The sequence below is a fragment of the Aptenodytes patagonicus genome, chromosome 21 (assembly GCF_965638725.1).
Source record: "Aptenodytes patagonicus chromosome 21, bAptPat1.pri.cur, whole genome shotgun sequence".
In the NCBI taxonomy this organism is placed as follows: domain Eukaryota; kingdom Metazoa; phylum Chordata; class Aves; order Sphenisciformes; family Spheniscidae; genus Aptenodytes; species Aptenodytes patagonicus.
In genome coordinates, this window is record NC_134969.1 from 1256233 (window position 1) to 1378128 (window position 121896).

At 53.6% G+C, this 121896-nt stretch overlaps 8 protein-coding genes and 1 long non-coding RNA gene across 23 annotated transcripts; 6 read left to right on the top strand and 3 right to left on the bottom strand.

Annotated features, from left to right (window-relative positions):
- Positions 1-1869: 1869 nt before the first annotated feature.
- CSF3R (colony stimulating factor 3 receptor) lies at positions 1870-9240 on the top strand. The gene is made up of 16 exons (XM_076357215.1): positions 1870-1945; positions 2852-2947; positions 3278-3577; positions 3939-4062; positions 4201-4370; positions 5156-5310; positions 5537-5690; positions 5806-5888; positions 5977-6190; positions 6494-6682; positions 6951-7052; positions 7389-7535; positions 7730-7870; positions 8017-8107; positions 8340-8421; positions 8652-9240. The coding sequence occupies exons 2-16, from the start codon at positions 2878-2880 to the stop codon at positions 9159-9161; spliced, it is 2532 nt and encodes an 843-aa protein (XP_076213330.1). The 5' UTR covers positions 1870-1945; positions 2852-2877; the 3' UTR covers positions 9162-9240.
- A 303-nt stretch (positions 9241-9543) lies between these two features.
- On the top strand, positions 9544-17017 carry MRPS15 (mitochondrial ribosomal protein S15). The gene is made up of 8 exons (XM_076357115.1): positions 9544-9640; positions 10918-10980; positions 11810-11885; positions 12742-12790; positions 13606-13690; positions 14600-14658; positions 15891-16082; positions 16837-17017. Exons 1-8 carry the CDS (start codon positions 9544-9546, stop codon positions 16954-16956), a joined length of 741 nt encoding a protein of 246 aa, XP_076213230.1. The 3' UTR covers positions 16957-17017.
- A 925-nt stretch (positions 17018-17942) lies between these two features.
- OSCP1 (organic solute carrier partner 1) lies at positions 17943-29564 on the top strand. Of its 2 annotated transcripts, XM_076357117.1 has the most exons (11): positions 17961-18094; positions 20012-20041; positions 23801-23955; positions 24623-24790; positions 25423-25503; positions 26070-26173; positions 26539-26667; positions 27224-27293; positions 27981-28120; positions 28847-28910; positions 29422-29564. In XM_076357117.1, exons 1-11 carry the CDS (start codon positions 17983-17985, stop codon positions 29536-29538), a joined length of 1170 nt encoding a protein of 389 aa, XP_076213232.1. In that variant the 5' UTR covers positions 17961-17982; the 3' UTR covers positions 29539-29564. The 2 variants fall into 2 exon arrangements, with proteins under 2 accessions (XP_076213231.1, XP_076213232.1); XM_076357116.1 differs by lacking the exon at positions 20012-20041 and having other exon boundaries at positions 17943-18094.
- Positions 29565-29668: 104 nt separating this feature from the next.
- LSM10 (LSM10, U7 small nuclear RNA associated) lies at positions 29669-30890 on the top strand. Of its 4 annotated transcripts, none has more exons than XM_076357147.1 (2): positions 29669-29684; positions 30235-30890. In XM_076357147.1, exon 2 carries the CDS (start codon positions 30242-30244, stop codon positions 30611-30613), a length of 372 nt encoding a protein of 123 aa, XP_076213262.1. In that variant the 5' UTR covers positions 29669-29684; positions 30235-30241; the 3' UTR covers positions 30614-30890. The 4 variants fall into 4 exon arrangements, with proteins under 4 accessions (XP_076213262.1, XP_076213261.1, XP_076213263.1 ...); XM_076357146.1 differs by lacking the exon at positions 29669-29684 and adding an exon at positions 29797-29830; XM_076357148.1 differs by lacking the exon at positions 29669-29684 and adding an exon at positions 29896-29913.
- Positions 30891-31528: 638 nt separating this feature from the next.
- Positions 31529-57270, top strand: STK40 (serine/threonine kinase 40). Of its 3 annotated transcripts, none has more exons than XM_076357290.1 (12): positions 31529-31545; positions 40409-40521; positions 42576-42695; positions 43679-43764; positions 44263-44406; positions 45004-45231; positions 46069-46121; positions 49117-49232; positions 52505-52649; positions 53017-53136; positions 54135-54219; positions 55023-57270. In XM_076357290.1, the coding sequence occupies exons 3-12, from the start codon at positions 42584-42586 to the stop codon at positions 55239-55241; spliced, it is 1308 nt and encodes a 435-aa protein (XP_076213405.1). In that variant the 5' UTR covers positions 31529-31545; positions 40409-40521; positions 42576-42583; the 3' UTR covers positions 55242-57270. The 3 variants fall into 3 exon arrangements, with proteins under 3 accessions (XP_076213405.1, XP_076213402.1, XP_076213404.1); XM_076357287.1 differs by lacking the exon at positions 31529-31545 and adding an exon at positions 32411-32467; XM_076357289.1 differs by lacking the exon at positions 31529-31545 and adding an exon at positions 39473-39556.
- A 1101-nt stretch (positions 57271-58371) lies between these two features.
- On the top strand, positions 58372-61592 carry EVA1B (eva-1 homolog B). Of its 3 annotated transcripts, XM_076357222.1 has the most exons (4): positions 58372-58423; positions 59140-59150; positions 60489-60621; positions 60729-61592. In XM_076357222.1, exons 1-4 carry the CDS (start codon positions 58372-58374, stop codon positions 61136-61138), a joined length of 606 nt encoding a protein of 201 aa, XP_076213337.1. In that variant the 3' UTR covers positions 61139-61592. The 3 variants fall into 3 exon arrangements, with proteins under 3 accessions (XP_076213337.1, XP_076213335.1, XP_076213334.1); XM_076357220.1 differs by lacking the exon at positions 59140-59150 and having other exon boundaries at positions 58372-58452; positions 60513-60621; XM_076357219.1 differs by lacking the exon at positions 59140-59150 and having other exon boundaries at positions 58413-58476; positions 60505-60621.
- A 1764-nt stretch (positions 61593-63356) lies between these two features.
- LOC143169734 (uncharacterized) lies at positions 63357-63830 on the bottom strand. The gene is made up of 3 exons (XR_012996927.1): positions 63727-63830; positions 63499-63560; positions 63357-63408 (listed from the first exon to the last, which is right to left on the bottom strand). It is a non-coding gene; the product is annotated as an uncharacterized LOC143169734 (long non-coding RNA).
- A 5606-nt stretch (positions 63831-69436) lies between these two features.
- On the bottom strand, positions 69437-104279 carry THRAP3 (thyroid hormone receptor associated protein 3). Of its 4 annotated transcripts, none has more exons than XM_076357313.1 (13): positions 104209-104279; positions 98927-98992; positions 93093-93178; positions 85174-85335; positions 80593-81498; positions 78384-79124; positions 77272-77444; positions 76671-76782; positions 76344-76428; positions 73778-73962; positions 72975-73167; positions 72156-72302; positions 69437-70985 (listed from the first exon to the last, which is right to left on the bottom strand). In XM_076357313.1, the coding sequence occupies exons 4-13, from the start codon at positions 85308-85310 to the stop codon at positions 70764-70766; spliced, it is 2901 nt and encodes a 966-aa protein (XP_076213428.1). In that variant the 5' UTR covers positions 85311-85335; positions 93093-93178; positions 98927-98992; positions 104209-104279; the 3' UTR covers positions 69437-70763. The 4 variants fall into 4 exon arrangements, with proteins under 4 accessions (XP_076213428.1, XP_076213425.1, XP_076213426.1 ...); XM_076357310.1 differs by having other exon boundaries at positions 72156-72305; XM_076357311.1 differs by lacking the exons at positions 98927-98992; positions 104209-104279 and adding an exon at positions 93568-93588 and having other exon boundaries at positions 72156-72305.
- A 722-nt stretch (positions 104280-105001) lies between these two features.
- MAP7D1 (MAP7 domain containing 1) lies at positions 105002-121665 on the bottom strand. Of its 4 annotated transcripts, none has more exons than XM_076357295.1 (18): positions 121603-121665; positions 113407-114090; positions 113195-113263; positions 112317-112480; positions 111886-112000; positions 110056-110166; positions 108421-108543; positions 108135-108277; positions 107879-108012; positions 107531-107781; positions 107280-107454; positions 107055-107214; positions 106640-106744; positions 106461-106514; positions 106291-106348; positions 106028-106145; positions 105749-105954; positions 105002-105666 (listed from the first exon to the last, which is right to left on the bottom strand). In XM_076357295.1, exons 2-18 carry the CDS (start codon positions 114071-114073, stop codon positions 105656-105658), a joined length of 2664 nt encoding a protein of 887 aa, XP_076213410.1. In that variant the 5' UTR covers positions 114074-114090; positions 121603-121665; the 3' UTR covers positions 105002-105655. The 4 variants fall into 4 exon arrangements, with proteins under 4 accessions (XP_076213410.1, XP_076213409.1, XP_076213412.1 ...); XM_076357294.1 differs by lacking the exon at positions 121603-121665 and adding an exon at positions 121080-121205; XM_076357297.1 differs by lacking the exon at positions 121603-121665 and adding an exon at positions 118749-118851.
- Between the last annotated feature and the right edge of the window lie 231 nt (positions 121666-121896).

Consider the following 121896-nt stretch of genomic DNA (forward strand, 5'->3'; position numbering starts at 1 on the left):
CACATCTGCTCCATCCCTGATCTCGGGAAGGGGCCGCTGCCCCTGGCACAGTACAGGGAGCCATGCTGAGAGCTCTGCCCCGACAGATTGGCACGCTCGGAGCCTCCTCGGGGACAAAGCCTTTCCCTGCGGAGCATGGGCGAGGCGAGCCCGGGGGCAGGCGTGCGCTGGGTTGGGATGCACAGTCCCCTCCACACACCAGGACGCGGGGTCCCAGCGCGCGTACCCTGTGGCGGGGCCCCATCGGCGGCAGCGGGCGGGCATGGGGAGGGCAGCCCTTGTTTGTGTCCAGCTGGGTGTTTGCAGCTCTGCCTGCCCTCCGGTTCCCACGGAGATGCCCACGTCGCCATGGCTACCTGCGGCTATTCCTGCTCCTGCTGGTAAACAGCCTGCAAGCTGCGCGCTTCCGTCCCAAAATACTGGGGGTTGCTACACCCCAGGGAAATGTTGCAAGGGCAGCTCTCCCACCACAGGCCAGCGGCTGTGGGAATCGGCCCCGTGCCCCAGCCCAGGGAGCTGTGCTCCCGCACCGCCCCTGCGAGCAGCCGGACCCGCTCCGGGCAGAGGGCTGGGCCCTGGGCAGGGGAGATTTGGGGGGAAAAACCCTTGCTCGGACTGTTGGGGCTGCAAGGTGGCTGGCTGCAGCCCCGGGCCATCTCCCTCTGGCCAGCAGCCCGGCTCCACGGGAGGCGATGCCGGGAGCGCGTCTCCCCCAGGCTGCTCTCCCACAGCCCTGGGCCCCCCTGCCTCCTGGGGGACGTCAGGGTGGGGGGCTGCACTTGGCCCTGCAGTTGTTTGCAGCATGGGGTTGCGTGAGCGCTGACTAACACGCCACTGGAGATGAAACGCATGCTACAAATCCTGTAGTAAACAGCTGTTTGCACAACAGCCGCCTCCGTTGCAAAGGCTGCGAGTGTGTCACGTGTTGGGCAATCCCCTGTTTACCCCCATGCTCCAGTCCCGTCCCGCGGGACATGGGGTTCCCCAGCCAGGCCAGGGCTGCGATGCCAGCCTGGCACGGGTGGGCAGAGCTGCCCAACGTCCCAGCAGTGAGCCCCCCCCCAAGGCGGCTGGGCAGGGCCCTGGGCAAGGGGCTGCTGGAAAAACCCAGGTTAATGGCCGGCACGGGGAGTTACCAGTGGGAAGGTCGGGTCTCGGGTTGCCCTTGGGGCATCTCACGGGTCCCCTCGCTGTGGGGCAAGCTGGACTGCTTGGTGGGAACACAGACAATTTGGGTCAAACAAGGCTTCACAGGGCAGTTCTCCCCGGGGCCAGGCTTTAGGAGACAGCCCAGGACTGGCTGCAAATGGCAGTGGTGCTGTCCCCAGGGACCAGGGCAGGGAGGTGGGAGGCACGTCCCAGGAGAGGGCTGGAGGATGCGAGGATGACCCCAGTCCCCTGTGGTGAGTGCCCAGCGAGAACACAGGGCTGGGCTGGGGGATGCGATCTGTGCCCAGGTGGCACCGCACTGCGCTGGCAGCCACGGCTGGGTTTGCCTCCCGCCCTCCGAGTCCCACGTCCCCCAGCCCATGTCCCCCCTGCCCTGTCCCCCAGCCAATGTTCCCCTGCTGTGTCCCCCAGCCCAGTCCCGTGGCCCCAGGGCAGTCGCAGCAAGGAGCTGGCTGTGCCACATCTCAACTGTGCCACGTCCCGGCTGCTGGAGTAGACAGGGTGGGAGACCGGGTGCTGCTCCCCACCACTGGATGTGTGCGTGCCGCTGGGCTTTCCTTCCTGCGGCGAGCGAGCCAGTCGCAGCCTTCAGGGAAGTGTTTTGCAATCACCTTCTTCAGAGAGTCACAGCAATTAACGGCACTGGTTTTGAGGAACTAACGGTGAAAGCAGCATGTTAGCAAACGGGCTGAGCACGGCGAGCCGCTGGGAGCTGGAGGCCGGCGCTTGGAGCAGGCGGTGAGCAGCAGCCAGACGCACCAGGCACGGAGGCGAGGTAGGGATGGAGGTGAGGTAGGATGGGGCACAGGGTGCTTGGGTCCGGCTGAGCACCTTGCCCGTGGCTGCGCGAGCTGCTCTGCCCTGTCCCCTGCCTGGGACTGCCACACGTGCCAGGTGCTCAGGGGTGGCTGCCTCCCCATTTACCCCGCTCGAGTCCCTCATCTGCCTCTGGACATCGGCTCGGGTGGGAGAGCAGCTATGGGCACCCAGAGGCGGGTGCAGTGTGGGCAGCCCCTCTGGGGGCAAGTGCCCAGCACCGCCGAGGACACGGCTGGGACTGACCCAGGGCAGAGGGTGAGCCAGCGGCCGAGCAGGGCAGAGGCAGCCACCGCTCCAGGGGCCGTTCCCCACGGCAGGCATGGGGTGCAGCTGGAGGGGGCAGCACAGGGGAGGGGATGAAGGCAGGACTCCGAGGCCCTGCAGCTCTGGCCAGCCCTGCTGTGCTGCCGTCGTTTATTTGTTTCCCTCTTTCAGCTTATCAGCCCTCTGCCGCCCCAAGCCCCAGCGCTAACCCTCCCTGAAACCGCAAATCTCTGCCCGGCAGAGGCTGAAGATACCTGAGATAAAATCAGCCCGTGCCTGCAGCCAGGCACGGGGTGTTGCGCCCCAGGATCGGGGTGAGCGGGGCTGAGAGCCGGTGGCAGGCTGTGCCGGAGGGCCCCCGCCGGAGCGCCTCACCACTGCGCTTTTCCACGCTGGCGCCTGTGGCAGCATGGGCTGCCGAGCTCGGGGGCGGAGGTGTCAGCGCTGCAGAAGGGCTGCGGGGGAGAGGCTGCCTCTGACGGCAAAAGGACATTTTGCTCCAGGAAGCATCGGTGACGGTGGCAACACGGCTCCTCCAGCCCGCCTCGTCCCCAGCCTCTTCCCAACCCGCCAGGACGAGCTGCTCGCTCTGTTCCAGGTGATGCCAAAGCCACGGAGGAGACCATGGCCAGGCGCGGTGCTGGGACACCCTTCCTGCTGCGGCTCTCCCTGCTCCTGCTCCTCCAGCTGGGCGGTGAGTGGGGCCCATCCCGTCCCGCAGCCACATGCCCCGTGCCACCCCTGTGCCCCCAGCGCCCATCCCGCCCGCCCAGACCAGCCAGGGCTGCGGCACGCAGGGGCTGCTGCGGGCAGACGGGAGCGCCAGCAGCGCGGCAGGTGCTGGCAGGATGGGGCCCGGTGCATGCCGGCAGGCTTGCCCAACGCCCGGCTCTTCCTCTCCAGCAGCTGGGGGCCCCGTCTAAGGGAAGAGGCGCTTGTCCCTCTGTCCTGCCTGGGCACCGAGGAGCTGAGATGGCTTCGTCACAGCCGAGCCCTGGATGTGATACATTTTTCCTGCCTGCAGGGACGCTGGGCTGTGCCTCGGTGGCCGTGGGCTCACCTGTTGTGTCCCTGGGCTCGGCTGTCACGGCATCCTGCACCATCCGGAGCGAGCTCTGCCGTGGCTTGGAGCAGGGGAAGGTCCAGATCACCTGGATGCTGGACAACGAGCCCGTGGCCGGGAGCCAGCACCAGGGCCCGGGGGGCACGGAGGTGTCCAACCTCATCCTGCCCCAGTTCAACCGCACGCAGGCCAAGCTGTGGTGCTGGGTGGAGTGGAACGGGACCAAGCAGCGCGTCGGCATGGCTGAGATCAGGGCGGGCTGTAAGTCTGCTGCCGCCACGGATCACCCACATGTGCACTTGACAGAGGTGCAAGCTGGCACCAGGGTTCACACATCTCCTCCCCGAAACGCATGTCTGCCCCAGGCGAGCCAGGCAAAGCCACTGGGGCGGGAGCGGCAGCCGGGGCCGATGGCTGATGGCTGATGGAGGCTGTTTCGGGGCTGTGCCCGGCCACGTCCCAGCACACCGGTGCCTGGTGGGCAGGCTGCGGGGCAGGGCAGGTTTGGGGAGTGGTGGCGCGGCAGCGGGGCTCTGCGCAGCTGGGCACGGAGGGGGCTGCGGCTTCTCCACAGCCAGAACGGGTGCTTCGCTCAGGCTCTTCCCCGGCCACTCTCTCCCAGACCCACCTGTGAAGCCCTTCAACCTCAGCTGCATCCTGAACCTCAGCGACTACGGGCTGACGTGCCGGTGGGAGCAGGGAGCCGACAGCCACCTCCCCACCAGCGTTACGCTGAAGTGTGCCGGGTAAGCCTCGGGGGTGACACAGTCCCTGGTGTCTGCGCCCCGGCCACCTCTCCTGGCCCTCGCCCTCTGCCAAACGGCATGGCAAGCCTTGTCCTCCGCTGGAGGGTCCCTCTGAGCCCACCCCTCTCGCTGCCGCAGGAGCAGAGCCCCAGCGGTGACGGGCTGCACGCCGCAAGGCGGCCACAGCCACTGCACAGTGCCGCGACGGCTGCTCCAGCTCTATCGGCAAATGGAGATCTGGGTGTCCGCCGCCAACGCGCTGGGCACGGCCGAGTCGGAGCATCTCTGCATCGACCCCATGGATGTTGGTGAGTGACGGCTGGAGCCACCCGCCTTGTGCGGAGGTCAGGGGCCGGGGAAGCTCATCAGCGGTGAGAGAGGGGTATTAGAGTGCCATTAAAGCACGTCGGGCTTTTAGGTCATATTTTACAGGCAGGTTCCCATGATAAATGGCTTGCCAGGATGAATAGGTGCCAAAGCCGCATTACAGACTGAGCAGTGTGTGCCAGCAGGTTATGAGCTGCCGGTTGACCTGCTGCACTCTACAGCTCTCTCCAGCAATTGATTACCCATTTATTCAGGAGATCTATTAATAATATATCCAGCTCCTATAAACTATTTATAAAAGGAACCTTCCCAGACGGTGCGACTCATCCTCCCTGCTCTGCACCCAGGGAAGGGCTGCCCACGAACCAGCTGAGCCCTTCCACGGCCGTGCTGGGCTCTCACCCCCCAGCAGACCCAAACGTGTGGCTTACCTGGCCATGTACCAGACCCTGAGTCCCACAGGATCTGTTTTTCCTGCATAGGCGTTAACCCCGCCTGGAGCCCGGGCTGCAGAGCAGTGCCGGTGCTGTGCTCCCGAGCATCACCCTATGTCCCAGGCAGGGGCACGCACCGGCTCCTGTCCCCTGCCACGAGCCATTCTCCTAAATGTTTCAGAGCAGTTTCTCCCCATCCTTGCCTCGGGGTCCAGGAAGGCCAGCACCCCAGCTGCGGCTCGTGGCGTTAACAATGGCCCTGTGCGAGGCCATGGCCCCATGCACCGCCTGCCATGGCACCTCTCCAGCTCTCTCCTCGGCTCTTCCTCCAGCCAAGCTGGACCCCCCGGCCCTGCAGAGCATCCAGTCCATCCCCTTCCAGACCGACTGCGTTGCCCTGGCCTGGGAGGTGGCGCGGAGCAACGCGCACATGGAGCTGCAGTGCGAGCTGCGCTACCGGGCGCCCGAGGACCCCACCTGGGCTCTGGTGAGTGATGCTGGGGCAGCAGGACCGGGGAGGGCAAGCGAGCAGGAGCTGGGACCCTCCCCTCCGCTCCGAGCTCTGCCAGGTTTCCTGCAATGGGAGCGGCGGGGTGCCCACGTGGGAGATGGACGGCAAGGTGCCCCCTTGCACGCCCTGTGCAGCGCCCACGCCGGGGCCAGCCCCTGCTCGAGGCAGGAGCCAGCACAGCCCTCGCTTCGGTTGCCACCAGGTCACCGGCATCGTCGGCCAGGCCGGCACCACACAGCGCTGTGGCTTCCTCTTTGGCACGCAGTACCACTTCCAGATGCGGTGCCGGCGGAGCTCGGCACGGGGCTACTGGAGCGAGTGGAGCCTGGGCAGGAACTACACCACCCACGAGAAAGGTGGGTGCGGAGGCACCCGGGGGGGGGTCCCCTCTGCCCAGCCAGGCAGCACAGCCACAGTGGCATGGCCACGCTCGCCCCTCTCAGCTCCCTGCCCGCCCTTCTGCTGTTGCAGCCCCCACGGGGAAGCTGGACGCCTGGTGGAGCGCTCGGCCGGCCGGGGCGGGCGGGCGGCTGGAGGTGCAGCTGTGCTGGAAGGTGAGCATGGGCGGGCGGTGGGGACGCGGGGGCTGCCGGGGCACCGCCCTGGGGACCGAGCATCCCCGCACACCCTGCCTGCGTCCAGGCCCCACGGCGGCAGGAGGCGAACGGGCGAGTGCTGGGGTACCGTGTCACCCTGAGCCCCAGGAGGAGGGGCAGGGACCCCCGCACCATCTGCAACACCACCCACACCCAGTGCAACTTCTCCGCGCCGGCGGGGACCAGGAGGGTCTACCTCTCAGCCTACAACGCCGCCGGTGAGTCGGCAGCGACTGAGGTCATCCTCCTGGAGAGGAAAGGTGAGGGCAATGCAAACCTCCCACGGTCCAAAACCTCTGCACACCCCCCTGGGGCTCTGATACCCCCCCCCCCCCCCCGCCAGCTCCGTGAGCTCTCAAACTGGGTGCCGCTCCCTCACCCCGCCACAGGGGAGACACCTGCCCGGGTGTGTGACCGGGGGGCTCCCGAGCAGGCTGCCCACGGGGTGCACAGCCAGGGCAAGGGGCAGGGCAGGCGCCTGGGCAGGGGCTGGGGGGCACAGGGGGGCGATGCAGCAAGGATGCTCCCCTCTCCCGTCATCCCGGCTGGTTGTCCCCATGCAGGTCAGCCCCTGGCCGGGCTCCGGGCCACACCCGGGGGTGAGCGCAGCCTCTGGGTGTGCTGGGAGGCACCACCGGCCCCAGCGGCCGCCTACGTCCTGGAGTGGCAGCGGGTGTCCTCGGAGCCCGGCCGCTGCAGCGCCTGCTGGCAGATGGAGCGTGACGGAGCTGCCACCGCAGCCCTCATCCGGGGTAAGTCGGGGGCTGCTGGGGGGTCCCTGCCCTCCTGGTTGGCTGTGCGGGGGGGGGGTGTACCAGGGGGCTGGCACCCCTCCTGACTGCCCCAGGACCAAACGCTGCCCCGAGCCCACTCCGCACCCTCCCTCCTTCCTCTGGATCCACTCCCGGGGTACGGCACAGGGCAGGCAGGCTGGCGCTGTGGGGTAGGCGCAGGGCAGCCAGGGGCTTTCGGCAGCCAGAGCCCCAGAGCCCCAGCACCCCCCTCTGCTCTCGGTTGCAGATGGCATCGAGCCTTTCCAGCGGTACAACATCTCGGTGTACCCCCTCTACAAGGACGCCATAGGGGTGCCCAGCCACATCGCAGCCTACTCCAAGCAGAAGGGTACGTGTGCTCCCAGCAGCCGCCCTCGGGGCCCCATGGGGCTTGCCCCACACCACCAAGCCTTTGCCTTTCAAAAAGGAGAGCCAGCCTTCCCACCACGTACCCCTAATTCAGGGGCTGTGCGGAAGAGCTCAGCCCACTGGGCTGGATCTTGGCTCGTCTCTGAAGGTGCCCTCAGCTGGACCGAGCCCCACGGGGGCACAGCGTGGGGCAGGGCCTGACGCCCACACCTCGGGAGGGGGACTCACCACTCAGTGCATCCCCCCCCCCGCCGGTTCCCCACCCCGAGGCAGCGGTTCTCCACAGCGCCCGCTCGCTTGTCCTGCTCTGTTTCAGCACCGTCCTACGCCCCAAAGCTCCACCTGAAGAGCATCAGCAAGTCCAACGCCGAACTGTGCTGGGACCCGGTGCCGGTCGAGATGCAGAATGGCTTTATCACCAGCTACACTATCTTCTGGGCCAACAGCACCGCAGAAGTGTCCAGTGAGTCCTGCCTGAGTCACTGCCAGCCCTGCCCTCCATCCCGCCTCGATGTCTTGGGTGGGGACGTCAGCAGACTCCGTGCCCTCATCAGAGAGGGTCGGGGTGTGTGTGCGGGTCCCCTATGGGGGGGACTGCAGGTGAGGGGCACCCGCCGAGCAGCCCCTGCCGTGCCAACAGCCCCCGCGTTTCCCCAGGCGCCACCGTGAATCCCTCTCTCAGCTCCTTTGTCATCCGGGAGCTGAAGCCGTCGACCCTGTACAAAGTGCACATCATGGCATCCACGGCCGCCGGCGGCACCAACGGCACCAGCCTGACCCTGGTGACCATGGTGCTAGGTGAGGGGGTGCAGCCACCCGGGGGGGTGTAGGGACGGGAGGGGACCCGCCAGACCCGGGGTCCTGCCCCAGCCTCGCGGCACAGCGCGGCCGGAGGTGCCCCACCGCGGTTCCCCCTACGACCCTCTCCCCTGCCTGCTTTCCAGACGACATTGAGATCCAGTTCCTCTTCCTGACCCTGGGGCTGATCTTTGTCCTGCTCATACTTTTGCTCATCTGCTTCCAGAAGAACGGGCGGTGAGTACCGAGAGCCGCCACGGACTGGACCGGCCCTGCACCAGGCTGGGCTGCCCTGGGAGTCCCTGTCCCCGGTGGCTGCGACAGCCCTGGACGCAGCCTGGCTGCTGGAGGGACGGGGTGGGTGCAGGGAGCAGTGGCGTCCCGCTGTGAGCTCGGCGGGGGCAAGGCCAGCCCCGAGGCCGCCGGTTTCAGGCCCCCTCGCTGAGTCCCCTCGTCCTGTGGCCACCAGGGTGAAGCAGCAGTTCTGGCCCAGCATCCCCGACCCCGCCAACAGCAGCCTGGGCAATTGGGTGCCGGCAGAGCTGCAGCAGGTGAGACCCGGACGGCTGCTCCCCCCCGGCCCCCCGCTCCCCACCGGGCACGTGGCTCCGGCCATGCTCCGTGCTCTGCAGGGTGCGGAGGGCACGGCCCGCAGGGCGCGAGGCCACGCGGGGATTGGGGAACAGGGGTGCGGGGAGCTTCCCTCCTGTGGTGCCCGAAGAGGGGGCAGAGGAGGGGCCGCACCCTGCAAACAGGCCGTGACCACACACCGTTCCTCCAGGAGCCTCTGCAGGTCCCCAGCGTGAGGGAGCCCGGCCTGGCGACCATTTCTACCGTCACAGTGCTGGAAAGGGCGGCGGGGAAGCAGCCGGCCGCCTGGGGCAAGGAGCCGGCCGCCACGACCGCCGGCACCTTCCCCGCCCTGCCCCAGCCCTACGTGCGGCAGGAGGGACCCGGCATGCCGGGCCGGGGCAGGGCGGCAGCGGAGCCGTGCCAGGGCCCCGGCGGGAGCGGGGAGACCGTCCAGTACGCGCGGGTGGTGGGCGCCGGGTACAAGGGCCAGCAGCACGCCCCGCCTCGCCTCTACCTGCGCTCCAGCTCCACCCAGCCCCTGCTCCTCGACCCCAGCCCCAGCCCCAAGCCCTACGAGAACCTGTGGTTCCACGGGGCCGCCCCTCACGGCTGCCCGGGGGACGGGGGCTGCCCCGAGGAGCCGCCCGCCACCTTCCCCCTGCTGCAGGGCCTCCGCATCAGCGGGGCCGAGGAGCTCCACGACTGCCGGACGTTTTAGCGCCGGGGGCCGGGCAGCGCTAACGGACCCAGCCCGGGGCCTCCCCCGCGGCCTGCGGGCGGCCAGGGCCGGGCCTGGGCCTGGGCCCGCGCGTCGGGGGCCCGGCTCGCTACGCCGGTGCTGTGTGCGTCCCCTCCCGCCCCTCCTTTCCCCTCCCGCAATAAAGGGGGACGCGCTGAGAACGGCCCGGGACGCCTCTGCGGCGGGACGGGCCCGGGGCGGCCGGCGGGGCGCGGACTCCCCGCCGCGGCGGGGGCGCCCGGGCTCCGCCCCGCCCATCGACGCGCTCGGCGCTCGGCCCCTTCGCCCTCGCTCGGCCCTCGGCCGTCGCGCCTGGGCAAGATGGCGGCGCCCGTGGCGGCGGGGCCGTGACGGGCGGGCCATGCTGGCGCTGCGGACGGCGCTGGGCCGCTGCCTGGCGGGGCCGGCCCGCGGCGGGGCCGCCGTCCTGGGGAGCGCCCGCGGCGGCGACGGGGCCGGTGAGGGGCGCGGGGAGCTCGGGCCGCCGTAGAGAGGCCGCTGGGAGGGAGGGTGGAAGGGGAAGAGGAGGCCGGGCGGGGGCCGGGGCCGGGGTGGGAGCCGAGGACGGGGGGGAAGGGGCGGTCTCGGGGTCGGGGGTGGCGTGGGGCGGCGGGGAAGGAGCCTGAGGCAGCCCTGAGAGGGGGCAGGGGGCTGGGTGACCCTGGGGTGCTGCTGGGCAGGCGGGGCGCGGGCAGGGCCCCGGCGTGTCCCTCAAGGCTGAGCCCCCACGCCCGTGCTGGGGCAGCGGGCAGGGGCGAGGGCCGGCCGGCCCCGAGCGTGCCGCGGGCAGGGAGCCGGCCCGAGGGCTGGGCAGGCGCGCAGGGCTGGGGGCTGCCCGCCGACCCTGCCCTGCGGACGGCGGGACCTGCTGGAGCAGCTCAGGCGGCTCCGAGGCCAGAGGTCTCCCGGGCGAAGCTGCTGTGAGCTGGGCCCAGGCGCGGGCTAGAGCCCTGGCGTGGCTTCCACACGTGCTGTGGCCGCACGGTAAGCGTGGGGAGGGCGTGCAGAGCCCTGCGCTCACGGCGTGTGCCGGCGGCCCGCATGCAGCTCTGGTGCCTTACAGATCCAGAGCTGAGCTCGCGTGCTTCTCGGCCAGTTCCATTTGCAGGCAGGTTCGTGGACTGGCAAAGTCTGTATTGGAAAACGTGTTTGAGGCACAGGCGAATAATCTGAAGCAGGTATTGATTCCAGTAGCAGGGGCCTTGGAAGAGCAGTTGGAAGAGTTTGTTCTTGAAAGGTCAAAGAACGGCTCAATTCAGGCTGCTGATGAATATTCTCATCTGTACCAAGCTGTGCCGGTCAAAGGTTGCCTCTAGGTCTCGCTGCCTCTGCGCTCTGCCGCTGGGGTAGTCCAGAGCAGCCCGTCTAACTTGCACATGAAATTATTTGAATTAGTTCATCAGTTTAAACCCTCTAAATGAACACAGTTCCGCTGGGGAGCCCTCGCGCTCTCTGCTCAGTGTCTGTAATCTCTTTCTGCTGCTCCGTTCTTCTCATCGTTTGGGTTCAGATCACCCTGAAGCGGCACAGCTTCGCCCATTTGTTTTAACACCCGTGTGAGAACCACACTGAACTGTTCCACACTCCTTTGGGACAAAAGACCTGGCTGGCCACTGATCACCTTGGAGTCTAAGTACTCTGACCAGTTTTCTAGTACAGACTGAGCAGTATTTTATGTGTACGTAGCTAAAAAAGTGCACACAAGTCTGATAAATCTTTGTTTTCTTCCATCAAGCTTGCAGTCCCTTTATTCAGACAGCCAGATGTTACGCCAGACCTGTGAGAAGAAAGAGGAAAGGTATGTCAGGATTAATGGGACCACGTGGCAAAATGTCTTACTGTTGACATTATCAGAGTCGTACCCTAATGCCGCGGGAAGAAAGGGTATTTGGAGAAATTAGTGGTTTTCACTTTAAAGATGCAGAACTCGTAATGAGAAGAGAGAGGAAATATAATCCCTGTTGCAGGATTCTGCAGTCCTGCAGCTTCTTGATGGGTAATTACAAGGGTGAGGGAGCCAGACTCTTCTTGGTAGTGCCAAACGATACAATGAGGGGCAGTGGTCCCAAATAGCAGCTCGGAGATGTTCCAGCTGGACACAAAAGGAAAAACGATTCGCTGGGAAGGCAGTGCAGCGCGGGAGCACGCTTCACAGAGGGCCTGTGGAATATCCATCCTCAGAGGTTTTCAAGGCTTTGCTAGACAAAGAAATGATGACAGTCCCGCTTTAAAGGGGAGATTGGACTAGAAACTTCATAGGGTCCCTTTGTGAACCTTTTTGTGGTTCTGTGCTTCTAGAAATAATTCCTTGCAAGCTCAAAAGTTACTCGGAAAGTTCAGCAGCTCGTGAATGTGTGGGAAATTAGCAATTGTCATTAGCAAGAGATCACTGATCTCAGTGAACTGTACACCATGTTGTAAATCCAGAGTGCTGAAGGCAAGAGACTGGACCCGATTTTAGTCACTCAATTCCTGCCATCTCAGCTTGATCTCTCAAGTTCTTCCTTCTTGTTTGGAGCATACAGTCCATTTTCTTTGCAGCTTGTTTCCTCTGAGCTAGTTTGCAAGCGTGTTCAGAGCTCTGACTTTGTACTGCTCCTCCTCAAATGTTAATCTTCTCTTTGTAGACATCCCCAGCCATTTGGACGATCTTCCTCCCACAATGCTGAAGAAAGATTATGCCAATGTCCCAATAATAAATAGGTATGATACGGGGAAAAGGAATGACTATTCTCTTCAGAGTTTTGTATCTTACAGACACACAACCACAATACGTGGAAGCTGTCACCTGCTCAGTAATTAATTAATGCTCTGTGGTCACTGGCATGCAATTTAGCACAAAAATTGCAAAGTCTTTTTGAAAGTCAAATTTGCAAAAGCAGTCACTGATTAGGGTTGTGTTAAGGTTTTTGTTTACTTAATGTAAGATTAAGTGCTGGTTCCCCACGTCTTCTGTGGACTTTGCGGTCCATAGAGAAAAGAAATAATCTTGAAATACTAGAAGTAATCTTCTTAGAAATAATCTACGCCTGTCTTGAACTCAGGTGCTAGAGAGCGTGTAGTTAAACAACTCAAAATGAATGGCTGCTTCTGCAATTTGGACCCGGAGTTTAGTGTTTTTGTGCTTTGATTCCAGAACTGCTCATGTGTGGTGCATGGAGAGCCCCCAGTGGCGTAACTGAGACTTTCACAGATCTTTGAAGGAGCCGGTCTTAAAATTAATTATTTTGTCCTTGCACACTTCCTTGGGGGTTAATCTTCAGCACCCAGTTTGCACGAATGTTTTTGGAATTGATAAGACTTCATCATCATTTTAAATAACCGTGCTTCCCACAGCAGCAAAACTACTCGATGCTTCTGTAATCTCAGCCATGATTTTTCTTAGGAATGCAAGAAACGGTTTATGGCTGACAGGTTTGGGAGGGGAGGAGAGTTGCTGTAAATTTGTAGAGTAAATGAAAGTTGAGAAAAGTTAGTGTGTTCTGAAAACCTAACCTCATTTCTGTTGTTAAATATACTTTGTTTCTAGCTTATAAACTAATCTGCAATCTCCTTGCAGTGTTGACGATGTAGTGAAAAGGCTGTTGTCACTGGAAATGGCAAGCCAGGTTAGTTTCATTCTACTTGCATAAAAAAACCTAGAGGATTTAATGAGCACACTTGTGTAAGACTTGTCTATATCATTAAATGCCCTTCACTTAATTTTTAAGCGTTGCTCGGTGACTGCAAATCTGGGGCTATTAAATACGTTAGAGTGGTAAGTCTTGTATGCTCTTAAAATTTATCATGCAGTCTTCTTTATGATGGTAATTGCATACTAAAATGAGAGAAGAAAATATTAGGCAATCACAGGGGAGATGAGCTGTGTTATGTTACTGCTGACGGTTCGCCTGTGTTCTAGAAAATAGTACACTGGACAGCAGATGTTCTTCAAATCGCTTCTACTTTTTGTATGCCCAGAAAACAAAGTAAGCAAATCGTAAGGTAGCACAAAGATCTTACCATTTCTTGCTGCTTACCACTTAAGCTTAAAAAGATGCGAGAAATAAAGGCTACTGCCATGTGAGATCAGCTTCAGTTCTCTCTTCCATTTCTGAGAGCAGCGGGGCCTCTTCAACACCCTTCTTCTGTAATCTTGGGGTGAAGGGCGTGCCTGGACTCTTGATTTGAGCGATGGCGATTCTGTGTTCTGCTGAGATCTTTTTGTGCTGCTTCGCTGCTGCACTCTGAGCGCTGTCTCAGAAGCGGTAGGTCCTTTTTTGCAGCACTTTTTACACATTTTGTGATGGACATTGAGGAAAGCTATTAAAAGTAAAGTAAAGCTTTGAGTAAAGCTTTATCTGGGCATTTGGGAAGAGAGCTGGGGTGTCTCAGACCTTTAGTGTTCCTGAGAAAGTGACAAGCTTTTTTCTGTTATACATAGAAGGAGAAGATGAAAATAAAGACACAGCAGCTGGTGGAGAAGGTCAGGAGGTCTCCCAACGACAATGGCTCCTTTGAGGTGCAAGGTAGGTTAAAAAAGTAGAAGGATATTGTTGGCAGATGACACATCTCTGCTTTTATTCAGCTATTCCCACCCCAGCACTTCAAGTTTCCTGTATCAGTTGGGAGAGTCTCCTTCAGGAGAGCAGCTGAGAGGCAGGTGGCCTGCAGTACACCCTGGAGGACCTGTTCAGGGTTTGGGAACGTTGCAGAGGCAGTGCATGCACTTACTGGCAGATGTCTGCTAGGATGACTTCCACATTCCTACTCCGTATCCACCCTCCAAAGGCAGCATGTGCATTATTCTGCTTGAAGTGCTTATATGACATGAAGCATTGCACTGCATTCGTTACCAAAATAAACTACTAGATTTAGCCATGGAACCCAAATTTCCCCCTGCATCAGAGAGCCCTGGCTGAAGCACAGTGTAGGGACAGTGCAGGGATGAAGGACACGCTGCCATTGACCAAGATGCGCTGCTGTATCATTAATAAAGGCCTTCAGTTTCTCAGGATGCCACCAGCCCCTTTCTCCAAAGCCTGAAATCACAAAGAGCCGGCTGCTGCTCTTAGAAAGAAGCTCTTAATTTGTGTCTGTTCCTCCAAAGCTTAAACCCAGTGAAGTGAAATGAATGTAAAGTCATCAGCAATGCAAGAGGCATTTTACAGATAAGTTCCTATGATCTGTTGTTAAAATTTCAACCTCTAATTAAGCAGCTTCATAATAATAATAGTTCTGACTCGGGTTATGTAGGTTATATTTTGTGGTTCGTTTTGCATTTATTCAGAGGGCTGTGTGGTAATATTTGCTGTGGTGCGGTGGGTACCCATAAGAACAGCAGTCCTCAACTGGCAATTTGAAGGGAATGCAAATGATACTGTCTCACCCCGGAAAGCTGCTGCTCTCACACGGCTTCTTATGTCTGTTCTTTATAGTTGCGATGTTGACTGCCAAGATACGCACTTACGAGGAACATCTTCAGAGGCATCCCAAGGTAACTATCAGTAATCTGAGCCCACACGTCTGAGACAGCAGCTGTTCAGGTTGTTTTCTCAGTTTAGAGCAAAAGGATTTTAATTCTGGGGATTATGGTTTTCCTAAGAAGGTTTATAAAATAGTTATAACTGTTCCCTGGTGCCAGTCTGGGGAACTGCTGGCTCAGTCACAGCTACCTTCTCACCGACTGAAATGTGGAGCGTGTTCTTTTTTTGTTACTGGATTGGTGGAAATGGCTGAGCAGATACCTTTGAACAGAGTTCAGCTGAATTTATCCTTGCTGCGGATGTGGCTTCACCGCTTAGTTTTCCATGTAATTAATGTTACCACTTCAGCAGTTGTATTCTCTCTCTGTTCTGCCTGTGAAGATGTTTGGCGGACAGGACCGTGTTAATGTCATAACGACCACTTTCCTACCTAAAGCTACCTGGGTTCAGAGCCCAAATTCTAAACATCACAACTACGAGTTTATGAACAAGATATATTAAAGACTCTTTCTGTAGTGCAAAAGGTGGGAAATGGATTAATCAGCTGCATTTGAAAAAAGTGCATGATTATTTGTTAATCATAAAAGCTTGAAGGGTAAAACAGAATAAAACTCGGTTTTTATAAGAAGCCAGAAGTTGTACCAAATCTTTCAGCAGAAGAGACCTTTTGAAATTACTTGGATGAAGCCTGCTTTTTACACAAATCGCTTGTGTAAGGGCAATTTCTCCCATGGGGGATTGCACTGAATGGCATGGCTCAAGCTACGCATAGCCTCTTCCAAAGAACAACCCAAATGGTCAGATAGAGCCAAGTCACGTTTTATTTTCACATTTAATTTCTGGAAAAACAAAGGTAAATGCCTCTGTGTTGTTTCTGGAACAATACATTTCAGGGGAAGCAGAGTTTTTAGCCGGCAGACCTTCCCTACAGCCTTTGCCTCCAAGCCATTGCAGCTTTTGCCGCTGCCTGAAACTGCATACAGGTTGAAAAGTTTTCAGGGTTGGGGGAGGAAGGTGCAGACACGGAATGGAGAAAGCAATTTCAGTGAAAAGTAAATTAAGTCTTCTCGGATCTCCTTGTAGTGACCTAACGTGCTTGCAGTATCTGCCAAGAAAAGTTGTTCTAAGATACTGTCCTTAACCTGATTGTTTCCTTTCAGCCATAATCTGGTCTGTTCTAAGTAATTTATTGGAACGGAAGTATAATCTGTCTGCAGTCTAGTGAACGTTGAGTCCTTTGCAGGATAAAAATAACCGTCGTCGCATGCTGATGGATATAGATCGCCGGAAGAAGCTACTTGCGTATCTTCGCCGTGTCCGCTATGATACCTTTGAAAACACCTGCAAGCAGCTGAACATCCAGTACACCCTACCCCCTCCCTACTCCAGAAGGATCACCAAGCGCTGGGTTGTGAAGAAGGCTTTCTGTCTCAAGGTATGGAGCTATACGGAGAGAGAGCCGTGTAGCTGGAGTAGGAAAAAAATCTCTTTATAGAAGGGCACAGTTAAGACAGTTGGAAAAGGCTGATAGATAAGTCCTTTTAATCCATGCTTTGAATTTGTGGAGGCGATGATAATGTCTGTGGAGAAATATATAAGCTTGGCAAAGAGCTCCACAAAAGACGGTTCTGTAGTGGGCAGCGACGCATGTGCTGCTGATGTACTGCGCTTGAGAACTTCAGACTGTGCTACGAGTTTGCTCAGAAACGTATGATTCAAAACAGCTTTTTTTCAGAGCCTGGTATGGGGAACTAATATGTGAGGCAGTTAAATTTGATGGCAGCTTTGGAACAGAAATGCGCGTATGCCCGCTGTCTACTCCTTTGCTCTAAATACATTGGTGTAGCGGCTGTGTGCGACATACCTTAGGGTACCTGAGCAGAGTCGAAAAGCTGGACATGCCTTCAGTCTGTAAATACTAAATTTCAGTCCAATAAATTATCACCAAAAGACTGGGTAGCTGTAACGGAATACCTCCGAATGGCACCCTGAAAACAGGGCTGGCTGGAGTCCCGGAGGAAGCGCACGGGAAGGAGTTGATCTTGCTGCACGGCGCGCCTCCTGGCCTCTGCTGCAGGAACCGGCATCCGTGCTGTGCGCAGCAGCAAGCAGCGGTGGTGGAGCAGCTCTGCTCGGCGGCAGGCAGCTTTGTCTCTCCCTTCTCTCGCCTCCTTATGCTTCTCCCGCAGGTTTATCAGGAGGTGCGGAAGCTGAAAGCGCCAGAGAGGCTAAAGCAGAGAAGAGAGTGGCAGGCGAGAGCGAGAGCCGCAAAGGAGAAAGAGGCGCAGTGTGAGGGGACACCCGTGTAGCGGCACGTTGAGGCTGTGATGCAGCCAGTCTCTTTAACAATAAATAACTACCTAAAGACAAGTTGCCTCTTTGCTTATGTGCGTGATCTGCACCGTGGTGAGTACCCAGAAAAGTGCAGCGAGTCGTTCGAGTGTTCTGGAAGTTTAATTAAAGGCTGGTGCGCTGGGCTGTGTTGTGAGCGGTTCGATCTGTGTGAGAGGACTACCTGGGGGGACTTCACCAGCGCCTCGTGGCAGGGAGGGCAGAGATGTCTTTAAATGAGAACGCCTCCGAGCAGCGTCCGTCTCCTGTCGTTACCCAGCGAGCCCGCAGGATTGCGCTGTCAAATAGCATTGGCCCAGCTGCTCGGCAGCGTTCGGCGGGGATTCGGGCTGTGGGACGACAAGTGAGGGGAGAGAACGAGGCGAAATGCTGCTTATTTGGAAGTGGAGCGGCCCTGAGAGTGGCTCAGAGCGCCGTTCCTTCTCGCAGGAAAAGGCGGGTTGACTCGGGGCTCTGGGGCTGTGGAAATCGTGTCAATAGTCAAGTCTGTCGTTTCCCGGCGGACTTACACCTTTGTGTCCGTCCTCTGGCCATCGTCCCGCTGTCGTTCTCAGACCCGGTCGTTTTGCGTGTTACACCAAAAACGCTATTGATGGTGGCTGAGCCAGGGGAGGGTTGCTAACGCGGCGGCGCCTCTCGGCCAGCTTTCTACGGCTTTCAGCAGAGCGTCCCCAGGTCCCTCTTGGCGGCGGCAGGCGCGGCTCTCCGGGCAGGCTCTCCGGGCAGGCTCCGGGCAGCACCGAGCTCTCTCTTGCTGCACTGAAGTGACTCCACCGCGATCGTTTCCTCACAAACGCTTTAGCCCCGCCCGGCTATTTTCAAGCGCGGGGCTGCCGAGGACTTGTCCTGGGCGGGGCGCTGCGCACGCGCAGGGGCGGGGCTTGCACGCGCGCCCCGTGCCCCGGCCGCCCAAGGCGGCGCCTTCCCATTGGTCCCTCGGCTGCCCGGCAACGGCAACGGCGGCGGCGGGGTCGGCGGTCGCCATGTCGGCCCGGGCGCTGCCGCTGCTGTTCCTCAACCTGGGCGGGGAGATGCTCTACATCCTGGACCAGCGCCTCCGCGCCCAGAGCATCCCCGGGGAGAAGGCCCGCAAAGGTGAGCGGCGGGCGGCCGGGGCCCCTCCCGGAGCCGGTCCTGGGTCGCTCCGGTCGTCCGGGGCTCCCGCGGCCCGACCGTGCCGTGCCGTGCCGGGGCCTCTCCCTGCGGCCCGCTGCCGGGGCCGTGTCCGGGGCAGCGTCGGAGGAGACGCGGAGAGCCCTGTCCCGCGGCGTGGGGGGCCGCCCCGGCCCTCCGCTCCGAGCCGGTGCCGAGCAGAGCGCCGGGAAGTCGCTGGCGATGTCGGGGTGGCCCCGAGGGGCGGGAGGAGCGGCGCCGCCATAGCGGCGGGTGCCGGTGCCCGTCCCCCGGACAGGGCTCTCCTCCCGCCGTGCCCGGCAGAGGTCCCCCGGACAGGGCTCTCCTCCCGCCGTGCCCGGCAGAGGTCCCCCGGGCAGGGCTCTCCTCCCGCCGTGCCCGGCGGAGAGGTCGGCCGCTCCCCGACACCCCGCTCGCACCCGCTCGCTCTGTGGTGCTGGCTCTCTACGTGCAATTCAGGAATAAATAGGAATATACTTGCTGAACGGTTGCTGAAGGATGCTCGAAAAGGAACTGGGCATCGCAGCCTCTGTCCTCGAAAGGAGTCTTGGGCGAGTGGTTTCCTCAGCACGGCTTAACAGCGCTGTCGCGGCGATCGATCGCCTGTGGTTTTTCTTGTCTTGAATTTGAAGTAAAGCCCGTTGAGTCGATCAGCTCTCGTGAAGTCTCTGTGGTAATAACTGCCTGAAGGTATTATTGCAGCTGATTTGTGAAGTGTGTACAGATAAGGTAGAAATTGAAATACATTTCAGTGTTTCTGTACTTGCTTCAGAGGTTAGAGCTTCAGAAAGATACTTTTGGAATCAAAATAACTCAGGATTTGAGTGTCTCGATCCAGGTCCTGAGCTGTTTCAGGAAGACCAGATTGCTTTGCAATGGGAAGTAGTTTCTGGGAATAATTTTGTAAAGCCTATGCAGAGGAAGCATGTGCAATTAAGAAAAACTTCAAGTAACGTAAATATGGCTCCTGAAACCCTTGTCCAGCTTTTACAAAAATCTGTCAGTCTAGCATTTTCTCAAAATTATTTTAGTAGAGCCCTGTGCGTTCACATGCGTGCACCAAAAATCCAGCTTACAGCTGAGCACCTCTTTGTTTACCACTTTTAAATTAAAACAGCTTTGCTTTTAAAAATTCTTGCAGCTTCCTGTCATGTGATGGGGACTGTGGTTCGGGAAGCTTTAGTATTTTGTAATAAAAAATCAACTCAGTATTAACTCAGTATTGAAGAGGTTGTTACTTCTTTTTCCCTTCTGCCTACCCAATGGGAAGAAGTGCTAAGCAATATCAAAGGTTTCACTACAGCAGTGCGACTTAATTATTCATGTGTGTCTTCAGAGCATGATCTGACAGAGGTTTACTACTGTTCATATAGGTCTAAGTTCAGAGCTTAAACTAAACTAGCCACACTTGGTGGAATATCTCAGCAGGAGAATTAGATCTGTACTAGTTTATCCACACGTGTTTTCCAAAAAATTGAGCATTAATTTTGCTGAGATGTAGTTTCAGCCACACTGAGGTGTTTGTTAATGCTTAAAACTCTTCACTCAAATATTGTTCGCTTGTAAGTGCAAAAAACAGCTGAAAACTTTCCAAGCTAAATGCAAAACATGGTAAGATTCGATCAAGGGTGAAATTTTATCTCCATTGAAGCAACAAGATTTTTTCCAAGGGGAGGGCAAGGTTTCATCTTCTGGCGCTCATTGGAAGATGTCAAGTAACAGAAGAGTTTGTTCCTGTTAAGCGCTGAATGCTGATGGGAAAAACCAAAGTCTGTTAGTTAGATTTTTTTTTTTTTTTAAGTTTATTTATTTTATTCTCCTTGAAACTATTGTTCTTACTTCTTGAACTGATGTTTTTGTTTTATATGCTTCGTGTAGATGAATGGACAGATGTGGACAGGAAACGAGGTACTGTAATCTTCTAGCTGCATGCAGTAGACGAACACCCCTACGCGCACACATGAGGTTCATTGTACGCGAACACACCGTATGCTGTTCCTGCAGCCTTCTAGTCATAGCGTCAAAGATGAATAACAATACTCACCTGTTCATTAAAATGCACTTTAACTATAGATCTTAGAAAAAATAGACAGTATCTCAAAATCATATGGCTTCAAAAATAAGTTGCTAATTTAACCAAGACTATAAATAGATCAAAACTTTTTATCATAGCGGTCTTTCTAGCCAAAATGATACTTGTATTTTTCTAGCATCGTATTAATGCAAGCATATAATTGTGTGAGCATTGTGAAGGTTGTTTTTCTGCTTAAATGCAGGAATATTATGTATACTGCATTTTTCTAAGGTTTTTTCTAATCCATTGCTTAGGGTTTTGACAGGTGAACCCCAGGAAAGATTTGAGGCATTTCCATCCTAGCTGCTTAGCCATCTCTGCTCATGGTCACCACCCTTGCAGCAGAGTGATCACAGAGGAGCAGGTGCCCACACTTCAGCCAAGCTCATCTTGACTGAAATTATCCCTGAAGGTGGGTTTGAGCTGAGACATCAGGTTCTGCAGTGGAGCCGCTGAGGTGTGAGTGTGCGTTTCCTTCTGGACTCTGCCTTGCAATGCTGGCCTCCAGCAAAGGGGTGCGGTAAGGAGCTGGATGAGGAAATAAATCTCTTAAACTATCTCAGTTTTTTTGCTAGGTGAACATGAGTGGAACTTTCAGTGTCTTTCTGAGCAGCCCTTTTTTAAGAGAGATCAGGGTTATAATTCATGTTTTTCAAAATAAGCATCATATGGAGGTTTTGAATATTTACTGAAGGTAAATACTGACATCCTGGAGTTTGCCCCAGCTTTTTTTTTTTTTTTCCCCCCCTCCCATTCCGTGCTGTTTCCAAGAACACTTTTTTCCAGCATTTAATATCTCAGAAGTCTAAAAGATTCCATGTTCCTCTTTTATCACATCTGAAATGATGACGAGTTGTATAAAAGCCCGCTTTGTCATATTTAGATGGTAGTGGCAGATGCAGATCCCATGTTGACCAGTCAGCTTCTCTTGGGAGAAAAAAAAGTTTGCCTGTGAACACTGCTCTTGGGGCGATCTCTGAAGAGTTACACAGGGTAACCAGCCGAGTCTGTTGCTGATGAAGCCATGACGAGGCGGCTTCGCCTGCCTTTGACCTTGTTACAAACTATAAACCTATCGCAAGTAGAACGTGTGACTGTCTTGGACTCGTAGCATTCCCCCTGCTGCCTTGAATGTCCTCCGAGAAGCATGAGCGTAATCCAGGCGTAAAGACTCCAGTCTCATGTCATGCATCTGAGCCATGTTATGTGACAGCGCGCTAGACGTTGGAACGTGTCTGTCACCAGTGACATGGCACGTGTAGGCGAAAACCACCGTAAATCCTCAGCTTCTCTTCTGTCCATCGCATTGTCTATACTTGGTTTCCCTCTCCCCCTCCCAGCTGATGAAACCCCTCTCTGCTAAATTGCTTTTTTGCTATGTTGCTTGGCGTGCCATTTTTCCTGAGCTAACGCTCCTTTCTTTGTTATTTTCCGTTGTTAGAATGGTGTAAATATCTCCCTAGGGACTACCTGTGCTCTAAGATCTCTTTGCTCTGTCATTATCAAACATACCGTGTGAGATTTGCCCTTTACCGTGATTTTTTTTATGTCTTTCTCAGTTCTTTTTATAGCCAATACAAGAGGTTTTAATTTCAGAAGATAATTTACGTAAGGCTGGGTGTGTGGTTAACGCAGCTCTTCCGATTCCATTGTGAATATCTACCAGCTCCAGTCAGCGTACTGGGACATTGTGTGTCTCCTGACAGTTTTGGTTATTAGTGACTCTCCGAAGACGGAGGAGAAGCCCTTGTGCAGACAACACATGCAAGCAACTTAAAAATATTTTTCTTGATAGTAGTACAGGGCAGAAGTTCTTATTTTTGTCATAATTGATTACTTGCAAAATGAAATATATGCTAATACACTGTATTTGATTTTTCTCCACTGAAAACAAGTGAGGATTTTTGCCTCAGACTGCAAGTAGGGATTGTTTTATGGACAGTTTATTTGAAAAGAAGCGAGGAAGAGGGATTTTTTTTTCCCATTTGTAATTACAAAGTGTATTTGTAATCCATGCTGCTCAGAAACTGGGCTGAGACCTGTCTGTATCGTTTTGGTACTTAAAACAGGAACTGGTGAGCCCTGTTAGGTACAGTGCAATGGATGCTGAAATGTGTGTGTCACCAGTGATGTACACCAGCGTAGGAGGAAACCTGTAAACATCAGGTTTAAGCAGGGAGAGAGAATCTCAGGAGAAGGCACTTGCCCTCGGGAAAAGTGTCCAGGTTCCCAGCGCCTACGGCATACCTAGCAATGTTCCCCAGAGAGTTAATCATCTAAGAAACGATGAAGTGACTGGGACATCAGCTTTCTTTTGGCTGTTTGTGTAGCTTCAGTACCACAGTTGCGAAAAGCCAGGTGTCTAACCCACCAATGAATAATTATAGCAGTACTTCAAATAGCTGATCATTACCACTATGTGTATGTTCGCTTTTTTAAAATGACTTGTTTAATTTTTATTTATCATTATTATTATTATTATTGTTATTATTATTATTATTATTATTTTATTACTTCTGCTGAGATTCTTCTAATCCATAAGAATCAGCTGGCATTATAAGCTTCAGTAACAGTCATCTGCTTAGGAAAATTCATGCTTGTACAGTAATCTGTGAATTGAAATTTTTATTTACCATTTTTTTCATAGAGAAATAAATGCTTATTTATGATAACTCTGTAGAATGTATCAGGTATATGATAAAAGTATCAGATCCAGCACAAAAGCTAAGATACTGCATCTGCTTGAATCACTGCAAAATTTTTTCTATCTTCTTTGCATTAAAAGCTCGATAACCAGAGCATAGCCCTTATACTCAGCACTCCTGATCTCTGCATACTCTTGAGTAAGTCACATAACAATTCCACGTCTAAATTTACACATAAAAAAATGAAGCACGCATAAGGAAGTTTAGAGTTCTGCGCTTTTGAGCTGCTCTAGTATCCGCAGATGTTGCTGTGTGAGAGCCTGGATGGCCTGACATAGATCCCAGTGTTATAAATGCTTCCTTAAATACTTGTCAAGTGTTAATCCGTTTAACACAAATACTTCAAGGAGCCTTGAATCATTCAGGAGCTTCTGTTTAGAAGGAAAAATAGACTAATAGTGTCAAAGGCTAAAGAGAGAACAGGCAGAGTCAGCTAGCTATAGTTTGCAAAAATCTAGAGCAATGCAAAACAGTCTTCTTGGGAAGCAGAACTGTAGCTTTTATAGATAGTACATGCCAGAGTAGCCTATAAAAAATTGTTTAAAGAGAGGAAAGTGCTAACCATTGCTGTAAAAACAAGGCAACAAAACCAGTCTTATTCCCACTGGAAAACAGGGTTTGTTGTCTACAGCTTAAGTAGCGTTTCTGCCCCTGGGGACAGTCAGCAGGAATCGTGCTGCTCGCTTAGACCAATGTGGGATTGAGAAAAATGTTGACGTTAAGAGATGTTCCTCCTCCTTTTTTTCTTTTGTGGCTATGTACCTAGCTTTCACAGGTAAGCATTCATGTCAGTCCTCGCAGCTGTCAGTGTCCAAGTTCTTGGTGTGGAATGAATCAGATGAACGTGCTGTTTCTGAAGCGAAAACCAGAGACTCTTTGTCTTTGCAGTTATGAATGACATCATCACAACCATGTTCAATAAAAAATTTATGGAAGAGCTGTTTAAACCACAGGAACTCTATTCCAAGAAAGCTCTGCGAACAGTGTACGACCGGCTAGCTCATGCTTCAATCATGAGACTGAACCAGGCAAGCATGGACAAGGTAAAAAAGACCACCTGCCCAGCCCTGACTATGCTGTACTTCCATGCTACTGTTCACAAGTTTCTGATTGCGATAATTAGTACACGGCTTTACGTCACTGTAATTTTGAAGCATTTTGTAACAGCCGTCTTTGTAAAGATGGTTCTCAGCCAAGGAAGCTTTGGGGAAGTCCATGGTAGTATCAGATACTTCAGAACTAAGTATTTCTGCTTTAATGTGTAAATGTTTGATTTTAAGAGGTTCAGTAAGCATTCTTTATCGGATTTGTTTATATATATTAAAAATATATAAACATATGTGGGTGTGTATAAATACATATGTTTCTATATTGACGCTCACTGTTTTGCAGTTGCAGGTGTCAGAATTTTTGCCTGCAAACAGGATATCCAGCAGATGATTTTGAAAGAAATTGTAGGAACTGGATTACCTGTGAGGCCTCTACCCGGGTGTCAGTGTTGTTGAAATTGGCAGTAGTTTTAAAGGCAGTTGGAGATACCAGCAGGAGGGCTGACAATGTGATTGCAGAGGTCTTATTTTCTTAGGAAACAAAGCTAAAATGGTGCTAGCTTAAGTGTCTAAATCCCTTTCTACATCAGCGTGAAGTTACTGAAGCGGTGTCACTCTCTCTGTTGCGACGGAACCAAATTTTCCCCGTGTTACTTTGCAGCTGTACGATCTTATGACCATGGCTTTCAAATACCAAGTGCTGCTGTGCCCTCGGCCCAAAGACATTCTGCTGGTCACATTCAATCACCTGGACGCGATCAAGGATTTCATACATGATTCTCCTGGCATTCTGAACCAGGTGGACGAAACTTTCCGACAGCTGATTGAAGTAAGAACCCTTAGAAAAATGGTGGGACACACTGTTGTTTGAGATTTTTTTTTTTTCTCTCTCTTTCAAGCTAGTCTTAGAGCCTAAATACTACATCAGTACGTGCCATATCAAGTGTGGAGGTTGATGTGTTCTCAACCTCAGAGAACCATCCAAATAACCTTCCCCTCTTTTTAACCCGAGGGAAACAAACTGGCCTCCCGGTTAGCAACTTTTGCTAGTGTAGCTGCTGTAAATCTTTGGGCAAAGAATATGAGTGTCCCAGTGAAAGGGAACTTGTTTCATAAAATGTTAAAAGTCCTGGGAAGTCATGAAATGTTTCCAAAGGGCTTCTGGAGAGGGAGATGTCTACGAGTCAAGTGTTATTTTTCTGCTAGCCCAGTTTAAATCAATACATTGCTTATTCAGCCTCATCAAAGTCTCTGCTGACTTCAGCAGAAATTAAATCAGACTCTCAGTCACGGGTAATAATTACTGATAATGACCAGCAGCCCCCCTTATATCATTTCTGCTTCTCCTGCCACACACATACCGTTTTTGGCTAGCAGTATTCTCATACACTTGTTTCCACCTTTAGCTGCATTGGACATAGTACACTTGCAAAGCCTTACATGATGTTTTTTCTTTTCCAGACGTACAGCTGTCTCTCTGCTGGTGAATTTCAGCTCATCAGGCAAACACTCCTCATTTTTTTTCAGGACATGCACATAAGGGTAAGAGCCCAGTATAACTAGTCAGTAAGAACAGAAGGGAGTTTGTGGCTAGCATACGAAGGTATCTTGTCATATTTACACTGTAAGTTTGGATTTGTTACTTAAGCTTTTCAGTCATCTTGATGTGCTTGCAATTTCAATCTTCAAAATTTTACAAATTGAGCACATTTACTACAATAATACTCAATTCTAAAATGTTATGAAAAAAGGAGTATCTACTAGTATGGATTTGCTAGTTGCTAAATATGTTTTTCCTTTTAGTAGAAACTTGATATGAAACTGAGAACCTGAGCTTGAAGTCATGGGGCTTGATACTCTCTAAATAAATTGATCATACTCAAGTGCATAAACAGTACACTTTTTTTAATGTTACATCAGTGTGCCCATCCTCTGGACCACAATTCTACATCACTGGCTTTGGCCTGTATCATAGTCTCTATATATACATCAAAATCTTGAGGAAACCAATCCCAGTCTAGGCAGGAAGGCTGCAAGGTCAGACTTCAAAGAATTCGGATCAGAAGATATGTAATTGATTTTCTAGAAGGTGGAATATTCTTTTGCAGGTCTCTATCTTTCTGAAGGATAAAGTGCAAAACTCTAACGGTCGCTTTGTGCTGCCAATATCAGGCCCTGTTCCTTGGGGTACAGAAGTTCCGGGACTCATCAGGTGAATTCTGAACCGCTGCTTGTACCGTTTGCAGTGCCTTGCATGTGTGGCTGCTCACGGAGGAACAGTCAGTCCCAGCGGTCTAATAGGAATCGAGCTTAGGCTGTCATTCATGTTGCATGGATAGCTGAACCTCCAGTAAGTACTATTTAAAGGGCAGGATTTGGGACTAAGTCAGCCAGCAATGAAATACTAAGCTATTTCTAGCATTCTGTATTCCAGTAAATTAGCTATTAGTCATTTGTCCATTTATCAACGTGCAGAATAGGGTTTTATTCCCATCTCTCTTGTACAGCAAGCAGAGGAAGTACTGAAAATCAGTAATAAAACCACTAAATATGTTTCAATAACGGCTTGTTTTTAAGGACGTTTAATCGCAATGGAGATGAAGTTAAAAGAACTGAGTTCATCACTGACGGAAATTACGTTACTCCACAAAGGGAAGGATCTTTTGATCTTTATGGAGACAGAGTCCTCAAACTTGGAACAAATATGTAAGTCATTTTTGTCCTACATAGAAACATGAAGTAAACGTTGGTGGTTATGGATTTGTTCAGAAGCACGTCTTCAGCCTTGTGTGTTTATTTTTGCCTCTTTCGCTATTATCCGCTTGACTTTTTTTACAAAGTGATGGCCTGAAACAGAACACGTGTGCATAGATGTGTATAAAGAGCTGTGGAAAAGAGCAAAAGTTTGATTTATGTCTACAGTAGAGCTGAGTAAAGAGTGTTCTCATCTGGTACTGCATATTCTGTGAAATGTAATTTAATTTTAACTGCGTTCAAGAAATCCTTTCTTTTCTCCATGTTTGTCTTATGTAATTTTTCCATTCACAGAGTAAGACAAAGCAGTGTTCTTTCTTACAGCTTTGTCGCTCGTACATTTAATGCCTCAATGCTCCACAGAAGTGAACTGTAACTTCTCATTTCAGTTATTTACCGTCTTCTGAAAAACACCCTAAAATCATATTTAGATCCTGTGCTGCTCCCTCCAGTTCCTGTATCACATACGGGTAACGGGTTGCTCTTCCTCATGTGTTTTTCTCTCTAGGTACAGTGTTAGTCGGCCAGTAGAGACACACATGTCAGGATCATCCAAAAACTTGGCATCCCATGCAAAGGTCAGTGTTGTTCGGTCCCGTCACTGGTTAACTAGTCTGTGTCAGTGAGTCCTGCAGCCGGTCACACGTGGTGGGAGCGTTTCCTTTGAGCAGTTTCACCACGTCCACCAGACTTTACATTCTGCTTCCCTTGGCTCTTCATAGATGGGGACACTGAATGAAACACCCACATCCGTCATCTCCACGTCATTTACTATACAGTTGCACTATCTTCCCCTTTGTTCATCTCCTTTCTCAGGGAAACAATAGCCATCTTTTTAGTCTACGCTTACAGGATAAATTCAGGGGAACCTGTTTAGTTCTTCTCAGAGCCCCATCCAATCCTCCACGGTCCCTTTTGAGCTAGGGGAAGGGCACGTTTTCCTAAAAATCTTGCACACAGGCTTGTGCAGTGGTGTACTTGCTTCCTATTTTAATCTCTTCAGAAAACAGAAAGCTGGTTTTACAGATTTCTCAGCTGTTCAATTTAGCTGGAAAATTATCTTGTCCTGGGTCTATAAATTCAAGCAACCATTTTAACTAGTAATTATCAGCTATATATTTATCTGCACAGTCTGTACCATTAACAATGCAGAAATGTATTTATATCACTGCAGAACATTTATGTAATACCAGAAAACACAAAAATTGTTACAGTCCTCGTCTCCCTGGTAACCTGACCAATGAACCCATTGCTGTTCTCTGCAGGACAATGTAGCCCCTAACCCTCTTGCTAAAGAAGAACTGAACTTTTTGGCCAGGCTGCTGGGAGGTCTGGAGATCAAGAAACCTGGTGGCAGCGAAACAGGATTCCGACTGAATTTGTTCACAACTGACGAGGAGGAAGAGTATGCTCAAGTCCTTCTTGGTCTGGGGTTTGTGATGTGGTGCCATGTGGACAGCCCTGGAGACTGAAGCTGGCCCTTAACAGCTTTAGGGACAGAATAGCAGGTTTTTTAGCATTTTCTTATTCTGGTCCAGATGGTCCCTGCAGGAACAAAAGAGGAGCAGTTTCCCTGGCTTGACCTCTTTATTAAAGGCTGTCGGCAAGGAGAGCCATTTCCCTTCCTGGTGTCTCCTGTGATGCACAGCCTTGCGTTCCCCCCAGGCGACACTGGCGGTCAGCGGCAGGTGACGATCTGTGCTTAGTTCTGTCCCGCAGAACAGAGACATCCCTTCGGCCCTTTTCTCTCTCCTCTCCCCCAAATACACGTACATGTTTCAGAGATAAGAATATAACTGCTGGAGGCGATGAGCCTGACAGGCTTGAACACCGTAGCCCCTTCCTGGCAGGGAGCACAAGGGTAATGAGACCTTTTGTTACGCGATTTCTGCAGAATGTTTCTACCTACTTTTAATCTCAACTACAGAGATGTTCCCACTGTTCTACACTTAGCATAAAAAATCCAAGACGGGGAATATTCTCCAAACTGGGGTCAATGCTTTAATTTGCCTAGCAGGAATAGGGACGTTGTCCAAACTTCACGCCTACAGGAGCCTCATGAAACCTGATTTTTATCATTTGCTTGTATGTCTTCATGAGATTAAGCACTCTTTTCATGTTTTTAATCAAGACACGCTGCATTGACTAGACCAGAGGAGTTATCTTACAAGGTTATCAACATAGAAGCCACGCAGGTACGTACAGTGCATTTCAGATCTTTGATTCTCATCATTTCTGCCTTGCCAAGAACTGAGTTTCACCCAGAGTAGTGACTTAAAAAATACATTTTTTTCCCAGTTCAGTTAAGCTTGTAAGTAATGGCAGTATTTTCTGCCAAGCCTGTGGATTTGGTGACTATTTAATAAGAGAACTCGAAACCTGACAAATATTAGAGCAAGTTTTTAGCTGCATAGGATGGAGAACTGTTACTGGATCATTTGCCTGCTGGCGGTTACAGCCCAACGCCCGCAGCCCTTTTTAAAGGGGTTCACGGGCACCAGCGGGCAGTTGGGCGCGTCCCAGTACAGTCCCAGGCCCACGCCAGCAGGCGGTGGGGCACGTCCCGGTACCCCCCAGGAGAGGCCCACGCCAGCAGGCGGTGGGGCACGTCCCGGTACCCCCCAGGAGAGGCCCACGCCAGCAGGCAGCCGTCCCGCGGTGCGGGTGCGTGGCAGGCGGGCTGAGGCGCGGTGTCTCTCCCCGCAGGAGCCGGGGCGGCGGGCGGAGCTCTCCCGCATCCTGGGGGAGCTGGAGGTGGCGGAGCCGCGCCCGGCGAGCTCCGGGAAGGGCGAGGACCTGCTGGCGCTGATGGACGGGCTCTGAGCGACATTAAAGGCCTGCGCACAGCGCGACTGCGAGCGGCTGCGGCCGGGGGCGGGGCGGGGCGCCGGGGGCGGGGCGGGGCGCCGGGGGCGGGGCGCAGTGCGCAGGCGGGGCCGCCCCTTCCTGCCGCCGGGGCCGGCGGGCGGGTGAGTGTGCAAGGGGAGGGGCGGCACCGGCGCACGCCCGTGCGCGGGGAGGGGGGCGGCGGGCACGCGCGTCTGCGGGGGGGGGGCGGGGCGGGTGTGCAAGGGGCGGAGCGGCGCGGGCGAGTGCGAGGGAGGCGCGGCGGCGTGTGAGTGTGCAAGGGGAGGAGGCGGCGAGCGCAGCCGTGTGCAGGGGGCACGTGGAGAGCGCGGGGGGGGCGGCGGCGTGTGGGTGAGTGTGCAAGGGCGGGAGGACGGTTTGGATGTGCGTGCAAGGGGGGGGTGCACACGGAGAACGTGAGTGACTGGTGGGAGAGGGGCGGTGTGCAAGTGAGCGTGCAAGGGGAGCAGGCAGTGAGGACCCCGGTGTGCAAGGGGGTGGGCACATGGAGAACGTGAGTGACGTGGGAGAGGGGCAGCGCGCAGGTGAGTGTGCGAGGGGTGGTACGTGTGCACACGAGCGTGCAAGGTGAGGAGGGTGGGTTTCCCCAGCGGTGCGGAGGCGGGCGCCCGGCCGGGGCGCAGCACGGCGTCTCCCTCTTCCCCACCGCAGCCGCGCGATGGAGGTCAGCCACTCCGTCAAGGAGCGCACCATCGCCGAGAACAGCCTGGTCATCCTGCTGCAGGGCCTGCACGGCCACGTCACCACCGTGGACCTCCGCGACGAGAGCACGGCCACGGGGCGCGTCACCAACGTGGACGCTTTCATGAACATGCGGCTGGCCGAGGTGACCTTCACGGACAGGCAGGGCACGGTGTCCCGCCTGGACGAGCTCTTTGTGACCGGCAGGAACGTCCGCTACGTCCACATCCCCGACGAGGTGGACATCAGGGCCACCATCGAGCGGCAGCTGCAGGCCATCCACAGGGTCCGCTACTTCGGGGGCCGCGACAAGGGCAGGAAGGAGTTCCCTCGTGCCAAGCACAAGTGAGCCCCCGGCGCTGCCCGCAGCCCTGCCGGCAGCAGGGCCAGGATGGACCTGCCCCTTCAACCAGACTGCTAGCCGCCTCCGCACCTCGCCCCGGACATCCCGCCCAGGGACTCGAGGCTCTGCTGCTCCCCTGGCCGCTGCCTGCGGGGGAGCAGGGTTTTTTTTTTTAATGAATAACCCCACTTAAAAGGGTCCGTGATCTCTCAGCTCCTTTCCTGTTCCGTTGGCAGCTACTCGTGTCCTTCCTCTGATAGCCAAACAAAGCCCTTTTGGCAAAGCCACAGCCTGCGGTTGTTGCTCGGCCGCAGCCTCCCGCAGCCGTCCTGTTGCCCGCAGCTTTGCCTTCCCCTGCTCACAGAGCCCGGGACCCTGCTGCTGCTGCTGCTGCCAGAGCTGCTGGCCCTGGGGAGGGGGCTGGTCGTGGTCTGTCCTCTCGGCTTCCTGCTAGACAGCCGCCATTCTGAAGGTGTTTAACGGGAAGAGGGCGAGATGAACATCCGTCCAGAGCGGAGCGGGGCTGAGCTCGGAGGGGAAGGGGCAGCACCGTCTGCCTGGAAAAGCACGAAGGTGCTTCACCCAGGATATGGGGAATGCTGCTGCTGCTGCTGCTGGCTCCTCCGCTTCCCCGCTCCTCCGTCACCCTTCCCCAAAGCTCTGCAGCACTTCCCCAGCCCACTGCACGTCTGCCGAAAGCACTGCACAGTCAACAGCTGACTTCATCCTGTTTCTACAGGGATCCCTCTGTTACCCAGTGCCGTCCGGCCTCTGAGACGGAGCTCGGTGGCTCTCCCCCGGTGCGTGCGACTTGCACAGCTCTGGGCCCGGGCGCCTCGCTGGAGCCGTCGGCGCCTCCGGGGCCACCCTGAGAGCAGCCCCGCTGCTTCGCTGTCCCCCGAGCAAGGTGGCGTTTGGGGTGATCTAAGAGCTCACGTGTAAGGAACCGCGCGTGAATAGGGGCCACGCGTCCCTGCCACGGCCGGGGGCGGGCTGGGGACGCCTCCAGCCACGGGCGCGGCGCTGTTTGCGTGGGCGCCGGGGCGGCTGCTCGGGCAGGAGGGTTTCGCGGAGATGCCGTGGGCTTGCTTCCCGCTCGGGAGAGGGCCCCGGGGGCTGGAGCGCCGGCACGGGGACTTGTGAGGCCTGGCCCTGGCGGCCTCCTGCGGCAGGGGTGGCTGGGGAGCAGAGTGCCCAGCCCGGGGACGCCCGGCCCTGACGCGCTCCTGTCCCGCCGGGGCTGGCCCCGCTGTGGGGCGGGGCCCCGGTGCCCCGGCCAGGGCCTGGCTGCTGGGAGCGGGGCCGGGTGTCGCGGCGGCTCCGGGGGCCCCGCGGGTGGCTCGGGGGCACGGCGCCCTGCGGGGCCGGGCCTCTGCGGGCGGCCCGGGCGGGGCTCGCCGGGAAAACACCCGCCTCTCCTCCAATCACGGCGCGTTCGAATCTCCCGCGTGCCCACCGACCCCCTTGGCGTCCAGCGCCGGCCGGAGCGGGAGCCAATCGGCGGAGGGAGTCGTCCCGCCTCAGCCAATCGGCCCTCGCTTCTTGCCTCCCTCCTTCTCGTCTCCGCGCCTCAACCAATCGAAGTCTGCCGCAAATATCCCCTCCCAGCCCCCGGGCCCTCCCCCAATCACAGCCGGCGCTGGCTCAGCCGGCCAATCAGCGCCTCCCCTTCCCTGCGGCCCCGCCGCCATCTCCGCGGCGGCGCGGCGGCCGCCAGGAGGCGGGATGGCGGCGGCGGGGGGCGGTGGCGCGTGCGTCACTTCCGTTGTCAGGTGGCCGCCGCCGCGGAGCGGAGCGGAGGCCGCGGCCGGGCGTGGGCTGCGGGAGGCGCCGGCGGCCGCGCCGGCCCCGGGGCCATGGGTGAGCGGGGGCGGGCGCGGGCGAGCCGGGTCCCGGGGCCGGTCTCGGTCTCGGTCCCGCTGTGTGAGGGGGCGGGCAGCCCGGGCGCCGCGGCCGGGAGGCGCCGCCGACAGCCCCGTCCGTGTGGGGCTGAGGGGCCGGGCGCTGCGGGGGAACCGCTTCGTTCCTACTAATTCTGCTCCGGGCCCCGGCGGAGGTTTCGCCGCGTGGTCCCGGGCCGGCAGCCCGCGGGTGCCCGGCCGCCCCGCGGGGCCTCCGGGGCAGCGCCCTCCCGGCGGGCGCCTCTCCCGGCGGCGGGTGCCGTCGGGCCGGCTGGCGGGGCCGCGGCCGGGCCGGGTCGGCGGAGCCCGCCGGCAGCTCGGGAGGGGCCCGGCCGAGGCCTCGGGAGAGGCCGGGCTCCCTGCCCCGGCGTCCGGGCGCTCCCGGCCCCGCCGGTGGCGGCCGCCGCGCCGGTCCCCGCGCCTGTGTGACGGCCTCGGACCGCCGCGAGGGCCTCCGGGGCGTGTGGGCGCGGAGCTCCTGGCCGCCCTGGGGAGCCTTCCCCGGGGGGGCGGCCCGGCCCGGCCCGGCCGGTCTCCGTGCTGCCGGTGCACCGGCCGCAGGCCGCTCGCCAGCGGAGGGTGGGATTTTGCGTAGCGGGGCGCGTGTGCGCGGCTGGGTTTAGAAATGCCGCTTGGTAAAACTCCTTCCTAACTGTCTTCCCTGTGGCAGCGCTGGTGGGGAGGTGGGCTTCGCCGGCAGCGTAGCTGGTTCTGGGGCGCGCTGACGGGCTCGGGGCTCGCGGAGGGAGCAAACCGCTTGCGCTTGGTGCCGATTTCGCTTTCAGTCTGGGCAGGAATTTCTTGGTTTCAGACCTCTGTTCTGAGGAGGAGTCTCATGTGCCTCAGCAGTGAGTAGCTGAAGGTTGTACCTCTAAGTAAGAATGAGTAAGACCATAAAGCACTACAGCTGGAGCTAGCTACAGAAACCTGTCCCGTCCTCGCTGCGCGAGCTCGCCTGAAGAAGATAAGGAGGCACGCTTTGGGGTTTCCTGCGTTCCAAACCTGTTTCTGTTACCTGTTGGCTTTGGCTGTGGCCTTTGGGAGCTTCACTGCCGCAGTACGTGAGAGCGTTAAAGGTCTCACGCTGCTGTTGAAGGGAGCCCATGGCACGGCGTCTTTGCCCCGCTGCTCCTCTCCCTGACACGAGGGCTTTGGGGCTTGTCTTGTTCCTGGCCAGCTGCTCCCTTCTCCTGCCGTGGCTGTGGATGCGAATGTGCTGCACTGGTGGTGATGATTCGGTTCTTTGCTAGTTTAGGGTCTTAATGTGTAGGCCTAACATATACTGTTATGTATAGGTGTGCTGGGCGTCTCAGGCTCTAGTCTCGGGCTGTAATCCCGTGTCCGGAGGGAGGTGGAGAAGTCGGAGCAGAGGCCAGTGCCCGGTGTGGTGGGGCTGAGCTACCGCGCCTCTGCCGCCCGCCTGCTGCGGGACGGCAGGCTCCCTTTGGGGCAGAAGGGACGCGAGTTGGTGGAGGGTGGTCGGGTTCGCAGGGTGCCTGCAGCCCAGGTGGGGTGTAACTTGAGGGATGGGGCGGAGTAAGGCTTACCTGCTGGCAAACAGCCCCGGGCCGGTAGCAGTCGAGGTGCAGGACGTGTTTCCCTGATGCTGGCGTGCTTGTGCTAAATCCTTTTATTGTTTCTCTGTGGCATCCGCGCTGATGGTTTGGTCACATAATCGCATTACTTAAAAGCACCCTCGTGTTCAGCTGCTTTTTATCCTCAGGATATTACAGAATCATCTCCTTTTGAAACCACACAGAGGGAAGCCTTGTAGGCACTTAGCTGCTGCTTGATTAAGGACAACCCCATTGATTTTGCCTGGGCTGCCTGCTGTGCTTAGCCTAAACAAGGGATGTGTTATCTGTCTGCAGAGGCTCGGAGGTGCTCTGGACTTGTACAGTGTTGCGCCTCACTCGTGCCTGGGAGCTCTTGCTAGACCGGAGGAGGCTCCGTGCCCATTGTAATTGTCTATGTGAAACAGTCTTGTTTTGTTAGTCGGGTACACATTTGTGAACTTACGGTGTCTGTCAGTGTGCTTTCATGCTACAAACGATAGTAACGTTAGCACGGCAGTATATGTAGATAACTTAAATATATTTCTTTCTATCTAGGTAGGGCTAGATGAGTAGATTATCGTTAAAAACAGCAACCACACCTCACTGTAAAGAAAGTGTCAGCACGTGTGTGAGTCATGCAGTAATCTTTGTGCGCATGAGGAAAGCCCGGCTGCAGTGGATTTATGGAATATTAAGTGTACATAGTAACATAAGCTATAAATGAAAGATAAAATCTCGTAATATAATACATATCTCGCCTGACGGTGATTTTAAAGGTAATGACTGCCTGACTTCACGGGAGCAGCCCAAGGTTGGGAACTCGTGCGCTGGGCTCTGTGCTGGGAGAGCAGTGCAGTCTCGGGTGCTGTCAGAGTGCTGCAGTTGGGTTTCCAGGCTCTTCTCCTGCGCTGTGCCCTGCTGTAGGTGCCCCTGCCGTGAGGATGTTGGGCTGGAGCGGGGATTTTTCCTGGTGGATGTGGCCTGTGCTTCAGCGCGAAAGGGTTAAGCTGAAGTTGGTGTTTATGCAACCAAACAGGGAACTCCCAGAGATGAGTCCTTGGCTATCTCATGTGTTGATGCATCAGAAGGGTTTAAAGAAAGCCCAGCTTGTTGCTTGCTTGCACTGTAATTACGTTGCTGGAATCCTGTGCTTCAGAGTTTCCCTGGCTGCCTGGGGGGGCCAGGAAGGAATTTGCTTTCCCTGATGTATGACTTGGCCTGTGGAAGCCTTTTTTGTCCCTGAGAAGTTGAAGATTAGCCACAGCTAGATGTGGGATGTAGGCAAGGTGTACTGGGGTCCCTTTTAGCACTGCGGCCTCTCAAGTGCTGGCTGTGCCTTGCTCACGTACCCGGGATTAAACTACTTGGCAAGTTGGGCTGAGGAAGGAGGTTTTCTGGTGGGTTGGTTCAGCAGGGGCTGCTGGAGGTGTTTGTGTCTCCCAGCTTGCGAAGCACAGCTCGCTTGGCAAGTTCATACTTTACCAGGTGCCTTCTGACGGCGTGGGGGTGCCCCAGCCCCTCATGCCGCACCGGCGCTGCGGGATTCTTCCTTCTCCTTTGGTCAGAGAAACTCTGCATCTGGTTTTGAGCGAACTTCTTGCTTAGGGAAGAAGCTTGAATGAGTCTCTGCACGTTTCCAAGAAATCTCTTGAGTCAGGGCTCCTCTGTTTCTGGAGAAGGCTTCCCTTCCTGGAAGGGCTCGTGCAGCGGTACATGGGTTGCACTGGCGGCTCTGAGTCATCCGATGGGCTTTTTTTATTATTATTATTACTTCTCTTACAGAATGGTTAAACTTCCAAAGCCTTTGGTAAAGTTAATGTTCCTGTATAGTGAATCTACCACAGTGCTTTGCAGAGGGAGGGGAGCCCACCCCAGCTGCCCCTGTGCCCGGCTGCAGCAGCTCCTCCTTCCCGCGTGCCTGCTTTGCTTGGGATCTGCCCGGCAAACATTCCCTGTAATCCCCCAGCCAGTGACTCCTTCGCAGGCCTGGCTGATCTGAACTCCGCCTGTTCTCAGGGGAGCTTTTCCAATGGGAATCGAGCCTCTCTCCCTGGGAGCGCTGATGACTCGGGTCTGAGCTGTCCCTAGCCGGCTTTGCCCGGGGAAGGCGTGTGGCAACGCTTTGGGATTGCTGCTTCTCGCAGCGATACCAACCTGCTTGTTCCTGTGCTGGGAAGCTGGACCATACTAGGGGTTTTACTCATTTAATGTTAGCGTTCCTGTAGGTTTTTAGGTCATGTCCAACATCACTTCTCATGAGCTGGAATTTGCCATGAGTCAGGCTTAAATGTGAACTTTGATTAATCACCACTGATAAATACTGCCCAGTGTGTTATTTAGGTGGTAAAAGGTGCAGCCTGATATTGCTCATCTGAATCAGTTTTTTTAGCTGCATTTTTGCAAAAGCTGAGGCCTGTGTGGGCTGAGAGGAGAGTGGACAGGGCGAGCAGGACAAAAAAACCTTTGGACCGGGTCTCCAGCTTTGTCCCAAATGCCGCAGCATTTGGTTCCCAGAAGAGAAAGCTGGGCAGAAATGCTGCTGCATTGGGTGGCAGGTCTTCTCCTGTCCGGGGTGGGAGATGGATCATTCATGAGTACGGAGCAATACCGCGCCTCCCTGCGCGGCTGAGCGCCCGGCGGGCCCGGCTGCCGTGCCACCTCTCCGCCGTGGAGGTTTCGAGCCCGTGACGAAGCCTGCGGGGAGAGGTGATTCATTTGTCCTGTGCGCACGCCCGAGTCGGCAGCCTGGCAGCCCTGCCTGCAACTCCCGCGCAGCCCTGTCTTGTTTCCATCTGCAGCGTTTCCAGGTCAGGAGCGACAGGCAGCTTTCAAGTGTTGGGGTGCTGGCGGTGGGGCGAGCGGGAGCAGCCGCAGCTCAGCTCCTTCGGCTGCCTGGGAGCTGCTCCTGTGGCACCCGGGGTTCCCAGAGGCAAGTTTCCTGTAGCGGTACGAGCTCCTTGCTGAAGGAGCTTGTCCTCGATAGCCCTGAACTTCCAGCAGACACTGGTGGGCTCCGTCATCTGCTGCTGGTTCCCAGCTGCCAGCTCATCCTATTGCCTTACTTGCAGAGATCAGCTCGCTTGTAGCAGTGGGGTAGGACACCTTCGGGGTCACCAGTCATCACACTAGAAAGTGTAAATACCAGCTAACTCGTTTTGTCCCCTTGTTGCAAGATAAAACAACAGAAAGCGTCGTGGAGGTTGTATCAGCTGCTCCAGTGTCTTAACTAGTTTCTGTGCTGCTGAGTAATCCTGTTATACCCCAAAGGTACTTTTTTTTTTTCTCCTGCTCCAGCTATTAGCTGTGGCTGCTGGACTGCAGGGCCTGCTTGTTCTTTAATCTGAGATGAAAAGGTCAGTTTCCTCCTCTTTTGTTTTTCTTTGTTGTTATGCCGGGCACTGGAACATCATGCAGTAATTCAGGAATTAGACAATTTCCTTAAGCTATGTAATTAAAAGACATTACATCTAGTCTCCAAATTATTTGATTAATAATTCTATTAAAGTCATAGCTAGCACAGTAAGAAGCTTTAGACACTTCTCCAGTAAGATATTTGATACATTGCATGCATCACATTAAAATTGTTAAGTAACGAATTTTTGTGCTAGACTTGTAACTTCATTGTCTGTGTGAGAGAGACCATTTTTGTTACAGATAGTGGGATAGGGAGCGGGGGTGGTTTGATTCCGTTTGTACAGTTTGGCTTTTGGGGGAGGGGGCGGTGAACCCACCACATCAGTATCTAAGGGTCCTGTCCTTAGGATGGAGTGTTTTAAGGGATAAGTGGTTTTGTTCTGGTTCTTTGCAGAAATGTTGGATGCTCTCTCTTGAGACTGATCCTGCTGATGTTAAAATAATTTTTTTTTTCAGTCGTAAGAATTGGAGAGTCCCGGCTGTCTGTGGGGCTGCCTGTAGACAGAGGCCTTGCTGCAGGGGCTGGGGAGATGCTCTTTGCCCTTACAAGGCTCGCCACCTCTCATGGAAATGTTCTAAATTCTCAACTTCGGGTCACTTTAAACCTCAGCTGTGCTGCAGTGTAACCAGTTCGCGTGTGGGACTCCACTTACTGCTTATTTGCCCTCTGCTCATTGTGTGTGAGGAGGAAATCCTTGTGCCATGCAGTAATCCCCTCTTGTGTGCTCTGAGCAAGCCTGTCCTGGGAAGGCTCAGCTGCTCCAGTGGCACTAGAGGCAGCACACAAAGAATCAGCTCCTTTGCTGTTTGAACGTGTTAGGCAGAGGAGCAGTGACGCTGCCAGCGTCCCTCCGGCTGAGCCGCGCGGGGCTGGCGGGGCTCCTGCGGCCAGCGCGTGTCCAGGGGCCGGCGGTGCCTGCAGCAAGGCTGGGGATGCTCTGGGGCCTGCGGGCGGGATGGCAGATGGCTTCAGCACACGCTGCTCGTGGGACGGGAGCCCCTGTCTCGCAATGGGTCCCGTTCCAGCTCTGAGCACTAAGGGCTGCTGTGGCCTCGCATTTCCTCTTACAGCTGCAGAGTCATTTTAAGCTGTCCAGTTTATTATGGCTTTTGTCTAAAACTTACTTAAAGCTTGTTCTTCCACGATACAGTTCAGCTGTTGGTGCCTGAGCGATACCAGCTTCATGCTGCACGTACTTCTAGTAGTGAAGCCCCTTGAAATCAGAGCTTTGCATCAGCCCAGATCAAGCCGAGGTGAAATGAATTTGCAGGTAGAAAACACCAGCTGGCTCAGCAGGGCGGGGGAGCCTCCTGCATTGCTGTTCTTGTTTTAAGATTTTCCTTAAGCCCTCTCTCAAAATACCATTTTTAGCCCTATGCCTAGTGGATGGCCACTTGTTCTGCGGGAGACTTACACAAGGAAGTCCGTGCCCTTTTGACCAATTTCCTTGCTCTAATCGGGGTTGCACAATGTGCAGAAAAGGGAACAGTCTTCCTGCTTTTTCACAGCAGCTGCCTCTGGTTTTCTTCCTTTTGCTCTGGGACCTTCCTTCCATCGTACCAACCTTCATTCCAGTCTCGGAGGAACCTGAAGTGCTCACATGCAAACCCTCTGGGTGCTGCTGAGGGCCCCTGAGATCTTTGGTGGGCTCTGCCACTCTCGTGGTGCAGCCCAAGCAGCGGGAACTGAGCAGGGAGCAGGGAGACTGGGTAGACAGCGCCGTGAGTGGCAGAGGATTGTCTTAAATGGGTACTCAACTATTAATGTTGGTGTTTTTCTTGCTTGCTCTTACAAGTATCTGTGTTGGAGCTGTGATATTTAAGTTGGTGGATGTCCTTTAAGCTGCGGTAGGGCTGGGGCACCTCCGCTCGCTCTCAGCGCCGAGACGACTCATACTGAAAGTGCTAGCTAGCCGGTGCACGGGTGAGCGGGCTGCCGGTGCGCCGTCGGCACGGGTCTGCCTGGCCGGGGCGTCCTGCTACCTGGAGCAGGCTCTGAACGTTGTTAAAGTATTAATAGCTTCAGTACTTTAATTCAGAAGGATCTTCAGCAGCCTTTGCAGATGCCCCAGGACCAGGTGATAATACTGCGTTGTGTTTTGGGTGGTGTTGGGAGTTTGGCTCCTGCATCCCGAATGTTCCTTTTGCATTTTTAAGTTGATCTAACTGGATACTGGTAAAGTAAACCAGCTAGGGTTAACAAATATATAACACGTGCAATAACACGTGCAATATCTGAGGGTTAAACTTTAAGCATTTGGTAGAGGTGCTACAGGTTAAATTCTAGAGTGTCTGATTTAAATCCTACATTTCTCCTTTTAAATGGGACTAGATGAACTATTAAGCAGTACTGAATTTGAGTTGAATTAGTTTGATTTTTTTAAGAGGCTGAATATAAATTGTAAAGAGGAATTACCTTGCAGTGGGGATTTGATAAGAATAAAACTCAATGTATTATTCTTTGCCTTTTGCAGAAATTGTTCTGTTCAAGTCCAAACTTTAAGCATTAACTCTTACTGTGATTAAAAATGGCTTCCAGTGGCGAAAGTTCTGTTGTGGCACTATTGCTAACTTGGGTGTATTTAAAATACCATTAAAAACAGGCAAGCTTGTACCACGTGGTGGAGGTTAAAATGGAGAAAGTGTTTGTTTCTGCTCTGAAGGTCTGTCTCGCATCACAAAATGCCCTTTGAGATCGTTGACGCTTGTGTGTGTGTCTTGCTGTGCAGGGCCATGCGTCTGTGACTCTTTGGAGACTGAACTTCAAGAGCCCTTTTATTCTCTCATGCGATATCAGGAGCTTCAGGCCTTTTCTAAGCCAAAATAAACACAGATGTTTCAAGCTGCAGAAGTTTTGATGCATACCACGTTATCGTAATCAAGAATAATCCAGAACCACAGCATCAAGTGTATCTCATTTCACATTACAGAGTCCTCGACCTTTCGACCATCCAGCCTTCTCCAAGGTGATGACTCCAGTCTCCTGAGACATTGGAAAACCTAGTTTGGAAGAAGAGTAAAGATACAGTTGATGCTGAACTACGTGAGTCCTCAGATTATTTTGTTTACGATAACGCCGTTTGCACCAGTGATTCCTATCCAGCTGGGATTGCACAACGGTCATTATCTCAGAGTTTCTGTGCAGTGGGGTTTCTCCAGTGGAAATCTTACTCATACGTTTCCAGCAGGGATGATGATGTTGCAAGGAGTGGAGAATTTTATAAGGCACAATCAAATATTAGGTCAGGGATGCGGAATGAACAGAACAAGGAGCATATGGGGCTCAGGACTTGGTTGTGTTCAACTAGCTGAGCCTGGTAACACTTCTCTGTCGGAGATCTGAACGGCTGGTGGAAGTTGGTAGTGCAGGGATGCAAAGTCTGCTGCAAGACTTCTCACCTTATCTCTCCTGCTATCTCCAATCTTGGTGACAGGTACTGCTAGATGAATTAATGCAATGAGATCATGCTTGTGTCCACAGAAAGGGTGGGACTGCCAGAGGGTAAACTTCATTCAAAGTGTGGTGATTTATCAGTCTCTTACATGGTGAAACACTGGGACTTTTTTAAAAACAAATAAGTACAACCCAAAAATATTTTCCCAGTCTGCTGTAGTAACCTCTTAGGGAAGACTACCGGGGCTTGGTTTTGACTTGCTCAGAGTAAGAAAATGGATCTGTGCTTAGTTCCTCCTCTCCCTACCCCCCCTAAAAAAAAAAATATCTTTGAAATGTTAGAGCACGAGCATTTAATGTCTAGATATTTGTGAAAGTCTTTGAAACTATTTTCCAAGAGATAAAGGTGAAGAGGAGGTGTATCGGAAACAGCTTCAGTCTGATGGAGCTGATTTATGCTTGCAGTGAGCATGCAGCCTGTGAAGGCTAGCCTGGCAGCAATTACAAGGGTTCTTTTCCTGCTAAACTGAAATGAGACTTTCCTTTGGGGAAGAAATGTTTTGGTCGCAGAGACTTGAATATATTTGGCTCTTTAGGTACTGGTTCTGCAATACTGCCTCAAGTTCTCTTTAGATTTATGAGCAGCAGAAAATGCGTGTTGGAAATCAGATTTTCTGCAATACCTGGATAAATAGGAGTTAGTCAAGCTTTTAGTTGTTTGTGCTGAATGGTAGTGCTGTGAGGACCTTGAATAAATACTTGGGTGCAAAGCATGAGATTAAATTTAATAGATTAAATTTAATAGATTAAATTGTTTGCATGGAGTGGTAGTGCAAGAGAGCACGTGTACTGGCACCACAGTGTTTCCTTTCATTGGAGTGTCCATTAAAGGCAGGTAATAGTGTGTTAATTCTAAACGAAGCATTGCTTCCTGCACGTGGAGACTGAAGTGATAGCTTTATATATTGGTCTCAAATTTCAGGTGTTCAACTCATCCAGCTGCACTGGATATAGATAGATGAAGACATAATAAAACAGAGCCTAAAGATGTACAAGGAGAGAGAGAGAGGGAACTTCTTTTAAGACTAAAAATACATTTTTGAAAAAAATCATTGTTAGTTTAACTGAATCTCACAGTAACGAACATGTTTCAGTCTTCTATGCCCTTGCTGGGAAAGGTGAAAGATATTGTTCATTTTTATGGTCAGTTTTGTGCATTCTTGGCTGTTTGAGGAACAGACTGGAGTCTTCTGAGTTACTGGCTGAGCTGGCTGCAATGCCTAGTGGGAAGTCCTCGGTGAAGGAACCCACAAAAGTCCATAGGCTGAATCAGAAGTAGACACCCATACAAAAGGATAACTCAGGCACTTTCTTTCAGAGTTCTTTGGAATATGTTAATTTGCAAACTTGTTTTTGCTGTAAAACAAGCTTTAATTATTTTGACTTGTTCCCACTATGTCTTTCAAACAACTGTTCTAGGAAATGTTGCTTTGAATAACGAGGCTGATTTATACCTTCAAAAATGCATTAGGCCTCCAACCCACAACTGGTCTATCAGTAATGAGCCATAGCTTCTTTGTAGAAACACAAGTAGGCAGAGACACGAGTGCATCAGTAGGTGAAAGCCTTCCAGTATGAAATAAGGGATAGTATAAGAAATTAACTCAATTGCTCATCAAACGTGATCTTCTTTCTCTTTCAAGAGCCAAGGATGAAGCGGCGAGCATCAGACAGAGGAGCTGGGGAAACATCCACTAAGGCAAAAGCTCTTTGTACAGGGATTTCTGGAAATAATGCCAAGAGAGCGGGCCCTTTTATACTTGGTAAGCAGGGAGGGTTTTCTTCTTCAGTTTTCAAGGTAGCTACTGATTGCAAAACTGAAAATAAAAGGCACTATGAAATGAGGCAAAGCAGATGTGTAATTTAGCGTCTTACCTCAGAGTGCAATTCACCCGATGTGGCAGAACAGCAGCCCTTAGAGCTTCTGCAGCTAGTCAAGCTAAGGAGATTTGTAATGCTAGTATAGCAAGGCAGGCATGGCTTTTAAGATAAATATGAGCCCTTGCTTTTACCCTTTCTTTTTCTTTTTTTAACTACATTCTTAAACTTTGTTAAAGAGCAAATTCATTCAGGGGGCTTTTTGGTTAGAGCTCTGGGGAGAGGTTCAACCCTCCTTGCCTGGAATATGCTGTCAAATCAGCATGTAGGCAGCTTAATAATGGTCATTATAAGTGGTATGTGCCAGGGCAAGACCAATCTGCTACCTTTTGAGAGTTGCTAGAATAGCTGTTAGTTCAGAACTAGTTACATAAACTGTCAAAACCATGATGGACTTCAGTGGAAACCAATGGATAATCGATTGGAAGCTCATTGATTTTAAACTGAAGAGTGGAGACTGTATGTTAACTTGAAATTTGGACTAATCTGTATACCTGAGCAGTCCCTGCAGAGGTGGCAGTTGGGTTCAGAGGTGTGGCAATAGCAGTTGCCATGGGTGTTGCTAGTAAATGTAAAAGCCGTATGGTTCAGGCATGCAGAAATTTGAATTTCTGAAAACAGCTGTGCCTTGTGTGGGCTTTTGTTAAATGTTTCTCCAGTGAACAAATGAAACATTGTCCCAAAAGGTTTGAATTCAATACTACTTTTTTCTTTAGATTGTAATTTATGGAAATGCACTTAGTCTCCTGAAAAAAAGGAACTTAGTTTAAACTACTGTAAACTGCGTGACACTTGCATACTGATGTAACCCTGAATTAGTCATTGCTGCTTAAAGGAAAACAAGTCTGTTTTTGCTTTGTGCTGTTAGGTCCACGTTTAGGTAACTCCCCTGTGCCAAGTATTGTTCAGTGTTTGGCAAGAAAGGATGGGACAGATGACTTTTATCAGCTAAAGGTAAGCAAACTGCAGGGCTTCCAGGTCTTCAGGGCTGTAACTTCAGCTCTCGCGACAGAAGTGCTTGCAGTAGTGTGTGGTGTAGGCTGAACTGGTGCACTGTCGGAAATGGCTGCTGGAACTTCCCCTCGGCGGGGCAGTTCTGCCAGACGTAGATCTGGTGTTGAGATTAGCCCTGAGACGAGGCCTCTGTGGCTGCTGTGCTGCTCTCCTGGAGCCCTCTGATCTGCTTTGCTGTGGCTGAAATGGGGGTGGATCCAGTGGGAAAAATCACCTGGGATATTTGCAAAAAGCCACCTGAGCAGCTTTTCTGTGTTAATCAAGCTCATGCTATGCATTCTGCACAGACATTAGTTCAAACAGGTTTGTGGCAAGTGTGCAAACATCAGAGCGATTACATCAGCTGTTAAACACATGTGAATACTTAAAATGTGAGAGAGATTTGGGGGCATTTGGATTCTTCTGGGAGCTGTAAAGGTCTTTTACCTTTTCCTGAAGATTCTCACCTTAGAAGAAAGGGGCGATAAAGGAATAGAAACCCAGGAGGAACGACAGGGCAAGATGCTGCTGCACACAGAGTATTCTCTCCTTTCCCTGCTCCACAACCAGGAAGGAGTGGTTCATCATCACGGGCTCTTTCAGGTACCGCTGGTCACCATCCAGGTTGGGGGAATGCCAGTAATTGCTATTGGCTTGAGCTGCTTTTGTTTAACGTACAGTTCGTGCTGACCCCATTCTTGTGTGTAAAGAATTACCAGCGCACTGCTGAGATTAACCGCTGCTGCTGCTACAAACCAGCAAGTTTGTGGGAGGGGCTTTTGAGAGTTAAGTGGGATGTAAGACCTCTAAGATCATCAAGTCCAACCGTCAGCCCAACACCCCCATGCCCACTAAACCATGTCCCTAAGCGCCTCACCTACACGTCTTTTAAATACTTCCAGGGATGGTGACTCAACCACTTCCCTGGGCAGCCTGGTCCAATGTTTAACCACTCTTTTGGTAAAGAAATTTTTCCTCATGTCCAAAAGTCAAACAGCATAGACTGTCTCTGGCTTCTTTAAGTAGACATCATGTATCGTCTTTTTGAAATCCCAACTCAGGGCAGAGATCAAGCACTATCATTGCATTTGCTTATTTTGAGATCACCATGTAGTTAGTTATTCTCTAGTGCTCTGTATCTAAGTACAAATGCCCGGATAGCTTCCCTAAAATATTGCTCATTTGTTTGCCTCCCTGTAGGACCGAGCTTGTGAAATTATAGAAGATCTAGAAGCCAATAGAATGGTCAGAAAAATGAAGAAGCGCATTTGTCTTGTGTTAGACTGTCTCTGTGCTCATGATTTCAGTGACAAAACAGCAGATCTGATCAATCTGCAGCATTATGTCATTAAAGAGAAGAGACTCAGTGAGCGGGAGACGGTAGTGATATTTTATGATGTGGTACGAGTGGTAGAAGCATTACATAAGGTAAGATCTTTGTTATCCCTTTCAGTGCTGCAATACTTTTCCCACATTAGTATAATAGATGTTTTAAAACTTCCTTGTGCAGGCAGTGGCAAGGTTGCAGAGCATGGATGTTTCAGCTGTTTCCCTGTAACAGTGGTCTGCATAAGACCTCATGCTGCAAGCCATAAAAGAGCATTCCCTTCCCCTCCCCTCAAGTTTCTCAATGGTAAGGTAGCATTTGTTGACTGTGGAGAGGGGCCAGCTGGACAAATGCAGATCAGGTTAACTACCTAACCTCAGAAAGGGATGGTTGAAGAGGAGAGCAGAGGCTAATCAAATGCAGGAAACACTTCAAGCTATTTCCTTTTGAAGCAAAATAAATCACAATGTAAGAATTGATTTCTGAGATCAGAACCTCTAGCTCATTGATCTCAAAATTTTTAGCTTGAAATTATTGTAACAAAACCAGATTCTGCCGATGTTTGACTCCTTACCCTGTGACAAGGGACACCCATCCTTCCTCGGCAGAGCAACGAAGCATATATCTTTTGAGGAAATGTTCATCATATTGGTCTTACTGAGCCTGGACACTTTAGTTTCAGGCCTCTTAGTTTCAGTCAAGTCTGTCTGTGTGTTCAAAGTAGCAAATTCGCTTGTTCTGTCCTTCTGACCAGAATCGAAAATGAAGTGCACGAAGTACCCAGGATGCAACCTGACCTGAAACCTTGATCTAGGTTATTTCTGAGAATGAAGATGACATGATTTCAAAAGATACTTAGTGCTTTTGTCCAAGTATCGAATTTATACTTCTATAACAAATACGCTTTTGCTCATGTTATGCTATTATATATTTTACAGAAAAATATTGTGCACAGAGACTTGAAACTAGGAAATATGGTGCTAAACAAAAGGTAAGTCTGCTGGAGAGCTGCTGTTCTGGCAGTTGTCTTGTGTTTCTTCCCTGAAGCAGATTTCTATTAGAAACACAATCGAAGGCAGCACTTGTTGAGAGTGCTCTCTTGTGAGAAGGGTGAGGGAAATGGAAGCAGGCTGCGCAAAAACACAAATCCAGTTCAAAGTTACATGAGTTAATCTCCAAAAATTAATTGAGCCCAACCTAGATAGTTCACTCTTCCACCAAGCTTAGTGACCCCATATCAGCACTTCTTTTTGGGTTCTAACTTCTGAAAACTAAATTTTATAGTAATTCAGAAACCTGCAAGAGAAATGCTTATTTTGTATATTAAAAAAAAAAAAAATTAAAATGTGTAAGTGGTTCTGTTCACATAATTCACTTTCTACCATGCTAAAGGAATTCCCAACACTGCAGTCTGTACTATAATCACAGCAGTGTTAAATCGTTGACTGTTGCACTGCTGTGTTTTTGCTAGCAGTAAAATATTTACTTATCTAAACAAAAGTTCTTCTGTCTAGTCTGTGTATTTGTGCTTGAAATAGCTTCCTTGTTCCCATTAGCTGGTTTGATGCAAGCCTCGGTTTATAATGCACTGACATCCAACAGGTCTTGGATGCTGTGCAGGCACAGGAGGGACCAGCCCTCCCGGAGCGGAGTGAACAGCATCAGTGGGGCATGAGTTCAGCATGAGTGAGAGGTGGCAGCGTGCGCTTGGCTTGGTGGCTCCTTGGAGTTTTCTCAGTTGTCTTGGCTTATGTAGTTATTTAGTTGGCAAACTAGTTCCAGTTCAGATACTCTGCCGTGTCCTTCAATATTACATTACTGGCTAAGTATTTTGCACTAACTTTAAGAATGAGTGGAATTCATTGTCTTCTCACACTGTCTGTTTTTCTGTGGAATGAATAAAAAACCGGAAGGCTTTAGGTCTGCAGACTTCCAGAGTCTGTACAAAGCACGCAGGTTCGCTGTGGTCACAGCTTGCTTTTTTCTCCTCCCTAATACTGTTCGAAAGCAAACAGATTTTACCTGCTGAGGTTGAACTTCTCGGTTCCCACACACACACAGAGCAGCTAGTGGTTTTCGGGGCCACCTGTAAGTTGTTTTAAGTCGTTTCTATAGAGCTGCTTTGAGACAAATCTCTTTTCTTCTGCTTGCTGCTTTGATTCTCCTCCTTGCTAGGAAGAGGCAGACAAAGGTTGCTGCTTTAAAGGATCCACCCAGAGCTTCCCTCCTTTTCTGGAGAAAGCGTGCAGTGGAGCATCCCACTGATAGAGCTGCACAAGGGGCCCCCACTAGCAGGGAAGGGGAGGTATTTGAAGTTTTGTGAACACACTTGCCAGAGTCATTCTTTGCATTACATGCTATGTTTTTGCTTTTTACTAGCAAGACCATCAGCCTTGGTGAGGAAAAACTGTAGCCTCTATAGCAGTGAGTCATATGAAAGGGTGGGTGAGGCGTAAGAATAGATCACCATGGAGAGGACCAGTCATTTGGGCTGATCAGAAATGTTTGTTGTGCTCCAGCTGTGCTCACAAAAGAGCCAGGTCTTTTCTGTTGGTGGGGGAGTGAAGGTAGCTACACATCCCTGCAAAGTCTTAACCAGGCGTGTTACACCCTGGGCTAATGAAGATCCCTCAGACATTGTCCCCCGCAAGATGCGGACGTTAAGGCCTCGCAAGGTTTCCAATTAGCCAGTGCAGTAGTTGGATGATTACAGATTAGATGAAATTTCAGTGACTAAATAAAACCAAGCAACACTGAACACTTTAGTGTCCTTTAGAACACTTAGTCTTTTAAATCTTTAACAAATCCTGCAGATTGTTATTCAGCCAGGGAAGTCTCTTGACAGTTGAAGCTAACACTTCTTAAACACAAGTCTGTCTGTCTTAATAATCAACTTTCTGTTGCCAACCCACACTTGGTTTTATTTCACTCGTCTGTTAGATTTGCTGGAAATATTTTTTGGTTATTTTGACTGACTTAATTCATGCTCTCAGGCTCTAGAATATAGAAATTTTCTAGACCGTTTTTCTGTTCAGTTCTTTAAGTTGTATGTTAAAATCCAAATTATCTGAGTGACATGGAAGATTAAATGTGGTAGTAATTTTGTAACGAGCTCACTTTCCCTGGAAAAATTCATTAATTGGAGCTGGCAATACCACAGGGAAGTAGGGGTATCTTAATACAGAAATTGCGTGTACCTGCAGTTCTCACCTTTTCTGAAGTACTTCAGTGTAGGGGGTTTTTTGGATGTTGATTAGACTTTGTTCTGCATACTTTCATGTGAAGAATAGTCCTGCAGATCAGGTAATACTGCCACCAGACTCTTGCTGTGGGACTGTTGGGTAACGCAAAAGTGCTTAAACTGAATCTGATCAAAGGTCCTGTAGCTCATCTGCTGGTGACGCGTAAGCAAACAGTGCACAGCGGGCAGGCATAGGGCTGTCCTTCTGTAGGGTATTTCCCCTCAGCTTCCAGAAAACGTTGTGTGGAGAAGATGCCTTTAGAAATGGTAGTTGGGAAGCGTAGGGGAGAATCAGCTGTTAAAATAAATGTCTTAACACTCCCTACAATGGTCAGCAAGCACGAAAGTGCGGATCCTGGTGCTGTGCTGCTGGCTAGGGTGCTGTCAGTCGACTCCTGGGAGGCTGGTCAAAAGGCAGCTGTGTGGCTGCAAGGTGGGCAAGTTACGTGAGCACCCTGGGCTTACAGCCACGCTTACACATGCCGCTCAGGTTGGATGTAGACTTTACAGCTGTAAAAGAGGTTCTCTTACTCCCCTGTAAGAGTCTTACAAGCCATACTGATAGGTGTGGAACCCCTCCCCATCAGGATGGAGTTGATCTTACAGCTCTGCTTGTCTTTTCCCAGTACTTCAAGCTTCCCAAAAAGCCCCATAGACACACCTCTGTTTTGGTGTTAACTTCCTCTGTTTGTGCTGTTTGACTCATGCAGGTCTTTGTTCACTGATGCCTTCTGATTCTCCCCAGGACTCATCGAATAACCATAACAAACTTCTGTCTCGGAAAGCACCTTGTGAGTGAAGATGACCTGCTGAAAGACCAGCGAGGGAGTCCTGCCTACATCAGCCCAGATGTGCTTAGTGGTAAGCAATCCCCTTCAAGCCCTCAGCGGGAGTTCACAGCCCCCACACTTAACACTCGTTTCATTTATTTGTGGCTCTTGACAATAAATGAAAACCACCTAATGCTGTTCCCATATGTAACCTGCCTTCTGTGAGAGCCTCTTAATTAGGGGCCAGTTATGAGACTTGGTCTGTTTTTTCCAACTGGGAAAGTATGGAGAGAAGGAGTGAGTGTAACTTTTTTCTTAAGGCTGGTCTGAACTTCAAAGCTAATTAAAAGCTCCCTGCCTGTTCCTAAATAAGTCCGACTGCAGACAAGATGTTCTGTTTACCATGTCTGAATCTTGTTCCTGAGGCTTCATTTAAGCTGCAGGTAAATCCCTAGGCCTAAGAGGCAATTGGTCCAAATCCCACCATAATGTCAGTTTATTCCAGGCCGTATGCTAAGAGGAGCAGTTGCTGCAGCTGCTGCTTGCTTCCAGAAGGGAACTATTGACCCTCTGGGCGGCTTTTGGGCCGACTGAGAGGAGTTACTTAAAAATAAAGGAATGATCACACCAGGCTAGACCAGCAGTCTGTTTGGGCTGTATCTTGTCTCCAGCAGTCTGGCCTATGCCTTGTCTCCAGCAGAGGCCTTAAGCAGAAATTTGGCAAAGAACAGCTTTCCCTAACGTCCTCCCACCTTTTAACTGTTTCCAGTGCATGGGACTTTCGGAAACAGATGTGGTTTCTGTCTATTTAGTTGCCTCAGGAGGTTTCTCTTCCATGAACTCTAAAGTCTGCTACTGTACTAGCTTTTGTGCTGGCAATAGCTGAGCAGGCAGTGGTTGTCCTGTTTGTCAGTGTAGTTACCGAGGAATTGTTTTGGGTTTTTTTTTTTTCTTCTCATCCATATGAGCTGGACTATGTTGAAGGGTGCATTTACAGCTGGGACTGTGCATCTGAAGCATCTCTCTATGTAGACTCCAGTTATTGTGCATTAGCTCACGTTGCGGTGTACTCCTTGTGAGCACAGATAAAATTCCCTTTGGATGGAGCTGAACTGCAGGATGCAGTCCAAGATCACCCATAATGTATCCCACCTGCTAAGGGTTATCCGTCCGCAGGGCCAAGCTAGTCTTAGGATGATGGGAAACTGCCTAAAACTGTGGGCAGTAGGTCATCAGCACCAACTGTTTTCTGGACAAGTCAACAGTGTGTTGGGCAGCACCACTCGCTGGTGTGCATATAGCCAGCATGAAAGCCAGAATCCTTGCCAGTCTATTGCATTTGTTTATGTGAGGATAACATCCAGAATACTGAAAACACCTCTGAAGATTTGAGTTATTCGTTTATGGTATCCTGAGCTATTGTATTTCAGAAACCAGCTCGGAGGGAGCTGGTCTTGAAATTTCCAGACCCAGTGGACTCCCCTCAGTAAGTTTGTTGTCAGGTTTACAGGCGGCAGCAGTAAATGTAGCTAAGTGCTTCCGACGTGATCTGCCAGGCAGGTTTGAGGCTGCTTCCCTCCTGGGCAGGACTGAGCCAGGAAGGGAGCAGAGGCAGGCGGGGAGGTGGAACGTGTGTTTTTTTGCAGGCCTTTCCTGTTCTGCAGGATATCCTGAGGCCCTTGTAACCAGATGGATGATACGAGCCAACTGCTCTGCAGGAGCTTGGAGCAGTTGCAGCTCAAGTGGCTGGTTTCTGGTAAAGGCTCCATGGAGCTGCTCCTTCCTGCTTGTCCGGGGTACCGTTCTGTCCTGGACTTCAGCCCTCTTACCCTCCCTGCCAGCACGGCTCAGCTGCGAGCACCCGCATTTCCTCTAATGGCGCTCTTGTTGGTGGATTGACTGGCCTGTCTGTAGTCCACATACCACGAGGCGCTGAACAGGCTGTCTTTGCTGACTTCTCTGACAGCTGAGGCTGTTCGAGACCCTGCAAGGAGCAGCATTAGTTACAGGTCTGCATCTTGCATAGCTCCACCTGGACTGACTGGGTGCAATCGCACTGCACTCCGGCTCTGATGTCTCTGCGAATAGCCCTTCCCCGTGGGGTGTCTGTGCAGCCTGATCCTGAGCTCTTGAAAATGCTGTTCCAAAATGGCTCAGTCTGCGGTTCCCCTCCAGGCATCAAGGGAAAAGTTACTTGAGGACATTCCAGGCTTCACCACCACCTCCAGACTCTGAGCATCCCTCTGTCTGTATCGCTGATGCTCCTGTGCAAGAGGAAGCTAAAACGCCTGAAGAATTAATCATTGTTTTAGGTCCAGAAGAAGCTGTCTTCTGCTAAGAGATGGCTTGCGTTTTATGGCTGCTGAAATGTCATCGCAGGAAAAGCTGGAGGAGGAGGGAGAGGTGCCTTTTTTGAGCATATAAAGCAAAGAATAATTAGTACAAATAACAAATGCTGCAGCAGTGACTCACTGCGTGAGTCAGAGGAAGTCATTCCCTCAGTCCTATGCTGTGGTACAGCACTGGAGTTTAATTTTTTGACCCTCATGCATGGTGCTGTTTGCTGATTTATTGTGCAATTGAAGGGGCTTTAAAGCAGCATTTCATCGAGCGGCTCCAGGGCATGCTAGGGCTGCAGCAGCTTTTGGGAATGCCTCTGTGTGGGGGAGGCACCTTCCTGCGCCCTCCACGGCTTCCCAGCAGGCTCCAGTGGCCGTGTGCTGGATCTGTCCCGGAGGCAGAGTCCCGTCTTGATGGGCTCAATCTGAGCTGGGTGTGGAGAATCTTAGTCTGCACTTCCACGCAAAGCTCCAGTGCAGCCGGGGTGGTGAGGTTGGCGTTAATCTTGGGCCATTCTTCACCTGAGGAGCACTTACTCTTCTCAGGGTTTCTTTCCTGCCTCCCTGTGCCTTGTGCTCACTGGCCCTTAAGTTCTCTTCTTCTTTGACCCGGACTCGCAGCGAGGTGCATCTGTGGAGCCTGCGAGGCTCAGAGGCTTCTGGTGGTGACAGTCTGCAGGGATGGCGGAGGGGGGGAAGTGTGAACTCCAGCACAGTATGCAGTGGTTCTGATTACTTGATGCTCTCGGATCACATCAAGGCCATTCAGCGGGGATAACCCTGCTCTGTAGGGAAAGGGAAGACACCTGTGTGGAAATGAACAATGTGCTTATTCACAGAGGATGCACCTTTGAAAGAGGTTCCTAGTGTCTTGCGATAGGAAGTCTTGAGCATTTTTTGATTAAGGCTTAGAAAAAAGGATCACGTGCAGAGGTTGCTTCAGTGCCTTTACTGCTGGTGGTGGGCTGCAGAGGTGAGCAGTGTCATAAAGCCTGTTGCTTTTGTCTCTCCTTGCTCCCTGCAGGACGGCCATACCGTGGAAAACCCAGTGACATGTGGGCGTTGGGTGTGGTGCTCTTCACCATGCTCTATGGCCAGTTCCCCTTCTACGACAGCATACCTCAGGAGCTTTTCCGCAAAATCAAGGCTGCCGAGTACACCATCCCTGAGTGAGTACAGCCTGTCCCGGGGAGGCCCTTCTCTTAGTGCCTGTGTGGGCGGTGCTCTGGGCCTTACTGGGACAGCCGGAGCTGCAGGGGCTTCACTCGAAGCCCCTGAGGGTCGCAGCAGTAATGAGAACAAAGACTGTATGCAGTAGACACCAAGGAAGCAGTAGCAGAGCTGGGACATCTTGTGCAAAAGTGAGAAAGGCCCCATGCTGCAGGGACAGGGAATCAACCTCCTGGTTAATTCTGGGGTCTTGGTCAGAGCAATGGTGGCTCCTCTAGTTCCTGACCTGTGCTCCCAGCACGTCCATCCTGCTGCTGCCTCTGCCCACCTCTGGCACTCGGGCTCACCATGCGTTCTCTCTCCCAGGGATGGACGGGTCTCAGAAAACACTGTGTGCTTGATCCGAAAACTGCTGGTCTTGGATCCGCAGCAGCGTCTGACAGCTTCTGAAGTGCTGGATTCTCTCAGCTCCATCATAGCATCATGGTATGTGCTATGTGAGGAGAGAGATGGGAACATGGGGTCTCCAGCCACAGGCTGTGTTATTCCAGCTGCAGCCAGCAGACTGCTGCCAAACAGGACACCAGAGGATGATCTGTGAGAACTGCAAAAAAAGTCTTTAAATCCTGTGTCTCAACCACTGGTGGCTGCTGATGGATACAGCCGGAGTGGCCTGTACAAATGCTTGTCATTGTGACCAAGGTTGGAGTCTGTAAGGCAATAACGTTACAAAACAGTACTGGGGCGCAGGAGGGCCTTTGTTGCTGTGCCCCCCTCGTGCTCTCCAGATTTGATTTTTAAAGAAAGTCTAATGGTCAGAAATATCTTACATGTACAAACAGATGCAGCCAAATGCAGACACTTCCTGCAAGCTTGTAATTAGCCCTGCTTTATCCATTAAGTAGGCATGAGATCTCTAGAGGGGAAGAGCAGGAGATGCCATTACAGGTGGGAACACTACAGGTGTGGGGTGGGGATGCCTTTTGAGGGTAAATCTGACTCCAGGACTGGCATGAACCAACGAGGATGAGATTCCAGTAGCACACTCCAGCAGAAATGGATCCTAGCAATGTTTGCTTGGTGCAGCCCTCTCTTGTCAGCCCTGTGACCTTCTGTCTGTGCTGCACAGCATGCCCGGGTGAAGTTCTTGTGCTGCCTCTTGAGTCAGCAGTGAAGTCTGTGATTTTTGGAGCTGTGGCTGTTTTCTCTCCTACCTATGCAAGAGTTTAAGTTCCACATCCTGTTTAAAAACAAAACCAAAAAGCGGCTCTGGGGATTATAACATGATTTCATACCAGGGAAGTTGAATTTGGAATAGCATCCTTTTAGTAGCAGTAGCCAGTGTGGCATCCAGACAGTGCTGTGCCACACTCTGGTGTCCAGCCATGGCCAGTCAGGTGGGATTGCCCTGGCCAGGGTGTTTGGTGAGGGTGGGCGAGCCCGGGGCTGTGCTCCGGGTCCCTGACACTGTGCTCTCCCCCCAGGCAGTCTATGTCCTCGCTGAGTGGCCCTTTGCAAGTGGTGCCAGACATTGATGACCAAGTGGCTAACCCTGAAAACCCACAAGAGGTAGGTTTTCCTACTTTCCTTTCCACGGAACTGCTTTTCTGTGCCAAGTCTGTCTGTAATGGAAAGAGATGGCAGCCCCTTGTAGCCCCCGAGCTGATGAGGGGAGGATGGTGAGGACCCAGCTGTGGTGGCTGCTCTACAAAGTGGCCGAATCCATTGCCATCTTGTGCAGCGGAAGGAAAGGCTCATGCTGCTGGGATGAGGAGTCACATCCAGCTGGCCGTGCTGCCTGGAAGTGAGCTCGCCGGCCCCGGAGCTGGCTGAGGGGCAGCTTGCTCCTCTCCGAGCAGCGCTCGCTCCCTCGCACGCAGCTGAGAGCTCGCATGCGCTGGGAGAGCTGGGAAGAGGTAGCAGTGTTGGCTCAGGCTCCCCGGTGAGTTCTGTGATGGGAGCGAGCATCCTGTTTTCTTGCCAGCATATTTTATGTTGGGAGTGACGGCCGGTGACCTCACTGCCTAGGGACAGCCTTGTGGGAGCTTTTGCCTGCGATGCCGTGGTTGGTGTTGCTGTCAGAAATCCCCTCCGCTGGGCTCGGGGGGGATGTGAGAGCTGGGGTCAGACAGCTGCAGCCACTGAATATCTGGCAGGGTTGGGATGAGCTGTGTCAGGACAGAGCCACTGAGGTTTCCAGACCTCTCTTCCTGGTGGCACTAATGACTCGTGGGGAGTCCTGTCTATGTCTGGCAGCAGGTCCAGTTCTTGCATTAAGACTCCAGTTATCCCGTGGTAGCTCAGGACCATCGGAGGGGAGTTATGGGACCGTTGCTTGCTGCTGTGGCTCTGACGGGATGGTTCTCTGGCAGGTGAAGGTGACGGAGGAGTGCTCGCAGTACGAGTTCGAGAACTACATGAGGCAGCAGCTGCTCTTGGCTGAGGAGAAGAACACCTTGCATGAGGCCAAGAGCTTCCTACAGAAGCGGCAGTTTGGGAACATCCCCCCAGTGCGACGCCTGGGCCATGACGCCCAGCCCATGAACCCTTTGGACGCAGCTATCCTGGCCCAGAGGTACCTTCGGAAGTAGCTTCCCACACATCCGAGAGCACAAGCACCATCCTGCAGTCTGCCTTTCACGTCGCCTACTACAGCTCAACAGCAATACCGGTGTCCCGTGATGGAGAATAATGTAGCAATTCTTTTGAGCTCTGTTCAGGGACACGCACTCACACTCGCTCTGGAGGGAGAAGACTTTTGAAAAAGCTAGTTTTGGAAGCAGCAACTTCTTGGCATCTTCTGGAATCTTTTTTAAATCGAAGCCTAGATGACTAATCTGCTTTTAATCATGACTGTAATCTACCTCTCTGGTCTTTTTAACCATGCTGTTCTCTGGATCGAGCAAAGCCTGCGGGAAAGGAGAAGACTACCAAGGGTGAAGCTGGTTTGCTGGCACAAGAGTTGCGGCTGTGCAGTATGGAGAGTCGGCTGATTGCATTCGCTCCATATGGTTTGAATAAGCTTAGATTTATCGGGGTTTCTTGAAAGGAAGAATTTCTTGAAACCTCCCACTTCCCTTCATCTGCATCAAATCTTTTTCTGTCCTTAATGTGCCACCTGGTTTGGCTGTGTTGTCTAAGCCTCGGTGGCCGTGTGTGGGCTGCAGCGCGCCAAGGCCTTCGTGAGCGGCACAAACAGCTGCCTGGTTACCCGGTGTGACTGGGAGCTGCCCGGAGAGCCCGGCCACTGCCTCAGGCGAGAGTCGTCCTTGCAGGCGATTGCTGCAAAGATCGGATCTTGTCTGCAGTTCAAAGGTTTTGCAGGACTCGGCCTGACGTGGCCTCTGACCTCTTTCCCACCTTTCACCGATTCTTTTAGTTTCATAAGGATGTATGATTTAATCTTATTTTTCAGTAGCTTATCTAAGATGCAGTTAAAATTGCATTAATTCTGATTTAGCATTTTTCACACTTCAGTTGTGGTACAGATACGAGTTACAATGTGAAAAAGCTTCCCAAAATAATCTGCCTAGAATTAGGAAGGGGCTGGCTGAAGTCTCTACTGTATTTGTTCCCTAGCTTATCTTGCCATCCCAGCCTCTCTACACAAACCTGGGGCCGCCTCTGCTGTCCCCGCGTGGTGCTGAGGCGGGAGAAGGATGTCCCGGTTTGTCACCTAATGCCACTGGAAGAGCGTTTGCCTGTGCTGAGAACAGGAAGGATTGTTTCTGAGCCTCATTTTGTGAACTGGATGCCTGTCTTGCCAGATGAACTGTTCTCACACAGAGGTCACAGGGCTCACAGTGCCCCAGCCAGGGCTCCTGCTCAAGGCAGCGGCTCTTCAGCTGCCTCCTTCCCCTGCTCCCGGCTGCTCCCAGCCCCGTGGCAGCTCCAGCATCACCCTCTCCTGCCAGCCTTGGGCTGGGCACAAGGCAATGTGTGAGCAGCGACAGGAAAAGCTGCTGCGGCCTTGGCTGTAGGTGCTGGTCCTGCTTTTTGGGGTCAGCTCTACCACCCCTGGTGAGCACGGGCAGGGAGCGAGTAGCAGATCTATTTGTAGCGTGTTGCCTTCTCTTGCCCCAGGCTGGGGAAGCAGACTGCGTCTAGCCTGGGCCAACCTCCAGGTGTCTTTGTGGGGACATAGGGATTGACCTGAAACTCCTTGGCAGCGTCGGGCATTATGTCCTGCCTGCAAACTCGCCAAAGCTGCTTGGCAGTGGGCAGGCAGGGAATTGTGAACACTAATACAGACTAGAACAGTTGCACCAACCCCAGCCAGCTGAGCCAGTAGCCTGAAGTCTTAGCCTTATTTATTTTAAAGATGGTAGGTCTGTCCTGGCACACCCTGGTGTGTGCCCATCACCCCCCCCTGTGCCACCAGCAGCAGAGCAGGGACCTCCCAGCCCCTGAGCACCCCTGGGGCCCCGACCCCCTCCAGCTGGGGCCCTGCTCTCTCCATCTGGTTTTCTCCTGTCTTGCTCCCACTTCTTTATCTTTTTTTTTTTTTTTCCCAAAGTTAAAGCAATATTCTGGGGACTCTGCAAGGCTGTATCATACCCAGTATTCCTGCGTACCGGTCATCGCCAGTAAATCACACTTGTATTAAAGCAAACTGGAAGAGGGGGTGGTGTGGGGAGGGCAGGAGCGGCTGGGGGGTGCGGGCGGAGGGGCCGCGCTGCGGGAAGGAGCCTGTTGTAAGAAAAAAGGAGAGAAGAAAAAAAAAAAAAAGGAAAAAAATTTGTATAAAGACATTATTTTTGTACTACATCAAAACTACTCCTGCATGTCGGCAATAAAACTTCATACCGAGAGCCCGGCGCGCAGCGACCCCGTGGGAGCGGGAGGGGACTGGGATGGGGTGGGGGGAGTGTGGGGACGGGGAGGCTCTGGCTGCTGCTGTGCTCGGGGAGGTGTGTGAGAGGGCGCGGGGGGGAACGGGCCCACAGCCCTGCCCTGCCCCGGGGGTCCCTGGCACCCCTTGCCAGGCCCTGTCCAGGGCTGAGCCAGCTGCCCATCCCTCCTGATCCTGCCCGGAGCAGTCCCCTGGCCTACTGCAGACAGCTATGGGGCAGAGCCCCATCTCCCGAAGGAGGTCCAGGCCTGACCCAGGTGGGGCAGAGCCCCTGCCCGCGGCCTGCAGCCTCTGCTCTGCCTGGCGCAGCTGCCCCTCTGGAGCAGCATGTGCTGCGGTCAAGCTGCTGGGTGGGCTGCAGTGGGGCCGGACCCCTGCCCCATGGCCTGGGCTGCTCGATCCCTGCTCGGTCCCACTGGGGTCAGCCAGGACCGGGGCAGGACCCTGCCCAGCCCCACGGCTCCCCGGGGCTGGGGGCTGCCCCAGCAGCCCCCGCACACCCGTCCCTGCGGGGCTGCGGAGCAACATGCAGGGCTTCACCAAGCCGAGGCCGAGGCACAGCCCCGCGAGCCCAGGGTGCTCAGCTGGGGTCCAGCACCACCAGCCCAGCCTGGGCCCAAGGAGGGCCAGGCCTGGCCCTGCCAGACGGGCGCTGGGCACGGCCGGGATGGGGCCTGGAGCCACCCGCCCGCGGCCCCGCTCCCCGCTCCGGGGCGGCTCCGCAGCAGGGCTGAGCGCAGCGTCCCGGGGGAGCGGGACGAACCCCGGCCCCGCGCCCCGCTCAGCGTCAGGACGGGGCTGCCATTGGCTCCGGCGGGGAGCGCTGACCGCCAGCCGCCTCCAAACTATTTCCTGTTGCTGCGGCGTTAATGCTAAACAGACCTTTCTCTCTCTTCCCTCTCTCCAGCCAAAGTGCAGCGGGCTCCTGCCGCCGCTCACCTTCCCGCCCCGCTCCGGGGCCGCCCGCCACCCTGGTGAGTACCAGCCCCACCGGCCCCCGGGCACCAGCACGGGGCTTGGGGCTGCAGGGGACCATGGGGTGGACAGGACATCCCGAGGGACCCCCAGCACCCTGTGTCCGCCCAGCCCCGATGGCCACAGCGGGGTGTCACAGCTCTACCCCATCCCCTGCTCGAGGCATGCCGGTGTTGTGCCCGGGGACGCGGGGAGCAGTGCCTGGGGACACGGGGTTTGAGGGCGCATGGCTCGGTGCTTGGGGATGCAGAGCTCAGGACTTGGGGACGCAGCGGTCGAGGATGCAGGGCTGAGTGCTTGGGGACTTGGGGCTGGGTGCTTGGGGACGCAGGGCTCAGGGATGCAGGGCTTGGCGCTTGGGGACGCAGGACTGAGCGCTCTGGGGCTGTGCCCGCAGACGCACCCGTATCCCAGAGTGATCCCACTCTGGTGCCCCCGGGGGTCCAGGGCAGCCCCGGCTCCGGCGGTGGGGACTCAGCACTCTCCTGCCCAGCACGCACCACCCACCAGGGCCCAGCTTCCTCCGCCTGTCCCCACTGTCCCCAGGCTCACTCACACCCTGTGCCTGCTACAGCCCCGGACCTCCACCCTGCCACGGCCCACTCTGGGTGCTGAGCACCCCCGTGGCCCTGGAGCCAGCCCTGCGGTGCCCTCGCCAGCAGCCCTGCCACCGGCGGGGCTCCAGGGGTCCCTGGAGCCCCATGGCGGGGCTCTGCCCCTCCAGCCCCACAGCGGGGCTGTGCAGCTCCCAGCTGGCCCCCTTGCATGGGGCTGGCAGTGAGGAGGGCAGCGGGACTCCCCTGGGGACACTGCTGGCCATGTTTCGGGGTGTCCCACCGCGAGGGGCGGCCCAGCCCTGGGACATGCGGCAGCCCCGCAGCAGTGGACTGTCCGGGAATGGTTCTGCTGATGTGTCACATTTTCTGCATTTCTTTCCTCATTCCTCCCTCCGTGGAGCCGTTTCTGGGAAATGAGCTCGTCCCTTGCCAGGGCTGGGCGCTGCATCACCTCCCACCCTGCCCGCTGCCCAGGCCTGCGCCCTGCCCCGCACCCAGCCCCACACCTTGGGGGCCTCGGCACCCCACAGCTGAGGGGGACCCGGCCCCACACCAGCATCATGGGGCAGTGAGGGGCTGTGCGGTTGGGCTGTCAGGGCTGGTGCTCAGCTGCTTGGGGCCACGTGGGTCCCTGGGCAGGAGGAGGTGGGTGCTGGCCCCTGCACCCCAGCGGGGGCTCAGGCAGCCCGTCCCCATGGGGTGTCATGGAGAAGAAAGCGTGAGGCACCCATGTCCCCTCCCAGCTCCCAGGGCAGGTTCCCATGGGAGCCGTGGCCGGCCCCGCTGGGAGGGTGCAGGCAGCTTTTTCCTCTTGCAGCGGGGCCAGTGCCTGCCCCTTGCCCATCCTGCTCCAGGGCCGCAGTGGGAGATGGGGGGGCCGTGGGGTCAGCCCCAGCTCAGCAGTGTTCCCTGCTGCCTGCTGACCTGGCGGCCTTTGCACCATGGCCCGGTCCGTGCCCCCGTGCCATGGGGCCCCATGGCAAACAGCCGAGGCTGGAGCTGGCCTGGGAGCAGCACGGGGAGGGGCTGCGTGGGGAGCACACGTGTGCGTGCACATGTGCACAGGCAGCATTAGCTCTCACGTGCTCCGTGGCCCTGCCAGCACGGGCAGGCTGGCAGGGGTGTGCTGGGACCCTGGCCCCGCTCAGCACTGAGCCTGCCCTCATGGCCCGTGGCTGGGTCACGGGATGGAAAGCCTGGCCCAGTGCCGCAGATCTGCTTGACGCAGTGTCCTGGAGGCGCCGTATCTGTCCTGGTCCCACGGGAAGGACAGCAGGGCGGTGGGAGTGGGTCGGGTGTGGTTCAGCACCTGGTGGGGCTTGGCCCTGGCCAGAGCAGCCCAGACCGGGTACAAGTCCCTGCTCTGGCTCGGAGCATGGACGCATGCAGGAATGGCCCCAGAGGGGACAGGGGGCTCTGAGGGGAGCTCCAGCCCCCAGCAGCACCTTTCTCAGCTGCCATGTCCCACAGATGCCAAGTACGTGCCGTCCCCAGAGACACTGAGTGTGACCGGGTGCAGGATGGAGAGCCGCAGGCGGGACATGGAGCTGCTGAGCAACAGCATGGCCGCATATGCACACATCCGAGGTGAGCCCACCCAGAACCGGTGGGGACGTCCCAGGGGGATCCCGGGGCCACCACAGGCCCCACGGCAGGCATGGGCCAGTCCCTCATCCCTTCTTCTCTCCCTGCAGCCAACCCCGAGAGCTTTGGGCTCTACTTTGTGCTGGGTGTCTGCTTCGGGCTGGTGCTGACCCTGTGCCTGCTGGTGCTGCGCCTCTCCTGCCAGCCTCCCACACGCACCCCACCCCACCCAAGGGACCTCAGCGAGGACGAGGAGGATGAGGATGAGGACGAGGAAGAGGAGGACACTGTTGACCGTGCGGCATCTGAGTCACTGCTGCCAGTGACCGAGATCCCGCTGGAGAGCCATGGCCCTGGGGATGGAGCGCTGGCTGTCAATGTCTTTGCCTCAGCGGAGGAGCTGGAGCGGGCGCAGCGGCTGGAGGAGCGCGAGCGCATCATCCGCGAGATCTGGCGCAACGGGCAGCCCGACATCCTGGGCACTGGCACCGGCACCCTGGGCCGTGTCCACTACTACTGAGCCCCGGCACAGGGGCAGCTGCCCCGGCACTGTGCCCGGCTCCACTCAGTAGCTCAGCCGATAATGTGCCACCCCTGGGAGCTGCCTAGGACCCCGTCTGGGGCCAGGAGATGGGAGGACAGTGGGGCTGCTCACTGTCCCCGGGTTGCAGGAGCTGCCCCAGAGCATCTCTGCACCGCTGCCAGCTGGTCCCCCGGTGCCATGGGCACTCCCGGGGCCAGACTCACCCCCGCCGCTGCGGGACACGATGCACTTTGAGCCATTGGTACGACTGCTGGCACCAGCCAAGCAGCCCCAGGACCCTGCGGGGACAGAGACAAGGACAGGGCAGATGTTGCCGGGCTCAGCTGCGGGCGCTAGCCCCGTTGGCTTGGTGCCTGTAGGTCATGGTCGGGCTGTATGTCTGTGTAAGCTGTGGGGTCCTGCCCCAGAAACATGGTGCTGTTATACACTACCTGGAGCCTGAGGGGGGCCCCCGCACGCCGAGGGGGGCCCTGCATGCCGGGGCAGCCAAGGCTGCAGCAGCTGGCACAAGCAGTGCTGGGGGGGGGGGGGGGGGGGGGGGGGGGGGGGGGGGTCCAGCTGCGGCCGCCTCCCCTGGCCCATTCCCTTCCCCCCCCCGGCCCCACTAAAATTAGCCAGGGCCCTTTCCGGCACCGCCCGGCCCTGACCCAGCGCCCTCCCGGCGGGGCTGGGACTGGGGCGGATGTTTCCCCACTGGGCTCTCAAGGCAGCAGGCGCTCCCCGGGGACGTGGGCTGCTCCCCGCAGGGCTGGACCACATCCTGCCCATGCTCCCAGCACCGGCCCAGCCCTGCGGGGTGCGGGGGGCCCCTGATGCCCCCTCCCCAGCCCCCTTCCTAGCAGCTTGATAAAAATAGCTCCTTCCCAGACCAGTCCCCAGCACCAGCAGGATCCAGATGTTTTCCAGATGTTCTCCTGGCCCCATGCCGGTGGCTGGAGGCCAGGATGCGCTGGGGCTGGGCTGGGAAATGATGCGGGGGCTGAAGAACGAGGAGGAGGAGGAGGAGGAGGAGGTGCTGCTGGCCCTGCCTCTGCACCCCAGTCCAGGATGGGCCACAGGGGGTGGCGGGGCATACTCAGCCGCCCGGGGGACCGGCTGGTGGAGTCCGCAGCCCTGCCCGTGACTGCTGGCACATCCGCTCCCGGCACCTGGGGCTGAGCACCGCAGGCTCCTGCCCTGGGCTCGGCAGCGAGCCAGCCCTGGTAGGACCCTCTGTGCCATGGTGGGACCCCCCGCACCCCTGTGCCTGGCAGCACCAGCCCAGCCCTGCCCAACCCCGCAGGGACATGGCAGCCCACAGCAGAGCCCCAGGGCTCTGCCCTCTGCAGCACCCACACAGCCCAGCAGCACTCTGTACCCAAAATAGTTTATTTTAAACAGTATCTATAACCCTGGGGGCTGTTGCACAGCCTTGGGGGGCCACACCACACTGCAGGGAGCCGTGCTCGGGTGCGGGGCAGGCGTTCGTGCCTGATCGGTGTAGACCCAGGCTGAGGGCAGCGGGGCCAGGGGGCACATGCCTGCAGCACCACGTGCCATCTGCCCGCCCTGCACCCCTGTGGTTGCAGAGGGGTGGCCACTGCGGCCGCAGCCCCCAGCCATGCTAGCAGGGCAGCACTTTCCTCACCCGCTCGATCTCTGCCTGCGGGGAGAGGCTGTGAGCGTTGGGGGTGGCCGGGACCCTGGCACAGGGGCAGCCCCTCGCCCCAGGACTCACCTGCAGCGCCTGGCGCTTGGCCCGCTCCTGGCATATCTCCAGCCGCATGGTCTCGAGGTCCTGCCTGCAATGCAGCAGGGACGGCTCAGCCAGGGCCAGACCCGATGGCGAGCAGCTGGAAGCCGCCGGGGACCACCCCCGCCACCGCCAGCGCCCTGACACACACCACCCACCACCCCCACCCCCCCCGCCCCAGTCCACACTCACAGGTGCTGGACCCGCATCAGGTCCACGAGGATGTGCAGGGACCGGACCTCGGCCTTCAGGTCCTCCAGGGCCAGCCTCTCCTCCGGCCGCGGCACCACCGGCACCTCTGTGCTCCATGGCGGGCCAGGTGCAAGCCCTGTGCCGGGGAGAGGGGCGCAGAGCCCGGTGCGGGGCGGCCCCTGGGGCTGCTCCCCCCCACAGGGACCCCCCCCACTCCCCAGGACAAGGCTGGGCGGCCGCTGGCCCGGCACCCGGGGGCGTGCGGCGGTGGGATGGCTCAGCTTGGCCGTGGTGACCGGCACTGCATTGAAGCCATCAGCATCTGCCAAAGGGAGGGTGTCAGCACCCGGCGCTGGCACAGGGCATGGCCCCGCGATGGCTGCAGTGCCCGGTGCCAGCACCCAGCGCCTACCTGGGTCGCTGGCTCTGCCCCACTCCACGTCAGCCGAGGCGCAGGGCTGGGGGGTGCCGGGCCTGGGGACGGCAGAGGCAGTAAAGCGGCACAGCCGGGCCATGCTCAGCCCTCCCAGGGGAGACACCAGCCCCACTCCGGAGACCAAGCACGGACATCAGCACGACCCCGGCTCTGGGGGCATCGTGGCGGCCCCCAGATGCCCCGGCACGGCCATGTGTGTCTTACTTGCTCGCCAGCGTGGGTCCTGGTTTGGCCTTGGCAGGGACGGGGGGAGCAGGAGCCATCCTCTTGCTGGGAGGGAGCTTGGCCGGCTCCATCCTCACTGGTGCCAGGAGCTCTGGGGAGAGGACGCAGGGCTGGGGCTGGGACCAGCACAGCAGCGCTGCAAGGCTGGGCGAGAGCGGGGCAGGAAGCGCTTCCCGCTGGGGAGCCCCAGCTGCGGCCATGCCCCGGCACTGGGAACCCACCCCGGGCATGGAAGTCCTGTCCCGGGCAGGTCCCCATCCCCATCCCTCCCTCCTCCACCGGGCCCCAGCCCAGGGACTCACCTGGGTGCTCCCCCTCCTTGCCCGCCTTGTCCTTTGCTGTCTTACAGGCTGCCGGGGAGCAAAGGGGCTCGTCAGGCACAGGGGGAAGGACCCTCATTATGGCCCCTCTCCCAGGGACCCTTTGGCTGGGCAGGGCAGCCCCCCCACCCTGCTAGGACACGGTCTCCAAGGATCACCCCATCCCTGACCCCCCCCCCATCCCCACACCCTGCTCCTGCCAGAGGCCCTGGGCTCGGGGTTGTGTGTGGGGACAGGGGGGTGCTGGGAGGAGGCGCCCACAGGCAGGACTGGTAGGAGATGTCGCCCCACGGCACTGCTGGGCCCATGGTTCCCACCAGCACCATCTCCCGCATCTGCCATGGCTGGCAGCAATGCTCGGTGGGACCCGACCAGCCCCATGGCAGCTCTGCCCCACCGCCCCCGGCACCGTGTGCCCAGGGCCCTGTCTGCTGATTCAGGGGCAGCCGCCCCTCCAGCCAGCCCTGCACCCAAACCCTGCACCCATCCCTGCACCCGGCCCGGCTGCGGTCGGCGCTTCCTCTGCATGCGGCAGAACAGGCAGCTGCAAACCTCCCCCAGAGCGCCGGCACTGCGGCGCGGGCAGGATGCCGTCCCGCCGCTGCCTACGGTGCAGCAGCATCCCTCTGCCACCGAGCCCCAGGGTCCCACCGGGACGGGCCCCCCCAGCAGAGCAGGATATGGGGCACCAGGCCACAGGCATGTGCCCATGGACACCCTGTCCTCATGGTGGGACACCCTGTCCCTGTGGTGGGCCACGCTGTCCCTGTGGTGGGCCACACTGTCCCTGTGGCAGGCCACCATGTTCCCATGGCGGGCCGGCAGCCCTGATGCCACTTGGTCCCTGCCGCTACCAGCACTGTCCTCACTGTGGCAGCCTCGCAGGCACCAAGAATGCCTGTGGGTTTTATCCACCCAAAGAGATGGCCACAGCCATGAGGGCCGCAGGGACGAGGACGGGGACGAGGGGGCCCAGCCCTGAGGGTGCAGGGAGCTGCCCTCCAGGCTCTGGGGCTCCATCGCTCTGAGCGGCGTGGAGTCGGTGGTGCCTGGGGCTGCCCAGCATCCCGCCAGCCCCTGCTCCTCCTCGGCAGCTCCCGCAGGTTCTGGAGCACCAGCACAGCCCAGGAGCAGTGTGGCCCCATGCAGTTGCTGCCACCAGGACAGTCCCCAGGTGCAGGACCCCCAGAGCCATGGCCACTCCATCCTACCTGCTGTCGCGGGGCTGCACACGAGGCCGTGCTGCGCGGTGCCGTGCCAGGCTCCCCCGGCTGCCACAGCCCCACACCATGCATGTGACGCAGGAGGAAATGGGCTCCGTGCTGGGAAGGAAGTCGAAGCAGAGCACACCTCGGTGCCGGTCCATGCCGTGTCCCCACGCCCCATAGGGCTTCTCCTGCCTCCCAGCATGGCTGGCCCCCCAGCTGCCCCAACCCACCTCGCACCCAGCCGTGGGGCTGCCTGGCCGTCCTGACAGGACACCGAGGCCCCCAGGGCCGGATGGCCGCCACAGCCAGACTCACCGGACTCTGCATCCCGGGATGGCATCACTGGCCTCAGCTGCGGGAGAGCGGGGTTGGGTGAGGATGCTGGGACCGCGGGCAGGGACCGTTGGCATGGCTCAGCCCCGCAGATGCCAGACTTTGGCCTTGCGGAGCCCGCCAGGGTGCAGGGTCTGGCCGCATGAGCCCTGGGGCAGCATGGGCAGGTCAGTTCCAGCACAGCCCTCACTCACCGTGGATACCAGCACCGGCAGGAGCTCCACGAAGTTGTTGGGGAAGAGCCCTCTCTGGTGCCGGCACTGCCCGTCCCACCAGCCCTCGACCTCCGTCTGCTGTAGGCAGGGCAGGTGTCAGCACCAGGGACCAGCCCCGGGGCCGCCCCTGTCCCTGCACCCCCTCACCTTGCTGAGGACCCGGATGACATCTCCCCGCCGCAGCGGCAGCTCGTCTGGCAGCTCTGGGGCATAGTCGAACAGGGCCCGGCAGAGCTGCGGCTCCTGGTCTGCGCGGGAAGGGCAGGACGGGGCTCGCAGGGTCTGGCTCCTCCCCAGGTCCCCCCAGCACCCCAAGCGAGCCCCCCCCCAGGGCACGGCCCCGGCCCATGGCATGGGAACCGGGTGACTCACCCAGCTCTGGTGGCAGGACGGGTGCCCGGTGCTGTGCCACCAGCTGCGGCTCTGCCTGTGGGAGAGGAGACCCGCTAGGGCACGAGAGTCCTGGCTCCAAGCCAGGGACCAGCCCAGGCAGCACCCGCTGGCTTGCAGAGCCCCATGTCCCCTGAGCCCCAAACTGCCCCCGGCATGGAGCTCCGCCCCCCCCCCCACCTTCTCCTCCGGCACTGGGAAGGGCTTGGACATCTGCTTCAGTGCGGTGTCAGCCTCGCTGTTGGGGCGGGCACCTGCGAGAGCGGGGAGAGGATTCCCTGCCGCGGTCAAACCCCGAACACCGGCGGGGAGCGCAGCTCCGGGGCCCGGCTGTGCCAGTCCGCAGCTCTGGGTGCCCATGGGGAGCTGTGCCTGCAGCCGCCGGCCCCACAGCATAGCCCGGTCCCACCGTGGTATTGCTGCCCCAGAGCTTCATCGCAGGGACACACATGATGGCCCCGCTCGTGGCACAACCAGCGCAGGGAGCCCTGCACCGCCGGGACCAGGCCAGCTCCCTTACAGGCCGCCCTGCGCCTGCACCCAGCCCTGGCACACCCCAGCCCCAGCTCGCCCCCAGCCACCACCACATGGGACGAGCCCAAGGCAGGTGGTGGGCCTGGGGACCCACGGCAGCAGGGTGGCTCAGTGACAAGGGCCCGGGCTGCAGGAGGCCGGGGCTGGGGCTGGGGCTGCTGCAGGGTGGCCGGAGCGGAGGAAGTCACAAAACTGCTGCATGGAAAGAGAGGGCTGGGGGAGAGGAAGGGACCGGGAGCTGGGGGCAAACCCACGGGGCTGCCCTCCTCCATCGGCACCTCACGGCTGTGCCAGAGGCTGCCAGCAGGCTTTGGTACAGCCAAATCCCCGCAAGCAGCCACACAGGAACCGCCTGGGCTGGGCTGTCTGGGACGACGGCAGGGTGAGCTCAGACATGGCGGGACCAGCACCCCCCCAGCCCCCCCTGGGCACCTGCCGGCTGAGGGGCGTTCATGCGGTAGCGGTAACGCTCGGGAGCCAGGCGGTCAGGGCTGCCGGTGCTGCCGCTGCCTGGCGCTGGCATCTGAGGAGACCCGAGGCTGCAGCTGCAGTGTTATGGGGAAAAAAGGGGCACCTGCTCGCCCTGCGTGGGCTTGGTCTCCTCTGGGGTGATCCCACCCGATGCACAGACACCGCTGTGGCCTCTCTCCTGCCCAGATGCTGACTCACACCCTCTGAACGCTCACACCTTCACTACAGGTGATTCACCACCTCCCCTGGCATCGCTGCCTGGATCCAGAGGGAATTTGTCCCAACCCTCTCACTGCTGCTGCCCGGTGAGCTCGGCAGCTGCCAGCTGGGGAAGGCGCGTGTGCTTGTGGCAGTTCGGAAAGGCTGGGGGGTGGCTTGGGCTATCGCTGTTAAATGGTGGATTTAGCAGAAGCAGCCAACTCCAGCTGCCACTGCAGAGCGTGGAGGGGATTCATGGCTCTGCGACCGCTCCTGCCAGCCAGGGAGGTGCCTCGCTGCAAGGCGAGGCGAGGGGAGAGGAGAGACCCCAAGCTCCCACGGGTACAGGAGCAGCCCCAAGCCCCCCTGCCCGAACGACAGCACCCAGAGGCAGCCCACAGCATGGCCATGCCCAGCGGCAGCTCTGAGGTCTTGGCCTTGCCCGCACGGCGCATCCCTACCTGAGCTGCACGTGCAGGCAGCAGCCAAAATCGACCGACACAGGCTCGGCTGACACAGGCACGGCTGCAGGGCCGGCACAGGCTGCCGATCCAGGGAGCGAAGCACTAAGGCAGGAGTCGCACCCGGCTGCGCATCTGTCACCTTTGGTGTAGAGAGGGAAGTGAAACCTAAACCACAGAGGGGTCAAAACCCACAAACCGCAAGCACACAGGGCTGGTGTGGCTGTGCCTCTGAAGTCTCTCCGCAGAGCACGGCAGCCGGAGGGGTCATTAGTGACCCCGGGGCTCCCCGGCTGGTCCTGGCCAGCGCTTGGTCCAGGCTGGCCGCATGAATATTCCTTTAGATCAAGGGCGTTTGACTCGGCAATACTGAACCACAGAGCAGGGAGGGGGCCTGAGGATCAGCACCGGGCAGAGGAGGCTGAGGGGGGGGTGCAGGTTTCCGTTGGGGAGCAGGAAGCGTGCTCTCCCCTGCGTTTGGCTGTTCAGGCTGAGGAGCCGGGAACACTGGGCGCCCTTTGTCTCAAGGGCTCAAATTCAAGTGTGAAAGAAAACATGAACCGTTAACCCACATTACTGTCTCAACTGCTATTAGCCAACACCATTAACCAACACCAGCCAGGAATGCGTCTCTGCAGTGCTGGCAGACACATAAATTCACCACGAAGGCTGCACACCCAGCATCCCCCCCCGTAGATGTCAGAGCAAGGAGCAATCTTCCTTTGAGGTGGCAGCAATGGAACAGCATTTACTGCCTGGCACCAGCAAATGCAATGTCCAGCTTACTCGGCCGCACCTGACAAGCACTGGGGTTTAGTGCTGGCGTAAAAACAGGCTGCCTGGGGCCGTATCTTCAGCGAGGAGTTTGGGTTTAGAGCACGGATGGAGCCGTTCTTCGTGTTCACAGGTGACACGATCCCTACTGGCGGAAGGGCTGGGAAACGTGGCCTGCAGCTGTCACCCCCCCCCCTTACTACTAACACAAAGGGGTTAAAAGGTCTATTAACCACTTAAAAACCAGCAGTTGCTTTTAGCAACTAACTTAGAGAGCATGTCAGGCTAATGGTAAAACAAATTCCCATGTGCTGCCTGGCTCTTGCATCTGCAGTAACATGACTCTTGAAAACGCCACCCTTGCAGTGCCTGCCCCTGCCCCGCTCCCGGAGGGGGAACTCGGGGCTCTGCTCCTGCACGCCCTGGTGTTGCGATGGCACTTTTTCTACTTGCTTCCAAGTGCAGCGCTCCCCACCTGAAGAGCCGTAGAAAACGGGAACCTCTTGTGCGTTGCACCAGGAGAGTAACTGCTTGCAACTGCTGCTTTTTAGCAGTGGGGGCAGCCCCGCAGGCAGGGGGTTGAGCTTCCTCTTCCACAACTGCCGCCTGGTCCAATTTCTCTTCCAGGGCCACCGCGTTTTAAAGCCTCCCTTCCCAGCAACTCTTCTGCAGCTCTGCCCTGGGGCTGGCCACGGGCATTTAGTTCTTCTGGCCTCACCAGTTAATTCAGAAGGCAAGTGTGTGGCGACAGGAGCCCCCGACTCAGAACACAAAACAAAGCAGAGTTACACCTACTACTTATTTTATTGTATTTTATTTGCATAAACAAACTTCAGGGCTTTGCTAAACAGGAACTGTTCAAGTCAAAACAAACCAAACTCTAGTTGGTGTGTGTGGAGAAACAGCACAGCAATCCTGGGGAAGGGAAGGCAGAGATGGAGAGGAGAGGGAGAGCGGTGTCTTTACAGCACGTGCACACTGAGCGTCGGTGCATGGACATGCCTCTCCTGCTACGAAGGCTCACTGACTCAGCCAGGGAACTATTTGCAAACTCCTTCAGAATATTTTTAAGTAGAAGATAAAAAGAAATACATCATAACAGCTGTCCTTAACCAGCACAGGAGGGATTTGCCTTTTGTTTTTATAAAAAGATTAATAAAAAATATTGAAAAATTCTCATCTCCTTTTATATTTTTAACCTAGTAGAATTCTGAAGTTTCTTAGAAAACTATGTTACCTTGGAAAGAGCACTCAAGTTCACAACCAGCCGCGAAGAGGATACACAAAATGCCTACAAGCAGTTTGGGACTCCAGCACACACCAGGCCTAACAGTGTACACAAAGAGTGGTGAAAAGTAGGGTGTAATTTTTTTTTTTTTAAACCATGCTAATTTTGTTAACTTTCAACATAAAAGGAAAACAATCATTTTTAAAAGGCCCTAAACTCAACTGTTACATAAAAAAATGTTTAAAAAAAATCATAGCAGTTTGGTCCCAACGAGTTAACATTTAGATGTTTATTCACATGCTTCATTGTTTTCTTATTTATAAGAACCAAAAATAGTTTCCAAAATTATCATTTAATTGATGTTACTATATACGTAAAGGCCTAAATAAGTAGAGTATGAATTTAAAAAAACTGAATACACAATAGGGGAGAAAAATTTGAACTGGCGAGTTAATCCCGACCTTTACTATTTCAAATTATAAAAGAGAAACAAAAATGTCAAGACTACTGGGTTAAGATGGGCACAAACCGAAATCCACATTGTCTTCAAAGCCTGTTACCAAAAAAATAACCGACCATTCAATAAGGTCACAGACGAGAGAAAAATCTAGGATCTCACCCAGTACTTGACCTTATTCAGTCCAGAAGGTAAGTCTTTGGGAAGATATACTCCACGAGTGGATCCAAGCATAAATGATTTATCAGTTCTAGTCCACACTTAGGGAGGCTAACTCTGGAAATGCAGTTAACTTCGGGATTGTTTCAGAGCTCCTCTCCGGGGCTCTGCTCAGCACTTCAGGATCGCCCTGACAATCTCCAGCACTAGCACTGTGCCGAACCCCTTCCCTCCCGCCAGGGCTCTCGGAAACACGCAGACACTGCGGCTATTCAGCCGTCGTCTGTAAGGTGTCCTTCTCCTCTCTGTTTTCTGTTCCGCTTTCGTCATCTTCAATTTCTCCTTCTTCTCCGCTGAATTTGTCATGAGCCCACTTGGGGCTGGTGCTTGACTTTCGGAACATGAAGCGACCTCTTCCTCGGGGGAAAGCACCCCGACCACGGCCTCTGTTCACCCACTTGTCCGCACCTTCGCCCTCCCGGTCATCGTGCTGCACAGGAGGAAGCCAGTGACATCAGTTGAAGCAGACTGACTACTCAGTGTAAGAGCAGAAAAACTCTGGCTTGCGATACGCAACCCTGCAGCACGAACCGGATTGCCGTGTTTATGCCACAGCGACTACTGCCATCTAAAGAGAAATGCTGGCTTGTTTTGGGGAAGAAAAACAGCAGATGCAGGCAAGAATGCACAATCGCTACACAGGCTCTTTGTGCTTGGCAACCTGTCCTTGCTGACAGGAAGGTCTCTATAGACTATCTAGGGGTGGGCAGGGGACGGGTGTCTAGGCCTGGAGTACCATTGCTGGCTCTGCAACTCCATGATTTAGGTGTTCTACACATTTCCCCTTTACTTTCTTGCCAATCAAACTGCTTCGGCAGCTTCGGTCCTTATTGCTGGGTACTCAGGGAGTTTAATAACACGTGCCGCTTTCAGGAATGTTTTGTGTGAGCTAAGGCAGATGCAGTTGGTACAAGCTGACACGGACCACGTCTCTGGGCTCAAAATGATCCATTACTGTACTTTAAGTGCAGTGTAGAGACCAGATACCCCCAAAAATTACAATTCTGCCTTCAACAAGACCAGAGAAAAATGCAGTAATAAAATCAAGGCTTTCTTGTTTGAGGTACAAGACTGAAATACTGCATTATTTAATGAGAAGATTAGAGATCTCAAGTACCCCAAATCAGGAAGAGAAAAAACGAGTGTCTGTTTATAACTGCCCCTTTTTGAAAGAACACAGTCAGACAGGATTCTCCCAGATCAATGCCTGTTAGTATAGCAGACTGCTATCACCAGAAATAAAAAGGAACAGTACTAACCCATCCAGGAAGCTGGACGCTTTATGGGGATAGAAGAACCAAGAAATGCAGGCCATCTGCACCACAGACTAGCAGATTTAAGCTGCATTTCCCACAATACTGTGAAACATGTGCTCTTTAACTGGCCTTTAGGATTTCACTTAACGGCAAACCACTCTACAATGAACAGGAACAAGTTCTCTTTAGCTGTGAGCCAGAAGCTTCTCGTGAAGAAGTGTCACATGAAGCCCTGAGCTGGTGGATTAGATAGTTTAATGACAGCTGGCGCTTTCACCCCTAAAGCATTTAAGGCCAGATATACCTGGAGTGTATATACATGTTTCAGTACTTCAGACACATACCAAGTAGTACTTCTTGCTCTTAGGTGTGTACTCTGGATCCCACTCCTCATCTCTGCTTCGCTTCTGGAAGTCGTTGTTGCCACCGCTGTTGCTGTTATTGTTGCCTGAAAAGTTGCCTCTGCCCCATCCTCTCCCTCTTGCTCTGAACTGCTGCAACAGCAAAACATGGAAGAAAAGTAAAATGGTTGCGGTGGCAGTGCCCTCCCACCCCCAGACAGCTTCCAGGGCTACCAAGAGATACAACATCACTTCTCTAACCATCCAAGAACACCTTTAACCTACCATGAAAATAAGAGTACATTTTAGGGTTTTCTAGCTCATCTGATCACACAGTGCATCACAGTTTCTATAAAGCTGTTTAAGATCATGTAGAGGCATTTCCAGAGCATCCAAGAGAAAGCATCTGATAGATACAATATGCACTGCACGTAAGACGTCTACGTAGCTAAGGCATAAGAATTGCAAACAATAAGCGTGGTTATGACCAGATGAGTCACTTTGGTAGCCTAACCCAAACTGACTGATGCACATCATGCTGCCCATCAGGGTTGCTCAGCAATTACTAATGCACAAAAGCTTCCAGGCTTGATTCTGCTCCATACATCTTGAGCTCAACTGCCCAGACTACATCCTTAGCACCCTCTGCTTTGTGCTCCAGACCTGGAGCGATCATATTCTGGCTCATCATCCACAACCAGACAATGTCTTTGTGGTTCCTCCTTTATGGTTTGCTTTAATTGTGAAAGAGCAATACACAACGGCCGCTTTTTGACTGCTTTGGGAATTGATACTTGGGGCAGGGGGTTGGAGAACACTTACAAAGGTCCCTCTAGCTCTTCCTCTCTCATTTGGACCAGTGAATTCTTTAGTCCCAAGTCGGGACTTGTCAAAGCCTGTGGTGCTTTCCTCCCTCTCCTCAGTCTCCTCAGGATACTCCTCCGCTTTGACTGAATGAGAGGACCGCGAAGATGACGAACTGGACCTGGATCTCTCACGTACCCTTCGGTGTTTCCTGTTTCAGTGATAGGAAACGGAGGTGAGGGGGACACCAACAAGGTTAATAACTCAGTCGTGACTTGTTTGCTACAGAACCATTTCTTTATCACTCCCCTATCAATGCAACGCTCTCCTTTTCCTACTACGAAAAGGAAAAGCCATAGTAAGAGCTCAGGATCAGCTACAACATGCAGCTCTAACACAGGTCCCAAGTCTTCTCCAGAAAGAACTTGTTGCTTCTTTCTAAGGTGTTTGTACCATCTACTATGAAATAAGCATGCATCTACAGAGTTCTAGTAAAACAGGAAATTAATCTAATAGAAAAGGATTAAATTAACATTAAAGCGAAGTCATTTAAACATGGCTGTTCTCTACAACACAACGGGAACAGGAAGGAAAAGTGACTCACCCATTCTGACACACGGAGCCTTCTCATTTACCCTTAACAATTACTTAGTGTTTCAGATAGATATAACGATATCAAGAAGACATGCAGAGGAATAATTCACGCCACTGGAGGAGTTTGTGTCAAAAGGTGTACAACTGTATGTACACGATGTCATCTCCAACCTTAATAGCAGAAGTATGAAAGGCAGAAGGAAATGTCTATTAGGTTTTCTACATACTTTTTCTTTGAGCCTTTGTGACTTTTCTCCGTTTTCTCAGTTGATCTTTCCCTTGAGTGACTTGAATCTCTTGAGTCCACCGATTCTCTGGATTTATCGCGTTTAAGATCTCTTTCCTTATGTTTTTTACGGCGTTCAATATCAAGGCGCAGGTCAACAGGGTCGTCCTTATATTTCCCTTCAGCCTACAAACGCAGGGAAGAGGGCAGAGTTTAATACAAAGGTTTACAGTGCACTAGTTCAGCACCATTACTTTGCTATTGACTGCACAGACTTCTGGAGAACAGGAGTTTATCTGAATACTAATCAATAATCCATTTTAAGATGTAAAATAATGCACTGTTAAAATAAGTTTTTATTTGTCAGACTTCAATTTTCCTACTGCTTTTTAAGATCACTGCTTTTTAACTTTTATTCTCCTCTTTTAAACAGCATTAGAATAGCCTGGTAATAGGGGAGGGAGAAACACAGAAGCTGACGCTTATTGTACACCACAGCCAGTGAGAGATGAGAACAACTTGGAAATCCAGTCCAACTGATTATGTATCAGAACTACAGCATGTCAAAAATGTCTAACAGCCCGTGGACGTTTGTCACTGAACAGCAGCATGCTTGCTATCCTGCTGACAGACATCATCTAGCAGCCTGGAAGGAATTTTAATCACCAGGTCTGGAAACAGTACTTTGGCAGAAGCAAAAGCTGTTCGCTGCTTGGAGATACCCAAGATAGCGATTACTGATCAAAGTGGTAAGAGATGGAGGCCACTGAAATGCAGCAATGAAGTGCATCTGGGAGAATGCCAACATCCCACTGATATGTATCCACTAATATGTCTGTCAAGAAGATTTACTCTGTGGCAGACGTCACCTATAGCACTCCTTCCCCCTCGACTGGAAGGCACCATGTGAAAGATGCCAAGAAGTCACCGCAGACCTCTTGTATGCGTTTCTCCACATAATCCTAGCAAGTCTACTAATGCAAGCTACCCCTGGTGTTTCACAAAGCAAAAACCAACCAGCTGTATGAAAAACACTCAACAACTAGCTTTTTTTTTTTTTTACATTGTTAATTTAACAAAGTCTGGTAATGCTTGCTTTGAGTTCTGTTTAAATTTCTGCTTATATAATGGATTAAGATAGTTTCTTTGGAAAATGAGAAGTTGTGTTACCTGCGTATACTTTAAGACCAGTGGTACCTGGATGAGATTCTGCTGACTGCACATACAGGAGCAGCAAATTGACAGTGGCTGTGGTTCTGACAAACATTTAACTGAGTAGCAGTACGTCTGCGGGAAGCCTGTACACGATGTTGCTAGCAACAACATACAGCCTCCATGGCTGTGCTCAGCGATTGCTACTTTATTTACACAATACTGATCTTGGGAACTGTATGACTTGATATGCAACATACATCATATTAATCGTCTTGAATTAAACACAAAAGGATTAGTAATTCTCTAGCTATTAAATTTTTTACTTACATGAGTTTCTAAACACTTTTTTGTTTAAATAAATATGTCAAATAACGCAGGAGTGAGAGCAGGCGTTTTGTTTTGGTATTTTGCTCTTCTACTTTCCCCAGGCAAAGAGCTTTAATTTCTACTCTGAGAATAAAACTGCTCCCAACACGATGGATGACAGATAAGTGACAAAATCAGCAGCAGCTCCCTTATGTGGTACAGCAAACACCTATTTGGGTTTGTGAGGGCACGTCTGTTTCACGGAAGGCTGGCGAGCTGTTTGGAAACCACGTTTATAATACACTCTGCCAAGCTGATGCTCAGAGTTCAGGCCCATCAAATCCATCTCACCATCGTCCATGTCAAGCCACAAGTGTGTTTGGAAAAAATTGAAAACAAATATGAAACAAGTAAGGTTTCAGCAGGACTGTTTAAAATCTGTTCAACGTAAATATGTATGAAGGTGAACAAACAAAGGTTAAAATCCCAAACATTTTACGTTAAGCCATTTTTACGATTGTTTACAGTGAGTGCAATGGCTTAACATTCATCTACTCAGAAAAGCTAATACACTAAATTCGAAATGGTCTGGATCTACTAAAACAAGTGCTGAATGTTAAAGTAACAGCAATCAACAGAAATGGTACAGTAAGTTGTTAGAACAAAATTTATAGTCTGCTTAATAGTGTATTTGGTTTAGATAAGTATTTAGTTTTACTTTCCTCTTTTTGACATGCATGTCTTTTTGAAAACATGGTTGGAAATATTGCATGTATACAATTGATTTAATAATACTTACAAGCAGAAAAATATCACAAAAAGTCTCTTCTCTCATCATGGGCACTTGTTCCAAAAATCCTCTCTTTTTTCTCAAGCTCACCTCAATTGACTTTGGGGTCATTTACCATAGTCTAACCACTTCACAAAGGTTGTTGATACATTTTTAATAAAAATTAACCCTTTGTAGTTCATTTTTAGAATTATGCCCATCCTTAAAAGAAAAACACAAACTTAAGTAGAGAGTAATTTAAACAAAAACATCACTGTTAAGTTCATGCCCAATGCACTCATTTTGTTGAATTAAACTAATCAGAATAACAGTTCACCTTGAAGCCAGGATCTCTGGAACTTTTCGTTTCCTCTTGAGAGAATCCATGTTTTCTAAAAGTACTGGGAGATATATCTATCCTCCTAAAAGTAAAGAAAGTACACACATATAATCTTGCTCGTAAGAAGAATCTGAAGTTTTTAGATCAAATGTCATTTAAAGCAGGCAAATATTTCCAAAGGTACTTAAAACTCCCCATATTTTTCCTTTTTTTTTTTTGCTGAAGCTAGTTATATACTTGAATTATTCCAGAATTATTCCAGAGTTTAAGAGAAGGAAATCTGAAATACCCCTGAAATGTTAGACAGTGTCTAATAGCACCAACCTGTGGATTTCAGGGCTCTTCTTGTTTTTAGCTGCATCTTGTTCCATTCCTTTCTTTAGATATTTGGTAAAGCGTTCATTCAGTGTCATTACTGAAGACCCAAAGTGATGCTCTGTTGGGGGTTTGAGTAAACAATGCCAAAATATTAATACAGTTTTTGTAAAAAAGACAAAGCACATCAGTCCTACAGCTTAGTCAAATTCAGATGCAGGACTCATGAAGCACACTGGTGATGAGCTCGCTCTAATGCTGCTGACAAATTTCAGTTTCAATCTTGAAATTAACAATTTATTCAAGTGAGTCACAAATTCACTAGAATACACAAATTCTAAGCCATAGTCTATCTGAATATTGCTCAGGTAAAAACAAGAATGCCTCTTCTACCTTTCCAGAAGAAAAGTCATTCATGTAAATAAAGACGACTCACGATTGGGCTGCTATTCTCATCTATGGCTGCTGTATCTCATCTATTCTCATCTATATAATTCTATTTACTGCTGGAAAACAACTCTTTCAGCAGTAACTAGAGTGCATGAAACCCACTTATCTGGGCAAGGGAGGAGTGAACCTTCATCTGAGGATACTTGGACTTCTGACCTACCTCTTACATGATGGACTATAGTCACTATGTGTTGAGCAAACAGTTCAGAAGGACTTCGCTGAGACTGAGCAGACTGAATATGATGGAAAATCGAACGAAATTCTTGCTCTTTTTTGTTGCTGTGCACAAGGTCACGACACAGCTTACGTTCCTGAGCCAATATGCCACTTGGACTAGAAAAAGAACAGACCACATGAAATTGAAGAACAGGGTAAAGGGAAGCAGTTTAAGATGATTAATGTTTCAGAAGTTGGAAGCTGACCACATTTTTTATGTAGTATTATGAAGGCACCTAAGAACATTCAATAGCATGAGCAGGATGCTTATTTAAACATCTCTAAAATACACTGATCTAGGTTACTGTAATAATTCAGGTCACTTGTTATTCTGTATTTGGAGGGCTGTGCAGGTATTAAACACTGACATCCTGTGAAACACAAGCCCGTTCTCACACCATTAGCTGGCTGTGATCTTTTGCTACTGTTCCTAAATTCTATATTAACCTCTAACATCCCACGGAGCTTATTAACACTTACTGGCTACTGCTGTACAAATGTATTTTGTATTTTCTGGAATAACTTTTTACTGTCTTAAGATTTCTTGAAGCAATGCTGAAGTGGCTCTCAAAGCTTCCTAGAGTTTCAGTAATGCTATGTTGAGGATAAGAGTAGTTAAACACACTCCAGAGAATCAAATGTCATTTAAGCAGCACTGTAACTTTACCGTACCACTGAGCTTCTAGCAGCAAGAAGCTGTTGAGTACCTAACTCTTTCCAGAGCCTGGTGTAGCATGGAACCTGATGCAGAAGCATTTACATTCTGAACTAATCTTACATCTAGTTGTAGAAAAGATTAGGAAAAGTTGTTTAACCTTCATGCTATACTTTCACCATCTGCAAACTGGTAACGCCTCTAACCTCCCACCACAAAAAAAAGGGTCACACAAGTATTATAATGCCAGAAAAAAATTACACTCTCTCTCCAAAAAAAATGCAAATTGTGATGCAATATTATTTAGCCTTCCTCACACTTGGCAAGCATATGAGGATCTCAGGAAGAGAAACAGGAAAAAAAATCGCTATTTAGCTTCTCAAAAAATAGCAAATACTTACCGTGCAAGATCTTCATCAAAGGAATCCATTCGAATATTGACCTGGGCCTCACGAGTAATGGAAAAGGAGGATTTGCCAGGAGCTAGCCCCTCTACTTTGGTGCCTGGTTTCTCCTTTACCTCAGAAGCCTTCCTTGGTGGGGGGGAAGAACTTTTTTCCTGGCTTGATTTGTAAGTGGTCACTCTAAAATTCTTTTCAGGAACAAACCCCCTGTGACCTGGTTCAGCTCTCTTGGATGCTGGTCTCTCTTCTTTTTTTGATCTTTCAGAATAGCTTTCCTCCTCCATTTCATCGGGTTTCCTTTGCTTCTCTTTTCCAGGTGGCAAGAACACCACGCCCTCCCATTTTCCTGGCCTATCCTCTTCTTGACTTTTACTTGAAGTTGCTACGACTTTAGACATAAATTTGGGCTCATCATCAAATTCCGAATCTTTTCGGCCCTTTGCCTTGTCTTTCTTTTCCTGCTCATCTGTTTCCTCTTTGCCATAATGACTTTCCTTGTGGAACTCCGGGACCTTTAGCTTGTCAAAGTCATCCCGGAACTTGTAGCGCTTGGGTGACTGGCTGCTGCGGTATCCCTTCTCGGAGTCTGCTTTGGATGCATAGGGGTCAGATTTTGCCTTTCCATCTGTTGATCCCAACTCAGAGAAATTCCCTTTTTCTTTAGATTTTTCTTTTTCAACATTTGTTACTTTCTGTTCTTTGTCTTTCCCATTCTCAGTCTTCTGCTCTTCCAGATACCTGTTCATAAAACAGACATTACAGCAGTTCTCTTACTGAAAATCAAAGAGGTTAATACTTCAGTTGAAAGCAGTCAAATTTTAGAGAACACCAAGCTATGCACGTACAGAAAGCTGTCTCTAGGCCCTAAAATAGTTCAAATGTAAAGCAGATTACTCAGCCTGAATTTAGACTTTTAGTTCTCAATAAATTCAGCAAATATAGAAGAAAATGGATATGCAAAACTGATGAAATGAGGCTTAAGAACAAATAAAAAACAGCTTACCCACAGATTCATTTTAAGGAAAATAGTAACATCTTACCCAATCGGTTTATTTACTTACAAACCTGGTTCAGGAGAACAACACATCAAAACTTTCAAACTGGGCTGTTCTGCTTTAAACAACACACTGGAAATAAAAGCCTCAAAAGCTACTTCAAATTTTGGATGCAAGTTTCATAGGTAAGCTAAATATTTCATGACAGACTGTAAATACAAATAAAAGCAAAGAGGTTAACAGAGGAGAATATTTATTTTGCTGGCAGAAGACAAAACACTTCTAGTGAGAACAACAATTTAGCTAGTTTAAAGCATCAGAACTATGTTTTAAAGCATTCATTAAGCAAAACCCTAGCTTTGAGGAAACAGTGGTAAAGCCCAAAGTTCAGTGCTTTGGAAAGCCCAAACAAGAGTTACAGCTGGTTTTTTTATTTTTCTTTTTAAGTTTCAGACATCCTTAATATAGAATCAGTTCAAAATAACTTTAAAAATAATAAAGAAAATATTTAAAAGCACTTGTGAATGCTACCGTATCTTTTAAAACAAAGTGTCACCTTCAGACACGAATCTGCAGTGGACTAACCAAGCAAACAGAAACATGGTAGGTTGATGCCTTCTGCATGGAAGGATGTCTTAATTTTAGTGATGACCTTGGTGCTTTAGTTTCTCATACTACCCACATACACAGGCACAAGCACTGCAACTACACCTGCCTTAGGCTGCTTGCAGCAGGACATGCAGTAAGATTTAATTAAATTTTGCTAATTTATAATACCTAATGCGATTCAAGAATGCAATACTAAAAAAAAGTCTTTAACTGAAAAGTAAATAGCTTAAGAAACGCAAGCTTCCAGTGTGCACTGTTGGGTTGCTAGAAAAATCTCATCGGGCACATCTTCACTTCAAGTGTTCAGGAGCTATGAACGTTTTTGCAGGGAACCTACGCAACCTTTAGAACTATCCAAGTCAGAAAACTAACTCCAACTTCCTACAACACAGGGCTAGGTCTGTATTTTGTTCTGTAATCTAGACAGTACCAGGCCCAAACAGCTGGCAGCTTGCTAGCATGGCACCCTGCACACACTGGGGCCTCATTCCAGCTGGAGCCTGCACGCACACCGAGAACCCTTACAGTGCTCATGGAGGGCGCCTACACATGCAAGCTGGCTTGTCAAAAAACACTGCAACACAACAAAACGCATCACTTGCCTTTTTGAGAAGGCTCCTCCTCCAGGAGCTGTGGTTTCCTCCTTCTGAGATGTACTGTAAATCGAACTGATTGGTGTTGGACTTTTGCACACAGGGCTCTTCCTTGTTGGGCTCAAACCTGCCGAGCCATGGTCAAACGGACTCTGATGAGAGCCTGCCTGAAAGGAGGTGCTGCTGCTTTGTAAAGCAGAGCTCATCTGTGATGGGTTGGACAGCGGAGGGCTCGACTTTTGCAATGGACTTGGCCGAGGAGAACGACGCCTCACCACAACCGACTGGAGCGGGCTTTTTAATGCAGGACTGCGTTCCCTTGGGCTAAGTTCAGACACAGAAGCTCTTGACGCTGAACTTGTACCATAGGAGGTCATATCTTGCCATGGTTTTGATCCCTCAGATGCCTTGACATCTTGAGCCACTGCTCCTGAAAATGGCTGCTCCTTAGACTCATCACCTTGATTATCTCCTGCAGCCTGAGATGCCCGGGCATCCTTGGAAGATGACTTTTTCTCCTTTCCAGATTTACGCTTGGAAGATTCAACTCGGCTATGATTTGAGGAAGACCGGGAAGAGGAAGACCTCCTTGACCGATCAGAAGATGACTTATCAGAATTTCTAGAATGACTTCTAGACCTTGGTGAAGGAGACCTTCTCTTGGGTGAGCGAGAGCGTGACCTCCCTCTACGAGGGCTATACGCTTGGCGATAATTTTGCCAGTTTGACCTGTAATTCCCATATCCTCCTCGGTTATACTGGCCCCATGGATAAAACCCTCGATTTCGGCCACGAAAATAATACGGTCTCCTGTATCCTCTATTATGACCTCTGAAATCCCGGTTCTGATAGACTCTCGGATGGTTCCTTTCTCTGTTATGAGATGGAGAATATGATCTTGAACGGGACCTAGAACTGATAAAAGAAAAAAATTACACAAACATTTTAAAGTTTATTCTTCTGTCACAACTTTTTATTCAAAGCCTTATAAAAAAATAATTTGAAAAATTAATTTCTAAGCTTTTAAAAGTAATTTCTTTGGTCTACCCTCATCCAATTGAGGTATTACACTTTGCCCTCAATAAATTGCCATGGAAATAACTTGTATCTGTGATACTGCCAAACAAATATTTGACTTCAGGATCACTGCAGAGACCATGATGGGAACACGTTGCTCTTCATTTTTCTAGGATGAACCATGGCTGCTATCCAGCTTTAGAAAAAGTGACATATCTCAAACTTCCAGCCCATTATAACTCAAGGTCAAGGTTATACCTCATCTTAGATCTCCTCCATAAAGAAGTATTTCTTTATGCATCTCATGCTACCATTATTGGAACAGATCCAAAATCTTCCTGTTGTGTCCCTCAGTTCTCTCATGTGCTTTTGCAATTCTGATAATCAAGACGAAAGCCCACTTCTTTGCCAGGCAGGTTAAATAAATTGCTACACCTCAACATGAGAAGAGCAGTACTGGAGCCAGCAGCACACTGCTCTATAGTTTTAAGTTTCAAAAGGTGCACCCCTTGCCACAATTCAGAAGCTGGAGCTCCAAACAAGTGGGGCAGCAGAGGGATGCACTTGCTCTCCAGCCTGACGCCACAAGATGGCACTGTTCAGTGTCCCTCTGTTCGCCTCCATGCCATGCACCAACATTCATAAAGGACAGAACTGAATCCAAGACAAGTACAAAGCCTGTAAGAATACAGATTTAAGTGGCAAAACATTAAGGGCTAATTGTTCCAATAGTCTCTTGCACTAAAGTTTTGGAGCTGCAGCTGTGTAACTGTTTGAAAGCCACACCGTAGCCCAGGATAAAATGCCAGCTTTACAGTAAATATTTCACAGCTGTTGGAAAAACACAAACTTCTGCTGAAAGTCTGAGATTTTAGCAACTTTGCATTAGTAAAACAGAGAAAGCATCCAAACTAGTAAGTTTAAATAGAAAAGAGGTTTTTCCAAATGGAATTTTAGTAAATAATATTCACTGAAACCATTCCCACAGTTCCTTCTTTAGAGCCAGTCAGCTCTAAAACTCTCACTGGTCATACTCCAATAGACGTGTGTTGCCAGTCTGTAAAAGAAGTACAGCTCACTGCTGCCCCCTCTCCACTCACACCCCAAACCCCCAGAACGTAAGGGAATGCAATGCTGCCGTTAGAATTCCTACAAGATTAGCGTACACCCATTCAGAGAAAAACTTTTGTTCTGTTTTTATTTTTTCCACCTATCAAATACATTACAGTTTAGCAGGAAACAGTTTACTCATACCATAGTCATTGCTAGCAAACAGTTTAATGATAATTTTAACATATGCTTCATCCTTTACTTCAAACAAACAAAAAAACCTATGCAACTTATCTGAGACACTTCCTCATTCAAACGACGACGAGAAGGAAAAGCACAGAGGCAGATGGCAAGAACCTACTACAACGAGCCCTAGTCAAAAGCACTAAGAACACATATGCTCCCATTTTCAGACAACTGCTGCATTTGTGATCAATTACCAGCACGGGACCTGTTGTACACCACTTCCAAAATCTGTTCTATCATTTGAGAGAGGCTTGCAGCAGGAAAATTTCACTCCAAAAGTGGCAGAGATTTTTTTACAATAAATCTTTTTAGAAAAATACAGTAAACATTATGCAAAAGAAACACCGCAAGTAATAATCCTCCCAACTCTGCCAGCCCCTGTAGCTAGCCAGCTAACACACACTGCTCCAGTTCTAAAGCACCTACCATTTTACAATAGGTAAAAATGAAAAATAAAGTCATAAAGAAAGCAAGAAATATTAGGCAGACTCCAACATGGCAATACAACTTTGAACAGTAAACCTACCAAATGAAGAGTAGAACAATTTTTGTGGTGTACGCTGAAGCCCACAATAATGGACTTTTATGCCAAGATACCATGATACCTACCTCAGAGAATATCCTAATGCCATACAAGATGACTTGCCTGTACTAACCCCCTCCATTTTGATTCTTTTTTTAAAAAAGGAGTTATTTACAAAGCACAAGTAGATTCGGCAGCAGCACAGAGGAAACAATCATGTTTGCACAGGGTGCCTTTGTTTTCAACTGTCAAAGTTCCTTCATAGCTAGGCAGATATTCCCAAATGACTACGTATCTTCCAGCATTCCCACTTCCTTCTGCAAAGAACTCTGACTCAAGTCTCCGCCTCTAATTTAGTTTTGTCATGTCCTTCTCTCTCCGACTGTACATTTATTAGAGCCTCTGCATTTTAAAAATCTCTTTAATTGTTAACAGTTGCATGTGTTTACAGCCTAATAATTTTCAGAATATGTGTTATTAATTTAACATTCGTGAAAAAGCAGCTGAACATCATTATACCCAGTCCAACTGGAATGTCTTTGCCAGATACAAAATGCTTAGCCAAAAGAAAAGGAGAAAACAGATATCCTGATATCCAGGGAAGAGATGAGCCTTTAACCGGCCTGACCAGAAGCAATTCAGGGAGGTAAGAACAACTATTACGCACTTTAATGATTTCTCAAAGTTAACTGCAGTGAAATTAACTATCTACTTTATCCATCCAGAATTCTCATTTCTGTTAACTGACTTCTGTATATTGAGGGGAGAGGCAGGGAAACAACAACAAAAATTGCCCCCACCTTTCACAGCAGTATCTTAAACTGACATTAAAATTCGTTTGAATTCATTTTTAGAAAGAGAAGGAAAGCATGTAACATCCGCAAAGGCTCTTCAAGTCTGGGATCAGTTAAATTAAAAGCTTAAAAAAACCCCAAAGATGTTTAACAAAACAAAGGAACATGTTTTGCTATGGACCGTCCCAACTCTTCTTCCCCACTCTGACTATGGAACACCACTTAAACTCTCTCACAGCAGTAAAGCAAATGTCTGATCAAAAGCATTTCCAATCTCAAAATAATCTCAGGTCAGGATAAAAAGCTATGATTTTTTGCACTCTGTCCTGCTTTGGCAATTTCAAACACCATCATTAACCATGAGTACTTTTAGTATAGGAAACTGGATCTCGGAGATTGTGCATACTTTGCATTGGGAAAAGCACAATAGGCTATCCCATTATATACAGCAGCAATTAAGAACTGCAGAAGAACATGGGAAAAAACCCACATGCATTTTGACACGGGCTTCTATTAATAACTTCGAGGAAAAACAAAGTACAGAGGTCTTCTCTAAGGCCCCAGTCTAAAAAGGCTGTAACAACTCCACTGTGGACTGTACCCTTGACAAAATGAGCTATACTAGCAAAACCACCTTCTGATTTAACTGTACATTAGAGTATCTGTTAGTATGCATGTTAGGGGAAAAAGACCTGCACAGAAAAGGAAAATTATTGTTCACCAAAAACATGCTACAGAGACCAGATTAAGGGCTCAAAAGAAGTATCTTGACAATGCTGAAACAGTCACAATTCAAAACAGTACAGGTTGGCAGTAAACAACCTAAGACACAGGACACTACCTGTCCCAGAACCTAATCAAAATCTTTCCCTGGAAAAGAATTAAGTGACAAACCATCTGAACAGTACAGAGAAGAAAAACATAGTTACACCCTTTGGCTTCAGACCTGCATGCCCTTACCTAAGTCTGCGTTTTCTTGACCGTGAGACAGAACGAGAACGGGAACGAGATTTGGAGAAGGACCGTGAGCGTGATCTTGATCCAGACCTCGAACGGGAAGAACGGGATCCGGATTTTGATTTGTTAGTTTTAGACATCTTTGCAAGCACCTGTCAGTTGTACCTGAAGGAAACAGGGAAAGAAAAGTATTTGAAAAACGAAGTCATGCGGCAGATTTGAGAGAACAGGCAACATCTGGCAACCTGACAAACTACAGAGTGACACGAAGCTTGATAAGACTGGAAACATGAATGTTGGAAGCGGCTGCCTAATAACAGATGAATAGTGTTGAGCTCAGAATAGAAGGTTTATTTCAGTCTAAGGAGGAAATCTGCAAAAAGAATAAAAGGCTTTCAACCCAGAGTAATTACAAATTTGAGTGCTACAGTTGAAAGCAAGAAGTTAATGCAAAACGCAGGAACAGGCAGAGGCCATGCTGCTAGCTTAAGCAAGAATACCTTTAAAGAGAGAAACTATTTCGTTTCAGTCACATCACTATCAATACAGCCAGCTGCCACTGGTTTAAAGAACAAGAAATAAAAAGGCTTACCGTCAGAAAAACAAAAAACCCAACCCCCAAAGTCTTCTTTAATTTTCAGAAGGAATCGCAAACAAAAATGATAATCCAAGATACATGAATATAACCCTATTTGCACAGATCTCCCTTGCTATGAACGCCCAGGTTAAATCCTGGACATACGTGTCCTGTCTGCTTGTGCAGTTTATGTAGTTGCTATGATCACTTACAAGCGTGTATCACCCAGCGCAGAGTTCTGTTGCAGCCAAATTAATTCAGACATCCTTCCAAATATTCACAGAAGAGATTACGCTGTAGCATTAAATGACTTGAAATAGCTATAATTATGAACAACCTGGGCTATTTTCAGGCATGTATCCAGGCAAAGGTTAAAGAGTCCCTTAAAAGATGTTTCAGGGAATACAGTTTGACCACATAATTGTTTTCAGTTACACCCTACCTGATCTGTTCTCTTGTAAACATCAACTTTGTATCAACAAGCAAGATTTTTCTAAAGGATTTTCATCATCTCTTACCTCCAGAGAAAGAAAAATATTCAGGACTATTAACTTAAGAGGGGTAAGAGTCATATTGTTTACATTTGGAGGTTGGTGCAAATTTTTATAAAATTCAAGATGCTGTATTTCTTTCAGCTGGTTAGATTTTCCCGTCAGTATCCAAAAAAGTCAAATGCGTAACAGTTTTGCAGCTTCCAACAGGGACCTTCACAAACTTTCCCCTCCGTGCTACCAACAACTCCCTTTTGTGACCTCTCTTCCACAAAGGGCTGTGGAAGCAAACCCAGCATACCAGAGACGGGTCGGGAGAGCTCTAGTGCCTTTTCATAGAATCATAGAATAGTTTCAGCTGGAGGGGACCTCTAAAGGTCATCTAGTCCAACCCCCCTACCGTGGGCAGGGACATCTTCAACTAGATCAGGTTGCTCAGAGCCCCGTCCAACCTGACCTGGAATGGTTCCAGGGATGGGGCATCCACCCCCTCTCTGGGCAACCTGGGCCAGTGTCTCACCACCTGCAGCATAAAAAATTTCTTCCTTATGTCTAGTCTAAATCCACCCCCCTTTAGTTTAAAGCCATTCCCCCTTGTCCTGTCGCAACAGGCCCTGCTAAAAAGTTTGCCACCATCTTTTTTATAAGCCCCCTTTAAGTACTGACAGGCTGCAAGAAGGTTTCCCCGAAGCCTTCTCTTCTCTAGGCTGAACAACCCCAACTCTCTCAGCCTTTCTTCATAGGAGAGGTGTTCCATCCCCCTGATCATTTTTGTGACCCTCTTCTAGACCCGCTCTGACAGGTCCATGTCCTTCTTGTGCTGAGGGCTCCAGAGCTGGACGCAGTACTCCAGGTAGCGTCTCATCAGAGCAGAGTAGAGGGGCAGAATCCCCTCCCTCGACCTGCTGGCCACGCTGCTTTGGATGCAGCCCAGGATACCATTGGCCTTCTGGGCTGCAAGCGCACATTGCTGGCTCATGTCCAGCTTTTCATCCACCAGTACCCCCAAGTCCTTCTCGGCAGGGCTGCTCTCAATCCCTTCATCCCCCAGCCTGTAGTGATACCGGGGGTTGCCCCGACCCAGGTGCAGGACCTTGCACTTGGCCTTGTTAAACCTCATGAGGTTCCCACAGGCCCACTTCTCGAGCTTGTCCAGGTCCCTCTGGATGGCGTCCCATCCCTCTGGCGTGTCGACCGCACCACCCAGCTTGGTGTCATCTGCAAACTTGCTGAGGGTGCACTTGAGCCCACTGTCTATGTCATTGATGAAGATATTAAACAGTACCGGTCCCAATATGGACCCCTGTGGGACACCACTCGTCACCAGTCTCCATCTGGACATTGAGCCCTTGACCACTACCCTCTGGATGCTGTCTCTTTTCTGTCCAGCTGTTACAGTGCTTCTCAACTGTAGTAATAGTTGACCTATTTAATCACTGTGTCCAGCCATAAACAAAATTTCTTACAATTTAAAATCTGATCATGCTGCAAAATATGCTCCACCTTTTGAATCCCTGTTGGTTCCAGTATAGTTCTTCAGCTTAAATGGAGAATGCTTTGGCCCCTGACTTGGCAAGGAGGAAGGGGACTCCACTCTCTTGCTCCTCAGATTAAATTCCCAGTCTCCTTTACTTTCATTCCTAGAGACCGGAGGTTTTGGTAGTGGGCTGGAAAAGGGACTAAGGGCTAGTTTGAGTTAAGTGTTTGGATTGTCGAGTATTCCACATTAGCAGTCGGTATCAAGATTTGAACTCTGCAATTCCAAAGGTAGCTGATGAAACTGAGACGAAAACCTGCTCTCTTTAAACAATACATAAATTTCATTCACAACATCAAAAGCAATTTATTTAGCATTTAACAGAATTCTTTAGGAATTTCTACAAGAAATTACATTTTGTCCGCTCAAAGTTAGTAAAATATTGCACATATCTCACATTACTTACGGACGCTCAAAATACACGAGAGCCACAAAGGATCATATAGTAAAAATCTAATCAATGTTTTTAACATATACAGCAGTCCACAAATGCCTGTGGCTTTGAGACCCCCTAACAATCTGCTCTGTTTAAATAAGCAGAAGTCCTCGGCCTCTGCTGCCCTAGGAGAAAATAAAATAAACACTATGCAAGTACATGAGATCATGGAGTCCCCGAGAAAACTGAGCATCAATAATTGTGGTGATGGTCCAGAGATTACATACTGCAAGATATTTTAATTATTTATTTCAATGGCTAAAAAGCATCTCAAATCATGAAATGAACAAAGAGGCAGTTTGACAACAAACCGCCAAAACCTGAGCATCTGCAAAACAAACGTTCTGCAGTGTTCATTGCCCACAATCTAGAAGAGGGAAAAAAAATAAGGTTGCTCTGGGAATTAGGAAAAGGATTGTAAAGACAAAATTTGCATTAACTGAGTATTGCATAAAAGTTATCAGAAAACTTTTCAGCAAAAGTGACTAATGAATAAGAGCCAGAAAGAAAGGAGGAACTATATGAGTACAACTTTATCCTTTTTTTCACCTACTGATTAAAAATAGAGACATTTAGGTATATAAACACAACTGATCGAGTACTTCTGCTGCTGTATCCATTTTAAGCAAATTCCAGCGGACTGACTTGCAATGTCTTCACTTTCAGTCGGTCTCCAAAGCCAAATTACATATATGGTTACCAAATACTCCAGCTACTGCCAGGGCACTTTCAGGAACAGCACAACACCCGTCACAGGAGCAACTGCTGGGAAAATGGGTCGCTCTTCATCATGAGCCCGGTACTTTCCAGAAATGGGAAACTGGCTTTTATTTTAAAAACCATGTTACATGTTCCCATTCTTCCCTTTCCCTATACTAAAGATGCTATATCAATTCAACTGAAGTATTTTAATATATTCCACACTAGAAAGTATGTAGGAAAAAAAAAATATTTTAATGTTTCCTGATTTATTAGGAAGAAATAAATCACACCAGGGATGAAAATCAAAAAGCACTACCACTGAAGAAGCAAAGTTCATTCTCATGCATGGTCATTTTTCAGGGAAAGAATGTGTGAAAGGACCATTTAGTAAATTAAAAGGAAATATTTATAAATACATCTGCTGAAACAGCAACATTTCCTAGTCCGTTGGCCAAAACAATCAAAAGTTTAGCACAGCATACCAAAACATGGAAGAGAAGCAGAGGAAACAAATGGTAATAGGAACTAGAAGATAGAGGGGCTTTGATACAATAAAACCAGAAAAAAGCTACATTCTGTAAGGTGGTTACAAATATATCCCATAAACTGTGTAATTTGAGGATAGCTCTCTACCAAATGACAACCCTGTAGTTCAAGAACAAACTATACTTCAACATATTATCATCTATAAGTTATCTTTATTTTACACTGAACTCTGTACTGCTTGAAATATTTTGATAGACTAACATAATTAAAACAGCTTTCACCACAGCTCTTCTCTGTTGAGTCTCTTCTGAAATAAATCATTTTCCAAAAAAAAGCACATGGTTAGAGCTGACCGACGGAGCAGAGTAAGTGTGGCAGTAACTCTCAGTAAGTCCTGAGAAGGCCCCAAAATAGATTTTAAAACTATCACTTGCTTTGAGCTGTTTAAAAGTCTTTGTATTTTACTTTGATCCACAGCACTTACTAGCCAAACATTAGTTTGGTATGTGTGATGTGTGCCAAAAACTCTCGTCTTAGAAAGTTTTTTTATCTTTGTCAATATTTTTAAAGTTGATTCATTCCTAACATGTGAGGTAACTCCTACTAGAATAGAAACTGAGTTGGATGCTCTATCAGCACTCAAAAGGTTAAACAAACTAAATATTGGATTCATTTCAGCTCCCCTGTGTTAACACTGCCATTGTAAACATTGCGATATACATTTAGCTGTTCTAAGAATTAATGACTGACTCAGAGAAAATGTGTTCAGCTGGTAAGCAGAAAAACTGTTCTGAAATAATCTATTCTTATAAAACATCCTAGGGATTACTCTGATTTTAAAGGGACACCTGTAAATGAAGCAAAGGCAAACTGTGAAAGCAGCGGTGGCTGCTCACTTACCTTGCCATTTAGATTTTTCCGCTGAGCATGCTGCTGTGCCCCCAAAGCGCGCACACGCATACAGCCTCACAGAGCTCACAGGGGGATGCTGCTTTTCAAAACAGAGGAAGGTAAGACATGTCTGGTCCTAAGCGGGGACTGCAATAGAAGCACTTACACAGTGCTATGGAGACTTGTCGTTAGCAATCTGCTCTGCCAGAGGTCATGTTTCCTTCCTGCTCACAGCTACAGAACTGCCTTCCCATGACACTGGCTCCACCTTTACCTTGAAAGGGACACGGTTGATGCCTGCTGCCTGATCCAGGCCTCATCTCCCAGCAGAGAGGAGCGTGACTGCACACATCTGGAGGGCCTGCGCTCCTGGAAACATTGCCAGGAATTTTCAAAATTGTTTTTTGGTTTGTCTTTTCTGAAGACCCAATTGTAAGCTGTCCAGCAGATCTTCCCTAGTAGTGTAGACTCACGTGCAAAAATATCAGCACTGATCCTGAGTGTGCTGAGTTTAAAAGTTCTGGTAAGGTATTATCCTATTGGAAAACAGACGCTTCACAGCCTCTTTATCTGCCATAAAACTACACTGTATAATGTACCTCATAATTCAACACACACCAAGTCTGAAGAAACAATTTGTATTTCAAATTATTTTGCTAAATTCACTCATACCACACAGATTTAAAATTATGTTTTCTGCCAGCCAGATCTGAAGTCACTGAAGTTGGTCAGTGAAGGAAATAGTCAATCTAACAGCTAGCGGTTTAGTCTGCTGAAAGTACATTGCCAATGCAAATTATTAAGCATTATAAGTTTTTTTAGATTCTTATTGTAAGAAATGTGTACATTTCTGCAGAAAACATGAAAATCTGCAGATTTCCACGTGCTGTGAGTACCACCAACTCAAAGGTGTAAAGTTCAGTCTTGTTTGAAAATGAGCAACAGCCAAAGCTTCATTGAACATTTGCCTCAAACTGGCAAACAACTCTTACTGGAGTAAACTGTCCTTCTTCCATAGTTTATGGAAAGTAGAGGCAGAGGGTTTGCTTGAGCTGTGAAAGCCTTTGACAGCAATCCGTAACTCAAGTGAATTTGATTTCTCACAGGAGAACGTTGCCATGTTACTCATATCCCCTTCTTGGCATCAAAGATTTCTCACCTTGACCCCACAGGCATACACCTGGAACTCTTCAAACCTGTTTCTTATGAAGGAAAGCAGGCAACACAGGTTGATCGGTTCTGCTTGTAGTTCTAGCAATATTTGTACAAGCTACTTCATTCTGGAAGTTCTTGAGCTGCTTTAAGATAACTTTCTCTTGCCATGCTACAAACAGTGCCATTCAGAAAGGGAAGACTCTTACAAAGAAGGCTAATGCAGTAGAGAATGAGTTCTGGTCAAGAACTACAAGACTTTTGTCTTTACAAAACTGTTGTGAATCTTTAACACCTACAAAGAAAACGCAATAAAAGCCTGGTTTGCAAGGATCTTATCCAAATAGGACCCACACTGTGAATTGTAGGCAACTCAAGTCATCTACCAATTGAAAACAAAGGCCAGAGTCAACCCTCTGATCCTTAACAGTAACCTCTGTGGACAGTATTCTGCAGAGATCCACTTCTACTTCTTAAAGAACTAGAACAAAAACTAACACAGATGTCTCTGACTGAGGATATTTCTGTTGATGTGCAGTTTGACTAATTACTACCTTAGCAACAAGGCCCATGTAGAAAGTTCCCACCCTGCCAATACAATTAATTGTTCATCTACATTCTAACTTAATCTGTCATGACAGAGGCTACAAATGTTCTGTTTCACAAGAATATTTTTAATCCAGACCAATTCTGTGACCCCATTCATACGAGCCCTACTGACAAATAGGGAGGGTTTTGAGATGGAAAACCAACAGCCTGGAAGCCTCTCACTCTCCAAATAAGTGTTTCCTAAAATTTGGAGGCCATTTCAAGAAGCAAAGTTTGCCCTCCCCATTTCTAAATCCTCACGGCAATCCATCATACCACTCAAAGAGGTGAAAACAATGGAAGAGCAAATGCTCCTACTAAGCCACCACAACAGACTTTGCCCGGAAGACAAACTTTTGTCATGGAACAGTGTCAGGAAAGTTAACGTTTTACCTGCTTTAAGTCTCCTGGCAGAACTCAAAAGAACAGCTCAGCTCTGCTCCACAGCAATGAAAAAAAGTCACTGTCAAGAGTCTCTTACTGCTGTACACTTCCACTAGCTACCAAAGCTTCAGAATTTAACTAATCAGAATAGTTAAGGAGAACTTTTACGGCCCCTGACTGAAATCACTGCAACACTTCAGCAAAAGAACAAATGTTGGGGGGCGGAAATATGGGGTTTTAACAATTTAGATCAGTATGACATTTAATAATCTGGCCAATTAAGGTATACAGGGGGAAGCACTCCTTTTCTCCCAAAAGCCACCAGGGTGTAAATCCAAAAATCACTCAACATAGCATTAAAAAAAAAAAAGAGTAGGTACTACTTCTTCCAGGACATCCAAGATTATTTCACAAAATTGTTCTATTTTACCCCTTATATTTACCAGCTATTTGGAAAGACACGCCAAAACATTCCAAGACACGAGGCTGAGTTTTTTCTTCAAAACCTGTGTAGTCCGTTTTGCACAGCAACATTAACAATGAAAAAAGAATTCAACTGATACAGTTTAACTTGCAGTATGCTCAGGATAGAGGGGATACAAGAAGGTATATTCCAAATCCCAAGACAGGCAGTTTTACCACTTTTGTTGAAGACTTTATTTTCTATTGTGTGCCTACCTGCTTGAGCAGGTTCACACCTTGCACCCTTCAACAGTCAGGTTTCACCGTCTCAGCTTTGTCAATTACGAAATCAGGAAGCAAACCTGAAATGAGAAGAAAATGCACTGAAGCGTCTTTGTATGTACATTGATGTACTTACTGCCACCAATGATCAACAGCAGCCTAGCTTACTTAAGCTATCATCCAGTGCTGTACCCAAAATGTTCATCATGCCTTAAGTATTTCAACAGAGCGCGTATGCTGCAAAAGTTCATCGCCCACTCCACCATGAATTCTTTCATGTACTTCTATGAAGAACGTAGTTTCTAGAACAGTTATTCAAGCTTTCAAAATTTTAAGTCTACTTATTCCTTCCTTCCTCCACCTCCCCTGCCCGCCATCCCGTCTCCTGTTACATACATACTAATTGCTGTCATTACATCGGTACAGCCGTACTGAAGTAATTTCTCTCAGCTCATTTGTATGGTCTTACTGGATTCAGGACTAAGTATTTTCCCATATTGTTAAAGAGAATCCACAAGCCAAGAGAAACAATTGTTTTCCTGACAAATTCATCCATCAGCATATCGCCGTCTTCAAAGGGTGCCACCAGTCCACTGTGAGCTGTTTTGACAGGTCTACAATTACATTTCAGTATCCTTCCATGCACCGCTAGAGGGGTGTAAGTTTTAAAAAAGAAAACAACAGTAAACACAACCTCATAAATTACTCCATATTATTAAACCCCTGATCTAACAGCAAGAATGTCATTTACTCTGTGTTCAACCATAAAATAAACTTGTTTAAAGCTATTAATTTATTCTGTTTACTTCATTGAAAAAAAGGTTTCAAGGCTACTTGAAGATTATACTTTCTCTGAAATGGCAATTAAGTCCTATTCTCACCCAAAAGGGAAGGCTGTATTGCAAGGTTTAGTGTTTTCTAAATCATGCTTACCAATCTTTGAAAAAAGCCAAATACAGAACACCACACCAGACTTTTTTTATTTTTACTGTTGTCATGTCCGTCCGTCTAAACGTCCGTGAAAGAGAGAAATCTTGCCTTTTGCCTTACAAAACCTTTGACATTCAGCCTTTCACAGTGGCTACCAGAAAAAAACTGCCATAACCATTTTTTCTTGCTTTGTGATAAAACACTTGGGTTTGTTTGCTTTTTCGCCTATTGCTCAAACACCAACATTACCACAAACTTTTGGTACAATCCACTGCACGCAGGTGTCATCCAGATAAAAAGCTGGCTGAATTATCTTTTGTAGAAGAATACTGTTTTAATATTTAGAGCACTACTACAAAAAAAAATGAACCAAGACAACACACAACAAACAAGAACAGCTAACCTTTCTTCCAGATATGGAAAGGAAAGTAGGAAACGTGCTCAACGCTCTCTGCTGAAGCAGAAATCATAGTCCAGGAGTTTCTTATTCCAGAACACTGTAAAGAACATTCCTATATGCCAAGACATGGGTCAAACGAAGAACGTTTCTAGTTTTCACAATGCCTTTTTCCAGGAATTTGTTTCCTATTTCCAACTGGCCTGTATTACTTTATGACTGTTTCTTTCCATCTTCCACTCCTTTTTTTGAAGTCTTTCAAGCAGTACTCATCATTATTTCAGACCTTTCACAGATGTTAAAGCAGAACAGAACCACCACGGCCCTGTACAGAAAAGCCATCTAACAAAATGTTACAGCTGAAATCACTCCATCTCAAGCATGTCATTGAGGATTGCTAGACCATGTGGCACCACAATTTGTCAGCTTAGAGAGAAAAACACAGCAGATATGTCCCTACTAAAAGAAGCAGTTTATTTGTCTTCATATCTATCTATAATAGACTGAGCATAAACACTAAGAACATTTGGAAACAAGTGAAATGGCTTATGTACATACCTTAGAAGTGTGCACAGCGCTGCAAAACTTGATACAGTAGTTTCAGTTTATGACACAGTGTTTACAAAACATTAACTTGCAAATATTAAATATTTTGTAAAAGCATTTGTAGAAAGCTCTATATAACTGTGGTAGGAAAACAAAAATTTACTTGTTCCTTTCTGGCCAGCATTTAATGAAACTGTTATGGTTTATTTTGCTGTAAGACCCAAAGCAAACAAGATAGCACCTCATTAGAGAAAACATTCTTGCCTGGGCATCTTGTCACCCATTTGGTGTTTGCTAGCACAAACATTCAGTTTGGGAGAAACAGCTGAACTGCTACTTTATTTGCTCACAACAGCCTTCATTATCAGGGAACAAAAAAAAAAGTAATTCTCCTTCAGCCAGCTCTACAATTCATAATCCTGAGCTCTAAAACCCAAACAAGATTAGTTAATTCTACAAAAAAACCCTTAAAAAAAGTCTTACAAAGTGTACTCTGTATAATAAGGCAACAGCAATCACTACAAAAATACACTTATAAAAAAGTCACAGAACTACATAGTAAAAAATCATTTTCATTTCCCACAGAACAAGCTTTTTGACATAAGATACCTGAAAGGCTTACATCAATTTAAACTGTGACAGCCTTTGTCCTAGCCAAGAAACTGCCTCTTTACAACTTGAAACCCCAGACGATAAAAATTATTTATTGCTGATTGACCCTATATCCCAATTCGTACTCTACAAAGATATCAAAGATACTGGAAAACGCTGACATGAACAGAAATGTCAGCACTGTGTTCTTTTTGAAAGCACTGAAAATAAGAAATTAGCTATTTATAAACTTAAACGATAGTAACCACCTAAATCCAGGCCTAACAGAGGCAGAAAATCTGATCAAGCAATTAAAAATCCAGTCCTATACATCATCTTGTAATTCACAACCCTGTAAAAATCACCACTTCTGTGCATTTTAATTCACCTGCCTCCCAGAGAAGCAGAGGAGGTAAGTGGAATCTGTAGATACGTCAGAAGACTTGGGTAAGAATACCGCTGTTAAGAACTGCCAAGTATCAGTTAAGATACAATGACAAATAAAATAGGAAACAAAAAGTGTCAAATAAAACACAACAGTAACTAACAACTGTCAGCATCTTTTAAAATTAATTTCAGCATGATCTTGTTTCAATTTAACTATCTACCTACAGAATAAGAGTTGCCCTGCGTCCAATACCAAATTGCTACTTGAACACAGAATAACACCGATCTGAACACGTTGGTTAAATAAGACAAACATGAACTACAGGACCAATGTAAAAACACATGTAGAACTGTAATTAATTTGGCCCTTAGTACTTCCTCTTGCACTCAGGCTCAATACACTTAGCAAAAGCAGCCTGACACCAGTGTCAAATCAGAGCAATCTTTGTTCACTAGGCATGTAGCTGGCAGAGAATAGAAGAGCTATTCTTTTTTTTTCCTGCAGCAAGTGCCCCAGAAGGATATTTTTCATACTGCGCATTAATTCCCTGGAAGGATCTGCAGTCCAAGCAGCACTTCACACTTGCACCTGTTGAGGCTGCCGCGGGGATCACAGCACGCTGGCAGCTCATGCAGAGGGACACAGCCAGAGAATACCCCGAAACCCGCCTCCCATCAACCCAACCATGGTTAGCACAAGGACACGTGACACCTGCTCTTCCCTTGCAGCTCCCAGACTTAGTTTTATCAGAGAGCAAATCAAAATAATGACCATAGCAGTTTGACTATCACAAATTCCTAGATTATATTAAAAGTTGAAAATAATATTCCTAAATCAGTTAAGTTTGACAACCACCAATATACTGAACTAAAGCTCCTGTTCTAAAAGAGCAGTCCAGAAGCATGACAGATTAACCTTGCCATGCATGACAGCTATGTAAAATCTATTTCCCAGCAAGCTTTGTACTGCAGCTGCACGAGAACTTGCTGCGAACTTACTCGAAGTGGAAAAAAAGTTGCAGCTATCTACATGTCAGAGCACACTGGACGTGCCAGCAGTAACGTACAGAATACAGAAGGCACACACTGGCGTTGCTAGCTCAGAAATCAAAGTCTAATAATCTCACTTTCTACTTGACTCTTCCTTTTCAAGCTAAGGTTTGGTCTTGCACCAACAATTAAGTATGCTCTTGACATCAACAGAACACTTAAGGGGAAGAAAAAAGAGCCACCTGCATAGCTCCCAGTGCCAGCCTGGTAGACTGCAAATTAATGTGCTATTTCTAATCATCCAGTTCAAATTTCATTAGGGTAACAAAAAGCAGAACAATTCCTCTTTCTAGATCAAGTATCCAGTGTATGTTTTCAGGAGATTAATGACACAAGTTAAACTAAAGCCTATAACTGCACCTACCAACCTCCTCAACAAAAATTTTCCTGGACAACACTACTAACAACAAAACCAACAAAAAACCAAACCAAAACAGCATGTTCTACTTTAATATGTGCCAAACACGCTTTGGGGAAAAAAAGAGTTCAGATTATTCTGCCATGGCAAGAGAAGCACTAGTTTGTCAATAGCAGTTCCAATTTCTCTCTAGTCTATATACTTTCCAAATAAGATTTTCCTTCAAGCATGTTTGGGTTTTCACACAATTAAACTAATCCCTAAAGAAGTTTAATATTGGGCTCCAGCCCTGGTTTCAGATAATTAGAAGCAGGTTCTATAGAACGGTTGGAAGACTATCTACAGGTTCTTCCAAAAAGGACTGATTCTGCAGACTGCAGTGCTGAACAATCCCTTTCCAAATAATTTGACTGGCTATAAACACCAATTGGTGATTTTAATTCTGACACTAGTTACTTGGCTAAAAACTATTTATATATCTTTGAGCTTAAAAATTCTTATGTTGTTATTCAGACAGTTTAGTGATAGGGAGCTCAAAGAAAACAAATCCAAGAAAAAGCTCATTAGAAATCTGGATGTTTTTGTTACAAAAGTCAGACAGCTGGATTTTCTGTTAAACACGGAAGAAAAACATCCATAATAAAAAAATAAAGGGGAAAACCTATTTCATCAGCTTTTTGCTTCCAAACCTACACAACCTGTGAACAGACAAGCAGAAAAATCAGATCTTTCTCACAACTAATGGCTTCCTCACAGTGCAGCCTTACTATTTTGAGCAGGTTTTGGATGTGAACTGAACCCTTGTCAAAACTGTTGGGGGTCTGTGAATCCTTGTGCCTGTAGTTTCAGAACCCCCAAGAGAAGCAAGAAATGATCCAATTACATAAGAAAACCATTCACAAATCAGTTAACCAAAAGAATTCAAACTTGTGCATAATTGAAGTTATTGTGCTACTCCCCACGTAGCACTTCACTCCAGTGAAGTTTTCAACCCTCTCAGGTCATTGCAGTCTGGAAACCAGCAGACTCTGCACACCCGTATTTCCTTCATTAGAGTGACCACAATGCACTTACAAAAATGTGGAAGTTATGCTTCCAAAGAAACAGTAAATAATGTAAAAAAACAATTGAATCTGGGGCTCTTTGGAATATCTTCTGAAATACACAGTACAGTTACAGCCAAAGCTGAATCTGTCCTAAAGGATTACTATTCTTCACACATTTAACCTATGAAAATACAAGCTCCAGCAACTTCCATTATAAGCTGCAAAAAGCAAAACCATTCACATATTTATTCTCAAGCCAGCACTTGATTTATCTCTACCTTAACTTGAATCTCGTTACCTCAGGGGAAAACAAAGAAAAGGATTTCTATGACTTGGTATAATATTAAAAATTCTTTAAAAAAGAAAAACAACCATAGAGTTACTGTAAGCACAAGCCATCAGAACAGGCTATCCCTACACTCTGCTAGGCTACGAAACAGAGGTAAATGCTTGTCCGCAGAAATCTTGTATGTATGGAATAAGCTTATTTGAACAGATAGTTTTCAGTGCTGTGTTTACATACCTTGTATAAGTCTCCCATCAATTATGTTTCCGAATATGGCTTTATTAGAAGCGATTGAACTCTCACCTAAGTAAAAAAGGGAAAATCAAATTTAAACCAATCAAGATACTGGCAAATCCTCACATTTTACAAGCATAGAAAAGGATTCTGATTTTAGCCATTCATCCCAGCACCATTCCCCAGTAAAAAAAGGCTGCCAAAATTACTTAACCTAATCAGATAGTGCATACACAGATCCTTAACTCGGGAAACCAATCTCATCCACAGCCCTATAGGCACAATTAACTGTAATAATTTACACAGATACACGGGGCCTGAAATAATCAGGTACACAACCCCCACAAGATATCATGTGTACAGCCCTCTGTTAAGGCACAAGTTAACATCATGAATACTCAACCTAATTCCCTTGAGAACAGAATTTCAGCTTAACACCCCCCACACCATCACCTTTTGTGCTCTCAGAGCAGAGAAACCTATGGGGTTACTTGCCAAGCCTTCCTTTCTTCCCTTCATTCAACCAAAGGTAAAAGTGAAATGCAGGCAGCAGTGGGGAGGACGTGCGCTGGCTAGCTGTGCAAGCTACAGCACCCCTCGCATTACAGCAGGGGTTTTTTTGGGTTTTGTACAGCTACCTTACACTGTAAATCATGACAGGCTAAAAATGGCCAGATGACACATTTGGAGACAAAATTATGAGCAGTCCATTCGCTCCTTTATCAAAAGAGTAGTAGCTATGAGCAGGGCTTTGCAAAGAGGCCTCATTCTGGTACAAGTACAACAGGGGAGAAACGTACAAATCCTAAAAAATTTTCATATGTGATAGGAAAAAAGGGCACTGACAGAAAACTCCTCCTCGGGTAGGAAACGACCACCACCCCCCCGCCAAGGAGCCAGCGCTCCCGCAGTGAGGCTGGGTGTCATCTCTGTGTGCCTTTTTTTTATGGACACGACAGCTTCCGGTTACCATGGAGTGAAACAGCGCAAACACAATTCTCAGCTGGCATGAAATGTAATCCCATGATTTTACTATTCATAGCTCTGACATGATAAAGCTAAATTAAGCAAGAACTCTTAACTTTCTCAAACCTAATATCAGTGACTACCTCCATCATTTAGCCTCTGCTAATGCTCTACTTCACTGTGAAGAGGGGAAGGATATTTTCCTTTATGGCAAGGGAGACTCCAGACCTACAAACCCAGCCTGTCATCCAGAAACAAAATGGCACCTACTTGTTCCCAGGCACCACTTTGGCGTGACTCCAGCAGGAACAGAGGAGACAAGATGAGCTGTTGTGCTAAATCTAACACCTTCTCCTCATCTTGGGACCCATTACAGAAACCCACAAAGCAGTTTTAAGCCGCGCTCCCCAGCTTGCCCAGCAGTGAGTGTTTGCTGAACAACAGTCTACCAGTACAGGAACAGGGGTCAGTTCAAAGCACAAATGAGAGACACGCTAAGCACAAGGTAAGCCAGCACAACCCCAATGCTTACCGTTAGTTGTTTATACAGCCTTGCAGGATTACCTTGCACAAGCTCCCCAGGGAGCCAGAACAGCTTTTGCAATTAACAACACTATTCCTCTCTCTTTCAATGCCCGTGGCCTAAACTATATGGCTAAATATACAGCAGGAATCCTGCCACACAGAGGAACTCTCTGTACCGTCGTAATTCAGAGGAAACCGTACGACCCAAAACCCACGTTATTGTACTAGCACATGCAGCTATTAAACACAGCTCAGTATATTGTAAACTTTTCCAGATATGGAAAAAAGTTCAAGGGCTATGTAGCTGCTTAAACAATTAACAAGTTCCGACATGGCAAACTGTCATTTTGCAAAGACAAAGCCAAGTGAGCTAAAAAAAAAAAAGAAAAAAATCAATCTTCTGGCAAAACCGCACTATTCTTTTAGGGAGCTAGTGATACAACTACAAAGGGAAGACCACCGTTTTACAATGAAAAGCATCCTCAGGCTTAACCAGTCCAGCTCAGCCCTTCCTAGGCCTCTCAAAGCAAGATTTCTTTTACAGTAGAGAAAGTGGGAGCAGGTTAAAAAAAAAAATTACATCTGCTGACCCGCATGGATTGTCACCTATTTTATATACTGGTGTTTTATACATGTAGTGTTTTTGTATTCTAATAGCAACAACCATGTTAGACGGTGTTCACCAGCTCTTCTGCAGCATGCCAATCTCAAACACCTCACCCATGAACCCACAGGGCACAGGCCTGGCTTGACCCAAATGACTATTTTCTTAAATAGTTCACAAAGCTTCCTGGCTTAAATAAGCTGGAGAAACCAGCAGACAGCTAAATTATATTATCGTAATCCTAATAGCAGGACACCTGTTTAATTTACGATACACGTGACAAAACTTTACTTTCGTTGAAACAGAACAGTTAAGTTAAGGTCAGGGGCACAGGGTTGCTCTGAAATCCCAGCACACAGGGAAACCTCATTCCAGACAGCACTTGCTGAAGCACTAAGAGCAGAACTATATCTTCCAGAGATACAGAGCTCGCAGAGAGACATGGAATTAGGAAGGAAAAAAGCAGGAAGACACCAGAGCATAACTCAGCAGAAACACAGGCACAACTTCTGCAGACAAAGAGCTACACGCAGAACATGGGCATGGATTCATCGCAACACGCACCTGCCACTGCCAACACACGGTCCGTACGGACACACTGCAGGGCAGCAAGATCTGCCACTACTCTAATGCATTTACAGCAAGCACCTCAAAAAGATACCAGGTGGACTGCGCTATAGATGCCTCCTTACCATGGCCAGGTTGTCTCTTTACAGTAAACTGGCAGGTAAAAGGTTTCACCTTTTGATCCCTGGATAAAAAAAGGATGTAAAAACGCAGGCATTTGAGTTAGCAGGTGGTAAGGCCTCCTGCACCCTTGCCGGCAACGGCACGCCGCCCTGCGCCCTCCTCCTTCCCACGGGCAGGAGCCCCAGCTGAAGGGGAACGGTGCAACGCTGCAGCCATCCGTTCAGACTCCAGAACTCTGCAAACCCCCTGCGCTGAGATCGTATCATTTACAGATCACACACTCTCACGTGTAATCAACACCAATTCTGAAAAGACATCTCAGGACACTAAGGCCTATCTGCTCGAGTACTGCCTCAGGAGCAGCATTTTTAGCCGGCAACGTCAGCTTCTTAAGGACTTCAGAGATGACTCTTAAAATTGACTTCTCATATGTGTCCCTCCCTGTTCCTGCCAAAGTAGGAACTAATTCACAGCAGGGAGGATGTGAAACAAAAACATATAGCAGGATCCAAAGAAAATTTAGACATAATGACAAGGCCCTAGACTCTACAGAGGATCCTATGTCAGAAGAACATGAATTTTAGACGGCTCTCTACAATAACTGCCTTATTTTATCCTCTCACCTGCTGTTAGATTGTGTAACTAATAATGCAGTTCACAAAGTCAGCCATTTCCTCACTCTGTGCTGGGCACCCTGCAAAGTGCCAGAGCAAGTATACAGACAAACAACTAAATGCTCCAGGAGAAGGCACTGTTGTGTCTAAATACTCATTTTTTCTGTCTCTACAATATACTCCCTCAAAGGCAATCTGAGAGGCTAAGCTTCAAAACATATCTTTTTAAAGGAATGGAAATCAGGTTATGCAATGCAAACCCAAAGAACAGATCTCCTCTTCAGCCACAGCACTTGAGGGCGGCGTCCACATAAAAGGCACATTAAAAACACACCTAAAGTGTCACATTGGCCTTACCATAAACATTGACATAACTACCTGCCTTTGCTGCTAGCAGGAAGGAATACTGCCAGAGTATTGCAGAGAGTAATTGGATGATTTAATTGTCTGTGCTCTTAGGAAAGAGCATCCTGAAAACGTCCGTTTGCTGATGTGACCCTGCAGCCTCCTACACACGCGCTCTGTGCTGACACTGCCGCAGAAGCAGCAGATAAAGGCTCTTCTTCCACCCATCAGCTATAAGACAAGCTGTAACGTTTTCCAATTTATTTCAAAGAACAAATCTGTTCTTACGTCACAACATCAGACGCACCACTGTACACTTAAAAAGCAAGAACGAGTACCCCACCTCCGACAAGTCCTGAGGAAATGCTGCTGCACACACACCACCACCCACTCCACATTTACGGAGTCCTCACACACACACGAGCAAACAGAAGTGAACCTGCGCCTCCCAAGGCTGCTACACGGAGTACTGCTTATTCCAAACTCATCACATCACCTTCTGGCACATAAACGCGCTCAGAAAGCCATTCGGGAGGGAATTAGCGTGACAATTACCTTGTGAAGACTTTTAAATATACTTATAGAAACCTCAAACGCGTTAGCCTCCCCAAAACAACACAAGTTAGGGAAACAAGCCCTCGTCAGTCTGGTGAAAACGAAGATTCAGGGCTCACACGTGCCTCTGTGCCACTGCAAAGCCCATTCCGCCGCATCACCTGAGGTTCTACCGAACTTCACTTTAAAGAAGATGATGCAGAGTGGGGAACGCGAGCGAACAAATCCATCCTGCTGCACCAAGAAGCACAGGGTGCTGAGCGCCGGTGCGTGAGCCCCGAGAGAGCTACACACCATCGGGGGTTCAACCCCAGCTCACGGGGTCACGGCTGCGGCCCGGACAAGCTGCTCCCCCCCGCAAGCTGCCGCTCCCCCAGCCCCAGGGGCCCAGAGCCCCCGACCGGCTCCCCCGGGAACGCCGGCAGCGCCTCCCGCGCCGCAGCGGGCGTGCGGGAACCCCGGACACAGGCCGTGACCCCGGCGAAGGGAGGAAACCTCCGGGAACGGGTCGAAGGCCCGAAGCGGGGGAGGAATCTCCGGGGACGGGGCCCAGAGGCCCGGGCGGAGGACGGGAATCTCCAGGAACGGGCTGGGCCGGGACGGCGCGGGGGGGGGGGGAGGGAGGGAGTCTCCGCGGACAGGCCCGGGCCGGCCCCAACCGGCCGCGGGGACGCGAGGAGGCGGCGTGAGGCCTGGCCCGGGCCAGCCACGAGGCCCCGCTCGGGCCAGGCCCAGGGCGGCCCCGGGAGCGCCCCTCGCCGCGTTCGAGCCCCGCCCGGGGGGGGGGGCCGCGGGGCCGCGCCCGGCACGTGGCGGCGGCCGGGGGGCGGAGGTGCAGCGCCGCGCTAAGGCCTGGGGAGGGAGGGGGTTAGGGCCCGGCCGGGGTGGGCGGCGCGGCCGCGGAGGGCCCTCGGTGCGAGGCGGGAAGGGGAAGAGAAGAGCCCGGTGGCAGAGGGCCGCGCCGCGCCGGGCCTGCTCGCACTCACCGGACCCCGCTCCGCCCGCGGCCTCCTCAGCAGCCAGGCGCCTCCACCTCCTCCTCACGCACTTCCGCTTCGCGCCCGCCCGCTGCCCGCCCGCGGGGGCTGCCGGGAGCCGCAGTCCGGCCCCCCGCCGCGCTCATTGGTTGGCGGCGCTAGGCGGACTACAGCTCCCAGCGGGCTCGGCGCGGAGTTTACGTCACTTCCGCCCCCTCCCCGATCCGCCCCTGGCGCCACGGAGAGGGCGAGGCTTCCGGCGGGGAGGGGCGGGGCTACGGGGGGGGCCTGGCCGGGAAATGGCGGCGGGGGTGGCCGGGGCCGTCGCTGGGCGGGGGCGATGGCGATGGCGATGGCCATGGCCGCCCGCCCTCCCCGGTGTGGGCCCAGCCTCCTCCCGCACCGCCCGGCTCCCCGGTGCTTCCCCCGCCCTAGAGGGGAGCGAGGGCGCGGAGCAGCCGGTCGCTGAAGGGGCCCCGCTGCCGGCCCGCCGCCCGCCGGCTCGGAGGCCAGGGCGGGGCAGGGAGGGTGCAGCTCTCTGGCAGGGGCCTGCAGACGTGCGGCGAGGGCAGCCGGGATGAGCCCGCCGCGTCCCCGGGAGGGGAGCGGGGAGCCGACGGAGCAAACGGTGCTGGGGGGGGCTCCAGGGGCGAGCCCCGACACGGGGGTAAATCCGCGCCCCCCTGCTGCCGGGGAGCCAGGAGCGCGCCCAGCCCGGCCCAGCCCCGCAGAGCACTGAGGCACGGCCACCTGCCCGCAGGCAGCGCGGCTCCCGTCCCCCCGGGGACACGGCGAGGCGAGGGCAGTTGTCCACTTTTATTGTTCGCAAAGGTTGTCCGGATGCATAACACTGTCACAACGGCGCGGAGAGCAGCGTGGTGCCGGCCGGGCCCTGGGCATGCGCTCCGGCAGCACGGGGGGCACCCGGTGCACACGCAGACATGCGGGGGGACGTGGGGACGGGGAGCGACCCCGGCCGGGCTGCGGCCCTCCTGCCTGCGAGCCCCGGGCAGCCCCGAATCCTCCCACCCCGCGCAGGGCCGGGCCGGGCCAGCGTCCCCGATGTCTGGCCGAGCTCTATTTACAGTATTCACATACATTGTACCCAGCAAGTTAAATAACTACATTATTACACCACACGTCTGGGGCGGCTCTGGCAGGCTGCTAGGGTGGGGGTGTCGGTCTGATAAGGTGCATTTTTAAAAAAAAAAAAAAAAAAACAAAACGAAATAAAAAGAACAAAGAGAGAAACCAGGCGTCCCCGCAGCAGGCAGGGGGCCGGCGGCCGCCTCGCCGGGGTCCCACACCGCCCGGGCCCCCCGTGGCAGGGCCGGGCACGCGCGGGCAGGGGAGAGGAGCGAGGTTTTTCTTCTGACAACAGCTACGGTTCTGCGCAGGCGTCCAGAGTCGGGACGTGTGCGGTGGCCCTGCGGGGACGTGTGCCAGGGCCTGGCCCTCACAGCACCTCTGCGGGAGGAGGGGAGGGCACGGCGGTGAGACCGGGCAGCCACAGCATCACCCTGGCCCCCCGCGCGCCCCCGTCTCTCACCTGTCACCTGGGGGGGCTTGACCACGGCCTGCTTGAGGAAGGGCTCCTTGTCACCGAAGGGGATGATGCTGCCGGGGCTGCTGCCGTGGTGGGAGAGCTCCAGCAGCTCCTGCGACCCCTCCGTGCCCGAGAAGCCATTCTCATGCTTGCCGGGCTGCACGCCGTTCACCAGGGACGCCAGGGACGCCACCTCCTTGGCCGGGGAGCTGTGGGGTGGGAGGGCTGGGGTCAGCCAGGGCCCCGCCGCCCCCTGGCCCCCCCGGCCGCCCCTGCGCTCACCTCGGCTGCAGCCCCTCGCCTGCCAGGCCCTTCGGCCCCCCCGGCATCCCCGCACTCGGCGTCTCAGTCTCAGGGAGTTCCTCCTCCTTTGGCATTGGCCCCGCACGCTTCTCACGGCCTGGGGACATCAGCAGAGCCCCCTGCTCAGCCATGGCCCCGGGCAGCAGCATGGCTGGGATGGGGGGGGGAGCAGGATGGGGTCGTGGCTCCGCGGACCCTGGGCACCCCGGAGGTGCAGCAGGCTGTGGGAAGAGGCCACGTACCTGGGTCATCCTCCTGCTCGGCCGCTTTCCCATTCACCACCTTCTTGTCCTCCTTCTTCTGCAGAGAGAGGAGAGCTGTGAGGGGCAGTGGCGGCTCCGGGCAGGGGTGGGAGGGCTCTGCAGAGTCCCCCATGTCCCCACGCACCTCAGGACAGGGGACAGGCACCCACCTTGGCATCCGCTGCGTCCGACTTGCGCGTCCTCTTCATGATCTCCTCCAGGCGCTGCGGGGCAGAGAGGAGCTCGTGCACAGCCCTCGCCAGCAGGACCTGCCCTGGGTGCTGGGCAGGACCCCTTGCAGGGGAAGCCCCTGCTGTGCCACACGCCCAGAGGTGCCCCCAGCCCTCACCTTCTTCCTCTCCAGCCGCTCCTGCTCCTCACGCTGGAAGTGCTTCTCCCGCTCCAGGCGCTGCCGCTCGGCCTCTTCGCGCGCCCTCGCCTCGGCCTCTTCCCTCTGCGGCACAGCGGGGCACCAGGGATGGATGAGACAGGGCAGGGATGGATGGGATGGGCCAGGGACAGTGGGGACAGGCTGCCCGGGTGGCTCAGGGCAGCCCTGTCCCACGTCCCCTCCCGCCACCCTGGGCATCGAGGGGCTGGGCTGGTCCTCGCCCCTGCATCCCACTGGGGTGGGAATCACAGGAGAGCATCCCTGCCTTCCCCCTCCATCCCTGCCTTCATCCCCCATCCCACCTCCTCCTCCCCTGTCCCCTCCACCCCGCCTCCCCTGCAGCCCCTTGCCCCTGCACCCCGCCACCCCAGACCTGTCTCTGCAGCCGCTCCGTCTCCTCCTGCTCAGCCCGTGCTCTCTCCTGGGCCTCGCGCTCCTCCTGCAGCCGCCGTTCCTCCTCCCGCTGGCGTGCCAGGGCCTCCCTGCGGGTCTGCTCCTCCGCCGCCTGCTGCGCCCGCTCCTCCTGCAGCCGCCTGCGGGGAGGGGGCCCTCAGCAAGGTGTGGGGCCATGGCTGGGGGCCGGGGGGGCAGCACCCACCTCTCCTGCTCCTCCTGCTCCCGGCGCTCCCGCTCCTCGCGCTCCCGCTGCTCGCGGGCCTGGCGCCGCTTCTCTGCCAGCAGCCGGGCAGCCTCCTCCCGGTCCGTGGTGCCGGCTGGGGGTCTGCCTGGGGGGGTGGCCGGCACGGGGCCAGGGGCTGCAGGGGCTGGGGGGGCTGCAGGGTGCATGCAGCGTCAGTGCTGCTCCCGCTCCCCCAAGCCCCACCGCCCCCCCAGCCACCCCGTACCCACCTGCTGTTGGCTCTGTGGGCACTTTGGGGGGCTCGGGGAGGGTCGGGCCCCGCTCCTCCTCCTTCCTCTCGCGTGCCTTCGCCTGGCCCTCCTGCTCCCCCTGCTCTTCCCGGGCCCTGGCCCGCACCTTGGGAGAGGAGTGGGCGCTGCGGGGCAGGGGTGGCTTGTGGGGAGAGCTGAGGGCTGGGCTGGGGGACGCCGGACGGGCTTTGGGGGTGGCAGGGGATGAGGGACGGTTCTTGGGGCCGGGGCTGCAAATGGAGCGAGAGACGGCGTTAGCAGGGCTGGGGCAGCCCCCATGGCGGCAGGGCGGGGGGCTGGGCAGCCCCCGCGGCAGCGGATCCCTACCTGCTGTCTGCTGCGGGCAGGAGCCGGGGCTGTGCCGCTGGCAGCAACTGCCGCTTCTTGAGGCTGCGCTCACGGGACAGGGCACTGCGCTCCTTGGCGTTCTCCCGCTCCTTCTCCTTCTTCTCCTTCTTCTTCTGCTCCGGCCGGGGAGAGACAGAGACAGCATCAGCACCGGGTGCTCTGGCTTGGCCGGGAGCCACACTGTGCCCCGCGGCCACCCTGGCACCCAGGGGTCCCCGTGGGAGGTTGCACTCACGGGCGAGGACTCGGTCCTGCGGCGTGGCGTCACATCGGGGCTGCCGGCGGTCCCCTTCCGCCTATCCCAGCAGCGGTGTTGCAGGCGGTGGTTGTGGCAGGGGCTGAGGGGGCTGGCAGAGGCCGAGCGGGGGCACACGGGCACTGGGGGTAGGAGTGACCACACCGTCAGGACAGAGCTGGCACAGCACCGGCACCAGCTCTCCGCTGGCTTCAGGGTCCTTCATCCCAGTCCCCTGCCTGTGCCAGGACCCGTGTGGGCCCGTGCCCCCCACCCTGGTGCTCACCCTGCTCCTTGCCGTTCCCAGCCAGTGTCACGGCACTCCGGCTGCGCGCGAGGAAGGACAGGGTGGGTGTCATCAGCCGGTCCACGATGCTGCTCTCCCACGGGCTCAGCTGCAAGCTCCGGTCTGGGGAGGGAGAGGGGCCCTTAGCATGCCCCCAAGCCCCCAGGCACCAGCACCGGCACCAGCCCCGCAGCCGCCCACCGGGAATGAGCAGCCTTGCAGCGGGGCCAGGGCATGTGTGCGGCCCCAGGAGTGCCCGAAGCTCGGCCGCGCTGGGGAGCACTCCCCGCTGTCCTGCATGGCCGGCCGAGGCAGGACAAAGGGTTGTGTGGGTGCAGGCATGGGTGGGCAGCTAGGCACCCACAGGACGGCACTGCAGCACGATGACAACACTGTCCCCATGCCCCGCAGACACCCCAGCTGCAGTGCACCCACAGGGAGCGGCACCCACAGCACCAGGGTGCAGTCCTGCTGACAGCAGCCCCTTCCACCCTGTCCCCCTCCTCATGTCCAGCGTGGGCGTGCACCCTCCCTATGTCCCCGTACTGATGTGACTGAGCCCCCAGCATGCTGCAGCTGCTGCAGGGACACCGCAGAGTGCCCGTTCACCCCAAGGGAGCCGTGCTGAAGTTGCCGGGCATGCCGCGGGAGCCAGGCCAGGCTCGTGGCACCCGAGGAACTGCAGTCCCCGGCCACGCTGCCGGCTCAGCTGGGCACTGGGCTGCCACTGGCTGCCCTCCAGTGCATTTCGCCGGCACCGAACACCCCACAGGCACATGGGAAGCACCCACAGTGAGCGGGCCCCTCTGCCCCTCTCCACCCGGTCAGGCTGGGAGCAGCACACGCTGCCAGGAGTGGAGAAAACAGAGCCATGGGAGCAGCAGGGGGACAGGGCGCCGGGTCCGGCACCGGCCCAGGGAGATGCTGCTCCCACCCCGGCGGTGCCGACAGCCCCAGGGTGCCTCTCCCCAGGCTGAGCCCCCAGTGCGGGGCCAGCGGGAGCCACCTGCGTCACCACTGCCTGCAGCCGCCCGCGTCAGCTGCTCCGGCTATTTATACCCGGCTGGGAAGGCGCGCACCCATCGCCAGGCAACCCCGAAACACAACAGCAGCCCCGGCGCTGGACGCATCCCTCTGGCACGGCCGGCAGCCTCAGGCAGCTCGCCCAGGGCCAGGGCGACCTCGCAGCACCCGACGCAGCACCGCACCCACGGCGCTCTGTGGCACCCAGACCCGGGTGCCTGTGGGGACAGGCGTCATGGCGGCAGGCACCAGCACCGTGCCCAGCCCTGAGGAGAGTCCAGTGACAGGCAGCCCCGCTCTGCGGCTGCATCTGCACCCACCGGAGCTGCCCCGGAGCAGGGAGCCAGGGCTCCCGGTCCCCGTCTTGGCGCCCCGTGGGGCTGCCACCACCCAGCTGCTCCTCCTCCTCCTCCCAGCCTGCACGCAGCCTCAAGGAGCCGCCGGCCGGCTCCAGCCTCCTCCCGCAAACAGCGAACGGCTTCTCCTCTCTCCGCGGGCACCGTGCTGCAAGGCAGGGCCTGGGGACGGGGGACCCTGGCCTTGGGGGTCCCCAGCGCTGGGCGGGGGCCGGGCTGTGCCCCCTGCGCTGGGGCAAACACAAAGGGCTCTTACTTCTACTGGGAGAGTTCCAGAGGGTGGCAGAGGATTTGGAGAGCCGCTTGTTGATTATAGAGTCGACGTGTTTGGGGAGGTTTACAGCGGACACCGAGCACCGGCTCGCACCTGGAGGAGGGAAAAGACACAAGGACATTAAGGTCCCGGGGCCGGGGCCAGGCCCCCCACATGCAGCATGCACGGCCGTGCCGGGGCGCTGGGGCAGGAGCAGGAGGACACGGCACAGAGAGTGGGGCCAGGAGATGCTGGTGTCCAGGGACACGATACACGGCGCTGGCATCTGGCACGGCACGGTGCCCGAGCCCTGGGGGTCATGCTGGGATCATGCAGGGATCTCATCCTCGAGGAGCCAGGGCGGCTCCCGGGCCCCGCCACACCAGTCTCCCCAAAAGCAGTCCTGGGAACTGGGAGCCTGGTTGCCAGGGACCTCAGCAGCACTGGGCGAGCAGCCAGCCTGGAGGAGCAGGTTGAGGGCAGCAGGTCCAGACAGACACAGGACAACGCTCACACCAGTGTCAGGTCACTACGGCAGTGCCAGGAGGGTGCTGGTGGCCGGCAGCACCTCCACAGGGCACTGGGATCCCTCCACCCTGGCTGGGCTCCTCCGGAGAAAATGCCCAGGGGAGCTCGCTGCCAGTGGAGGCGGCAGCCAGGAGATTGGCGAGTGAGAGCGCTGGCGGCAGCTCGGGCAGCACGTCCCCACGGGAGGTGGCAGGGGAAGGTGTCCCCTTGCCGCACCCTGCCAGGTGCTGCACCATGGACACATGGGTCTGTCCCCGAGTGTGCCACGAGCCACAGACGGACGCACAGCACCCGGACGCACAGCCCAGACAGGCGTAACCAGAACATGGCGCCTGTACACACAGCCCAGCCAGGCACAGCCAGGCACACACCACCTGTACACACATGGTGCCAGGCACATGGTGCCAGTACACACAGCCTGGCACGCAACGCCTGTACACACAGCCCGGCCAGGCACAGCCGGGGCTGCCACAGCCACCCCACGGCACAAGCAGGGCAGACAGACCCCGGGGGCACAGCGCTCCCATCTATGCCATCGGCCTGCCATCAGAATGGTCAGGCAGTGCCAGCGCTCCCCGGCACAGCCCTGTCCCCTTGGCAGTCAGGCGACAGGGGAGACCTCCACATGCCCAACCCCGGTGCTGAACCCCGCAGGGTGTCCCTGAGGAGCCCCCAAGGAGAGGGGCTAGCTGGGCTCAATGCTCTGGCTGTGGGGCAGTGGGCACGGCTGAGCCTCCGGCAGCCGCCGCAGGGGCACGGCACGGCACGACACGGCGAGGCACGGCACAGCCATGCACACCCAGGAGCACACACAGCTACAGACACCCCCATGTTGGAGCTGGAGGGGCCAAGCCCTGCCCCTATCCAGCTGGGGGAAAAGGGGACACGCCGCAGCACAGACCCCAACAAGAGACGGCAATGGCCTCACATGGCTCCACAACCCATGCCCGACTCCTCCCAGCTGCTGGAGACCCGGGCAGCGTGGCCACGGCATCCCCGCAGGCAGCCAGGGCTGTCCCCAAGCACATCCCTGCACAGAACAGTGACCGTGACGCACAGCCTCCAGCTTACGCCCAGCCCCACAAGAGCAGGGAAAAGCCAAAGGGCCATCGGGCCCCGGCACAGCCCGGCACAAACCGGCACAGCCTGGGGTGACAGCAGCATGACCCCACAGCAGAGTGGGGCTGAGCTGGGTTTGTGGGGTCTCGCCCTCCTTGCACAGAGCACCGCAGAGCCGTGCCCAGCCACCCCTGCCGCCGGCAGAGCCGTGGGGTCCTGGGTGCCCTCGCCCAGCCTGGCACTCACCATCCTTGTGTGCAGGGGAGCCGTGGTGCAGGGCCCCAGCCCAGGACCACCGCTGCTGCCGGATCTCTGCCCACGTCTTCTTGGCCGACCGCTGGATCGCTGCCTCGTAGCGCTCCTGCCCGAGCAAGAGGGACAGGGTGAGGCCAGTGGCTGGGGGAACGGGGCCGGGACTGGCCGGAGCCTCCTGGCATGAGGCTATTGCAGCTATGGGGATGCTTGGAGGGAGACGGGGCAGTGATGCCCACCCTGGCCCGGGCACATGTGCCCAAGGAACTGGGCATCGCGGAGGCTCTGCACCATGAAGGGTGGGCACCACGGAGGACGGGCACGGTGGGCAGCTCCCGAAGGGCTGCTGGATCCACAAGGTCTCCCCAGGGAGCGCACCCCCGGCATGCCGCCCCAGCCCCCTGCCTGTGATACCCCATTCTTACCTTGTTCTTCTCCAGCTTCTGCCTCTGCCGCTCCTCCAGGACGGCACGGCGCTTCTCTGCCTTCAGCCGCTGCTCCTCCAGGCGCTTGCGGCGCTCCTCCAGCTGCTTCTCCCGCAGCAGCCTGGCCTTCTCCTCCTTCTCCAGCCACAGAACCCGCTTGGCAGCTGCAGGAGGGAGCCGGGGCAGCAGGGTCGCACCCAAGGCACAGCCCTGGCCCCGGTGAGCCCCGCAGTCCGGACGTGTGCCCGTGCCGGCAGCACAGGGCTGAGGGCTGGCTCCGGCCGGGGCACGCGGCTGGGCTCCCTGGGCGCGCGGGGCAGGCGGCATTGCGGCCGGCCGGCGAGGGAGGGGTTTGGGCGAGGACAAAAGGGAGGCCGGGAGCCCGCCGAGCCGCGCCGCACTGGCGAACAATGGGGGAATGAGGGTGGAAAGAGCGTGGGGACGAGGAGGCCTCATGCGCGGCGCAGGGGCCCCACTCACCCACCGCCCCGAGCTGCTGCAGGGCTGCTTGCAGCTGCCTGCCACTGCTTGCACATGGGAGAGAGCTGGGCACTGGGCTGGTGGCACCTGCACAGACTGCGGGGTACCCATGCACCCGGGGGGCACCCGGACCCCCGGAGCAGCTGGGGGAGCGTGGCAGCAGGGGCAGTGGCATGCTAGGGGGGCAGTGGCGTGCCAGGGGGGTAGCGGCGTGATGGGGGGACAGAGCCGCCAGCACAGCAGCTCCTGCCTGGGCTCAGCTCATCGCAGCTAATGGGATTGCCCATGACCCAGCAAAGCTCCTTAGCTCCTGCCTCCCCCCCCATCCATTTTCCCTCCCGGCATGCGCTTCGGGGCTCGCCGGCCCCACATCCCACCCTGCTCCCCCAGCCCCATACCCAGGTACTTGGCCCGCTCCTCGCGCCGCTCCTTTGCCTGCTTGTGCCTCGCCTGGGCTTTCTGGGCATCTGCAGCAGGGAGACACCATCAGAGCAGCACCCGGCCCCCCAGCCCCAGAGCTCTGCCGGCACCAGCCGGGCACAGAGGAATCGAACAGCGCCCGCAGGGTGCCAGCATCCCCAGAGCACCCCCGGCCCCCCCGGGCACACACCTTGCTTGGGCCTGGGGCTGGCGGCAGGAGCCGGTGAGGCTGCAGCTGAGGTGGTGCGGTCACTCCGGGGGGGCACGTCCTTCAAGGGCCCAGCTGCACCGCTCGGGGGACTCTTGGCATTGGAGGGGGCCCCTTCGCTGGCAGCCAGGGCTGGGGGATCGCTCCCACGGGGCAGCATCTCTGCCGGGCAAGGGGCAGCGGCAGCGGGGACGGGGTCTGGCTGGCCGGCAGTGTGGGGAGATGCCTCTTCTTTAGGGTACTCCGTCGCAGGGGGCCGGGGGGGCTCAGGGGGGGACCTATCACACCATGGGGGGACGCTCTCCTCCGAGGAGGCCATGGCTGTAGGGATGGGGGAGACGGGCTGTCCTGACGGCGTCGTGGCTGGAGGGACGGGTCGGTCATGCTGCGGGGTGCTGCTCTCGCGGGGGGTTGTCACAGCTGGGGGGCTGGGGCAGACGGGCTGCCTGGAGGGGGTCACAGCTGCAGGGATGGGCGAGACGGTCTTTTCGGAGGGGGTGATGGCTGGAGGGACGGGCGAGACGGGCTGTCCAGAGGGGATGACGGCTGGAGGGACGGATCGGTCCCGCTGCTGGGGGGTGCTCTCTCCCTGCAGGGCATCCCCAGGCGAGGGGGGCGGTGAGGTGTGGGGGGGCACGCTGTCTCCCATCAGGGATGGTGGCTTCCCTGCAACACAGGCAGAGCAGAACGGATGGTCACTCAGTGGGGGAGCCTGGGGCAGCCCCGTCCCCCCCAAACACAGTCCTTGGGGGTGCAGCCCCATCCCCCCCCAAATACAGCCCTCGGGAGCAAGGCTGTCCCTGGCAGCAGGGGCTGGGAACGGTCCCCAGGTCCCCCCAGGGAAGGCAGCAGGACCCCCACCCAAGCCCTGCCGCTGCCCCTGTCTCGGGGGGCGCCCACGCCGCCCCACGCCGGGTGCCAGGCACCGGGTGGACAATGCACAGAGGGACCAGCCGGGGCCCTGCCAGGCACCACCACCACAAAGCCGCCCTTCTTCCCCCGGCAGCTGCCGCCCTGGCCCCACCGTGGGGGGACACAGGGATGGAGACCCCATGCAGGCACAGGGACCCACGCGCTTCCCCGCCGCTCTCCCCGGAGGATGCGGGGCCGCTTCCGCCAGTGCTCGCGACACGGCCGGAGGCAGGATGGGCGCGGGCCCCGCGGCCTGACGTCACCGCTCCGGCCCATGTCCCCCAGCGCCGCGCAGGGCCGCGGCCAGGCCCGCACACAGCCATGAACTCATGGCCCAGGAATGCACACGAGGCCGCCGCCGCCACCGTCGCCAGCAAACAGCCCCCTCCCCACGTGGGGCCCGGCCACTCGCTGCCCCAACGTGGGGCAGGCGGGGGGCACGGTGCCTGCTCTGTGCACCCTGAGGGGAGCAGCCAGGGGAATCACCCCCCGTCCCGGCCATCCCCAGGGGAGCCTGGCGGCTGGGGACCCCAGGGACGCCCGCTGCACACCCCAGTGCTGGGGACAGAGAGGCGGTGCCAGCCGCCCTGCGAAGCAGCAGTATGTGCCCTCTGCAAAAGTGGATGCGCAGGGACCACCTGCGGTGACCAGCAGCAGTGATCCCCCCCCCGGCCCCCGTTAACCAGTCCTTTGCAAATGCACCTTCGGGCACGTGCCAGGGTCACAGCCCTGACCCCCCTGCAGTGGGCAGCGCTGTCACTCCTGCCTGGGAATGATGCCCGACCTGTCCCGGGGCCGTGGGCACACGGCTCCAGCACCACGGGCACCGCTGCAGCATGTGGCCCCAGCTCCGGTGGTGTGGGACGATGGGGACACCAGTGACCGGCACCCGCTGGCCCCAGCAAGCGGCTCTCACCGCAGGGTGATGTCATGCACCGGGCTCAGCCGTATTTGCAGAGCTCTCCACAATCTTCAGCAAGGGGCAAAGTGTGGGCTCTGCAAACAAGGGCTGGCGCCGCTTCACCACCCCACGCTGGAGCCTACCAAGCCCGGGGGCAGCCCCAGGCTGCCAGGGAAGGTGCTGCCAATCCCCCCTGTGCTGTGGGCATGGGTGCACCCCAGGTCTCATGGTCCCCCAGCACCCACAGCAGCACCTGCCTGCCCAGGGAGGGGCTGGGGGTCCTGCTGCGGCTCCCCAGCAGGCCAAGACTCATGCCAGCACGGTTCACCCATCCCGGGCTCCGCGGCGGACACAGCCAGCCCCGGTGCCCCCACAGACCCACGCAGCCTTCCGGGTATTTTCTGCCGCAGGAAGCCGGCCCATCCCCTGGCCCCAATCCTGCACATCCCACATCCCCATCGCTGAGCCCCGTGAGGTGGCCATGAGTCTGATGTGCAACTGGGAAGGTGCCAGGGCTGCAGCCAGGGGCTCCCCCGCCCCGTCCCCCCAGGGCTTCCCCAGATCGGCACCTGTGGGCAGGGGGGCTTGGCAGCCTCCAGGCACCAGTTCTGAGGACAATACCCGTGGTGGCACCATGTGTCCCAGACTGGAGGGGTGAACCCCTGGGAGCGCTGCGGCGGCACAGCCGGGCGCTGCCCGTGGGGCCACCAGCCGAGCAAAAGCTTCAAGGCCAGGCTGACACCCCCGAGCAGATGGAAATACCTCCCAGAGTCCTGGATGTGCGGGGAGCGGTGCCGGGGGATGGCGGGTGCCTCCTGCCACCCCGCACCACTGGGCACGGAGCCCCGGGCAAAGCCCTGAGCAGGATCCGTCCTGCTCCACCGGCCGGAGGGATGGCAGCGCCCGTGGCCAGGGCAGGACTGCCGGGCACAGCCAAAACCCCCGCACGCGGCCGGGGCCAGCCCTGCCGCCATCTGTCCCTGTCGCTGCTCCAGCGCGGCAGCTGCCCTGAAACCCAACGCTGCCTGCGCCCAGGCGGCGCGGGCGTCCCCTCTCCCCCAGCCAGGGCATTCCGCAGGGGATTAGCTCCCTGGCCCCCCAAACGTGCAGGCACGGCTCCCCTGCAGCCCCCAGCCTGGGCAAGTCTGCGCAGCACTAGCCCCACTGCTGGCACCGGGACAGTGCTGCACCCAGCCACGGGGCGAGGTGCTGCCCCTTGACGCCGGGTCACCCAGCCCATCCCAGCTCCTCCCGTGCGTCCATGTGGCACTAGCGCCCGCGCCACCGAGCACCACTGGCACCTCCAGCCCGGCACCGCCCACTGCTCCATGGACGGCACATGGCTGGGGATGCTCAGCCAGGCAGAGGCAATTCCCCGGTGCCGTGAAGCGAGAGCACATCGAGGCTCCGCGGGGCACTCCAGTCGGAAGGCGAGCAGCCCTCGTTAACTGTCCGCTGTGCATCCCCGCGGGGCGCTTCCCACCAGGGCGGGGGGGCACCCGCCTGCTTTAACCTCAGCTTCCCCCATTTGCCATATCCTCATGTTCCCGCTCTGCAGCATGGCTGGGGCTGCTCTGCGTGCCGTACCTGCCCAGGGCCGGGGGCATCAGACGGGGCCCACTCCTCCCCTGGGATGAGAGGAGAGCAGGGCTGATGGGTGCAGCGGGGGCCTGTCGGTGGCCGCTGCAAAGCCACCTGTAGGGACTGGTCACAGAACCCAGCTGGCAGACCCCGGCCACCCTGGCCATTGCACAAGTCCCTGCAATGCCCAGGGACAAGGTCCCGAGGGGAACCCCAGCCCCAAGAGCCACCGCTGGCTCTGCAGGGCCACTCCCCGCAGCCCGTGGGGATACCCGTGTGCCCAGTGCGCCCTCGGGCCCTTCCCGGTGCGGCTGGTTTCCAGCTGCCTCCCCCAGCCTTGATGGCAGCCCCAAGGCCGTGCCAGAGGAGGGGGAAGGATGGGTCCCCAGGGCCTCTCCTCATTGCAAACAGGTCCCGGTGCTGAGTGGGGAGGCAGCCGTGGCCCTGGGGCCAGGATTGCTCTGCGGGTGCTGGTGTCCAGCAGGAGGAGTGGCTGCCCAAGGCCACTGGAGTGCCGTGGGGTGCCCAGGGGTGCTCAAAGCCCTGGGGGTGCTCGGAGCCCTGGTGCTGCCCCTGACCCCACCCTGCCTCGCCATGTCTCAGATGTGCTTCAGAGCCAAGCCCTGCCCTGTTCCACCCAGTTCCTGGGAATCCCCCGTGCTGCAGCACCCCTTGCACCTGGATGACAGGGACAGTGAGCAAGCATCCCCGGCGTATCCCCAGCATGTCCCCGGCATGTCCCGGCCGCAGTGCTGATGCACACCCTCGGCCCCAGCTCACATGCATGGGCAGGGAGACACAGGCGATGCGCAGAACAAGCGCCAGCAGCCCCGCACCGTGGGGGTGGCCAGTGCTACCCTGGCAGCTGCCGACAGCAATGACACCCCGTCCCCCATGGGGGGGGGTTCTGTGGTGCTGTTGCCCACAGCCACCCACACCCTGGCCCCAGGCAGCACGGGTGCTGTAGCCCGAGGCTGGCTCCTCTCTCCGCCGGCTCAGAGCCAGCAAAACACAGCCGGCAGCGCCGGGGCAGGTCAGGCATCATCCCACAGCGCCCCACGCGCTGCCCGCAGGCCCGCTTCAGGGACGGGCCTCCAGGGCCAGGCAGGAGCCGGGCAGGAGGGACGCAGGCGGCAGGGCAGCCGGGATGGTGCAGCCAGATGCCCACGGTGGGTGCCGGGCAGGAGGAAGGGGCATGGCAGGGCATCGCCCACCTGGCTGGGGCCATGCTGCCTTTCCACCTGCTCCTGGGAGGGCTGGTTTGGGAGGGGGCTGCACCCGTTGCTCAGCCCCCCCCCAGCATGGAGGACCAGTCCTCCTTCCCAGGGTCCATACCCGCCCCAGGGCACCGGGATGGGTGGGCGTGGGGGCAGCCATGAGGTAACTGCGCCAGCCCCTGGCAGAGGCCGCAGAGCTCCTGCGGCTCAGCACCCAGCTGGCAGTGACGTGCCAAGCCAGAGAGCAACAAGGGGAACTTGGGAGACGGGATCTCGTGGCCAGAGTGGGGCCAGGGCCGGGGGGTTTCCAGGGCTTAAAATACACGCGGAGGAAAGAGCCTGAGCTGCTGCTGCGCCCCGACACCCCCACGGCAAACTTTCCGTTTGGCTGCGGTCACGGTACAGCCCCCAACAGACTAAGGGCAGGGGCAGGCAGCACCTGCCTGCCATCCATCTGGGCAGCGCCGGCAGCGGCGACAGGAGGTGCCCTCGTCCTTGGGGTGACCCGCGCAGAACCGTCAACACCGAGGACAGCCGGCCCAGCCGCGCTCCCAAAAACCTGTCTGCTAGCATCACACCGGGAAAACAGAAACCTGGCTCAAAGGCAGGGCACAGGGCTCCGCGCCTGCTGGGATCCGGTCTCTCAGGGAGCAGGTGCCCAGCACCTCTGAAAAACAGGTCTTGAGCCTCACAACGCGGATGCGGGCACCTACCAGGGCTGGGGCCGTGCAGGATCCAGCTCCGCTCCCAGCTGGCTGCCTGTGCTGCTGCCCGTCCCTGCTTGGAGCCCTCCAACGAGCAAGAGCTGTGCTAACTATTTTGGACATGGCACCACGGGACTGTCACATCACCGCTCCGCACGTCGCATCACGTTGCTCTGACGGTTCGCAGCAGCGGCTCTGCTGGCGTCCCCGCACTGGGAGACCTCCCGAGCTGCCTGCTCCCAAACACAGGCGCTGGCTGGCAACCAGTTCACCCTGCACCCTCCCTCTCCGCTGTGCTGGAGGAAGAAGGGCTGGAGAAATCAGGGGGCACCCGGATAAGAATGAACCCCTGCCTGCTCCCTGCCCTGCTCCTCACCCCTCTGCCCGCCTGCGGGGCAGCATCCCATCCGGGTGGCTCCATGGGGCCGCACCCTGCCCCATCTGCCCTCTGCGAGCTCCTGCCCCCCCCAGCACCACCGGCTGCCCCACACCGCAGCGGGTCCCAGTCCCTGGAGTGCAACCCCAGCCCCGCTGGCGGCCAGGACATGGCACACTGAGGGGGCCGGGAGCTCCAACCTGTGCTGGGTGGTGAGACACGGAGCAGCCTGGGCTGCCTGGCCACACACATCGCCCAAACGAGAAGGATCGGGGACGCTCCCCAGAGCGGGACATGCTGCAGAGCCACTGGTGCTCCCCTGGCACTGCCGCCATCCTCCTCCACTCGCAGCAGAGCAGCAAGTGCCTCCCCACACTGGGGAACCGAACTGCCTGGGGGGGCGTGGGGGGCCCAGCCGGCCGCAGGAGAGGCCAGCATGGCCGGGAGCAGCCATCCCCCTCCCCGGGCAGCAATGGCATCGAGAAGGAAGGAAAGGCCGAGCCGGCTGTGCGCCGGGGCGGGCGGGAAGGCTGCGGAGGCGGCAAGCGGGATACAGACAATATGTCTGCAGCGCAGGACGTGCCGTTTGGGCAGCATGACTGGGGATCCGCAGCCGGTTTGTTCGAGAGCTGCCAATAAAGGGTGAGAGGCATTTCGGCATTGCTGGGAGCCGGCAGCAATCCCTTTCTGCCTGCGAGGGCCCGGGCGGCCGTGGCTGATGAATCACGGCGCGGCGGCAGGCACCGGGGACAAGGGGGAGGGGAGCTGCCTCTCCTCTTCCTCCATCGGTGGGAAGCAGCTCCGCCACGGAGCCCTGCTTAGTCACAGCCCCGCGCCGAGAGCGAGCAGCCCGGCGGGGCCAAAGAGCGCTTGGCTGGAGCCCTGCAGGGAAGAGCCAAAACAAACCCTCACCCTGAGACTCGGCCCCGCCGGCCACCGCCCTCCCCAGTTTGCCGAACCGAGGGCCGGTGGCAGAGTTCATCCTGGGGCAGCGCCGGGACCGGCCTGGCTGGGACCCCAAGTCCCCGCAGCGGGGTCGAGCGCAGCCAGCCCCGGGCAGGCGGGGGGCAACGCCTGCACCCCTCAACCTGCCGGTAGCGGCTTCTGCCCTGGGCAGTGCCAGCCACCTCTGCTTGCCCCCAGCCGGGGTGGCACAGCCAGGCAGCGGGCTGCGGGACGGGCCGTGGCGGTGACCCCGGCACAACCAGGGCCACCCACACCCCACAGCAGGAGTGGGGCTGCCCTGGCAGGCAGGGACCCCCCGCCGCGCCGCAGAGCGGCCCGCTGGGGCAGGGCGTCGGGTGGCCGGCACCACATGCGGCAGCAGGGCCCTGCCCGCCGGGACACCCAGCAGCAGCAGCAGCAGCAGCACCTGGGGGGGCTCGGGGGCAGGCCGGCATCGCCCACCGGCTGGTGGGGAAGAGCCAGGGCAGGGGCAGGCGCCGCTGCCCCGGACCCCCCGCCATGGCGGGGCCGTCCCCGGGAGGGCTCCCCAAGGGCAGCTCCCCCTGCACCCCCCCCGGCGGCGGCGGGGCCGGGGGCTGCGCGGCTGTGTCCCACCTCAAGATGGAGGGGCCGTGCCCGGGCTTTGTCCCTCCCGGGAAGACGCCCCAGTCCCGGCTCCCGGCCCCCGGCCGCGCGTCCCCCCGGCTCCTCCGCCGCCTCCCCTGGGCCCCCGCCCCTCTCTGCCGCCCGAGCGGCTCCGCGGGCGGCCCCGCCGCATCCCCCGGGCCCGGCGCAGCCCCCCGCTCCCCGCCGCCGCGGCATCCCCGCCGGCATCCCCCGCGGCCGGATCCCGCACCCCCGCGGCCGGATCCCCCTCCCCGCCGCGGCCCGGCTCCCGCCTCCCCCATGGCCGCATCCTGCAGCCCGACTCCGGCGCGGCCCCGCGGTGCGGGAAGGGGCCTGGGCGCCCGCCGCTGCCGGAGCCGCTGCCGGAGCCGGTCCCCGCCGCGGAGCCTTACCCTGGGCCGGCTGGGGCTGGGGCTGGGGCTGCGGCTGCGGCTGCGGCTCCCGCCCGGCGCGGCTCCTCTCCATGGCGTGGCAGGCAGGCGCAGAGGGCTGGCCGAGCCGTGCCGAGCCGAGCCGAGCCGCGCCGCGCCGCCCCGCTCCCCCCGGCCCGGCGGGGGAGGACGCACGGCGCTCCCCGCCCCGGCCCCGGCCGCGCATCCCGCCCGGCCCCGCGGCCCCGGGCTGGGGGGAGCGGGCAGGCGGGGGATGCTGTGCTCGGGCTCGCCTCTCCCCTGCCCCAAACGCGGCCCCGCAGCCCTGGCCCGGCACCGGGGTCTTGGCCGCCCTCCCGCAGCCGGGGCTGGGACCCCCACGCCCGTCACCCCGGCCTCAGGCCTGCCCTGCTGCCTGTCCCTGCCGTGCCCAGTGTCCCCCAGCCTTGCTTGGGCGCTCGCCCATCTCCAGCCCCTCCTCTCCCAGATTTTGGGGCTTGCACCCACCCTTCCCACTCCCCACATTTTACGATGCTCCAGTCACCTGCAAAGCGCTGGCCCTGCAGCAGACACCCCCTGACCCCCCTGCAGCTGCAGCCACGGCCAGCACCGCTCGGATCAGCTGTCCGATTTCCAGGCACCCCAAAGAGACATTGATTTCCCGTCCCGGAGCCCCACCTCGGCTGCTCGCGAGGCCTCGCTGCTGCTTCCCCCACCACCCACCCGTCGCACGTGAGCCTTAGTCACCGCCAGCAGCCGCCCCCCACTCCCGGGGGCGAGGGCTTCGCTGTCACACATCCCACCCTGGCCTCGATAACAGGCAGATAACGAGAGGCCT

Bases quoted from the DNA above. Each gene is read 5' to 3' on its own strand.
- OSCP1 (XM_076357117.1), top strand. From the start codon at position 17,983: ATGTCGGCCCGGGCGCTGCCGCTGCTGTTCCTCAACCTGGGCGGGGAG. The intron at 18,095-20,011 runs GTGAGCGGCGGG...TGCTTCGTGTAG, and splicing joins CGGGGAGAAGGCCCGCAAAG to ATGAATGGACAGATGTGGAC. The intron at 23,956-24,622 runs GTAAAAAAGACC...GTTACTTTGCAG, and splicing joins ACCAGGCAAGCATGGACAAG to CTGTACGATCTTATGACCAT.
- MAP7D1 (XM_076357294.1), bottom strand. From the start codon at position 121,152: ATGGAGAGGAGCCGCGCCGGGCGGGAGCCGCAGCCGCAGCCGCAGCCC. The intron at 114,091-121,079 runs GTAAGGCTCCGC...CCTGTGTTGCAG, and splicing joins CCAGCCCCAGCCGGCCCAGG to GGAAGCCACCATCCCTGATG. The intron at 107,215-107,279 runs GTGGGTGCTGCC...CCCTCCCCGCAG, and splicing joins GAGCAGGAGGAGCAGGAGAG to GCGGCTGCAGGAGGAGCGGG.
- STK40 (XM_076357290.1), top strand. From the start codon at position 42,584: ATGAAGCGGCGAGCATCAGACAGAGGAGCTGGGGAAACATCCACTAAG. The intron at 45,232-46,068 runs GTAAGATCTTTG...TATATTTTACAG, and splicing joins TGGTAGAAGCATTACATAAG to AAAAATATTGTGCACAGAGA. The intron at 46,122-49,116 runs GTAAGTCTGCTG...GATTCTCCCCAG, and splicing joins AATATGGTGCTAAACAAAAG to GACTCATCGAATAACCATAA.
- LSM10 (XM_076357147.1), top strand. From the start codon at position 30,242: ATGGAGGTCAGCCACTCCGTCAAGGAGCGCACCATCGCCGAGAACAGC.
- EVA1B (XM_076357222.1), top strand. From the start codon at position 58,372: ATGCTAAACAGACCTTTCTCTCTCTTCCCTCTCTCCAGCCAAAGTGCA. The intron at 60,622-60,728 runs GTGAGCCCACCC...CTCTCCCTGCAG, and splicing joins CGCATATGCACACATCCGAG to CCAACCCCGAGAGCTTTGGG.
- THRAP3 (XM_076357310.1), bottom strand. From the start codon at position 85,310: ATGTCTAAAACTAACAAATCAAAATCCGGATCCCGTTCTTCCCGTTCG. The intron at 76,783-77,271 runs GTAGGTCAGAAG...AACCCCCAACAG, and splicing joins TATAGTCCATCATGTAAGAG to AGCATCACTTTGGGTCTTCA. The intron at 73,963-76,343 runs GTGAACTGTTAT...CTGCGTTTGTAG, and splicing joins CCAGAGATCCTGGCTTCAAG to GCTGAAGGGAAATATAAGGA.
- CSF3R (XM_076357215.1), top strand. From the start codon at position 2,878: ATGGCCAGGCGCGGTGCTGGGACACCCTTCCTGCTGCGGCTCTCCCTG. The intron at 3,578-3,938 runs GTAAGTCTGCTG...ACTCTCTCCCAG, and splicing joins GGCTGAGATCAGGGCGGGCT to ACCCACCTGTGAAGCCCTTC. The intron at 4,371-5,155 runs GTGAGTGACGGC...CTCTTCCTCCAG, and splicing joins CATCGACCCCATGGATGTTG to CCAAGCTGGACCCCCCGGCC.
- MRPS15 (XM_076357115.1), top strand. From the start codon at position 9,544: ATGCTGGCGCTGCGGACGGCGCTGGGCCGCTGCCTGGCGGGGCCGGCC. The intron at 13,691-14,599 runs GTAGGTTAAAAA...TGTTCTTTATAG, and splicing joins TGGCTCCTTTGAGGTGCAAG to TTGCGATGTTGACTGCCAAG. The intron at 16,083-16,836 runs GTATGGAGCTAT...CTTCTCCCGCAG, and splicing joins AGAAGGCTTTCTGTCTCAAG to GTTTATCAGGAGGTGCGGAA.